General features: G+C 40.2%; 1 protein-coding gene across 3 annotated transcripts; it reads right to left on the reverse strand.

Annotated features, from left to right (window-relative positions):
• Nucleotides 1-36,166: 36,166 nt before the first annotated feature.
• Nucleotides 36,167-118,034, reverse strand: VRK1 (VRK serine/threonine kinase 1). 3 transcript variants are annotated; one of them, XM_068550698.1, is made up of 14 exons: nucleotides 117,932-118,034; nucleotides 92,625-92,712; nucleotides 85,765-85,929; nucleotides 80,932-80,987; nucleotides 67,431-67,500; nucleotides 66,394-66,481; nucleotides 61,719-61,827; nucleotides 61,507-61,599; nucleotides 59,476-59,608; nucleotides 58,564-58,684; nucleotides 58,210-58,268; nucleotides 53,933-54,111; nucleotides 41,508-41,595; nucleotides 36,167-36,594 (listed from the first exon to the last, which is right to left on the reverse strand). In XM_068550698.1, coding segments are annotated over exons 2-14 (1,194 nt in total). In that variant the 5' UTR covers nucleotides 92,626-92,712; nucleotides 117,932-118,034; the 3' UTR covers nucleotides 36,167-36,562. The 3 variants fall into 3 exon arrangements, with proteins under 3 accessions (XP_068406799.1, XP_068406721.1, XP_068406816.1); XM_068550620.1 differs by having other exon boundaries at nucleotides 41,508-41,598; XM_068550715.1 differs by lacking the exon at nucleotides 92,625-92,712 and having other exon boundaries at nucleotides 36,168-36,594; nucleotides 41,508-41,598.
• Nucleotides 118,035-144,179: the final 26,145 nt, after the last annotated feature.

The following is a 144,179-nucleotide window of genomic DNA, read 5'->3' on the forward strand; positions in this document are numbered from 1 at the left end:
CTTACGCAAGACCAGCTCAAAGTGGGGCCCTGTAGAAGCTGCATGGAGGAGGTATCCAGGCTATACTGGGAGAGGTGTCAGGCAAGGTCAGAACCAGCACAAGCCACACAACATTCCTAGTTAATTAACTGGGGCAGAGATGGGTTCTGTGCTCGAGTCTCCACCGCCCAGCCCAGCATCCTCCCCCTAGCTTCAGTAAGCCCCACTCCGTGGGAAGCGAGCAGGAAGGTCCTGGGAACAGCCCACGAGCAGGCTCAGAGGTACACCCCTCCCATAAGAAGAAGCAGAAGGATGGAGATAAAACACTTTGCTGCTTTTGATCAAACCCTGCACACTGTAATGGCTCCAAGGCAGAAACGCCAGACATCACTGTTCACACACCTCACGGTATCCCTATGTCCTCCTGAAGCTGTTTTCCTCCTATTTAATTTCTCCCTCTTGGGGCCCCTATAATATACAGTACAATATATTTTTTTCCTGGAAAGGACAGCTATTCTGTCAGCATTACAAAGGCACCTTCAATTCGAATTCAACTTGTAACCACAGCTGAGGACGATCTCACTTTTAGTCACTATTATGTGGAATGTTATTCATTACTTCTTCTTACTTCCAGCAATATATTTTCTATTAATGTATATCTTTTGTGACTCTTTTTCTTTTAACACGATTGAATTCTTCTCTACCGCACTATTATGTGAGGAGAACACACGTGCTGAACTCCAGGGTGTCTTTGACTTCTTGGGAAAGAAAAAGCAAAACGGAATTGAATTGAGGCTCTTTTCCCCGGGCCCGTCCTCAGGACTTGCTGAGACCCGGCTTCCTCCACCCCGCGACCTGCCTAATGAGTACGGGGCTCTGGGGGCCACAGGGCAGGGTCGGTCTTCCGGGTCGTCCCGAGCTTTGGGGCTCAGTGGGCCATGCAAGTACAAGTCTAAGACAGAGAGGAGTTTGGTGACCCCGGACACACCCCCATCGGAGGGATAGCCTGCTCTGGCCAAGGGAGCAGTTACAAGTGATGACAAGTGGAAGCTGCCTTGGCATGTGGGAGAGTCAGGCTGGGAGCAGAGCAGGAAAGCCACTGAGCCCAGGGAGCCCCCATGAGCCTCAGTGCTGGTCTCCTCAACGTGGGCTCATCCCCCAGGACAGTGGCAGGGTCGCAGTCTCCCCTGGTCACCGTGCGTGGCCACCTCTGAAGGGCAGGGCTCTCTACCTGGGAGTCTTGGCTGGTCTTCAGAAGAAGAAGAACCTGCCAACAGGGGACGCTGCTCTCAGGAACTGACAGTTTGGGAAGGAAGAAAGGCAAGAAATGCCTCCTAACCTCAAGGCCTGTCCAATGCCACTTTCTCCAGGAAGCCTTCCTGATCCCTCCACCCCATCCCTGTTGCTCCTATCACATTATGCACTGGGGGTCTGTGCGTCTCTGCCACACCCAAGCTTTTCTCATTCATCAGTGAAAGCCCAGAGCCTAATTTCTACTCAATGCTCAGAAAATACTAGCTGACTTGATTGAGACAGCCAGGGATGCAGACACAGGTAAACATAAAGTTCAACAGCGTTGGCCTTGGCAGCAGCAAGTGGATCTGGTGAGGGCTCCCTCAATACACAGCTCCTTGAAGAACTGATTTACTGATTTAGAGGAAGGCAAGGCACATCAAGGGACAGGTCATGGCCAGGGGGTCATTTGGAAAGCTGAATCCCATCATTTCCGCATCACATGGAGAGCCTGTAATTAACCAGCTCCTGGAAGGCACCTTGTCATTTACAAAGAGCTCTGGGGGACAGGAAGGAAAAATACATTTGAAATGCCTATGCCAGCATTGGGTTAGTATCTAGAATGGGTACGAAACTCCTGCAAATCAGTAAGAAAAGGAGAGCAGACCTAATAGAAGAATGGACAAAAGAAAAGAACCTGCAACAAAACAGAGGAAGAAAACGAAAGAACCAACAAGTAGGTGAAGAGGTGCTCAGGCACGTGAGTTTCAGGGAGATGCTGCTTAAAACAAATCTTGCCCGGCACACACAGTAGACTGGAAACAGCCAGAAAGCTGAGTTATGCCAAGTGTTGGCGATGATGTGGGCAATGGCAACAATTATTCAACTTAGATTTCTGAGACTCAAACAATCCCACTTCTGGTTTACAGCCCCAAGGAATTCTTACCCTGACCCAGAAGCGACCTTGAGGGCGTTCACTGCAGCGTTACAATGTTATTACAATGTTTCACTGAAACAAAGGCTCACTGCACTTTGAGAAGCACCAGTGTTTCATGTACATCCAAGAAAGGGGGAAAAAATCTGCCAGTTAAACAATGACAAAACGCTTTCTTATCACTTAGAATTTTTATACTCATGAAAAGGGCTCTTTTTAGACTTGTTTAGACATAACTCTTCTTAAAAATTATTTCTCACTCTTAGGCACACATAGAAAGGAAAATATACATGAAACTAATTGAATGAAGTCTTCCTAGCCTCCTTGGTGTCCAGAGCTCACTTATGACTCAGAGTTCTCGGTACCCATCTTTTTCCAAACTGCGTTGCTTTCAGAGAACTGATTGTGAAGCGTTTCTTAAATGAGTGCTCTGCTATTTTCTCCTGACTCTCTTCAGGCTTCAGTCGCCCTTGCACAAGCTCCAGCTCTGGTCCTGAGGATGTCTGTGAGGGGCGAGCAGTGGCAACTACATCACACCGGCTGATAGCGTGCGCAAGAGACCACCCGATTTCAGAGACTATAACTGAAAACATGCATCTGAGAATCCCTGAAACTTGGTATCTGTGGACTTGGCGGTCATCTGGGAATGATGGGAGAGATGAGGTGGAGACCAGGCAGTGGCTAGAAGCACCGGGCAGGATGCACACACACGACTGTTTGTGTAAATCAAAACAATAATTCTCACTAAACCTGTTGGGATGGTCGTCTACTGGAGGGAAAGATAAAGAAAGAGGGGCGCGGGGAGAAAGTGGAGGAAGTAAATAAGTAATTAACAGCAGGAACAACAGTGACAAAAAACAAGAGAGGGGTCTTGAAAATATCAAAGGAGGTCACATGTTCTGTTCATTTAATCCTCACAACTCTGGCCACCTCCAGTTGGTGAAACTGAGGTTCTCAGAGAGTGGGATGGAGAACCAGGTCCAGGAAGAGGGAAACTCCCATTTATTGAGCACCTATTGTATGCCAGGTGCTCATTTAGTCTCCTAACCATCTGCCCAGGTAGGCATGAATGTCCACACTCTATAGATGCAGAAACTGAGGTTCAGAGAGGGAAGCTTTCTTGCTTGGGGACATACAGCTCATAAGGACCAGGCTGAGATTTGAGCCTGGAGATGAGACTCCAAAACTTACGTCTCTCCACAAGTTGCCTATTTCACTGCATGCCCATTAAAGGCTCAGGGCAGGAGAGGGAGGCAGAAAAAATTCCGAGGAATTGGAGCCCAAGGCCACGTCTGCAGAGAGTAGAAGAGCTCTGTACATTGGAAGAGGATGGTGATGGGGAGCTCCAGCCAGCGGAGGAGACCAATCGCACGTCACACCGTGAAACTACGAGGTCAGATGGCTTCACTCACAGGGAGTTAACATGCAGACAAATACGTGTGGCCGTAGCCACAGAGCAGGCTTGGTGGACAGACCACCGTGGGCGTCTCTGCCACATCCACACTCTGCCCGGAACTCCAGGCAAGTCTCAGAGTATCTGAGCCCCGTGCATCCTTCCTTCCAGCCACCTTACACACACTTTTGCGCCCAGTCTTGGAGGCAGGTGGGGAGACTGGCGCCCAAGGGATGGTTCTGATACAACGGGGCTAGTATTAAATTATGTGCAAGTTGAAAGTCAGGGGGGCTTCTTGGAAGAAGCAATCTTTGAGCTGGTAGGAAAGAAGAGTGACAGCAGCTCGCCAAGGGATGTTGATGGAGAGAGAACACCAAACCCAAAGGGCCGTGCCAGCACTGTCCTTGGACAGCCTCCCTGTGCCACAGGGAAGGCGTTGCCTGCATTGCACTGATGAGAGATTTGCGTCTCAGAGACACACAAGGACTCACTCTGTGTACCTCTAAACCCTGCGCCCTTCCTGCTGTATCCCAACGCCTTGCAGATATTCGAGGTAAAATAACCACTGGGGCACAGGTGCCCGTCAAAAGGGAAGCAAGCCGGGGGGACCTAAAACAGCTGTCTGTAACTGGAGCTGAAGGCTCCAGTGGAGACACTGGTCATGAGACAGGGTGGGGGGGGGGCAGGAGGCTTTGTTCAAATCTCTGACAAGTCCTCCCCGACCCCCGCACATAAAATGCAGCCCCCACCCCCATCCTAGCATCCTCATTCCATTTCCAGCCAGGGAGGTAGACAAATCCCAGCTCACACCATGCAATCACATGCCAGTCAGGCAGCTTCACTGGCCCTTGGCCTTTCTTTCCTTCCAACGTACTAGCTATTTTACTTATTTACTTGTACTGTTTATCTCGCAGGAGAAGGGATTTGGGTCTGCTCTCTTCTTTGCCACATCTCCTGGATCTAGAACAACGTTTGCATATAGGCAGCCTCAGTAAAAGCTTTATTGAATGAATGAAATCATGCCCGTCTTACACACATGCTAAGGTATTACGTAGTAGCTCTTTTCCCGAGGCCCCAGAGTGGCTAGTGGAGGGCCTGAGCAGGGCTGGGACATGCTCAGATCTGCAGGAGTGGGCAATGGTTAGCAGCCAGGCTGCCAGGGTGTGACTCTTACCCCTGCAACAGGCCAGCCTTGTAATTTTGTGCAGGTCACTGAATCTTAGCTTCCTCATGTGCAAAACGGGGATGAAAATAATACATCCTTCAGGGTGTTTTGTGAGCAAGAAATGAGTTAATACACATGATGTTCACAACAGTGCCTGGCACTTAGTAAATGTTATAGAAGTGTTAGCTGTGTATCAGTTAGTGTTTGCTGTGTAACAAACTACCCAAAGTAGTGACTTAAAACGGCAATCATTTATTTAACTCACGATTCTGTCCTGTGGCAATTTGGATGTTCCTCAACTGCATGGTCCTTCTGCTAGCCTGACTGGGCTCACTGGTGTGTGTGCTGGCAATCAGTGACCTCACTCACATGTTGTTTAAAGGGGGACCTTGGTGTGTGTCTCATCTTCTGGCAGGCTTTTTCACGTGGTATCTCAGGCTTTTTCATGTGGTGGCAGCCGTGGTGTTTCCAAGCTCCTGTTTGCATCATTTTGCTAATATCCTATTGGCCAAAATATAGTCACCCCAGCTTCAAGGAGTAGAGGAAGAGACTGTACCTCTTGATGGGAGGGCAGGAATTTGTGGCTCTTGTTGAAACCCTCTGCTGCCCTTACTTGTTCAGAAAGGCCAAAGGCATCTAAAGGGAACTCAGAAAACCTTTGCCAACGGCCAGATTTGATAGAAGACTGGGGGCCCTCTGGGGTGTGAGAAATGGGAAAGCAGCCTGTCCTACTCCTTAATCTTACTTCCCAGTCCTCTGTCATCAAAACCAGTTATTTTTAGTGGTAAGTGAGCTAATGCCAGAAATTGATTTCTGCTCTGTCTCAAATGGTCCTTAAACTTTGGGGGATGGAGATGGGGATGGGGATGGGGATGGAGTGCAGGCTCAGAGCAGACCCTCTTGCAGGGGGTGGTCCGCCTCTGCCTGAGCCATCCTTCTGAGGGCGGCGCTTTCATCCTCAGTCTACACGATCCAGGCTGTAAAAGCCCAACCTCAGCGCCTTCTCAAACAATAATTTGAAATCAATGAATTCTGCTCTAACGTACTCCCCCATGATTACTGAGCTCTAGACATGGGGAAACAGACATTTCTCCACTGAGCCCTCGGTCCATGATTACCATTATTGCATAATTGGGGACATCAGAGGCAACAGAGGGCTGCAAGCTGCCAGGCCCAAGCTCCCGCTCAAATGACACCCTGAGTTCAGCTGCTGGGAGACGGGGAAATGTTGGTAATTGAGACTAAAGACTGTTCTGTGTCGCTTTCTAATTTTCTGCAGTTAGTTCTTTTTCATTCTGCAGTGGGATCCTTTCGGTAATTGACTTTCATATACTACTGGTTATGTATCGCACTTAAACGGGAGTGTTTCTGGCAGGGCTGAGCTGCATGATGGATCTAGAAGTGAATTTCATTAGGAGAGCCAGCTCTGCAGATCTGGCCACCCCCAACAGTGCCCGCCCCACGCCAGTGCTCAAAAAACACGAGCCACCAGATACGTTCACACAATCATCAGTGGACAGAAATCATGGCATGATCCACGTGTGCGCAAAGCAACCATGCACATGATCACAGAATCCTCATGTCTTTTCCCTCACTTTACAAGATCTGGTGAGCTTAGAAGGACAAGAGATAAGTGAGGAAACTGAGGCTCAGTTTCAAAGTTGGATCAGTCCTTCCCAATGCACTTTCTTGCACACCTACTGTATGTCAAGCAGGAAATACAGACACGAATAAGGAAAGGTGTTCACAGCATGGGGGTGGGGGTGGGGAGGGAGACCAAGCAAACAAATTGTAGTAATGCATCGGGAAAGTCTACATGACAGAGATTCATAGAAATGCAAGATGGGGCAGAGAGGAGAGTAACTCTCCATGGGCACTGGGGAGGTAAAAGTCAAGTTAAGTCTTGAAGGATATCTAGGAATCAAGCTGGTGGAGAGGGGGTTAAGACACCCCAGTTAGAGCAGCAAACAAATGTGCTGCCTATTTCAGGGAAGGGAAGAAATTCCCCAGGATGCATGTGCCACGAGCATGGCAGAGTGGACTGATCTCAAGTCCCTGGCCTTGCTTGACAACATCCACAGTTTTTGTGGGCGTGTGCTATCCAACTGTTTTGCAAATATGTCGCCCACTTCCGCGTTTACATGGAACCTTTCATGACACCCTCTTGGGAAGCCACCTACTCATTTCATTGGGGCTGCCATCACTCCAACCTCGTTTGGAGTCTTATTTTAGAATTGCCACTGGAGTCCATTTGTAAGCCATATAACGATTTTGTTTATAGAGCAATACAATGTTTTTGATCCCAAGTGCTATATTCCTCAGCTCAACTATCCACTTTTTGCTAGATTTGGCTCCAAAGAATTCGGAACTATCTCCAAACATGAAATCCAGCCTCAAAAGTCGTGCATGGCCTCTGAACTGTGCACGCTCAAAGAAACGGGCAGGGGACATGGTGCCCAAAGGCTGATGACTCTGAGTGTCTGTAAGTGTCAACATCATTCTCTGGGATTATTAAGCTGGCCCTGTCCCCACTCCCAACTTATTCACCCTTATCTAAACACACCCACTTTCACTTCCGATTCTTGTAGCTCAAGGTCAGCCAGAGGAGCCAAAGACCCCAAGATTTGGATTGGGGGTTAAAGAGCTATAAGAGGCTATGCTTACTTTAGGAGACAACATACCTATTAAGATACAAACAGTACAGAATGTTTGTTTCCAAAAGTCTGATGAGTAATTAAAATCTACACCTCGTATGCAGACAATGCCGGGGAGGGTAGCAAAGCATTTTCCATTAAAAACGTTAGCAAAATCTTTTTCAAGGGCACACAATCCTGAACCCAGATGCATGAACCCAGAGCCGTTTCTAGGCCAACGTGAGAGTCGCAAGATTCCCCTCCTGTTGTCATGCACGGGGGCGCCTCCCCACACCAGGCTGGTGTGTGAGCCCCCAGCCCAGAACCACCACCCCAGGAGCATACAGCAGTTCTAGGACGCCCACCTTGGCTCTCGGAATTACATGGTGTGAACTACTGAAAATAAAACCCTGGGACCACACAGAGCATCAGAGAGAAGGACTGGCATTTCCAGGCTGGGAATTCCACATCGAGGCACCTGGGTGGGGCCTGTGGTCCCCGCTCCCGAGGGCAACTGGGGCGGCTGGCTGCTCTGCTTTCCATGGGTGCTGACGAGCAGGATGACACCGTCATTCACCAGGAAAAGTTCACTTCCCAAAATACCACACGCTGCAGGTAAACGGAAGAAAGGTCAGAGTGATGTAGGTGTGCGTGTTATAAACCATCTCGTACACAAAAATTGCCTAATTACTGGGAAGATATGGAAGAGCACATACTACTCTGAGCAGCGAACCCTCGGGGCTGTGCAGGAGGGGAGAGCATCTCGGGATGCTGAGAACTTTAGATTTCCTCCAGCTGCAGAGAAGATGCCAAAATTCTTTAGGCCCCCACCCCACTCCCACATTATTACATATAAAGCAACCTCTGTACAAATAGCAGGGAAACGTCATATATATTTGAATCTTTTGTATTCATTTCATACTTAAGTAATGTGACTAATCATTGCTTCTTACTCTTTGCTCTTGGATTTTCATTATGAAGATTCAAAAGGTATACATTTCATATATTAGGTTTGGAAGCATGCATAGCATGATACTTGAATGAATTACATTTTGTTGACTTCTGTCTATTTCAATCAGATTTTGAAATAAAATGGGTGAACATAGTGTTCCCCATCTCCTTTTATTTTGCTGGGTACCCGATCTCTCTGTGACCCAACTCAGCAAATATGGGTTCTTTACCATTCAAAGATCAAATCCCTTCTGAAGCAATACAATTCTTCTTTTAAAAATAACTTCATAATTCATTTATCCCACCAAACAATCATTTATTAAGTGTCTCTTATGTTCTAGACATTGGGCATCGTTCCAGTATTTCTGTGAGCTTTTTGGAAAAAGACAACATATAGATATGTAATTATAAAAATAGTTGTTTATAAATGTAAAGCAGGGAGCAAATAGGAGGGACATCTAAGCCAGGTTGATGGGATCAGGGAAGGCTTCCTGGAGGAAGTGAAGCCAGACTCTTAAAGAATTAATAGGAATCAGTTAATTGCAAAAGAGGAGAAAGGGTTTTGGGGGCAGCAGGAGTGTCCCATGCAATGACATGGAGGTTAATGGCAGAGTAGAAGGACGTGCTCGCACTGCCTCTTGTGAGAACACCAGAATCACAACTAGCTGCTGGACAATCATAGACAGGAAGACACTGGAACTCACCAAAAAAGATACCCCACATCCAAAGACAAAGGAGAAGCCACAATGAGATGGCAGGAGGGGTGCAATCACAGTAAAATCAAATCCCATAACTTCTGGGTGGGTGACTCACAGACTGGAGAACACTTATACCACAGAAGTCCACCCACTGGAGTGAAGGTTCTCAGTCCCATGTCAGGCTTCCCAACCTGGGGGTCCGTCAATGGGAGGAGGAATTCCTAGAGAATCAGACTTTGAAACCTAGTGGGATTTGATTGCAGGACTTCGACAGGACTGGGGGAAACAGAGACTCCACTCTTGGAGGGCACACACAAAGTAGTGTGCGCAGCAGGACCCAGAGGAAGGAGCAGTGACCCCATAGGAGACTGAACCAGACCTACCTGCTAGTGTTGGAGGGTCTCCTGCAGAGGCGGGGGGAGGCTGTGGCTCACCAAGGGACAAGGACACTGGCAGCAGAAGTTCTGGGAAGTACTCCTTGGTGTGAGCCCTCCCAGAGTCCACCATTAGCCCCACCAAAGAGCCCGGGTAGACTGCAGTGTTGGGTCGCCTCAGGCCAAACAACCAACAGGGAGGAAACCCAGCCCCATCCATCAGCAGACAAGTGGATTAAAGTTTTACTGAGCTCTGACCACCAAAGCAACAGCCAGCCCTACCCTCCACCAGTCCCTCCCATCAGGAAACTTGCACAAGCCTCTTAGATAGCCTCATCCACCAGAGGGCAGACAGCAGAAACAAAAAGAACTACAATCCTGCAAACTGTGGAACAAAAACCACATTCACAGAAAGACAGACAAGATGAAAAGGAAGAGGGCTATGTACCAGATGAAGGAACAAGATAAAACCCCAGAAAAACAACTAAATGAAATGGAGATAGGCAACCTTCCAGGAAAAGAATTCAGAATAATGATAGTGAAGATGATCCAGGACCTCGGAAAAAGAATGGAGGCAAAGATTGAGAAGATGGCAAGAAATGTTTAACAAAGATCTAGAAGAATTAAAGAACAAACAGACAGAGATGAACAACACAATAACTGAAATGAAAAATACACTAGAAGGAATCAATAGCAGAATAACTGAGGCAGAAGAACGGATAAGTGACCTGGCAGACAGAATGGTGGAATTCACTGCTGTGGAACAGAATAAAGAAAAAAGAATGAAAAGAAATGAAGACAGCCTAAGAGACCTCTGGGACAACATTAAACACAACAACATTCGCATTATAGGGGTCCCAGAAGGAGAAGAGAGAGAGAAAGGACCAGAGAAAATATTTGAAGAGATTATAGTCAAAAACTTCCCTAACATGGGAAAGGAAATAGCCACCCAAGTCCAGGAAGCGCAGAGAGTCCCATACAGGATAAACCCAAGGAGAAACACGCTGAGACACATAGTAATCAAATTGGCAAAAATTAAAGACAAAGAAAAATTACTGAAAGCAGCAAGGGAAAAACGACAAGTAACATACAAGGGAACTCCCATAAGGTTAACAGCTGATTTCTCAGCAGAAACTCTACAAGCCAGAAGGGAGTGGCATGATATACTTAAAGTGATGAAAGGGAAGAACCTACAACCAAGATTACTCTACCCAGCAAGGATCTCATTCAGATTCGATGGAGAAATCAAAAGCTTTACAGACAAGCAAAAGCTAAGAGAATTCAGCACCACCAAACCAGCTCTACAGCAAATGCTAAAGGAACTTCTCTAAGTGGGAAACACAAGAGAAGAAAAGGACCTACAAAGACAAACCCAAAACAATTAAGAAAATGGTCATAGGAACATACATATCGATAATTACCTTAAATGTGAATGGATTAAATGCTCCAACCAAAAGACACAGGCTTGCTGAATGGATACAAAAACAAGACCCATATATATGCCATCTACAAGAGACCCACTTCAGACCTAGGGACACATACAGACTGAAAATGAGGGGATGGAAAAAGATATTCCATGCAAATGGAAATCAAAAGAAAGCTGGAGTAGCAATATTCATATCAGATAAAATAGACTTTAAAATAAAGAATGTTACAAGAGACAAAGAAGGACACTACATAATGATCAAGGGATCAATCCAAGAAGAAGATATAACAATTATAAATATATATGCACCCAACATATATGGGAGCACCTCAATACATAAGGCAACTACTAACAGCTATAAAAGAGGAAATCGACAGTAACACAATAATAGTGGGGGACGTTAACACCTCAATTACACCAATGGACAGATCATCCAAAATGAAAACAAATAAGGAAACAGAAGCTTTAAATGACACAATAGACCAGATAGATTTAATTGATATTTATAGGACATTCCATCCAAAAACAGCAGATTACACTTTCTTCTCAAGTGCGCACGGAACATTCTCCAGGATAGATCACATCTTGGGTCACAAATCAAGCCTCAGTAAATTTAAGAAAATTGAAATCATATCAAGCATCTTTTCTGACCACAATGCTATGAGATTAGAAATGAATTACAGGGAAAAAAACTTAAAAAACACAAACACATGGAGGCTAAAGAATACATTACTAAATAACCAAGAGATCACTGAAGAAATCAAAGAGGAAATCGAAAAATACCTAGAGACAAATGACAATGAAAACACGATGATCCAAAACCTATGGGATGAAGCAAAGCAGTTCTAAGAGGGAAGTTTATAGCTATACAAGCCTACCTCAAGAAACAAGAAAAATCTCAAATAAACAATCTAACCTTACACCTAAAGGAACTAGAGAAAGAAGAACAAACAAAACCCAAAGTTAGCAGAAGGAAAGAAATCATAAAGAGCAGAGCAGAAATAAGTGAAATAGAAACAAAGAAAACAATAGCAAAGATGAATAAAACTAAAAGCTGGTTCTTTGAGAAGATAAACAAAATTGATAAACCATTAGCCAGACTCATCAAGAAAAAGAGGGAGAGGACTCAAATCAATCAAGTTAGAAATGAAAAAGGAGAAGTTACAACTGACAGCGCAGAAATACAAAGCATCCTAAGAGACTACTACAAGCAACTCTATGCCAATAAAATGGACAACGTGGAAGAAACGGACAAATATTTAGAAAGGTATAACCTTCCAAGACTGAACCAGGAAGAAATAGAAAATATGAACAGACCGATCACAAGTAATGAAGTTGAAACTGTACTTAAAAATCTTCCAACAAACAAAAGTCCAGGACCAGATGGCTTCACAGGTGAATTCTATCAAACATTTAGAGAAGAGCTAACACCCATCCTTCTCAAACTCTTCCAAAAAATTGCAGAGGAAGGAACACTCCCAAACTCATTCTATGAGGCCACCATCACCCTGATACCAAAACCAGACAAAGATACTACAAAAAAAGAAAATTACAGACGAATATCACTGATGAATATGGATGCAAAGATCCTCAACAAAATACTGGCAAACAGAATCCAACAACATATTAAAAGGATCATACACCATGATCAAATGGGATTTATCCCAGGGATGCAAGGATTCTTCAATACACACAAATCAATCAATGTGATACACCATATTAACAAATTGAAGAATAAAAGCCATATGATTATCTCAATAGATGCAGAAAAAGCTTTTGACCAAATTCAACACCCATTTATGACAAAAACTCTCCAGAAAGTGGGCATAGAGGGAACCTACCTCAACATAATAAAGGCCATATACAAAAAACCCACAGCAAACATCATTCTCAATGGTGAAAAACTGAAAGCATTTCTTCTAAGATCAGGAACAAGACAAGGATGTCCACTGTCACCACTATTATTCAACATAGTTTTGGAAGTCCTAGCCACGGCAATCAGAGAAGAAAAAGAAATAAAAGGAATACAAATTGGAAAAGAAGAAGTAAAACTGTCACTGTTTGCAGATGACATGATACTATATATAGAGAATCCTAAAAATGCCACCAGAAAACTACTAGAGCTAATCAATGAATTTGGTAAAGTTGCAGGATACAAAATTAATGCACAGAAATCTCTTGCATTCCTATACACTAATGATGAAAAATCTGAAAGAGAAATTAAAGAAACACTCCCATTTACCATTGCAACAAAAAGAATAAAATACCTAGGAATAAACCTACCTAGGGAGACAAAAGACCTGTATGCAGAAAACTATAAGACACTGATGAAAGAAATTAAAGATGATATCAACAGATGGAGAGATATACCATGTTCTTGGATTGGAAGAATCAATATTGTGAAAGTGACTATACTACCCAAATCAATCTACAGATTCAATGCAATCCCTATCAAATTACAATGGTGGGCTTCCCTGGTGGCGCAGTGGTTGAGAATCTGCCTGCTAATGCAGGGGACACGGGTTCGGGCCCTGGTCTGGGAAGATCCCACATGTCACAGAGCAACTAAGCCCGTGAGCCACAATTACTGAGCCTGCGCATCTGGAGCCTGTGCTCCACAACAAGAGAGGCCACGAGAGTGAAGAAGCCCGCGTACCGCGATGAAGAGTGGCCCCCGCTTGCCGCAACTGGAGAAGGCCCTTGCACAGAAACGAAGACCCAACACAGCCAAGAATAAAAAAAAAAAAAAAAAAAAATTACAATGGCATTTTTTATGGAACTAGAACAAAAATCTTAAAATTTGTATGGAGACACAAAAGACCCCAAATAGCCAAAGCAGTCTTGAGGGAAAAAAAACGGAGCCGGAGGAATCAGACTCCCTGACTTCAGACTATACTACAAAGCTACAGTAATCAAGACAATATGGTACTGGCACAAAAACAGAAACATAGATCAATGGAACAAGATAGAAAGCCCAGAGATAAATCCACGCACCTATGGTCAACTAATCTATGACAAAGGAGGCAAGGATATACAATGGAGAAAAGACAGTCTCTTCAATAAGTGGTGCTGAGAAAACTGGACAGCTACTTGTAAAAGAATGAAATTAGAACACTCCCTAACACCATACACAAAAATAAACTCAAAATGGATTCAAGATCTAAATTTAAGACCGGACACTATAAAATTCTTAGAGGAAAACATAGGAAGAACACTCTTTGACATAAATCACAGCAAGATCTTTTTTGATCCACCTCCTAGAGTAATGGAAATAAAAACAAAAATAAACAAATGGGACCTAATGAAACTTCAAAGCTTTTGCACAGCAAAGGAAACCATAAACAAGACGAAAAGACAACCCTCAGAATGGGAGAAAATATTTGCAAACGAATCAATGGCCAAAGGATTAATCTCCAAAATATATAAACAGCTCGTGCAGCTCAATATTAAAGAAACAAACACCCCAATCCAAAAATGGGCAGAAGACCTAAATAGACATTTCCCCAAAGAAGACATACAGATGGCCAAGAAGCACATGAAAAGCTGCTCAACATCACTAATTATTAGAGAAAGGCAAATCAAAACTACAATAAGGTATCACCTCACACCAGTTAGAATGGGCATCATCAGAAAATCTACAAACAACAAATGCTGGAGAGGGTGTGGAGAAAAGGGAACCCTCTTGCACTGTTGGTAGGAATGTAAATTGATACAGCCAATATGGAGAACAGTATGGAGGTTCCTTAAAAAACTAAAAATAGAATTACCGTATGATCCAGCAATCCCACTACTAGGCATATACCCAGAGAAAACCATAATTCAAAAAGACACATGCACCCCAATGTTCATTGCAGCACTATTTACAATAGCCAGGTCATGGAAGCAACCTAAATGCCCATCGACAGATGAATGGATAAAGAAGTTGTGGTACATAAATACAATGGAATATTACTCAGCCATAAAAAGGAACAAAATTGGGTCATTTGTTGAGACGTGGATGGATCTAGAGACTGTCATACAGAGCTAAGTAAGTCAGAAAGAGAAAAACAAATATCGTATATTAACGCATGTATGTGGAACCTAGAAAAATGGTACAGATGAACCAGTTTGCAGGGCAGAAGTTGAGACAAAGATGTAGAGAACAAACCTATGGACACCAAGGGGGAAAAGCTGTGGGGGGGTGGGGATGGTGGTGTGATGAATTAGGAGATTGGGATTGACATGTATACACTGATGTGTATAAAATTCATGACTAATAAGAACCTGTTGTATAAAAAAAAATAAAACAAAATTCGAAAATTAAAAAAAAAAAAAAGACACAGAGGTTAGATGGAGCAGCTCATTTGAAGAACTGCCAGCCGTTTAAGACGCATGACATCACCGTGAACTATGAGTGGCAAGCCCTTTCTTTCGGGTTAGTTTTTCCTGTGCAATAAATAGAGCTCCTTCTTGAGTCTTTTTTCTTCTTCCCCTCAGGGTGTGATGATAAATCAGTGTCAAAAGTCTATACCATTTTTTAGGAAATAGCCACTATTAGAGAGAATACATAAGCCAGGGTAACAGAGATTTCTAGGGAGATGGATGGGAGTTAGAGGACAGAGGGAACAGGGAAGCTCTTGGAAGAAGGGCTGGTGAAACGAGAATCCAGAGGCCACAGGAAACAACCCTCTGACCATCACAGGAAAAATGGTAGATGCAAAATCAACCATGAAAAGGGGCTGGGTTCTGCAATCCCATCTCCCCATCACGTGTGAACACACACACACACACACATCTAGGGGTCATCTGGGATGGCTCTTGGGTCATTTGTTCAGGTAGAGGGTTGATTAGACCAGCAAAAATGATTGCGTGCTTGGGGAAGGAACCCCAGAAATGAGGGCTACTCCGTCAGAAAGGAACACTTGCAGAGCAGAGACTGAGTTGTATACATGCCAGGACTCACCAGGATCCTAGTCACAGTATCAAGGGTATCCCCAAGATCCTATCTGTCCACTCAGGAATGAAAGTGTCGTGGCTATGGGTGAAGGGGACGACTTGACCTCTTGAGGACTTCCAGAAATGTTGACTCTATGTGATGCCCACCTACAGACCATGTTGTGCAAATATCATCCAAGGCTTTCCATTCACTAGAACTTCTTAACCTGGTGGTGACTTTGAGCTGTTTTCTTTTTTTTTTAAATAAATTTATTTATTTTATTTTTATTTATTTTTGGCTGTATTGGGTCTTTGTTGCTGCGCACGGGCTTTCTCTAGTTGCGGCGAGCGGGGGCTACTCTTCATTGCAGTGTGCAGGTTTCTCATTGCAGTGGCTTCTCTTGTTGCGGAGCACGGGCTCTAGAGCGCAGGCTCAGTAGTTGTGGCGCAGGGGCTTAGTTGCTCCGCGGCATGTGGGATCTTCCCTGACCAGGGCTCGAACCCGTGTCCCCTGCATTGGCAGACGGATTCTTAACCACTGCGCCACCAGGGAAGCCCTGAACTGTTTTCTTAATTTCTAATATTCCCATTTACCCAAAGCAAAGGGAAGTATCGTCACCAGAACTCTTCTGAAAGGTCAGTCTAGCCAAGGGAAATTCCTTATCAAATGTTATCAATTATGCCTACACCCCACTCAACCCACCTCTCTCAGTGGTGAGCACTGGCGACGCTGCCGGCTGTGTGGATCACAGGAGGAACCGAGGGCCTGGGTCTGGTGCAGATGAACTCATCATCCCGCGTGGGGAAATGGGCTTTCACATAGGAAACAGCAACACACAACACAGTGCGGACAAGAGCCTGAGACGTGTGCTGAACTGGAGCTGTGGTCATCAGACCTTTACTGAAAGTTCACTTGATCACTGGTTCATTCAACTCTCCATTATCTGATGTTTGCCAAGCATCTTCCAGGTGCCAAGAACCATGGGGGATGCAAGGGTGAGGCGGAGTGAACTGCTTCTTGCTGATGAGGAGCAACAAGTGAGAAGACTTGACCACCCCGCAGGATGGGGGCTTAGGAGGGCTGCACCCCCCATGCTGTGGAAACTTAGAGGAAGGAGAGCACCAGCCCGCCCTCACCCCAGGCAACCCACGTCTAATGACAGGGTGACACGGGGAAGGGCGTACAGGGGAGCACAAAGGTTCGGGCCTCACCCCCTGTTTGGGACTACCCTGCAGGGTAGGCCAGCTTCCCCGGAGTTGCTGGGGCCTTTGTGTGACCGCAGCATGGTCTAACCTTACCCTCTGCCTCGCCTGGTTCCTTCACTCCCCACGGGCGCTGATGTGCTGGGGCCGATCCTGAGCACCTCTTCCCAAGTCTGCATCCAGGGCAGACAGCTGGAAATCGGCCATGGGGGGAAATTTACACCATGGAAATTAGCAAACTGCAGATCAGGATTCCTCCCCACCAGAAAGTTGCGGTTAAACTTGTACCTGCACATGTGCCCAACTGTCAGTCCCCACTCAGTGAACTTCCTGCAGCAAGACCCCAGTTCAGCTCAGGATCCCTTCCCCAGAGACCCGGCTTAAGTCACCAGGTGACCTTAGGTGGGGCAGCTGTGCACCCCAAACCTGACTTAACACAGGGACGTCAGGCATTTCACCTAATCACATTGAGCCTTCTTTCTGCTTCTCCAATGAGAGGCTCGGCCTAGATGGGTGCGTTTTAGGCTGTGTTACATGGAGCACAGGATGCCCAGGGTGTCTGCAAGGTGGTGGAAAGGACACCTAATCCCAGCGAGGCCTGCCCCTAAGCCCCAGGGTCCCCATCTAGTAAATGGGGACGAGTCCCTCGGGTTGTTACAACAAATGGAGAAGACCAGCGCCCAGCCCAGGAGCGTCTCTCTGCACAGGAATGAAAGGCTCCCGGACAGTGCTCCCATGAGGATGGAATTCGTTATTCTCCCAGAACCCAGTGGCTCAAAAACATGCCAAGTGAGTAGATGAAATAGCCGAGGCCCCTTCTCTGCAATGCAGCCCACAGCATAGAGAGAAACGGTAACCAATCAATCCAAACGCAAGATTTTCACTCCCATCTTTTTCTTCTCTGTTGCCGCTGTATACAGAAGACAGAATTCTAGGAGAGGCTTTTAATGGCCAAAGAGGTCAATAAAACCATCTCTTTAGAACCACTCTGTTTTGCTTCTCACTGTCAGGCCACTGGCTAGTGCAGTGGAAAGGCCTGCCTTGGGCTTTGGCATCACTCTTGCTTCAGAGAGGGGATTAGTTTTACCCCATTTATCCGCATCCAGCTACAGTTGAGTGTTCATTGTTACCTTGCAGCGTGTTTGCTGCTGTGGTTCTCTCCTTGTGGAGGGTAATCAAGAGGATTCCTAGTAACCCAAGACGCAGTACCAGGCCTTTCTTGGAAGCAGATGAAAGCCATTTGTCTTTGGCATTCCGTTGTGCACCTGATTCCCAAATGATGTGTTTGGGAAGATGGTCTGAGATGTTGCTTCCGTGCGGCTATTTGGCAGTGTGCCTTCCCAAGCTCTGTCTCACATAATTTGAAAATTAGCAGCAGTTGCATTTCAGGTGGGGTGTAGCAGAAACACAAGACCCCCAGTTCCACTGGAACTTCAGCTAAATAATGAATCATGTTTTTAGGAGAAGCACATTCCAGGCAGTATTGGGGAGATATTTACACTAAGAATTTATGTGTTATCTGAAATTCAAATATAACTGGGCATCTTGTATTTTATCTGGAAACCCTCATGTTAGGGAACTTTCAGAAGTCAAAAAGAGTTAAGAGAAATCTGTGAGGTTTAACTTGACACAGCTGCAGCCAGTTTTCTGATTCCAGGTTATGGAAGATGTGCTTCATGTCCATTGTCTCCCCTGGCCAGCACTAACTCCTTGTATGCAGTAGCTAGAGGAGGGCCATCTATGAGAGAAGGTGGAGCATGGCAACATTCTCATGACCTGAAATGAGAACCCTCTAGCTTAGAAACATCATGAACTTTAGAGGTATTGCTGGAGTAGTAGGGAGAAAGCAGAGGAAAGAGTCCTCCAGACTCCACACATGTTGAACATGGCTTTGGCCATCTGGAATGTCTTCTAAGTGATTTTAATTACTGCCCTGTGAGCAATTCCCGCCACTTTGTCCACCATTGCCATGTTCTTCTGGAAACAGAGGGGAGCTATGAGTTAAGAACCTCTGCCCTTTTCTAAGTTGGTTTATTTCTGGATTTGGTGCTTGATTTCCAAACAAGGACAGTGTACCACGTTATATCTGAGAAGTCAGCAGTGGGGTAGGGGGCGGGGGGAAGGGGTAGAGGAGAGTGAGAGCCAGAGCTAGAGAGATGGAGAGAGAGGGAAAGAGAGACAAACGGGGGGAGCGCAGAGAGAGATCTGAAACTGTGTGTAGCACAGGACTTGCCCTCAGCTATAGACAGAAGATGCTTGACGGATTCCCACCTGTATTCCTGGACCAACTACCAGAAGAGATGGCGGGGGGGCATCCAAAAGCTTCTACACTTCTGTTGACTATAGAAGCAGTGCTATCATGGCTCACTTCTGCCACCAAGCCTTGCACCCAAGGGAGTTAATGACTGAGGCCGTTCTTGCAGCCCATTGGTAATTATAAAATAACAAGATCACTTTCCATAAGCTACAAGGAAATTCAAGTCTCATTACTTAACATTGTTACCATTTAGGTCATGATCTGACACCAATAATTTATTGTTATTTTCAACTTCCTCCTGCTTAGGTATGAAAGCCATTCACGTTCCTCACCAAGTATTCCCAGTTCTTCTTCCCGTTGCAACCTGGATCATGGAAGCTGGAAAAGAACAACAACAAGAAAACTGTGGTTTTTAAGCCACTGAGATTTTAGAATTGTTTAGAGTTGTTTGTTACCTGGCCTACACTAACTGATACAATCAGGGTTGAAAATATTTTGGAGGTGTGAGGGCCAGGTTGCAATGGCTGAGCACAGCACTGAGTTACCCTCAGAGACTGTGGCCACAGGGGACAGTGGCAAGAAGGGTGGCTCGGGAGGCAGACAAGTTTGGGCTCATATCACGTTGTATAACTCATTAACTGTGTGACCTTAGGCAAGTCATTTGACCTCCTCTAAGCATCAGATTCCTGGAAAATCAGAGCAGCCTGATTTTCACTACGGTCACTTGTCACAAGGTCACTATGAAGATGAAATGAGATAATACATATAAAAGAGCACCATGCCTGGAACATAGTAAGCACTCAATAAATTAATATTAATAGTAAAATTTTATATTTATTATTACAAGATGGAGACTCTAGGATAAGAACCCCACAACGATATTATTTAACAATCTTTCCCTCTCTCTCATTTTTTGGCTGCAACACACGGCTTGTGGGATCTTAGTTCCCTGACGAGGGATCTAACCCAGGCCCCCCGAAGTGAAAGCGCCAAGTCCTAACCACTGGACTGCCGGGGAAGTCCCGTATTTAGCAATCTCTGCTTGAAGCTTCCAGAGGTGAGGCGTTTACTGCCTCATTAGGGCTGCTGGTTCCCTTTGGATTTGAGAGCTATCAGTCACTTCTCTGTGTGGTGCCGTCTCCCTTCAACTTCCACCTCATCAGGCATGGTTCTGCCTTCTCCAGGGACTGCAGTGACTCTTATTCTTCTTTCACACGACAGATTTTCAAATATTTTAGACACCAACCTTCTCCACCACACTCCCCATGACCACTTCTGTCCTCTTCTCCAAAATAAATCATCCCAGTTTTTTCAGTGTTTCCTGGTGTGACATCATTTCTTAACCGTTATCCATCCTTCCACCCTCTTTGGAAGCACCTCACTTTGTCCAGGTCCATGCAAATGGGGCACCAAGATGTCTTCTTCCATGTCTTCTTCATCCTATTCTTGGGTAACTGTTTTTTTTTTTTCCTGAATATTAACACTTGGCAGATTAATTTCATTTCCCAGTTTTCCTCATCTTCCAGCCAGTCATTCATTCATTCAGCAAATATTTATCCCACATCAACCATATGCCAGATGCTGCGTTTATTACTGAGGCTCAAAGACCAAGACAAGAGGTTCCCAGGCTGCTAAGGGAGACTGACCGATAATCAGAAAGACGTCCAGACTCTTCTGACTCTTGATATCATCCAAAGTATAAGCTGCTATTGCTAGTAAATTATTTCATCTGTAGACATGATAAGCAGGTTTCTATGTCTTTATATAAAAGACAATGGAAATGTGGACAGAAGGACTCAGCATGACAGGACAGAAGGGACTCCTCTGGGGGACCTCTGCCAGCCAGCTATGACTCCACCTGATGATACAATGCCCACATTTCTTTTCTTTTTTTTTAAACAGGAACATAAACATTTAATCATATATATACTACAGAGCTTTTTAGAATACCCATATATACAAATATTTACTTCAAATGTACCCTTTTCTTTTGGGAGTGTGAATAGGTAACACATTTCTTCTTCTTATATATGGCATGTATATATTTTTATGAATAACTAAACATATTCATAATCTTAGACCTAAATTGTATATATATTTTTTTAATTTTTAAATTTTATTTATTTTTTATACAGCAGGTTCTTCTTAGTCATCCATTTTATACACATCAGTGTATACATGTCAATCCCAATCGCCCAGTTCATCATACCACCATCCCCACCCCCCCCGCGGCTTTCCCCTTGGTGTCCATACGTTTGTTCTCTACATCTGTGTCTTAACTTCTGCCCTGCCAACCGGTTCATCTGTACCATTTTTCTAGGTTCCACATATATGCATTAATATACGATACTTGTTTTTCTCTTTCTGACTTACTTCACTCTGTATGACAGTCTCTAGATCCAACCACGTCTCAACAAATGACCCAATTTTGTTCCTTTTTATGGCTAATATTCCATTGTATATATGTACCACAACTTCTTTATCCATTCGTCTGTCAATGGACATTTAGGTTGCTTCCATGACCTGGCTATTGTAAATAGTGCTACAATGAACATTGGGGTGCATGTGTCTTTTTGAATTATGGTTTTCTCTGGGTATATGCCTAGTAGTGGGATTGCTGGATCATATGGTAATTCTATTTTTAGTTTTTTAAGGAACCTCCATACTGTTCTCCATAGTGGCTGTATCAATTTTCATTCCCACCAACAGTGCAAGAGGGTTCCCTTTTCTCCACACCCTCTCCAGCATTTGTTGTTTGTAGATTTTCTGATGATGCCCATTCTAACTGGTGTGAGGTGATACCTCATTGTAGTTTTGATTTGCCTTTCTCTAATAATTAGTGATGTTGAGCAGCTTTTCATTTGCTTCTTGAATGCCCACATTTCTGCACATTCTCCAGGACTCTTTGCCTTGCTAAAATAAAGTTTCACTGTCTTTATTCCTCCTAACTATTGGCAAAGTAAATATACAAGGGAGGGAGGGAGGGAGGGGGAAAGAAGAAAGGAAGGAAGGGAGGGAGGGAGGAGGGGAGGGAGGGAAGGGAGGAGGAAGGAGGAAGGAAGGAAAACTCAAAAATTAAAAAAAAAAAGACTTAGGTTAGCATCATTTGTTTAAATAACTAAATCCAGAATATGGTGTGACAATGACATTTGAAGATTTGCCCATTCCCAGTCACTGGCATTTTTAACTTTTTCCATGATTACTCAAAAATCACCATGTTTCCACCACCATACGCCAGCACATTCTGGCTGTCCCCTAGGGTGCAGGAGGTCAGTGCTTGGACACCTGGCTTCATAGGCCATGTACAACTATTCCTCCCAACTCCACACTTCTCTTGAGCTTTGAGCATCACTTAGAGAAGTATTTTTCCTTTAATAGTTCTGCTTGTCTTTTCATCTGCCAACATTTACACAGTGCCTGGCAGACAGTGGGTACCCACTGACCTAGCAGAGCAGAGGAAGCCCCTGAAGGGCTTCCCTGAGCAGCACAGGACTCCAGGTTCCTCAGGGAACTGGAGAGAGAGCTGCAGGGGCTGAAAACGAGGTAGCCCACTTGGACCCTAGCCTTCCTTCCCCACTCAGCATGACCTAAAACATTTAAAATCATCTCTAAAAATGTTTAAGGATAAAATGAAGGAAACATCCCCAAAACTGGGATGAAAGACAGAGAGAAAAAACAGGAGAGTTCCAACAAGTAACTGCTAGGAAGTCCAAAAACATAAAACAGAGAAATTGGAGGGAAGGAAATAATCAAAGAATACTTCTCAGAACTGAGAAACAAAGTCTTCTGGTAGGAAAGGGGCACAGAGTCCAAGCCACATCATGTGAAAATCTGAAACAGCTTCCTCAGTGGTCACCGCTGGTTTCTACTCCTGTTCCTCTGCAGCCTGTTCTCCCAGAACAGCTCAGCTGGTCTTTTAAAAGGGGAAAGTGGAGCCTATCACTCCTCTGTGTGTAACTTTCCAAGCGTTTTTCATTTCAAGTAGAATAAAATCCAGACTCTTCTCCATAGTCCTATGTGATGTGATATGCCTTCTGCTGAACTGTCCAACTTCATTTTTGCCAGTCTTTTGTCCACCACTGCAACCACACTCTAACCCCTGCACCTCAAACGCACTGAGCTCAGGACCTTTAGTCTTCCATTTGCCTCTATCTAGAACCGTCTTCTCCAGGTGGCCCCCTCCTTCTTGCCCTCCATGTCTCAGTTCTGACATCATCTCGTCAGAGGGATCTTCCCTGGTCACCCTGACTAACATAGCACCTGCTGTCCAACAGACTTTCTCCAAATTCATTTTTCTCTTTTATATTCTTCACTGTACTGTCATAATCTGAAATTATTATCATTATTTGTATATTTCTTATCTTTTTTTCCCTACGAGATTATAAACTCTGGAAAACCTCATCTGTCTTATTCATGCAGAGCCTTCAGAGTTTTGAACAGTGCCTGGAACAAACTGAATGTTCAACATTTGACAAATAATTGAGTTCCCAGTACAGCAAATGACAAGAAGCCTCGCCAAGGTATGAAATATTATAACAGCAAGGGTAAAGAGAAGATCCTAAGAGTCTGAGAGAGAAAAGGGAATCAGAATTCATTGGAATTCCCCTAAGCAACACTAAATGCCAGGAGACAGCAGTGCAACATTTTAAAATATTGAAGGAAAAGACCTTTCAAACTAGGCTTCTATACCTAGCCAAACTATCAGATGGGAAGAGAGATTAAAGATATATTTTTTCAGACGTGCAAGGATTAAAAAAATTAATAACCTCCAACACATGTTTATAAAGAAGCTTCTGGAGGATGTACTAGTGCAAAGTAAGAGAGAAAATCAAGAAAGAAGCTATAGAAACCAGGAACAAGAGATTCAATACAACAAAGTGGTAAAGAAGTTCAGTATTACAATGAGGGGGAGCCCTAGGTGAAGAGCTCTGCAGGAACTCGGGGACTAACTGGTATTCAGTGGAGCAAGAAGGAAGGCTCCAGGAGGGAGGCCTCTAATTAGAAAAAGAAAGAATTTGATAGATTTTTTTGATATGATTGAAATAAACAATACCTACCTAATTGAAATAGTATAAACACTGACTACCAATTTATCTAAAAATATATAATTTTATTGAGATGATAGGAAAGATTAGAAGAGAGCAAAGATCTCTCATTTTTTTTAACAAGAACACAATACTTGAGTTTTAAAATTGATAACTAGTTAAGTTCATTGATGTCACAAGATTCAAGATCAACACAAAAAACTTAATTACATTTCTTTATACTAACAATGAACCTGTGGAAACCAAAATTAAAAACACAACACCATTTACAATTGCTCCAGAGGAAATGAAATACTTAGGTATACACTTAACAAAATAAGTAAAGGATCTGCATACTGAAACTTAAATACTGATGAAAGAAATCAAAGACCTAAATAAATGGAGAGACATACTGTGTTCACAGGTAGGACGACTCAACATAGTAAACATGTTGATCTTCCCAAAATTAATCAAAGTTTTAATGTCACTTCTATTAAAATTCCAGCAAATTTTTTTCATAGACATGAGTTTATTCTAAAATTTATTATAGAAAGGCAAAGGTTCTAGAATAATTAAAACAATCTTAAAAATGCACAAAGTGGGAGGAATCATTCTACCTAACATTAAGGCTTACTATATCTTACAATAATCAAAACAGCACACTGTATTGACAGAAGGATGAACATAGAGATCAATGGAACAGAAAAGAAAATCCACAGATACACCCACTTACAAATATGTCCAACTAATTTTTGACAAAGGTGCAAAAGCAATTCAACAGAGGAGGGACAGTCTTTTCAAGAAATGGTTCTGGAACAACTGGATATCTATAGGCAAAATAACTGAATCTTGACTTAAAACTCAGACTTTAAACAAAAATTAACTCAGAATGGATGACAGACAAACGTGAAACACAAAACTAAAACTTTGGGGAAAAATAGAAAATCTAGGGCTAGGCTGAGTTCTTAGACTTGATACCAAAAGCACAATCCATACAAGGCAAAATCCACAGTGGATGGGTGTTACAGAATGTTTGTGTTCCCCCAAATTCATTATGTTCAATTCATACCCTCAATATGATGGCATTAGGAGGTGGGACCTTGGGAAGGTAGTTAGGATTAGATGAAGTCATGAGGATGGAGCCCTCATAAATGGGATTAGTGCCCTTATAAGAGTCCAAGAAAACTCACTTCCCCTCTCTGCTCTCCTCAATGTGAGGATAGAAGCAGCTGGTAGTCTGCAACCCAGAAGAGGGCCTTCATCAGAACCAGACCATGCTGGCACTCTGATCTCAGACTTCTAATCTATTTCTCCGGAACTCTGAGAAATAAGCCACCCACTCTATGTATGGTATCTTTGTTATAAGCAGCCCAAGCTAAGACAATGGAGATCTCTTAACTTTAGCATTCGTAATTCAACTCTCTGGGCAAAAGAAACTTCTCTATGGAAATGGAGTAGTCCAAGCAGAAAAAACCTTAGGATAATTACATGGTAGTGCATCGCTTCAAATCCTCTCTCATTCCAGCCCAAGCTGCAGTGACAGACTCCACACAGGCTTCCACCAGCTCCTGAGTGTAACCTGATGGCCCCTCTTATATTTCCTTCTTTGGGATTTGTATGAGATGCCTGCCAGGAATAGTGGACCTTCCACATGTGCAACTCAGAAGTGTGGGAAACTCCACACCCAAAGGAAGAGAGATGGGTTGGAGATTGTGAGATGCATTTCATTGGGCTCTTTGGAAGGTCCTGCAGGATGTGAGTGTCAGTCACTCTCAGGCGTAGCCAACTCAACGATGCATCCCTGTAACTGTGCTCCCTCCTTCCCTGTTTCCATTCCCTTGTCCCTCACCTCTGCTCCCTGGGACCACATTCACAAATAAATGACCTGCACATAAGCCTTCATCTCAGGTGCAGTTTTCTGAAGGTCTCAGGGTAAGGATGGGGTTCTTCTAAAAATGGCCAATTCAAGTCGCTCTCCATGGAAGCCCCAAAATGCCAGCTCTAAGCCCTTCCCCCTCACACACACAGACTCAGAACTCCCATTCACCTTTTAATGGCTTGCACTTATATATAAATAGACAGCCAAGGAAGTGCCAGACATTTGAGGAAACCATCTAAAATAAAGTACAGGGACTTCCCTGGTGGCGCAGTGGTTGAGAATCCGCCTGCAAATGCAGGGGACACGGGTTCGAGACCTGGTCCCGGAAGATCCTACATGCTGCCGAGCAACTAAGCCCATGTGCCACAACTACTGAGCCTGCGCTCTAGAGCCCATGAGCCACAACTACTGAGCCTGAGTGCCACAACTACTGAAGCCTGCGTGCCTAGAGCCCGAGCTCTGCAACAAGAGAAGCCACCGCAATGAGAAACCCACACACAAGGAAGAGTAAGTTGCGCTCACCGCAACTAGAGAAAGTCCTTGCGCAGCAACAAAGACCCAACAACAAAGACCCAATGCAGCCATAAATTAATTAATTAAATAGATAAAATAAAATAAAATAAAAGGACAAAGATCCAAACAAGATGGGGGAGTGGGAATGCAATTTGTAGAAACAGAGACTATGTAGGGACAAAAAAGCTTCCAAATACTATAATGAAAATCCTCAGAGATATAAGGAAATCCTGCACGCACGCGAAAAGACATTTGGAGAACAAAAAGCTCTTGGAAATTAAAAACATGACAGCAGAAATTGTAAAAAATCCTAAGAGTTAGAAGAAAATATTGAGGAAACCTCCCAGGAAGTAGAGGGAAAAAGACAAAAGAGACAGAAAGTAGGTGGGGGGAGAAGGGAAAAAGCTTAGAAGATCAGCCTATGATTCCCAATATCCGAACGGAAGCTCCAGAGAGAACAGAGTAGCTTCAAGTGTGCTCAACAGCAACTCTGGAACTAGAAGGTATCAGAGTAACGCCTTCGAAACGTTGAAGAATTATTTCCAATCCATAATTCTGTACAAGTCAAACGATCAGCCAAGAGGAAAGGTAGAACAAAGACATCCTCAGACATGCAAGAATTCAAAAAACTTACCTCCCACACACCTTTTTCTCAGGGAACTAATGGAGGATGTGCTCCTCCCAATAAGAGAGGTAAACCAAGGAGAAACACACTGGGCCAGGTAACAGGTGATCCAACATGGAAGAGATGCAAAGAGGAAACCCCAGGGTCCGGGGGAAGAAGCGACCCAGGAAGACTGCTGCGCAGGTGGGTGAGGCTTTGAAAACCTGTGCCCCAGGCCTGCACTGGGTTCTAGAGCCAGCCACTTGCCTCCAGCATAGACAGGCAAAACTGCAGTCTCTTCTACTGGTGGAATCACTAAGAGATCTTCTAAGATGATAATATAAAACCGACTGAATGATGAGATGATACACGCCCAAACATTGTGAGCAGTTACATTAAAATAGGTGTTTGACCTCATAGCTTGGCTACAGCCTTTATCCCAATAAATTGCAATATAGAAAAAATAAGAGTTTGCATTCTTTCTTTCCCCTTCCCCCTCACCCCCATAAATGGATATGCAGATTGTGGCTTTGGAAGGCTATCCAAACCTGTAACAGTTTTTATTTCTGGGGAGGGAACCTAGGGCTATGGAAAAGGAAAGGTTCTTAATTTTTTTGTCATGGATTCTTTCAGTTTTTCATGAAACAAAAACAGGATTATCTTCTATCCAGATTCCTTAGTGGTCCATAATCTTAAATTTAAGACTTCACCATTTACCTTTTTTTAATGAAAGTATTTTTATATATTCTTGATGCTGAAACAGTTAATTTTTAGCATATATATTTAATATATATAATAGGTTCCCAAATGTGATATGCTATTTTAAAATTTCTGCCAATTACTTTCTTTTTTTTCCCATCATCCTCTCTATATAGTTTTTTTTTTTGCAGTTGATGTAAAATACTATATGAGTTACAGGTGTACAATATAATCACTATTTAACTTTGTTCCTACTGATTTTTATATCATGTACCATACATGTATTACCTATGAGTATCTCCTAAAAATTAGTTTAAAATAAAGTATGGGTAGGTGACGTCTAACATATATTATAGACATTCACTTAAAGCCCACAAAGGCCATCCATCAACAGCTAGAGGGCCCCCTGAAAAACCACGGTAGGGCTGTTCCTGCCTTAAGTCTTCATGGGAGAAACCACCAACCCTGACCTCTTAGAGAGTTTGTGACCCGATTTTCAAAGCCAGTTCCATCTTTATCAAAGGCCAATTCGTTACCTATACATTTTTAATAGTATATTAATTTCACTGCATATCATCTAACACTGGATAAAATGATCTTGACCTCTTCCATCAGCTTCTGACAGAGGACAAAAACCACCAGAGAGGCCCTCCGGTATTTCTGGTCCTTTGTTAAGACAGGTGAAGCTCTTCACCTCTGTCAAGGAGGCCACACTCTCACTGATGGCAACCCAGCCATTTAGCCAAAGGCTAGAGAAGCAAATACAGACAAAAGATCATATGTGAATGTGAGCTACTAAACATACTTAAAATGGAAATATAATTATAACGAACGCTTGGGTTTCACTAGAATTTGTCTGCCAGGTGGCCTTCGGTAGGGAGGACAGCACCACCAAAGCTACAGCTTGACAGCAGTTCTGAGTAAGAGAAAAGCTAACCAGAAGAATGGCCAGACACTGGGGAGTGCAAAGTATTCCAACCCGCTTACTGCTTTAAAAATTAAGATGAAACTACAATTCCTAATATCTTCTGAATGGGGAAATAGATAAAGCCACCATTTGAAGCTTAAGAAAAAAAAAAAAAAAGCCTGTATATTTTTGAGGTGGATAAACTATTCATTTCAAAACAGGACATTGGCAAATTCGACAGGCTGGGGGTGGAGACGTTCTTCAGAGGCACTCAGCTGAGTCAGGGTGACAGGACCTATTTGCCGAGTACTCTCTCTCCACGTCTTCATTCCCAGGGTCCTGATGATTCAGAGAAAAAACGTCAACCGAATGTGCCTGCACCAGTCTAATTTCTTTTGACAGCCTGCTTCACAAATTCTAAAAAATTTTGAAATTAAGGATCTTTGAAAATGGAAAACAGACCCACTGTCCCAATATGGAGGGAGCGGGCACTCAATGTAGAAAGTAAAACCTTGGCAAACCAATTTGCGAAGGGTTGGGGTGGGTGTGCGTGTCAGTGTTAGAAATGATCTGAATTAAAAACCACGAACAATGGGGACGATCAGTTAGGCACGAGGGCTCTGAGCCCATGTGCTGGCTCGTCTACAATTTTTTTTTTTAACGTCTGGCAGAATGTTTTACAGACTAAACCCAGCAAGACTACAATTCTACCAGAAGGTGCCTCAGATGGTTTTGCTAATAATTTTGATCAGCTGAAATGGAGAAAAACATCATTTCAATTATTCACTTTTCAAACCCGTCAACTTTAAGTTGGAATATTAAATGCCCCTCTTCCTCCCTGTACCGCCATCAACCAAATAAAACCAAACCCCAAAGAACCCTCACGGAGAGGAAAACGAGGCCGGCAGTGACAGTTTTGGATATGTTCATGTACTAAAAATCTTGTTGATGTTAATTTCTTGCCCCTCAGGAAGTTGAGTTCAGCTTACGTGTAACTTTGGGGAGAGAAAGTTCCTTTAGAGAACTAGGGGGGGAGGCTGGCATTGCTCCTGCTGCAAAGATGCAAGTGCGAACCACCATATATTGGCTTTTGTTTTAATAGCCTTTTAACCAACTTTGTTAATGGACTGAGTGCAATTTAGATATGGAACTTGGCTAAAACGTAGCTTCAACTGGCTATTAAAATTTAAGAGCCAACTAAGATAGCTAATTACAAAGAAGCTCCAGTGATAATGCTAAGCAGAATTAGTAATAGCAAATGACAGTCTGTCTGGTCTTATTCCCATAGGGAAAGAAACTCTTAACTGAAGTCAACCAGACACTGTGCAGCCAACCTAATTGCATTACTGGTATTATGGGATACAAATCCCGGCAGCTCGCTGGGACAAAACAGGGAGGGAAGTCTGTCAGACTCGAGGCAGAAAGCAACTGACCCTCTTTTCCATACCAGTTACAGCAGGTTCCGGGAAATTTTATTTTTATTCACAGTTGATGGGGAAGTGTTCTTTCCTGAGGAAACTCCCTGTAAAACCCTAGGGAGGAGTGAGGACGACAGGAAACAGACTCCAAAAAGCAGTTCAAAAGGAAAAAAGATCCTTCACCGACACAGGATGAGATTCTCCCGTTAGATATTTAGGTCTGAAAAAGACAACAATAAATATCTGACTGCTAAAAAGTTGAGCTTGTTGGGGGGAAAATGTTTCACTTCTTTGCTTCATTACAGATACCCTCATTACGGCATCAGTGGAAGTGCAGACTAGCTCTCCTGTGAAGATTTATCATGTGTGGTGGCCACTTTGAATCGGAGGTGCCGGAGTCTTTAACATTCCCTAGTCAAGTGTCTCCCCGCTGTGCCTGTAAATGTCAGTCCAGTTCTTTCACGGCTGTGCGCACAGATTAGAAACAGCGGGGGAGCTGGAGAGGACGACTACAATACCAGTCAGGACACTTGTCTTCGCGGCACCGCTCAAGTGATTCTTGGAATGCAGGACCCTGCTGTTTTCTAATATTTACACACAACTGGAGTCATCAAGAGCAGTAAATGCAGTCTAAAGGCAGCTTGCTTCTTTTGTTAGGGACTTTACATTCAAATAGGGATATCGACAATAATACCAAAAGAAAAAAAAAAAAAAAACACCCGCGGTTTTAAAAAGTTTCATATTCCTCCCCCCACCCCCAATTTTGCTGCTAAAAGACCAACCAGGTATTATCGTGACTGTTCGTTTAGCTCGACCCCTCCCTTCTGAACATCTTCTGTGTGCATCACACAGTTCACCACTGGGAACAGCAGGGGTTCCGGATTCTTGACCTCGAATTGTGATTCTGCAGGCTGTGGCTCCTCTGACCTCGACAGGAACAGACAGGGCCTTAGGAACCATTTTGATATAATTTCAGCCACCTTTGCTTTCTGAACACTTTGCATGACAAATCAAAGACTTATTTTGGGCCTGTAGCACCTGGAATACAGATGACTTCTTTTTCAAAAGCATAGTTAGGAAGTTTAACAAAAGGTGTGTCGGGGGGAAGCCCACTGTGACTGCATGTGTATCTTAAGAAATGTCTAAATGATCCTTCTTTAAATTAGAAATTATAGGGTAAGTTACATATTCGTCTTAAGCTCTTAAACATCTGCCAAGGATTTTTACAGGAGAAATTTGAGGGGTGCTATTCACCTTATTAAACTTATACAGTGATGTTTGTCAATTATTTCTCAATAAAACTGGAAAAAAAAAAAAAAAGAACTTCAGGGGGCTGGTAGGAGGCGATGGGGTGTTACACAGGGACCACATCACACACCTTTGCAACCAGTGTTAAGCAGGTCAGGATGTGCACAACGCTTCTCCGGCTGGACTGACTCATGCATCAGCACCAGAATGTTCTACAAGAGTTAATGAAATAAAGGAAGACAAAAAAACAAAAGCTCTTTTTTGGGGGGTTGTGGGGGGAGAACTAAAACACTTAGAACATGAAAGTCTTCTTAAGGATCTTAAAGGCACATTTCTCTATCTAGAAAAGTTCAAGACGGAAGCCATGACTCTCTTGGCCAGGCAATGTAACAGAATCAACATGTACTTCCAATGGTAACCTGCCCTGGATACATACTGCCCTAGAACTTCCCAGTGTTCAGGCTTAGCAGACCCTTCAGTCGCTTTACTCTTTTAAGTTCATATCCAACCCCTTCTAAGGAAAGTTTGAGGTATCTCTCACATCTGAGAATTATACCGAGAAGGCACACCATGAACTTCTGTACTGTGCTTTTTATGTCAAGGTCAGAAAAAATATTAAATACAGTCAATTTTTTAGTTATTAAACAACCTGTAGTCCAGGTGTTATTATACGGTCTTCATTTACATAACTGTGATCACTTTTCACTTGCTTGTAAAAGATACCAGAAGCAGAAAGACAACCTACAGAAAAATGGAAACAGATTTCAGACTACTGTCCCACTTCCTCCCCAGCCCCCCACCCAAGGCGGGATCCGTGCCTTTAATATTCCTTCCTGCCTCCGTACTCCAGGCACAAAGATTATCTTACAGACCAACTCCACTGATAACTCAGACCCCTAAAAAACGGTTGACTTAACCAAGCCAAAAAGAGGAAAGAGTTTTTTGAAGATCCTTTGCGGTGGTTCATAAATAAAACTGTACTTGCTTAATGGAGAAATTTTACAGGTAACTTCATGACGAGCCAAAATTACAAAAATTCAGGAACACTACTCATAAGTTGCAAAATACTACTGCTATAATAAAACTCACCAATATAGGAATAACACATCCTTAGTACAGTGAAAATAGTAAGCATTTTATTTGTAAAGTAACACCCAAGTGATAAAGAGAGCTGCCTAAACCATCTGGTCAGCAGTATACTGCAGAGAATCACTTCTTCAGTGTGTCTTGTATTCTTTATACCAGTAGAGCTTAATGAATCAGGGGTATATATAGAATAAACTGTGGAACTTTAAAAGACACACACACGCAAAACTTCACCAATGCAACTATTACAACTAGGAAAAATTATGTAAGCATGAAACAGGACTGAAAAAAAACACAGCCAAAGGACAAGCGTTTGATTTTTGTGGTGGTGGTGAGATCATAAATGAATTTTTTCTTTCATTTTGATTTCTGTTAATGTGGTTTGGGCAGTAAATAAGAATTAATAAGTAAAATGGCACTAATTAAATCAGTGTGGTGCTGGCACAAGAACAGACAGACAGATCAATGAAATTGAACTGACAGTCAGAAACAGACCCTGGTATAAGAACTTAATCTGTAATAAAACAGGCAACACAAACCAGGATGGAAAGTGGGTGAGGAAGAGAATTTGTTTAACAAATGGTAGTGGAGCTACTGGTTAGCTATTTGGAAAAAAATCCATTGTGATCCTTACTTCATGGCATACATACACCACATTAAATTTCATATGGATTAAAAATTCAGAAGCATTAAAACACAAATCCTAGAAAAAGCCCTGGTAAATATTTCTGATATCAGGATGGGAAATATTTTAAAACAGTAGCAGAAATTACAGTGGAAAAGATCAACAGATTAAAGCGATAAAAATTAAATCGTCAACAAAAAATAAACTGGAAAAAGTCAGCAACAAACATGACAGAGGTTAAGATCATTACTATACAAACAGAACAAACACACACATCAAAAAGCAAATAGAATGATTAGTTTAAAGATAAAAAATTGCTCAGGTTCACTAGCAATTAAAAAAAATTTACCTTATCAAATGATAAAAACTAGTAGCACTCAAGGTTGACAAAAATGTAAGTTGAGCACTGATTTCTGGGCGAAGTGTTAACTGACGGAGTTTTGCAAAGCAAGTTGATAACGTGCACCAATAACCTTCCATTTTCATAGTCTTTCACTCAGTGGTTCCCTTTTGAAAATCTAAGGAAATATTTGTACATGTAGACAAAGACTTATGCCCAATTTTATTCAAGAATATTGTTTATAACATCCGAATACTGAAAACCACTTAAACCTCCAACATTAGGGAAATGGTCATGAAAGTATCACGAATCCATAAGAAAAAATATTATAGAAACATAAAAACTATATTTATGAAGTATCTGTAATAACATGGAAAGTATTTAAGGTTCACTTTAAAGAGCAGAAGATAAAGCTTTTATAAAGTATGATATTTAAAGATAAAAATGCATAGAGAAGGCTGGAAAAAAATGTGTCAAAATATTAACAGTGGTTGTCTGTGGGTGGTAGTAATATGGCTAGTTTGTCTTTTGACACTTTTCTGTATATGCTAAATTTTCTACAATGATCAAGTACTATTAATACACTTTGATGACCAGATGAATATAGTTTTAAAGGATAAACAAGCATACACACACATGCACACAAATACATATAATGTATTTATATTTCCACCACTAATTTATTGCTATGCAACTTAGCTCTTGATATGCACATTTAAGTTAGGAATTCAAAGAAATAATTGGGGTTTTGTTGCCCTGGCCTATTAGTGTTTGACTTGTCTTAAAAGATCACTATTGAAGAACACCCAGAAGATATTTTACATCAGGGCTCAGATGGTTACCAAAGATTTACCAGCTGCTGTCTAGAAAATATAGCGCACATGTAGCTCCCATTGTCTGAAGGACAAGAGCCTGCACAGGTGTGGGTCCTCAACAGACTAGAAACCCTCAGCTCACTAAGGACCTAAAAAAATGGCAGAGAAGGCAGGACACATGGGGCCAGGAACACGTCCATACGGACGTTGGATTGTGAAGGGAGGATAAAGAAAGGCAAACCCACTGGATGCAGGGATTGGAAAGACAACAAAAACAACACAAGATAAAAAACAGAGTGTATGGAACTGAAAAAGGCAAGGGAAAAAGCATAACTCTGACTGACAAGGAGGTTATTAAACCACTTCTTTTAAATAAGGGGGGGGCGGGTGGTGGTAAGGAAAACCAGAGTAAGGTAGGGAACAGAACAGCAGAACAAGGGGATGCAGCCGATGAATCAAACTGGCTACTACGGCTACTAGTTTTTCATTTCTGCAGCCCTGCCAATAGAGCAACATTTGAGAAAATGCCAGCACTTATTAAAAACAATATGTGAGGAAATGTTTGTTTTCTTAATATTTAACCAACAGGTTTTGCTATGTTTTTGTGTTCTGAAAAATAAAAAAGGCTAAGGCACATACACAAAAACACACCACACACATTTTATCCTATTTTAAGCGTCAATGTGTTTGAAACAGAACTTGAGAGTTGATTTAGATGTTACCAATAAACCTGGGACCATAACACTGATGAGGACTAAAATCCAACATTCTACAGGAACCAGGAGGAGGCTCTGCCCAAAATCTAGTTCTCTATTCTGTAAAGTCACAGGGCCCTAGAACTTCAGGAGGCATTTAAAAGATTAACCTTCAAAGGAAAGTCGGCAGATCTGCTTTGCGTTTTTCAGTATCCGACCACTGCAGTGATAAATGCTTCGTGTGACAACTGAATACCACATCAGAGAGCCAAAAGGTAAAGTCTTTGTGTTGGTTCAGAGTTGCTCAAAATTGGTACAACCCTGACAGTTTCTGACATGTCTACATCCACCTGTACTATTATTTACTTAATATTTTCTTCACATCAACTTGCTTTTTTAGAAATTGAAATACCTACTTTAGGCTTGTCCTAAGCAATAGAGAAATCATTGTGAATCATTGTGAATAGAGAAATTAATGTGCTATTTATATTCTAAATACATATTAAATAAATGCTTACATATTTAAATAAAAGTGTGCCTATACACCATCTAAAAACATTGTACAGGCTACAAGTGGTAAGGTGTACCACCCCTAGAAAATCCAATCCAATCCCAATTTCTCTAACAAAGTAAATCTTGAAATTGTTCATGTTGAAATTCCAAGCTTTTGTTCCCAAGGCAACTATAAAGTCTATATTTTAAAATTTCTAATCACGAAAACTCTAAAGTGCTTGGTTTACTGTACAATATTATACCATACAAAAAAAAAAAAAACTTGGAAGAAAAATAATCTCCTGTGAATGAGTGAACAATAAGCCAAACATATATATATATATATATATATATATATATATATATATATATATATATATATTTGACAGTATTTCCTTAAAGGAAGCCAGTCTAAAAAAATCTTTGATCTGTCCACCACTTGATAATTGCCTGTTTTCTTATCATACAGCTTGCATACTTACATAATTCTCATGTAATCTTTCAAATACATGTATTTCATCTCTCACAGATATACTTACTACTCCATTTTTTATTTCATAATCTTTTCTCTTCTTTGTACCTCTCATTTCCTAGAGCAGGTGCTTAATAAATGCTTGTGGAACTGAGCAAAATCAATACAAAACAAATCTTATGCCCACAACAAATTGTGTATTTGTATCAAGCAAAAAGAGACGTTTATTTTAAGTTGTGTATTTCCTTAAAAGTAAGGATTTTGCCAAACATTTTATACACTCTAGGAAATATACAACGATTAGAAAAGTGCATGTCATAGTAATATTTCTTATATGTACCCCAGAACCTCAAACACACAGCATGGGACAGCTCAAGGGGTGTAACTTTAATACTGTGAAATTTTATAAATTAGGCTTTAGTAAATTCTACAAAGTATTTTAAAAAAAAGTCTGCTTTTCAAAGACATAGGTACTTCATTGTTTCCCCCACTCCACAAGACTCACATGAAAATAGAACACTTAATACAGAAAAAGAGGAAAGAGTCAAATGAAAGGAAAAGAAAAACTGGTTCACAGTATTTGATTTACTTCTGGACTCTCTTCCTGGTTTTCGAACCTTGAAGAGAAAACAAAGAGATTTAAATCACTAGCCATTAACTTACAAAAGCAAAAGAACAGAAATATAAGTATTTCCATATATGGTTATTAATATTTAAAAATCTAATTGACTAGGATGATTTGTGGAGACGAAATTGATACACAAAGTTATAACTGTTAATACCCTAAAAATCTTAGGAAATAATTGTGTTAATTTTTTAGCGTGTCAAAAAATATGCTAACAAAGCCTACCTTCTAGTTTGAAGTTATACAGAATGCATCCACTGGTAAAAACATACCCCATTTACACTGGTCCTGAACTATTTCTCCCCCAAATTTTTATTGTACAATTAAAAACATTAACCCCTAATGTAAACTATAGCAACAAGATAGGTATTCCATAAGCAACACGGACCTACTGTATAGCACAGGGAAGTCTGCTCAATATTATGGGAAAAATATTTGAAAAAGAATAGATATCTGTATATGTATATATACAGATCACTTTTCTGTACACCTGAAACTAACACAACGTTGTTAATCAATTACACTCCAATATAAAATAAAAAGTTAAAAAAAAAAAAGATAGGTATTCCTTGGGGGCAAGCACTGAGGTTATGCCTATTATGAAAAGCAAGGCATCTTTTCTAAATGTGTTGCTTTCTAAAGCCTGATCCCTCTACTCTTCAGGCAGGACAGCACTGGGCTAATCCAAAGTGCAAAGTCTTGTCCGCTAGGAATTAAACAGATCCCAACTGAGTCGCCTTCTAGAAAAGTATCACATCTGATACTGGCCTAAGTGCCTTATGACAGTTCCTCTCCAACTATTCCCTGCGCTGGAAGAATGCAGTGCTTCTCTACCGGGGGCACGTGGATCCGCCTCCCCAAGGAGACTTGGTCTCCCACCCCACCCCAGGCCACCTCCACCGCGAGCACAGCAGAGTCAGAAGGACAAGCTTAGGCCCGGTCACAACTGCCTGTGCTGGCAAGAGGAGTGCGCCTTCCACAGCCTCGGCCTTCCCTCTGCCAGGAGAGAGCGACGGTACCAGGGTGAGGGCAGCGTGGGGCCCACAATCAATCAATGAACACACTGAACAGCAAAGAAATCAGTACTTCTCTTCTGAAACATACAAAACATTCTTTGCATCTAGGACAAAATATCTACCACACATGTCTAATCATAAACAGTTTCTAAAGGCTTTCTGACTACAGGTTTATTTAGGTACTTAACTGGAAGATCAGTTTGCTTGTTATTTTTCCAAGTTCTAGTTTTTATTCAATTGCCATACATTTCAATTCATGCAAACTGCAAAGTTATATGAGTATCTTTCTTTCTCTGCCACTCATAGTGCATGGCCTATACTATGGTGGGTTTAAACTTCTGAGTTTTTTCTTCAATTTTTGTGATATAGCCTTCTTTTAAAAATATCCCATGGTAAATTTTTAGGTTTTTACTTCAACAATTTTGAAATTAATTTTCCATAGAAAACTGAGAATGCTGTGATTGTCTGAAATTGGAATAACAGGATATCGCAAAATCAAGGTCCATAATCAATACTATAGTACATCTCCCTTTCAATAAAATTTGAATCTACAGTCACATTAAAAAGGACCCTAAAGTCAACGATTATCGCTATATTCTCATTAATGTCCTAATTTGACATTGTACTCTTAGAGTAAATACCATTGCTGCTTATCCCCATTCAATCTAGTTTAAAGTTTTTTACTGCAACTAAGAATGCCATCACCACCTGCAACTTATTATATAATCATATTATGCAACTTAGTGACTTTATCAGTTCAGTATTTTTCCCAATAATCAATGCTGACTGTTGCAGAAAAAAAGCTATTTCTCCTCCCGTCCCATATATACTCATTTTCATAATACTTTACTAGTGGTAAAATATATACTCATTTTCATAATAGTTTACTAGTGGTAAAAGGCCCAATCATAAGACTAATGTGTAAAACTTAATATTTGAAAAATAATATGAATATACAAGGTTGGGATACTCTTCTATGATTTTATAATGCAGAAGGAAAAAAACAAGTGGGAAATTTCTTTGTAGGGTGCCTTAAAAATACCTCTTTCTTGACTAGACCGTAACTGTTCAAGGAGTAAACATAAGTCATGCTTTCCTCAAAGAATCCTCAAGAATGGTCCAAAATCCAAGGTACTTCAAAAACAACACCAAGAGTAGGCTGTTGAGTTCTGTCTATTGTATGAACGGTAGGGACAAAGTATACTGGCCATAAATATCATGGCTGTATTAACTAATTTTTAGTACAATTCTGAAATATTGGCATGGTTTTGAAATGCCAGAATATGTGTGGTTTTTAAAGGTTTATCATTTTGTGGGGAAAAAAATTACTTGCAGCAAATTACCAAATTTTCTCAATTGGTAAAAATTATGCCTTGCATAAAAATAAAAGGATTAGAGGCCTCTGTTGTTCTTGAAAACCACCCCGTCACCCCATCTCTTTCTTTGAGAAAACCTACACAATACACATTTTGAGAGCTTTCAGAATGTGTTCTTACACAATAGACCCCCAGCTAGTCAAAATGAGTTTAGGTGTATCAAGAAAATTATACCCGTTTTTTAAATGGTCTAAATAGATATTAAAGGAAAGTTGCTCCCATTTTGCTAGGCGCAGCATTCTGAGAGATCACACAGTGAGAAAAATCTCTTACCATATGTAAACCATAAATCATGTTTGAAAATAAAATTGTTAATGAAGAAACTGACATTTCTAAAGCAGCTGTTAGAGGTAACCATTCTTGAAACATGTTTCTGACACAAAATCTTAAAGCTCTAAAACACAGAATTCACTGAATTATATATTTCTTTAAAAAACTTCAAATGTAATAATGTGCCTTCTCATTCAAGTTACTTTAAATTGATGAATACAAATACATACATTTTCATGAACCCTTGGATTGCTTTAGTTTTCTTTGCTAGAAGCAATAACATTTTACTATCTCAGGTAATATTTCTCTCATTTATGAGTATTTAGATAGTAAAATACCTTAACTAGCCTTATACTTGAGGGGGGAAAAAAGAATTACAATTGGAAAATAACAGTATTTAATTAAAGCAATTTAGAGTTTATATGAATAAAAGAGAATCTGATTATTTTTTAATCTTCATTTTTTAATATCAAAAAGAAATCTGGATTATTCTCCTTAAATTAGTGATGGGGTCTACTCTCTTCTTTTGTCATTAATAAATAAAACAAAAATACTAATATATTTTCTCACAGTAAAAACCATCAGTATAAGGACCTTAAATTAAAATTTCAGGTATAAGGAACATTTTTCGTAATTACAGTCAAATTTAAAATCACGTATGTATCAAAACAAATACCTCTGATGCTCATTAAGCAAAGTTCAGATAACAAATGACCTCCCCGCATGAAGGGACGCATGAGTCTTCCCTATGCACAGCTGGGAACTGGCTTTGGTCTAAATGGGCATCAACCTTACTACAACAATGCAGGCCCTTTCCTAAACTAAAATCTCCCGTTTTAAAATGTAAGGGATTTTCTTAAGTAAGAATATTACTCTATCTTTATAAATGCTCCTTAATTTTGCTCCCACTCACTGTCACAGCTGCTGCTGCTAGCCTCTGGCTGAGACATGCTTTGATGTACTGCTCCCGGGGACTCCTCACCTCCTAATAACAGAATGAACAAGACAGGGGAGGAAGGGGAAAAACAACAAGAACAGGAAGGAATGGAAGACGGCAGCAGAAAAGTAAGAGGCACTATTTCAAAACCTTTAGCTTCCAGAGTGACGTTATACACTCGCTCTTCAGCTATCCCAAGGATTCTCTTGGGTAAATTCAGATAAACCTAAGGACGTACTATCCATAATATATAATGAAGAAAATGTTAATAAAATCAGGGTGAAGATGATTCTCTTTGAAAGTCAATTTTTGCCTTCCGCAAACAAGCATGGCTACCACTGTCAAAGGGAAGGTAAAAATACATCACTGGCCTAACTCTACTGGGCACTTACACTTTGATGAAATTTTTACCAAAAATAAGCCTCTTCTATTAGAAATCAGAAATATTTCAGGACCAATAAACTAATAAATAAACAAAAGGCAGACAGACAGAAGAGCTATCTGGCGGGGGGCGGAAATGGTACTGCAGCCAGCTCTGAATCTCTCCTCACTGAGGCAAGTAAACCATCTCTCATGAAACCTGGAACACATTTTCCCATCTTCTGAGCCCCACAGGTGTGCCTACACACGACAGACTGGCCATTTATTAACCAGACCAAAGTCCAACCTAGTCTTGCCCTTTGCAGATGAGGCCTTTGCTAATGTCTCTCCTGGAACTACTCCATACTAGAAGTGCCTTCAGCACCAGTACATGAGCCATTGAAGAAATGACTTTATACCTTGCTTTTTGCTTCAAGACCTTTGGGAAGTGATGATTCAAGGTTTTAATTCCTTGCATCCCAACTTGCTGAGAGAAAAGAAGAGTTGGCAGACTCTGCAGTAAGCCATGTACTAACCACCTGACTCGTGACGTTCCCTCTCACGCCCAGAGTTCGGTGGTAAGTGCGGGGAACCGGAGAGATAGTAGCCTGAGAGGTAAGAGTTCTGGTCTCTACGTCTAACCCTTTCACAACAGTTCTGTCACTTAAATGCTCTGTGTCTTGGGCTCCATATCTGCAAAATGAGAGTAACTCCTGGTCTCAACTTCATGATTATTGCGAGCATGATTATAGCAAATAACACAATGTGAACAAAGGACATTGTGATACATACTGTATAAATATAAGATCTTCTCCTACATTTTTTTAATTATAAAATGAGAGTGTTATAACCCAAATAGTTAACCCCTTATTCAGTGGGAGGAAATGAAATTTGTGTTTATTATATATATAAGAAAAGAGCTAATAGGCAAGACTGTTCAACTTACGGGTTTGTGGGGCCTCGAATGTCTGTGTATCTGAGCATTCCACATCTTCAACACCAGGTTCTGTGCTCCGCTCTATTTCTTTCTTTCTCTTCTTACATATAAAAATTAAAAAAAAAAAAAAAAAAGAAAGAAAGAAAGAAAGATGTGGCATGATGGCCAATTAAGAAAATACACAAACTTATCAGATATTAGCATATATATATGAATCCATACATGTGTGGGTGTGTCAAAACATACAGGAAGAATACACACAACTTCATGGTGGGGGTCACTAAGGAAAGGGGTGGGGGATGAAAGAAAAGGGGATTAAGGGAAACTTCAACTATACAGTTAGTCTGGAAGTGGGTATATTTCTTATATCCACCTCTAACTTTTTATGCCTCATATAATTTATTATTGAAAGCCATGTTTTAACCATCAGGACTGATCATACAGAAACCCTCTTTGAAAGCTGATACTTGCTCAGGCCAATGATACTTATTTTCCCCATTTTACGCTGCATGTGTGGGGTGGGGTAAATGTACTTGATAAATAGGAAAATATGTGCCTGGCCCATGTACTGCATCAGTGGTTATGCCCTCTAAACTGATGGGGAAATTCTGTGGATCAATAATGGCAAACTTCCAATAAATGTTTTATAATTTAAAGTTTAAGAGGGCCATAAACCTTACTGTAAGAAGAGTCTTAAAAGTAAAAAGCTCTCCTAAAATCTCAAAAACAGGTTGGATTTTCCACCACTCTCTCAGGCCTTTCCCATTTTCTACATATTTTTCTAGTTGAGTGTTACTTAGGAGTTAATGCCTATGTTCTGTCACCATCCATTCTTCCCAAATGTTCATACAATTTCTTTTTCTTACTTTCTATCACTACAACATTTCCTAACTAGCTCAGTCCTGTGTAAAGTTTTAAAATACTTAACATCTCTATATGTAGGTATAACTATAGAAGGACATTAGTAAGGAATTGAAAACTTTGCACTTTTCATACAACTTTATCCCATGTAATCTCAAATCTAAATGTGTTAAAATCTACATCAGAATTCATTACTCCTCTAGGTTGCCTAAAATAAGTCTGTAGCATTTAGGAAATCATCTGATACTTCCCAAATTTCACAGATTCACGACACATCAGAATGTCCTCATTTATATCTTCCTAACAATATTAAGTTAAACTTTGCCTAAGAATTTTCCTCACTTCGGGCCATTTTGTGTACAGCTATAAAAGGGTATAATGTCTGCTGACAGGAATTGTTCTTTTGCCTAATGCCAACCATGGGTTCTGTTCCAAAGAGAACTACATGGGAAAGCACAAGTCTACTCAAGCCCCGTTGTGTTAAAACCTCTGAATGGTCAGAACTGTTATTATCTCTGTATTACAGTTAATCCCACTGTTTCAAAATATTCTTACGGTGGCTGTGGAAAGATTAAACCTCAGAGATTCCCATCATGGTCCTGAAGAAAATGCTTCACATATATAAACATAACATCTTGACTAAACCTTAAGAAACTTTCAAAGGCATTCATTTAGCAGATTTGTACATGGAGGTATTACTTCTCAAAAATAGCTGGAAAAGTGGCTGTAACTTCATATAACTGATGAGAGAAGGGGAGAGTGCCTTACATCTTTCTTTTCCAAAGTGTTGCTTCATGATTACTATCTAAACCCTGCTGGGCTGAACAGATTGGTTCGATAATTACATACAATAACTGCAGTGGGCAGGTAACCCTCAGCTGGCACAGGGCAGCTCCCCTGTGAGAACTTCCATATGCAAACTGCACTGATGGAGTGCATTAGGTACATCTTTCCTGCCGGTGCACAGGCCTGATTAACGCCAGCCAAGACTCCAAGGTTAGCATGTCAGCAGATTTGTGATGCATTAGGCAGGAATAAACACAGACACTTTTGTTCGTTCGGACCAAAATTAAGGAGGAATATTTCAGTACTATATTGCTTTCCATACAGGAGAGAATGCATTTTCCAGTTTTAGGAGGGCAGATTTTTAAATGCTCATTATAAAGGGAGCTATCCAATATGTTCTACCTAAGAACCTAGTGCATTCATCTTGTTTTCAAGCTTATTTAATAAAAAGGAGCTTTCTTAATCTCCGTGCAGGTAAATTACATAGGAATGAAAATCAGACAGTATTCAACCAACAAAAGAAACACCTGTATTTCAGCAGTATGTACTGGGGGAAGCACTGAATTTCATTAATCCACACTTCAGTTGGGTATCTCTTGCCCAACTTTTCTGACAATGTATATATCAACAGTTTGGATAGAAAGGACCAACAGTCTACAGACTAAGACCAATTAACAACAACCTTCAAGTTAAAGAATATCTAAGTCTGTTATTCATTGCATAAGGTGATGAGTAAAATTCCAAACAATTCGCTGCCAGCTTCTTTCTACTGATATCACCAAATGCTTCATTTTGTTATTTGACAACATTTTAGGCTTCAAATAGTGCATAGTTTGGTTCTCTTTAAACAGAAAATGGCTTCACAAAGTGCACTAATCTCTGATTTTGTCATATGCCATACCAGGTCTCACAGGTGCCTTTATTTACATTTATAAATGAAATCAAAATATTGCATGACACGCAAGAATAATTCATAAAGTTAGGATAGAGTTTTCTTTTAATTCAGCATGGCTAAAATATCTTTAAAAACTAGGCTTATTTTAAAGGGCATTAGTGTATATATTACACATTGTATTTTTGCAGTGCTCAGATATGCTAGGCTAAAACTTAGTTAATTAGCGGCTTCTCACTTCCAATTTAGAAACAGGAAGACAAATCAGCTAGATGCATCGGACTGATAATTTACTAACAATCCAAACACTGACTGGAGACTAGTTATAGACTTAAAGCTGTTTTAATGGAAAAGAGAATAAAAGTCTTCAGAGACAAAAACCAAAGACAATTCTTCGCATCCCAACTCAAACATCCAAAGATAACCTCTAAATGCTTTCAACAGCATCGAAGAGAAGCCAATCAGATTCATGCTTGTATCAAAGGAGATGAGTACTGAAGAACTGTTGTTGGGTTTTTTCCCCCTTATTACAAAAGTCATGAATGTTCAGTATAGAAACTTAGAAGGTACAGCCTAAAATGTTTAAATGGTACTGCACATGTGTGTGTCGAAGAACAAAGAACAAAGAACTCTAAACACAAACATGAGACTGCAATACGCAGTTAATCTTACTGGACTTATTTGATTAAGGCCACTGAAATCATCATGCAAATGTATACGCTTTATAAATTACTATTACGGTCCTTAACAGTAACCAAAAATGGAATATTTGTTACTCAGTGGCAACTAAAAAGGACATATCTTCTATGAAGGTAAAGGAACGCATGTGCTACACCACAATATTTACGAAACCAGTGGATTTTAGTTAAACTTCCCTATCTAGACAGAAACAACTGAGGCTGGGGACAAAAGAAAGCTGGGAGAAGCTGCTCTGTGTTGCCAGCTGCTGGTGGTGAGAAGACAAGAGCTAAGGGCTCTTGGTTCTTATGAGAACTTCTTTCCACAGAACCACGCTGCCCCCCACGGGACTTTTCGGTGTGAGGTGGCAGTTGCCAGCCGTGGTGCTTTCGTTGTAACGGATCCCCTCCTAGAGAGCTAGCGTGCACACACATACTTGTGTACTTGGCAAGCCCAGGGCCACACTCTACTTTCCTTCTCTCCTACCCTGGACACTCCTGGAGGGCAAGGACCGGGGTTTCCCCACGTGCTGTCATGCACCTCAGACACACACAGATATCTAGGGCTCTGCACCTGCTGAGGAACTAGTCCACTACTACTGTAGTAATAAAGAGCCGACTACGTGTTCTACCAAAAGCCCCTCAAAAACTGTGTAATGTTTAAATGGACATTAAAGTAATTACAGAAATGTTTTGCGAAAAAGCAGGAAAAGGTCAGACACAACTGAAAAGGGAACAGATGAAAAGATGGGAAGTGGGTCAGGAAATGAGTAAGTGACTTAAATGAGGGATGAATTTGAAGAATGGTCTAAAAAACTGTTACGATACACTGAAGTGATTTATTATTTTAAACAAGTTTCCATGGTAAAGGTTGTGATAAGAATAACGCACACTACAATTTCCTTCCACAGTAACCTTGATTCTATCAGAACAGAGGTAGGAATCCCATCATGTATTTTCTAAGCACCTACTGTGTGCTGGGCACTGTTTCAGGCTTCATTCTCATGGAGAAAAACAGACACTAACAAATCATTAAAGCAAAAGAGTAATTTTAGCTTTTATAAAAACATTAAGCACACACAAGTTAAATTTCTAAAACTGTTTGCATTTATGTAAGCCCTATAAGAAGTCATTTGAGAGTTCCATAAATGAGTCTTTTTGAGTAAGTGACCAATGTAATCCCACACACATGGGATTTCACTCTGTGAAATATCAATCCATCTGTAAATGTAACACAGGCATGAGTGCATGGCCAAACCCTGATTTTGTTTTTTGTTTAAACTTAGATATCTCTCCTGTCCACACTTTTAATTATCTATTTTGAAGGTAGTTAATAATTAACATATTACTCAAGTAATTTTATCATTTATTAGCAGGTCTGGGGGTTTAGCAAAAAAAAAAAAAAAAAAAAAAATGCATGACTAACAAAATGTGGAATATCTACGTCCTTCACTAGTTCAAGCTATCCCACTCTTATGCCACGAAGAATGAAGAATTTGCTGTAATTATCTGAAAATGGTGCACCAAAGATTATTGCTAACTCATGAGTTAGCAAATGATACCGATGCATTTGTAGACTCTGTCAGAAATAAATAAACAAATGAAAAAACTGCATCTAGGTGGCAAGCAGAATTGACTGCTTGCTCCATGGGCAGCACACTTTTTAGCAAAAGCACTGCTTTCACAAAGTAGGCATATTTGTCTACTTGCTTATCTGGAGCGAATGTGTGTCCCTTCTGAAGTTGGGCCTACTGAGGATCTAGAAACAAGCTGCTTAACAGCCTTACTGTCACCCATCCTCCTAGAAAAAACATAGCCACTGAGGAGATAATGAGCTGAAAAAAAAGTTGAACCTGATCACATGATCTTCAGGAGTACTGCATGACTGAGAACTTACTCTCATCGAATTTTCATATAATAATGGCAATCACAGACTGGAAAGGTCTCCCAACAGCACTTCTGAAAACAGTAAATCCATCTTCCAAAGTTGGCAACAATGGCCTTTCGTGACTCTAATATCATTCATCTCACAAGGACCACGAAACTTCCAATACGATCAAACCTGCAGTCACTTAACAACTGAGAGATGTTTTCAGAGATTCAATAAACAAAGGTCTAAAGGCTAATGTGTCACTGTATTCTCTTCTATGTTGGAATTAATATGACACTTCTTCATGCTTATTTTCCTCTGAGGGTTCCATGACCTGCACCATTAATGTCAAACTTTTTAGCAAAGTTAAGGTATTTCAAGGGCCAACTTATGGGGAGAGGCAAATGGGTAGCTAGTTATGGTTTAATTGTCTTTAATATTTATACCTAAAATCACTAGGAGATTTTTAAGGGCCTTGAGCTCCTCTGAGGAAAAAAAGCTATGTAAATGCATAATAATAATTAATGGTTGCATGGCCCTGGACAAGTCATCTAACCTCTTCTGAATTTCACTTTCATCATTTGTAAGCAGATGTATCTCATATCAGTGCTGTAAAGTATATGTAAAATAATTTAATATTGACAGACTACAGAATACTATCAATACATAAATGTTCAATGATAACCTAAAGTTTAAAGGGTTGATATCCTATTACCAGCACCGAGCACCATCAAGTCCCCTGGAGAATTTTCAAACTTAAGAATTAAAAGCACAAGACTCTGAAGCTATAACACTGCAAACTAAAGAGGTCAATATTTATAAAGATACATATTTCAATGAAAACCAAACCCTATGTATGTACTAGTGGGGAATTAAATGCTCTCAAGCCACACTTGAGCAAGTTTCTTACAAAATAAACCAGGCTACATTAGAGTTCCTATTAAAAACAGACTGCCTGACCTCCCCCCAATAAGGCTATGTCCACAAAATACATAATTCCTAAACACATAGGTAGAAAACAGCGAACATAGATTTCTCTGGCACTCAGAAGTCCTCTGCTTTATGTCCACTACCTATGGTCCTTTAGTATCAATCAACAGCTTCAAGGAAAAAAGTTAACTTCAAACTCATTAATGTGATTTATCCATTTTTAATATGAGTAACTGATGGAGCTGCATTTTGGAACCTTTATTTCACAGTAATTACCATCTTGTCTTTGTTGCAAAATCAACTTTTACCAATTCCCCATCATTTACTATTCAAAACAATCAATTTGAACACACATACTCACCAAGTGAATGTAAGCCAGTCTTCATTCACATCTGCCCAATATACTCTATTTCATAAACTGAATTTTTAAGGATGTATGACCTTAGTTCAAAAGATTCAAATGAAAATGTTCTGCTATTTTCTTGACATCAAGAAACCAGAAAGACGTGAGAAAATGTAAAGTCAGTGAAACAACAGCATTAACAATAATATTGCAGTTAACATTTACTGATTACTTATTATGTGTTCAGCACTGTTCTAAGCACTTTCTGAATCTCATTTAACCCACACAACAATCTTATGAGCAAGACAGATAACATTATTTCCACAGAAAGACAGCTTTAAAAAAATGTATCCCTTATTAAAAAGAAACTCACACAAATGTTTAACATAATTCCTAAAAACTAGTCATGATATCAAAGAAAAAGGGAATCCTGCTCTAATACTGTCCTTTGTGATCTAAGTTTTGAACATATCTTATAAGCATATCTTTTTGTTATGTCAAAAAATAAATCCCCCCGGGTACCATTCAAGGCATTTATATGATGCCAAATTTCCTTCTATATCTCTTACAATAAAGATCACAACATGGCATGTGTGAACAATTGCCTACATACATACATTGGTCATGTGGCTGATAAGTATTATTATTTAAAGTCTTTTAGACTTAAATGCCCAATATCTGCTTTCCCTATTTGCAAAAGGGTTGTTTTCTACACAGAAGCTAGAATTCCAAGGTAACTCAAATTTTGGTTTGCAGTGGTTCTCAACTATGTCTGCACAATGTAATCACCTAAAAATCCTGAGGCTCAGGTCCACCCCCAAAGCTTTTGATTTAATTGGTCTGGGGTGCAATCCAGACAATGGGATTTATAAAAGCTCCCAGGTGATTTTAATATGCAGCCAAGGATGCCACCCCTGCCTTTCATCTACATTAGAATCACCTGAGGCACTTGTGGTACGGTGCCCTCCCAGATCACAACATGCAAAAAACAGCTGAAGACTCCACTCTGAAAGAAAACACAGTCCTCCCCTCAAAAAGAAAATTTTATAAAATGCATTGGAGGCTTAAAAAAAAGATTTAAAAAATTGAGGAAATGAGAAATGATAATTTTTAAAAACCCAGAGATAAACAAGGAAACTGCATAGCTAATAAATAGAAAAATAATCATTATAGAACTTATAAGTATATTAGAAACATTGAAAAACAGCAGACTGAGCTGACAACTAAATGACATGAAGGAAAGGTTTGGGATGATTACAGATGATAAAAAGAAATAGACTAAGAATTAAGCAGTTAGACATGGAAGATGTATATGATCTCTATATAGTCAGAGACAACTACAAACATCACTGAGATAAATGAAAGAACCTAAATAAATATAGGGGTATACCATATTCATGGAACAGAAAAGAATACTGTGAAGATGTCAGTTTTTCCCAAAACGACAGTCAGTGCAATCTCAATCAAAATCCCAGAAGAATTTTTGTGGAAATTAATAAGCTGATTCTAAAATGTATATGTCAAGTCAAAGGGCCAAAAACAGCAAAGACAATCTTAAAGAAGAATAAAGTTGGAGAACTTATACTATCAAATATCATTATGAAGCCAGTAGTTCAAACAGTGTGGCACTGACCCAAATACAGATGAGCAGGCCAATGGCACAGAACAGAGTGTCCAGAAACAGACCCAAACACATATGGTTACCTGAAAACCAGCTACGTGCTGTGGGGACATTATAATCTTTTCAATAAATAGTTCAGATCAACTAGATATCCACAGCGGGTAAATAAACACCGACTCACACCATGCGCAAAATCAATTTCTGTTAAACTGTAGACCTAAATGAAAAAGATAAAATTTCTTGACAAAAGATTGCCTTCATGATCTTGAGGTAGACAAAATTTTCCTAAAATAGAATACACAAAACACTAGCCATAAACAAACAAAAACCTGATAAATTACGCTTAATTAAAGTGAAGAACTTCTGTTCATCAAAAGATGCCATATTAAGAGAGTGAAAAGATAAACCACAGACTGTAAAAAAAATATGTGCAATACATATATTGTATATATATACAAAGTGCTTAACTCTGCAAATCAAAGGAAAGCAGACAACCCAAATTTTTTTTAATGGACAAGACTTGAAATGCACCTCACAAAAAAAGGATAATCAAGACTGACAGGCTATGAAAAGGTGTTCAAAATCAATATTCTCAAGTAGATCAAATTAAAACCATAGAGAAATATTAGTAAACATCTACCAAAATAGATAAAATTAAACATAATGCAGTAGCTAGTGTCAGTGAGCAACTGGAACTCTCAAAAGCTGCTGTGGGAGAGTAAACAGGGCAAATTGCTTGGCGGTATCTACTAAAGCTACTAAGCATATGTAAACCCTATGCCCCAGGAATTCTACTATGTATACACCAAACTTGAAATAATTATATATGTTTCCCAAAAGAATTTATAAGAGTGTTCTTAACAGTATTATTGCAATCACCAAAAACTGGAAACAAGGCAAACATCCACCAAGAGCAGAAGGGATAAATGAACCATGATATAGTCATATAATGGAGTACTACACAGGAATAAAAAAACAAAAGACTTTTGTTACTTGTGACAGCACGGAAATTCAGAAATGCAAGGCAGAAATAGAGACACAGATGTAGAGAAGAAACGTATGGACACCAAGGGGGGAAAGCGGTGGGGGAGGGGGTGGTGGAGTGATGAATTGGGAGATTGGGATTGACATGTATACATCAATATTTATAAAATAGATAACTAATAAGAACCTCCTATATAAAAAAATAAATAAAATAAAATTCAAAAAGAAAAATAAAGAAATACAAATGAATGAAAGACAGACACAAAAGTGTACAAAACGTATGGTGCTACTACTATGTTTTTCTTTAATAGCAAAACTAATTTATGGTGTTAGAAGTCATAAAATTGGTTACTCTTACTGAAGGGGTAATGGCTGGGAGTAGGGCACGAGAAAGGTTTCTTGGGTTCTTGCAATGATCCATATTTTGATTTGGGTGACATCTAAATGCATACGTTCACTTTGTGAAGTTCAAATTCCACAATTATTTGTGCACGTTTCTGTACATATGTCATAATCTCACTCAAAAATTTAGGGAAAAAAATACTTGACAAAATTCAACCAAATAAGACAAGATTCAAAATAAAGAACTCAATAATGGGGTATCTAAGGAAAGGAATTCTTAGTAAACACTGAATCCACTTAGATACAGAACTAAGGCTAAACCACCATTAAAAAACAGAAAGAAATGTATCAACTGCAACAATCTAAATTTACATAATTAAAATACAGTTTCTATCATTCTATCACGCAAAAACAGCTAGATAGATCTTCACCAAATTTAGATGGTATATTTGGGGCAATCTGACCTTAACTATAGGCTACATGGTATAAATTTAATACTACATTAGGTGTGATCATCTCAAAGAGATAGGAAGTTGTCCACCAGAGGAGCTGCAGGCCACTGATGTGCATTGGAAGACCTTTCTCTGCTCTTGTTCAACTCTTTGTACCATGTTCCAGGCTGAATGCCAGCAGGAATTTATTTATTATTTACTTAACAATGATTTTTAAGGGCACGGTGATACTTAGTGTCTTTCTACTTCAGATTTATGTCATCCCCAAATTCTGTGCTTTAAATAATACTCTTAGGTTATTGAGACTAAAAACAGTTCAAAGTGGATACATTCATATTTCACTATAGTTTCCGAATTTACTATACCATAATCAAGCATGGCTGTAAAAAAAATGGATAGAAGGCTTGCTTCATTCCACTATCGATCAATTCTTATAGGTTTTTTACCCTATCTCTTAGGAATATAAAGAGAAATATACATTGAATTGATTAAACTTATCCCTTTCAGAGATATGAGTGTCCTAAATACAAAGAACACATACTTTTTTTTTAAAGTTTTAAAAAATTATGACAGAGGAAAAGAAGGAGCAAGTATGCAATTATAAGGATTAATACAGTTTCTAGGATGAAGCATTATATTCAGCTCTGAACTTCCTAGTAACCAGAGCAAAAAAAAGAATCTCAACTATATACTCCTTCCTAAAAAAGAGAAGGACTACTAATGTCTCAAGGAAGAGAGCTTTCTCTTGTTGGGAGCCTCCAGACTGAAAAGTTGGATGGAGCTCTGCTCTTATCTGTTTTAGATGTGGCGTATTTACAATTTATTTGAAGAAAATGTTCTGATGCTTTAAAAAGAAAAAGAAAGAAAGCTTAAAAAAAAAAAAAAAACTGCTCTGGTCCAACTCTTTCACTTTACAAACAAAAAACAAAAGGCCAACAAAATTAACAACTCACCCACAGTTACATGGTTATCAAGGAGCTTCATGATCTTACCTAATCTTAACTTTTATTAATTTCTTTTTAATACAAAAACAGTCCTATATCAGCTCTGAGGGGAAAAAAAGCAGCAAACTAATGAAGGAAATCTAACAGTTCAGCTTTTTATTCATTTTCTCCCCCTAAATGAAGCTTTATACATGTAGGGGATGATCTAACAAGAAATTTCCAGCTTTCTGAACTACCCAAGGACACAAGAGAATTATAAGGTCACAGATGTTAGCTCTGCAGCAGACTGACCTATTCAGCTGTAAAGTCAGCCAACCCGCAGAAACCAAATTTTCTCTAGCGTGTAGGTACAAACAACAGCGACTTGCAAAGCAAAGGGGAATGGTACTGGACAAGTTCTTACCTCAACAGAGATCTTTACTTTTCAATCAGCAAAATTTTAGAGAAAAACACTACAGAAGCCAGCTATAAATATTAACGTACAAAAATCTGTCCTGAGCAAGAAGATGCATGTTGTATGTTTATATGTGTACGCAAACTGTAAGTTTACCACCTTACTGAAAAATTCCACTGAGCCTTCCACTTGTCCTCTTCACTTAAAGCTGGATATGGCTTTCCACACGGTTGTTGACCACAAAAATGGAGCAGGTGCAATTAAGACAAAACTTATGAAAGCAAAAACGATGTATATATAGATGCATATGTATAATTTCAGATTCTGTGATGAAATTACAAAGAGACGTACTATTAAGCCAAAAAAGTCAAATTCATGATCCAATGTCAAAATTCCTATCTTCTTTGTAAGTTCTTTTAATATGCTGCTTCTTATTTTAAAGGGAGAAAATCTGTTTTTAACTCTTTATCTCATAGTTTGGAATCTAAGATTTCCAAAGGAATCTCCTGGAGTTTACAGAGTTAACGACAATTAAAACAGTCAATAACGTAAAAAAATTTTTTTCTTCTAAAAGCAGTTTTCCTTTCCCATGTAAAAGCAACTAGCACATTTTAGTAAACAATTCCAGATTAAAAAGGAAACTAAGTTGATCAATAATTATTAAAAATAACCAATAAGTTGATGTATACCTGCAAAATCGAAATTTTAAAGTAATACCAGGAGTTATTTACATGCCTGCGCAATATTTCTACCATAAAGTTTATTATTTAACATTTCTTTCCAAAAAATTAATCCCCTTATATACAGATACACAGCTTCACATAATGAGATTTCTGTAAAGAGCAAAATAATGTTCAAATGGGAAACACAACACGACAACAAACAAGGAAACTTTCCAATGTAACTTTCAAATGGTAATTTTTCAAAACCAATTTTCAAATAGTAAATACTTGGACCACACCAATGAACAAGGAAAAAGTGAAAGACAAGATCAACCCTAAGGGGTGACGCGGGAGAAAAGAACACACAGACTATGAATTGAGTGCCCCACCCAAATCCCTCTGCCAGACATTAGTATCCCGAGTTAGAATCTCTTTAGGAATTTCCTAACTTGCTACTGGACATAAGAAACACATAAATATTCATTTTTCTACCACCCTCTACATATTTTTCCATATCATAAAGAGTTTGCTTTTACATCATGATGATAAATATTTAATTGCGTAGCAATCTGTTATTAGTTCCTTTACTGAGCTACTGGTTCTCTTACCTAAAATTAATATTTGTTGCAATTATAGTCACATGACGCCCAAAGGAAAATTCAGTAACAAAACTCACCTTTGTTATTGCTTTTGCTTTCAAACTTCCGTTCTCCACAACACTGAGGTCCAGCCTGCTGTCATCCTCACTTCCTACAGCTTTCAGTCCTTGCAAAAGAATATCTCGTAACTGTTGATAAAGAGGTTTTTCGGCATAATCCAGTAATTTCACTGTTTCCATGTACTTAGCAATTTCATCTAAAAGAATAACACAATTATTTTGTAATTTTTTGTCATAAATACAGTGTACTTTTCTAAGAAAATGATACATGGTTATACTAAAATTAGAATGCAAATGTATAGCTTGTTAAAGATGTTTTTTTCAATCACTTCTTCAATGGAAAGTATGCTTTTGAATTCAAGAATTGTCAGATAAGTCAAATAAAAAACGTATTTTGAGAAACAATGTAAAAAACATTTTTTAATTGTGAGAGATAGTAAGACAGAAGACATGCTTAACATTTAAATATATACAAAAAATAATTGCTGTAGTTTTAAAGCTATGTTTTTAAAAGGACCTAGAATAAAGATTATAAAGTAAAATGTGCTTAAGTATACAATAAATATCATAGCCAGTATTTTTTTTTTTTTTTGCCACAGAAGCCATTAGTGCTACAGAAGACAGCTGCATTCTTTGCATAAATAAGAAATAAAACATATGAAAAACAGGTTGAAAAAAAGAAAAAGAAGCAAGGCCTGGTTTTCCCATAAAAGAGAAAAATCGACTTCTGAATGATGAAAGGTTTACTGTACACTGAGGCAGAACCAAACCCATAAAAAGAAATCTTACTAGTCAAGATCAACACTTTTCAACATCCATCTAAAAATCCATCTTTAGGCTAATGACTCATACATGTTATATCCCCAGCCCAGCCTTTCCACTGCTCTCCAGACGTTTATATCCACTGATTTCCACTGACTCATATCAAATCCCAACAAATGCAAATCCAAACTCCTGACCAACCCCTAAAACCTGTTCTCCCTGTGGTTTTCCCTGTCTTGGTTACTGAAAATTCCATCCTTCCAGCACCTCAAGCCAAGAATCCTCTTCCCACACCCCACATCCAATAAATCAAGAGATCATGTCAGTGCTACACACACACACGCATATACACATTCATTCATTCAGGTATTCATTAAGCACCTACCACATGCCAGGCATGATTCTAAATACCTGGGTACATGAGAAAAAAGAAACAAAACTCCCTCCCTTCAACTTTCTTAATCTGAAAAAGGGGATCTATAGAAAACCTAAAGCAAACATCACCAAGTATGATAAAATACTGAACACTTCCCTAATGAGAGAAGGAAATGGCAAGGAAGTCCACTTGCACCGTTTCCATTCTGCCTGAAAGTCCTGTAGCTTTTAGCCAGTACAGTAAGGCAAGAAAAGAAACAGAAGGCATCACGAGTGGAATGGAAGATGTAAAACAGTTTATTCACAAACATGACAGTGTGTGCAGAAAATCCTAAGGAATCTATAAAAAAACTTCTAGAACCAATATGTAAATTTAACAAGGTCACAGGATATAAGGTAAATATTTAAAAATCTATTTTACTTCTATATACTACCAACAAGCAATTAGAAAAATAAATTTTAATAAAAACATATCACTTAACAAGAGCATCAAATACCTAGTAACAATTATAATGAAAGATGGGCAAGATTTTTTCCAGATTAATACTATAAAACACAGGTAACACAGAAACTGAGACCAAATTAAACAGAAGACAAAGTATCAATAGTATAAAGATGCCAATGCTCCCCAATTAGTCCACGGAGTCCATGCAATCCCACTCAGAATTCCAGCAAATTGCAGAGGGAGAGGGTGTGTGCAGAACTGACAAGGTGATTCTAAAAGGTACACAGATATACAAATGATCAAGCAAAACAGCAAAGTCAAGTATAAAGAAGAAACAGTGCTAGAGGACTTAAACTACCATGTATCAAGACTTTAGATAAAGCTACAGTAATTAAGACAGTGGGGCCCAAGAAGAGAAAAAAAGAACAATGAAAGAGCCCAGAAACAGACTCACAAATCCACACCTGATTTAACACAAAGGCGGCATCACAGGGAAAGGCTGGTCTTTTCAAGAAAGGCTGCTGTTAACTCTGTTAACTATGCAAGGTGATAGATGTGTTAAATTATGTCCATCTTGGTCATCATTCGCCCATGTGTACGTACAGGCAGGCACACCTCAGAGACACTGCGGGTTCAGTTCCAGACCACCACAATAAAGTATCACAATAAAGCAAGTCACTTTAATTTTTTTGGTTCCCCAGTGCATATAAAAGTTATGTTTACACTATACTGTAGCCTATTAAGTGTGGAATAACATGATGTCTAAAAAAATGTAGGTACCTTAATTAAAAAACACTTTATTGCTAAAAAAATGCCAACCATCGTCTGAGCTTCAGTGAGTCATAATTTTTTTGCAATAGTAACATCAAAGATCACTGATCACAAATCACCATAACAAATAGAATAATAATGAAAAAGTTTGAAATATTGTGAGAATTACCAAAATGTGACACAGATAGGAAGTGAACAAATGCTGCTGGAAAAATGGCACCAACAGACTTGCTCGACTCAGGGTTGCCACAAACCTTCAATGTGTAAAAAACACAATATCTACAAAGTGCAATAAAGTGAACGGCGATAAAACGAGGTATGCCTGTATATCAAATCATGTTATACAATTATATTTTTCAGTTATTCCTCAATAAAGTTAAAAAGTAAATAAAAACATCCAAAAAATGCAACAGTGGGAATTAATTTCACAAATGCAATACTGAGTGAAAGACAAAGAACTCCAATAGAAACTAGAACATTAAAAATCCCTGCCCTCATGAAACTATCTGTTTTGTTCACTCTATGATTCCATTTCTATATAGTTCAAAAACAAATCCTTAGTGTTGGAAGTTAGGCTAGTGATTCATTAGGCCAGTGGGAGAGGCTCGTGTTTGGCAGGAGGCACCAGGGGGTGTTTCTGAAAAAGCCTATAACATTCTGTTTCTAGATGTGGTTGGTAGGTTGCAAGTTTAAACGGCATAAGGTCAGGGCAGACCTCCCTGAAAAGGCGATAACTGAGCAATGGCTTGAAAAAGACTTCTAAATATATCCAAACCGACCACTCCTCACTACCTGCACTGCTACTTCCCTTGCTTGGATTATTGCAGTAGCCTCCTACCAGCTCCTGTTTATACCCGGCCTTGCTTCCCTAGCAGTCGATCTTCAAAACAGGAGTTGGAGAGAGTTCCCTTAAAGATAGACAATTCACGTCCCTCTTCTCCTCCAAACCTCACGTGCTCCTGCTCAAAGTAAAAGCCAAAGCCCTATGATGGCTTAAAAGCAGGCAACCCTCAAATACACCTGGCACTCACGTTCCTTCTGCCTGGAAACGCTCTTCCCCAGACTTCCCCAGAGCTCGCTCCCTATCTCCTTCCTACAGCTACTCAATTGTCATCTCCTCAGTGAGGCCATTCCTGGCCACCCTATTTACAATTCCAATCCACCTCCTCGCTTCACTCCCCAACCCATCCCCACACCCCCTAACTCTGCTCACTGCTTTCTTCTTTCTGCCACAGTACTAACCATGCAATATACTGTGAAATTCACTCGTTTGTTTACTGTCTACCTTTCCCAACTAGAGCTTCATGAGGATAGGAATTTTTATTTATTTTGTTCACTGGTGTATCCCTAGTGCCTAGAATGGTCCTTCGCACACAATAAAGCCTCAATTAAAAAAATAGTTGAATTACTGAATGAAATTTGGTTCCATTACTGAAAGCACTGAATAATAACTGAATCAGGCCCACCTGTGGAAAGGGAAGTGCCTGTTTCACGAGAGCAGGCTGCAGTGCAATGATTACACTTAACAATGCCCAAGCTCCTACGTTACGGGATATTCCACAGACCTCAAGACTTTTTTTCTTGCAGAAAACAAGATCCCTATGAACACTCAAGAAGTCTTTTCTTGGGCTTCCCTGGTGGCGCAGTGGTTGAGACTCTGCCTGCCAATGCAGGGGAAACGGGTTCGAGCCCTGGTCTGGGAGGATCCCACATGCCGCGGAGCAGCTGGGCCCGTGAGCCACAACTACTGAGCCTGCGCGTCTGGAGCCTGTGCTCCGCAACAAGGGAGGCCGCGATAGTGAGAGGCCTGCGCACCGCGATGAAGAGTGGCCCCCGCTCGCCGCAACTAGAGAAAGCCCTCGCACAGAAGTGAAGACCCAACACAGCCAAAAATAAATAAATAATTAAATGATTTTAAAAAAAAAAAGAAGTCTTTTCTTACCTGGCTTGCTCTTCTCAGGAAAACATTTGTCCATCAAACCTGCAATATTTTCTCTGTATCTGTTAAAAATTAAAGGCTGAGTCACTGTTTGAAGCTTGATGCCACAGAAAGTTATTAATATTTAATAACAGTAAAAAGCACATTAAGCAGCATTGTGCTACATCCTAAATACGCTTACGGACATTCTTCTAAAATAAATTCAACAAAAGCCCAAGGAATCTTACTGTTTAACAAGTACTTTCTTATTTCTACACTAGTATCAGTTAAAACTAGAGTCCCCATCAAGCAGTTCTGACTAAACATCTGCCTTATCATGATTTTGCCCAAAATAATTTATTATCAGTTTTCCTTTACCTAATTTTGGAATCTCTAACATAGTTGGGATCTTTCAAATTATCCTCCCAAGGAAGATGGCCGCTAAGCCACTGGATCATGCAATAACCAAGGATTTCCAAGTCACCGCGTCTTGATGGGGCTGTGAAACAAAGAAGCAGATTCAGCACACTGAAACAATGTTTAAGGTAGAATTTCAGGTACATCTAAAGGAATAAGGTAAAAGGGTCAACTCTACAGTCTTGTTTTTCATCATCAAATCTTGACTCCATTTTGAAAAAAGCACCGAACACTGGGCAGTATAAAAGAAATAATTTACCTCCAACTAATAATTTACTTTAAAACCCAAACTGGCAAACTCTACAGTTTCACACTGAGACTATTAGCCTAGGAAATAAATTATAAAACAATGACACATTAAATAGTGCCCTTGGAAAATGTGAAGATATTAAAAATGCTATAAGCTATTAAGAAGCCCAGAGAACTGGGGATTTTACCTCCTCCACAGTGTTGGGTACAGAAAAAAAAGAAACGACTGCTGAAGAAACAGGCCAACTTAATAGGTGACAAAATAAAAGTCTACCTGTTACAAATTTGTAGCTGCGTAAGAAACTTACAGACTTTTAGGGGGAAAAAACCCCAACATTCCAATTAAGCTAAATAAAAACAAAAGAAAGCCTTATTGCAGCTGACTGAACTACCTCCACCACTGAAACCCTGGTGATCTTTGAAGGGTGGGAGGAAGACAGGGAGGGAACACAGGTGCCCTCACATTGCACAAATGTAGGAGCCTAAGCTCTCCCTTCTTCCCCCATCCTATCCTGCCTCTTCAATTCTGATTTACTTGTCTGAGTATTCATTGCAGAAGAACCGTGTAGGAATTCAGTTGAAAGCACTGGCAATGTGTCTCTTGTTCAGGTGCCGCTGACGTACCTGCACCATTGTGCGCATCGATGCTGGTGAATTCAATCGTGCCATCGTGACATCTTTTGGGGTCTTCTTTGTATTCTTTATGAATTCCTTCTGGGCAGTACCGATAAGCAAGGCCATAATCTACCAAGTACACCTATAAATGTCCAAACACCAAGACAAATTAAAGGCAAAATGACTACACATATACTCCTTTAAAGCCCAGAAACAGAATACTGTCACCTGAGGGTAGGTAGATTCATCCACAAGGCCATACTACAGCATCCCAAACAAGTTAGATCCAACACGCAAACAACAGCAAGCACTTAATTCTGAAAGACTTACTATTTAAAGAAAAACGTTAAATGACCATGTAGCTACAGTGCAGATAATATCACCTGACTTCTTTAGACAAGTATGTGTTACACCTGTAAATAATCTTGTCTCCTCAATTTGAGCAAGGATTATAAATCTTACACTTTTTCTTACAGCATCTAAAACAAAACTGAGCACAGAGTAAACCATCAATACTTGTTGCAATACAACTGCTACACACTGTAAGACTCCTAACTTAGTTGACACATGATATGTTAGTTATTCCCCTCTGTCTTCACTTATAAAATAATCAAATATCAATGCACTTCATAAAAATATTTCACAGATTATAATAATGATCTGAAGAACTTTTAGATGAGGCTCTTAGCTACATTTAAATATTATAATATTAAGGTCAAGTCTTCATAATTAGAACTAAATTTTAGTATTATATATACACATATCTATGGGATGTATGTGTATATCTGATTAGCATACAAAGCTAATAAATTTGGCTTTCCTCTATTCCAGAGCCACATATTACATCTCTAATTCTGGGTAACTGTCTCACAGATTTATGTATCTGGTCACAGGAGGGAAGTGAAGTAAAAATTTGGGGCTGGATCTAACACATACATCTAATACTAGAAAAATCACCCTATCCAAAACATATGCCCAAAGGATAACCAAGCTGCAAAAATACTTCCATCTAAACAAAAGGCAGCATGTTTTAACCTAAACGCATCTAAAACAAGTTGCCTGGAAATTTTGTGATTGCCTTTAGGATTTCTCCATTAGCCTGCTCTAGACCAGAAACTTGCTTCTGTTCTGCGTATACAGATCCCTTACAGCCACTGTAACAGAGATGGGGAAGGGGAGGCAAATATATGAGATGACAGGAAAACAAAGGGGAGCCAAAGGAAAAGGGAAAACTAAGCAAGAGGAAGTCAAAGTTAGGTCTGAGACAAAAACGAATAAAGTATGGCATATCGACATACACAGTTAAAATGTTTAAATATTCCTTTCTTATACAAGATCAAGTAAGAAGTGAGAACACACATGAAATGGATTAAATACAGTGGCCCAACTATGAGTGTCAACGAAAACTTACTTTTACCAAAATCATGGAATCAGCTTCAAGAAAATTATGAATCCCTCTACTCCAACTAAACTGACCCAAATAAAGGTATAATAACATTAGCTTTTCTCCTTTCCTTAAAAAAGTGAAAATTACAAAGTGAATGTAATAAGCTTAAAAAATGCACATTTGAATTCCAAACCCTACAAAATTTAGACAGCTAAGATATTTCTGTAAACCAACTGATTCCAATAATCAACATGTTAAAGATCAAATTCTCCAAGTAACAGAACACTTACATTTGATGGATTTCTTGAACAAAGGAAATTTAAAAAATGACAAAGCAGAAAGGCAAACATAATTCATTGGTGCACTATATAATTTTAAGCTTCCACCCCCAAATAGCTATTTGAAACTCATTTTGTATCACAAGTACTTCTTCTGAATATTATTTAGGGCAAAATAGCCAACTTGATAAAGTGCCAACAAATCGCATCAAAAATGTAGAATGTTAACTAGATAAAAGTGTCAAGAAGAAATATTATTATTACCATATCTAGTTGAAAAAGTAAAACTTCTGCAGGGGTTCAAAAGTTCATAGCAACCATACTTGTTTTCAAACAACAGGTTTTAAACAGTAAAAATTAAAGTTACAAAACTACCTGGTCAGGATTCTTGTAGCTGAGAAGAAGATTTGAGGCCTTGATATCTCCGTGTACGTACTCATGCTCGTGAATATATTCCAGAATATCCAGCTATAAAAGCATCATATAGAATAAATTAATGCAGTACCTAACACCAACCAGCAGAGGACCGAGCTTCAACACAACTAGGCTTTACTGGATTAAAAACGAGAAGAATGTAGCTCACATACAATTCTTAAGCTTAGCTGCAAGACAGTTTTCCGAGAAAACCTTTTGGCATTTGCTTCATATATTTTCTGAAGGTCACTCCCAAAGCGATCCATTATCATAAACCTGTAACTAAAGACAAACAAGAAAAGTCAATGAACAAAATGTAACTCAGGAAAACCCATTTTGCAATGAGTACTCTCCTTTCAAAGTAATTTTTTTCAAGTCAATGTTTACTAAGAAAGTAGAAAGACAAGGCAAGGAAAGAAAGAAGGAAGGAAAGACAAACATTTGAAACAAGTTCTTCCAACTAGAAATCTCAAGAGCTGTGAGCGCTTTCCTGTCTTGACTTTTACCTTACGGGCCTCCTAGTCTCAGCAAGTTACATGAGACAATATTCAATGTAAGAAAACACCCACAGAGAGAAGACAACAGATACTTCACAGTAAAGATAACATAATCTGAGTAAGATTGATGTCACTAATTTTTGTCATAGTTAATGTTAATTTATGTTTCTGTATATTAGCTTCCTGCCTGTGACTGTTCTCTTTTTTTAAGGCACATTTTAGCAGTATTAACATTCTGTTAAAATCAGGACTGCCAAGAGATGCTGTAACAATAGCTAAATGCAGTAAAACTGCTTAAATGGTGTAAAAGAACTGTATACTAAGTACTCAACAAATAAGATTTGGGGAACAGTAAATGTCCTGGAAAAACATGAAGATTTTTGGTTTTGCCACAAACCAACTCTGTCACCTTGGCCAAGTCACGTTTCTTCTTTGGGCCCCAATTTCCATAGGTGTCAAATGAGAGAGTAGGGCCTCATGCTTTCTAAGGTCTTTTCCAGCACCCAAATTCTAAGATTCAATAACCATTCAATAACCAGATTCAATACACACATATTTCAGTGTGTACTGAAAAACATCACCTAGTTGCAGTAACATGGTTCACCTTTTGCTCTGTGGACCACTTTTATCTTTATAGAGTTTTCCAGATTCTGAGTTGTCTAGTTAAACCATTCAATAAAATCAATAAAAACCAAGAACACACTCAAAATGTATCAAAATATCTTCAAATGGGGATAAGATTAATAACCATCCTAACAACTACAGCTGGCATTTGTTGAAGCCTTGGTACGAGAACAGCACTATTCTAAGCACTTTAGATGTATCAGTGCATTTAAACCTCACATCACCCTTATGAGGTAGGAGGTCCCATGAGCCCCATTTTACAGCAGAAGAAAACTGATCATTAGTAACTTGTCCTCTAGGAAGTGGTGGATCCATGCTCCTGACCACCACACCAAACATATCGATATAAATGAACATAAGTAGGACCCAAAAACCCCACTTATATATTTTAGGTTTCTAAGATAAAAATACAATATGAAAAGTTCAGTAAGGAAGGAAGAGCTAACATTTAAAAGACAACACGCGAAATAAAAAATTCAAGATTCTACCTATTTTTGAAGTGGAAGAGAATTAGAGATCTTTCGAAACATCTTTTAATAAATTAATTAATGTCTATAGCGGTAAATTGATTTGTCCAAAGTCATAGAATTAGTCAGTGGCAAAATGTCTTCATTCTTGCAAGATTTTCAGTACCCTGACCTCTAAAATATTAGAGGGGGGCTTCCTTGGTGGCGCAGTGGTTGAGAATCTGCCTGCCAATGCAGGGGACGCGGGTTCGAGCCCTGGTCTGGGAGGATCCCACATGCCGCAGAGCAGCTGGGCCCGTGAGCCACAATTACTGAGCCTGCGCGTCTGGAGCCTGTGCTCCGCAACAAGAGAGGCCGCGATAGTGAGAGGCCCGTGCACTGTGATGAAGAGTGGCCCCCGCTTGCCACAACTAGAGAAAGCCCTTGCACAGAAACGAAGACCCAACACAGCCATAAATAAATAAATAAATATAAAATATTAGAGGGAACAGTAATTTTGACTCCCTGATTTCCTCTGTACAACAGGTTTTGAGAGGTTGAGGGATGAGACCAAGGACAAATGTACACATTTGTTTTTACAAATAAGTGATGTGATTGTGTAATTATTATGAAATAATATGTAGGTAACAAGAATACAATCTCTGCTGTTACTCTGAAAGGGAGCTAAAGCACACTTGGTTAATTCAACCAGAGATCTATTAATATATCACATGAAGTAGACCTTTGTTTTTATTCACAGATCACTCCACCACTGCTCTCAACAATCCCTTAATCGCCTCACCAAGTCTAAATTATACACATCAAGTGAAGCATGATTCTGAATACTGCATATAAATTTTTACCACATTCTTCTGCAAGGATATGTCTACCACTGAGTACTAAAAGGAAAAGCTACTTTAAATAACTCTTCTAAAGTAAAACCATCGATGTACACTTTCCTGGGGACTTGGATAAAACAATGCAAACAATGGGAATATATAAATCAGTATAAATGATTTAATAATGATAGCAGCTAACATTTTTATGAGCCTAACACTGTTCTAAGCACTTATATTCATATCACTTCAGATGAGTTACAGGGGTAAGTAAGGATTTCTGGCAGGGGAGGAGGGCTGGAAGGACAATCTTACTTTCTATTTTTTTACTTTTGTAAGAACTTAAATGAGGGAATTCCCTGGCAGTCCAGTGGTCAGGTCTTGGCACTTTCACTCATGGGGCCCCAGGTTCAATCCCTGGTCGGGGAACTAAGATCCCGCAAGACGTGCAGCACAGCCAAAAAGAAAAAGAACTAAGAGAACTAAAACGATTATTTTTAAGAGCTTCAACCTAAGAAGTAAATCAATATCTTATAGGTGATCAACGTTCCCGTTTAGGAAATACTTCTAGGCACTCTGGGTTACAGAAGACACAGGCCGAGTTGTAAGGTCACCACAAGTCAATGGTGAGTCAGCTGTACCTCGAGGGTGTCTGTCCCTTTGTTCAAACACGTGCAGTAGCTTCCAACTACCTACTGCACACAGGCCCCAAACAGGCCTTTCCTCCCCATCTTCATTACCTGCCTCAGCCTCTTTCTCCAAGTTATTTCCTTCTCTTTCTCATGTGTGTGCAAGTCCTCGCTTTCTTTGTTAAAGAAAGATGGCCAATTATGCATAAAATAATGTCATGTCTGGAAAAAAAATTCATTAAAAAAAAAAAAGAAAGATGGCCAAGAGGCCAGCCAGCAGGCCAGAAGCCTATTCTGACCCTGTGTTCATGTTACTCCCCACTTGAGATGCTATTCCTTCTCTACAGTGATTTTTTAAACCAGCAGTTCTTAATATTTAAGGGATTAAAGACCCCTTTGAGAGTAAAAGCTAACACACATATTCTAAGAGCTTTACATTTAATACCCCTTATTATGTGGATAGGTGTTACTCTATTTCACAGATGAGGAAATTGAGGCAAAAAGAAGTAACTTACCCAGTCACACACATTTTAAGGGGCAAAACACAGATTTGAAACCAAGTGCCTGCCTCTAGAATCCTTAACTCTTAACTTAATCCTTGCTCTATACTATTTCTCCAGAAAATTTCTAAAAACTATAGAAACTTGTCCCAGCAAAACCACATATAACAAAATGTTCTCTCGTCATTCCAGGGAGTTCCCACGCTCCCTCAGGTGCCTGGGTTCCAGGATAAGAACTTCCTGGTGAACAACGCTGGCGGCCCCCCCAGCAGCTCCTCTGCTCTCCCTCTTCTCCGACAGAGCACCACTCTGGTTCAGGCTTCCCCCCACCTCATCACTGTGATCACTCTGCCCTTGCCAGTGGCTGGTTTAAGAATGAGCAGCGATAAAACTCTGACCAAGAAAACATGGGGGGAAGTCTGCCACGAGACCCCTGGGAAAGGTTTCCCTGCCAGGAAAGTGAAACTCGCAAGAAGCAATCCCATTTTCTGCTGCTGGGCACTGTGTCTGCAGGCGAAGCCTAGAAATGGGCAGCCACCTGGAGACCATACAATGGGGAATTAATAGAGAACAAAGCCAAGAGGGCAAAAGGGCAAGACAAAGGAAGCTGGGCACTTGACAATTACTTAAGAGAGCTGAGTCAGTTTTATCTTTACCTGCAGCTGAAAGCATCCTAACCAATATACCCCAGTTCCAACTAAATCTACTCTTCAAATCTCAGCTACCAGCATTGCTGAATGATGCTCCCATTCATTCATTTAAGTATTTTTAAAGTGTCAATTATGCATCAAAAGCATTGGAGGTTTTCTCCAACTCCACTCTGCCAGCGATATTCTCTCCGTTCTGAACTCGTAAGACATATAAGAGTCAGCACCACACAATTTGGCACTTAACTGGCGTCTGGTTGTTTCATACAGCTTTGTTTTTTCTCTTCAGCTAGACTGAAACCTCACAAAGGTGGGCAGATTATGTATCTAACAGGAAATGCCAAATTGAAGCCTGTGGGCTCCCTTTTACATAAATAACATGGAATTTTCTGTGTGTTTGCTTATTCATTTTTAAGGGAAAAAAATAATGCAGGCAAGTTGGCTTTGTTCCTACTTGTCAGCTGGGTTCCAGGCAGCTGCTTCCACTCGGTACAAGTCCCCCAGACGAGACAGAACACCTTGTTCATCTCTGTTGAATACATTCCACACAGCCCAGGTGAAGGCCAAGCAGTACTGTAGGGAGGTGCTCAGTACATAATTGTTGACTAAACAAACTGAACTGCGAATGCTCAAAAAGGGAGGAGAAAAACAAAACATGCATATTTTTACCTTTTTCCATTTTTGTCATGTAGACCAGACCCCCAATACTTAGGGACACCCAGGTACTTCAGTTTATGGGTACGAATCCATTTCTGAACTACAAATTAAAACACATGCTGGTGATTTCAATTTTGTTATCGGCAATTTTTCTCAGAAAAATCAATGACAGAATGCCTAACATATACATGCAATAAGATTTCACCTTTATTCATAAAAAAAGAAAGTGAACAATACATTGTACCCAACAAATGAACAGTATTTTACAATCAAATCATTTTTATTAACCCACAAAATTGTGTTATCCTGTCCTAAACATTGTCTTTAAAATGAAAAATCTGCAAAAAACATTTTTTAAAAAGTCAAACCACATGCAATTACAATTAATATCTCCAATTATGTAAATGTTTACTTGTTTCCACAGAAAGACTTACTTTTTACACCTATCTAAAAGTTTTTTTTACCTCATTCTAAAAGTTCTCAACCAGGAAATCAAGCTCGAGGAGAGACAGAAGCCCCTCGAGAGATTCCCAAGCCTGATACCATCCTACCAGGAGATTCCGTGGATTTTTAGAGGGGACGAAAGGTGAGAAGGGGATTGGAGGACAGGAGGACAAGGGTAGCTAGAAGAGGTCCTGCTCTCTCCCTTGATAGTCTTCTAGTTCATATGTGATGGAATCTCTGCCAGTTATGGTCTCCAGAATTTAGAAAAACGCTCAAAAAAAGACTTGGAGATCCTTGAGCCATACTCATGGATTAGGGTTAATTCTCAACTTTTAACAATATTTCCTAAATCATATATTATTTATTAACTCTATATTATCAATATAAGTGAAATCTTATCATAACAAACCTGTTAAGGGATCAAATTAAGGGATCAAAATTCTTTCATACAAATCTCATTTAAATAGAATTTATCTATGAAGTAAAAAATAACAAAACATCATAATATAAGATCCAATGTTCTAGTCTTGGCTTAAACAAAACAAAACAAAACAAAACCAGTGGTCATTTTAAAAGCGCAAACATACGTGTACTGTATTTCTTACTTTGCTCTGGTTTGGCAGCTCGCTGGTAGAACTTTAATTCAGTAAAAAGAGGTCCATTGTCACTGGGTTCCTTAAAACAGAAGAGTTCATTAGCACAAGCACAGTAGTTAAAATTACTGAGTAATTTTCAATGAACCTTCAAAAAAGATTAATAAATCAATTTTCTTTCCAAACAATACGATTTTGATACTTCAGTTTATAAAATATGTTTAAGATTAAGTAAAACTCTTCAAAAATGTTTCAGATAGTCTCAGAAGAGTCCGTAAGTCTTGTATTTCTCTCAAGTTCCATTTCTACATGTGATAAACTATACAAAATCAGATATACAGCTCAGTCTTTGCAGAAGTTTAAGAAAAATTGTTAACCTTATCTTCATCATTATTAAGCTTTCTCTTAAGTAAAGATCAGCAACCATGTTAACTGTTTCACCAAAGGGCTACAAGATATTTCTGAGATTTAATGAATAATAAAATTTCAATACCTGATTTATTCAATTAGTGGCAAAATCCCATTCCTTTCCTGTTTCTCGTTACAATTTTATCTATTATCAAAACTGGCAGAAAACCAACCTTGTCACAAAGAAGAGTGTTTTGGAACTCCCAGAGCAAACAGGCACTGTCCATGTAACTGTATCCTTTCCTGACACTGATTCTCATGATTTTCAAACTAAGGAGCCCTACCATTTACTTCCCACATGATAATTTAAAGTCAAGAGGAAAATAAGGCTCGATAAGAACTGTTTTCCATCAACTTTACTAAACTACACTTGTTTCATATCCTTAAAGGATATTAACAGTTAAAATTATTTGCAAAGAGTCTTATATTCACAAAAAGCTATGTGACAAATGAGAAACATCAGCCTGCTGGGAGTTCCGCCTTGTGAAATAAATCTGGAGTGGCGAGAAAGATCTTCTAATTTTGTGGACTTTTTATACAGTAAACTTTGTCTAAAATTGATTAATATTTGTTTGATATTTTATGTTGATACTATCTTGTTCATTGGGAATCTGAGAAAAATTTTGAAAAGTAGCAAAAACTTCAAGTAAGGAAGCTAACATTTCTAAACTAATTTTGGGGCTGCTTTCCTTTTAGGAAGTACGGGAAGAAAGTTATTTTGGACAGAATATCTGTGTAACTGGAGTTCCAGGGTCAGTGGAGCATTAGAAGTGATAAAAGAGGTCTACTACCTTAACTGAGAGAAAATTTGTGAAAATATGTAGGTTTCTGCTACTGGAGATGCCTTTTGCAAATACATAAAATATGTTCACCTTTTTTTATTCAAGATACTCTCACTCTCATAGAAGTTAATTTTGCTCCTTAAGGTTTAAACAGAACTACTCTAAACGCACAGTTCCAATATCTCAGATTTCTTATAGTTCAGAAAAATAGGAATCCCTAGTTAAAGTACTTATAGGAAGATTGATTAGGCAATATGCAAAGAGTCAGGCCGCAGCCAGTTAAGAATATTGGACAGCAAGAGAGCAACATATGTAACACTGGGATCAGAACCTGAAAATAAGTCAGCCTTGATTGTTACAAGTAAGTATACTTTACAGCCCAGCCTTGGAAGAGAATGGTATACAAGGATTTGGCATGTCATTACCCCTTAAGAAGTAAAAAACTAACCAATGTACTAAGGTATGCCAAATCTCTAATTTGTGGACTCATTACCTTGAGTTTCACCATAACCTGTGGTTCCTTTCCTTGCAGCAGTGGGAGCTAGACAGACACTTGTGAATGTTTAGAGCCCATGGCTGAGAACAGGCCTTCAGCAGGAGTAACAAACTCAGTGTAAGAATGAAAAAAGAAACGGAAATTCAGGAAAGGAATTTTGGTAAAGTTACTCTCCAAAGGCTAACTTTTAGAGTAGCTCATTAACACAATTCAGGTTTGAAAGGGGTTTTCCTAAGACTAATCCTGGCTTATTACCATCAGTATAAAAGTCTGATTTATTCAGTTTCAATCTATGCCATATCAACTTTAATTCCCAAGCTTTCCTTCAGGCAATAATTTATTAAACGTATAGTAATGAGAATCAACCTATATAAATCAGGCTATTATATTGAAAGCCCCATTACAATGAAGGCTCTTTGAGCTCATTTCATACTTTCTCTAATCCAATAAGATTCCATTATAACAAAATAAAGGAGCTACTTCCTTGGCATTGCACTCGAGCCAAAGCTAGCAATTTCTGTTAAAGAAAATACCTTAACTCATAACTAAAATTTTATTAACATATTTCAAATCTAAAATACTTTGCCAACTCTGTAATAGCCAAGATTTAGAAAAGAAATTGGGACTGACATTTTAACTAGAATATCACTAAACGTTTCTTTAAGACTTCTAAGTGTCAAAATGAAGATGACAACAGAAAAAAGATTAAAATGTGATATATTTCAATGGCACCATCTAAAAGCAACTGGCTGCCATTTAAAAATGAAGCTGTATAAAGTTTCTCCTTCCTACCAAAGAATTATGAGATATGAATTGAAAATTCAGGTCACTTCTCATAACATCAACGAGGGAAATTAAACATCAGTCTGCAAACTTTTTTCCAGAGAACTTCGGAACGCAGATTTCTATCAGTACATGCTGCGAAAGGACTATGATATACAGAACTGTTAGAACATAAGATCCAGAAGCCTGGCCTCCACCTCCAGTTCTGCTATTAGCTCACTGGCGTGACCGCAAAGGGGGACTGAGAGAACTAATTCATTATACAATCCATTAACCAGAAATCACAAAAGGAAATTTTTCTCCTTGCATTATCCAATACTTTAATGATCAATTTACCATTTCTCTCTGCACATTTACTTTCCTGAACTAAAATACAGATAGTGTCTCCCAGTTATCCAGAGGCAGAGAATACAAGTTTGCCATCTCTTGTGACCCAGCACCACGACTCCAAGGCTGCTCCCATAAATCAGTAAGGATTAAGGCCCTAAACAAAACCAGACACAGTCATTCGGGAGGAGAGAAAATGTACTTAGTATGTACCGAAACACCTATCTTAAATATGTTAGTCTTAACTTCATTTCAAGACCAAATGTAAGAAATGTGTGGGTTAATATTTGCAGCTCTTTCACAGAGCAGATATCCGTATTAGAAGCAACCAAATGTTCTAACAAGTTTTCCACATTAACATGGAAGCCCTACCAGAAGCACAGGGTACCTGGTGCCACTACTGAGTAAAAGGATCCCCACACAAAGGTAAACAGGAGCGTGCGCACAGGAGTCCACTGGAAATAATTAAGGTGCTCTGTGCGACAGACTCTACCAGTGGGTCTCAACCTTGATGCTCAAAAGAATCCCTTGAGGAGACTTTACTAAAACTACCAATAACCAGGCCCTGTACCCAGAGATTCTAATTATCCTGTAGAACCAGAGCTGAGAACCACTGTTTGATTTGATGTGCTATTACACTATTAAGTCTAATTTCACATTAAAAATCAATTTGCCTTTGATTATTTCTTAAATAACATTTGCTGAGTTTTTTTCTTTCTCTAAAGATAAAATATGTGCTCACTTTAGAAAATCTGAAAATATTTTGATATATTTTCTCCATATATAGCTATTTTATAAAATTACCTCTATACCATAAATAATTTTGTATCTTGCTTTTTTTGGTAATTAATTATGAAATTTCCCCAAAGAGTAGTACATGTTCTTTGAAAACATGATATTTAATAGCTTCTGAGGTTAAAATGGCAAGTGTTTGTAAATAGTTCTGATTTTAATACTGGAAAGAAGTGATAATCATTTTATATATTTGGTGAACCATTTTGACTTTTAATACTACAAAGCTCTGAGAATATAAGAACTGCAGAATAGTAATGGACAGAGCTATGGCAACACCTATCAGAAGTGAAGGTAAATCATGCATACAGGCCTGCACTAAAAGGCACAGACAAGAGGCAGAAGCAGGTGGCATCAGTAAGTTTCAAGGCGGTAAGCAATTATCCCTAAAAAGTTTTCAAGGCATTTAAGGGTGGCATAAAGAAAACAAAATTTAAAACAAGGTCCTTATCATCAAAAACTTAAAATCCAGTTAGGGAGATAAAATAAACACATAAACTAAAACAAGTAGAGTGGCCTGAAAGGATATTAGCAAGTGAAATTGTAAAATAAATGGAAATAGAATGAGTGCTACAGAGGTTTAAAGGAGTTCAGAAAAGACAGGTATTAGGGAAGAAACAAGCAAACAGCAGTCACTAAACGGTCCCTTAGAGAGGAAAGAAAAAGTCAACATTGTTTTGTTTATGGCATTCTTCCAGGATCACAGAGAAACCACAACTTTGAAAATGTTACTGAAATATTAAATGCAAGAGAGAAATCAACTGAATATTTATCATTGTCCTAATTACAAAGAGAAGGAGTAATATAGGCTAATGGAAACAGAACTAAATTAGGAGACGGGAGACACAGAGTACTGAACTAGGGTTGGTAACAAATGGCTTTAAACTTAGAAATGTAAAGTAATTTGCTACCTTAAGCAGTTAGGAAATACTTGTTTCTACCCATTCTCTTTCATAACTCTGTAAGTGAAAAAGATTGTAGAAGTAAAGCTACATACATTGAATAACAAATGAAACACTTAGGATTACTCATAATGAAGAAGAATATTGTCATTCTAAAATAGAACACAGGGGAGATTAACCAAGATGGCGGAATAGAAGGACGTGCTCTCACTCCCTCTTGCGAGAGCACCAGAATCACAACTGGCTGCTGGACAATCATCGACAGGAAGACACTGGAACTCACCAAGGAGGATACCCCACGTCCAAGGACAGAGGAGAAGCCACAGTGAGACGGTAGGAGGGGCGCAATCAGAGAAAAATCAAATCCCATAACTGCTGGGTGGGTGACTCACAGACTGGCGAACACTTATACCACAGAAGTCCACCCACTGGAGTGAAGCTTCTGAGCCCCACGTCAGGCTTCCCAACCTGGGGGTCCGGCAACGGGAGGAGGAATTCCTAGAGAATCAGACTTTGAAGCCTAGTGGGAATTGATTGCAGGACTTTGACAGGACTGGGGGAAACAGAGACCCCACTCTTGGAGGGCACACACAAAGTAGTGTGCGCATCGGGACCCAGGGGAAGGAGCAGTGACGCTGGGGGAGACTGAACCAGACCTACCTGCTGGTGTTGGGGGGTCTCCTGCAGAGGTGGGATGTGGCTCTGTTTCACCGTGGGGACAAGGACACTGGCGGCGGAGGTTCTGGGAAGTGCTCCATGGCATGAGCCCTCCCAGAGTCTGCCATTAACCCCATCAAAGAGCCCAGGTAGGCTCCAGTGTTGAGTTGCCTCAGGCAAAACAACCAACAGGGAGGGAACCCAGCCCCACCCATCAAGAGTCAAGTGGATTAAAGTGTTACGGAGCTCTGTCCGACACAGCAACAGTCAGCTCTATCCACCACCAGAGCCTCCCATCAAGCCTCTTAGATAGCCTCAACCACCAGAGGGCAGACAGCAGAAGCAAGAAAAACTACAATCCTGCAGCCTGTGGACCAAAACCCACAGTTACAGAAAGATAGACAAGATGAAAAGGCAGAGGGCTATATATCAGATGAAGGAACAAGAAAAAACCCCAGAAAAACAACTAAATGAAGTGGAGATAGGCAACCTTCCAGAAAAAGAATTCAGAATAATGATAGTGAAGATGATCCAGGACCTCGGAAAAAGAATGGAGGCAAAGGTCGAGAAGATGCAAGAAATGTTTAACAAAGACCTAGAAGAATTAAAGAGCAAACAAACAGAGATGACCAATACAATAACTGAAATGAAAACTACACTAGAAGGAATCAATAGCAGAATAACTGAAGCAGAAGAACGGATAAGTGACCTGGAAGACAGAATGGTGGAATTCACTGCTGTGGAACAGACTAAAGAAAAAAGAATGAAAAGAAATGAAGACAGCCTAAGAGACCTCTGGGACAACATTAAACGCAACAACATTCGCATTATAGGGGTCCCAGAAGGAGAAGAGAGAGAGAAAGGACCAGAGAAAATATTTGAAGAGATTATAGTCGAAAACTTCCCTTACATGGGAAAGGAAATAGCCACCCAAGTCCAGGAAGCGCAGAGAGTCCCATACAGGACAAACCCAAGGAGAAACACGCCGAGACACATAGTAATCAAAGTGGCAAAAATTAAAGACAAAGAAAAATTATTGAAAGCAGCAAGGGAAAAACGACAAATAACATACAAGGGAACTCCCATAAGGTTAACAGCTGATTTCTCAGCAGAAACTCTACAAGCCAGAAGGGAGTGGCATGATATACTTAAAGTGATGAAAGGGAAGAACCTACAACCAAGATTACTCTACCCGGCAAGGATCTCATTTAGATTTGATGGAGAAATCAAAAGCTTTACAGACAAGCAAAAGCGAAGAGAATTCAGCACCACCAAACCAGCTCTACAACAAATGCTAAAGGAACTTCTCTAAGTGGGAAACACAAGAGAAGAAAAGGACCTACAAAAACAAACCCAAAACAATTAAGAAAATGGTCATAGGAACATACATATCGATCATTACCTTAAACGTGAATGGATTAAATGCTCCAACCAAAAGACAACAGGCTTGCTGAATGGATACAAAAACAAGACCCATATATATGCTGTCTACAAGAGACCCACTTTAGACCTAGGGACACATACAGACTGAAAGTGAGGGGATGGAAAAAGATATTCCATGCAAATGGAAATCAAAAGAAAGCTGGAGTAGCAATACTCATATCAGATAAAATAGACTTTAAAGTAAAGAATGTTACAAGAGACAAAGAAGGACACTACATAATGATCAAGGGATCAATCCAAGAAGAAGAGATAACAATTATAAATATATATGCACCCAACATAGGAGCACCTCAATACATAAGGCAACTGCTAACAGCCATAAAAGAGGAAATCGACAGTAACACAATAATAGTGGGGGACTTTAACACCTCACTTACACCAATGGACAGATCATCCAAAATGAAAATAAATAAGGAAACAGAAGCTTTAAATGACACAATAGACCAGATAGATTTAATTGATATTTATAGGACATTCCATCCAAAAACAGCAGATTACACGTTCTTCTCAAGTGCACACGGAACATTCTCCAGGATAGATCACATCTTGGGTCACAAATCAAGCCTCAGTAAATTTAAGAAAATTGAAATCATATCAAGCATCTTTTCTGACCACAATGCTATGAGATTAGAAATGAATTACAGGGAAAAAAACGTAAAAAAGACAAACACACGGAGGCTAAACAGTACGTTACTAAATAACCAAGAGATCACTGAAGAAATCAAAGAAGAAATCAAAAAATACCTAGAGACAAATGACAATGAAAACACGACGACCCAAAACCTATGGGATGCAGCAAAAGCAGTTCTAAGAGGGAAGTTTACAGCTATACAAGCCTACCTAAAGAAACAAGAAAAATCTCAAGTAAACAATCTAACCTTACACCTAAAGAAACTAGAGAAAGAAGAACAAACAAAACCCAAAGTTAGCAGAAGGAAAGAAATCATAAAGATCAGAGAAGAAATAAATGAAATAGAAACAAAGAAAACAATAGCAAAGATCAATAAAACTAAAAGTTGGTTCTTTGAGAAGATAAACAAAATTGATAAGCCATTAGCCAGACTCATCAAGAAAAAGAGGGAGAGGACTCAAATCAATAAAATCAGAAATGAAAAAGGAGAAGTTACAACAGACACTGCAGAAACACAAAGCATCCTAAGAGACTACTACAAGCAACTTTATGCCAATAAAATGGACAACCTGGAAGAAATGGACAAATTCTTAGAAAGGTATAACCTTCCAAGACTGAACCAGGAAGAAACAGAAAATATGAACAGACCAATCACAAGCAATGAAATTGAAACTGTGATTAAAAATCTTCCAACAAACAAAAGTCCAGGACCAGATGGCTTCACAGGTGAATTCTATCAAACATTTAGAGAAGAGCTAACACCTATCCTTCTCAAACTCTTCCCAAAAATTGCAGAAGAAGGAACACTCCCAAACTCATTCTATGAGGCCACCATCACCCTGATACCAAAACCAGACAAAGATACTACAAAAAAAGAAAATTACAGACCAATATCACTGATGAATATGGATGCAAAGATCCTCAACAAAATACTGGCAAACAGAATCCAACAACACATTAAAAGGATCATACACCACGATCAAGTGGGATTTATCCCAGGGATGCAAGGATTCTTCAATATACGCAAATCAATCAATGTGATACACCATATTAACAAACTGAAGAAGAAAAACCATATGATCATCTGAATAGATGCAGAAAAAGCTTTTGACAAAATTCAACACCCATTTATGATAGAAAGTGGGCATAGAGGGAACCTACCTCAACATAATAAAGGCCATATATGACAAACCCACAGCAAACATCATTCTCAATGGTGAAAAACTGAAAGCATTTCCTCTAAGATCAGGAACAAGACAAGGATGTCCACTCTCACCACTATTATTCAACATAGTTCTGGAAGTCTTAGCCACGGCAATCAGAGAAGAAAAAGAAATAAAAGGAATACAAATTGGAAAAGAAGAAGTAAAACTGTCACTGTTTGCGGATGACATGATATTATACATAGAGAATCCTAAAACTGCCACCAGAAAACTGCTAGAGCTAATTAATGAATATGGTAAAGTTGCAGGATACAAAATTAATGCACAGAAATCTCTTGCATTCCTATACACTAATGATGAAAAATCTGAAAGAGAAATTATGGAAACACTCCCATTTACCACTGCAACAAAAAGAATAAAATACCTAGGAATAAACCTACCTAGGGAGACAAAAGACCTGTATGCAGAAAACTATAAGACACTGATGAAAGAAATCAAAGATGATACCAACAGATGGAGAGATATACCATGTTCTTGGATTGGAAGAATCAACATTGTGAAAATGACTATACTACCCAAAGCAATCTACAGATTCAATGCAATCCCTATCAAATTACCAATGGCATTTTTTACGGAACTAGAACAAATCATCTTAAAATTTGTATGGAGACACAAAAGACCCCGAATAGCCAAAGCAGTCTTGAGGGAAAAAAACGGAGCTGGAGCAATCAGACTCCCTGACTGCAGACTATACTACAAAGCTACAGTAATCAAGACAATACGGTACTGGCACAAAAACAGAAACATAGATCAATGGAACAAGATAGAAAGCCCAGAGATAAACCCACGCACCTATGGTCAACTAATCTATGACAAAGGAGGCAAAGATATACAATGGAGAAAAGACAGTCTCTTCAGTAAGTGGTGCTGGGAAAACTGGACAGCTACATGTAAAAGAATGAAATTAGAATACTCCCTAACACCATACACAAAAATAAACTCAAAATGGATTCGAGATCTAAATTTAAGACCGGACACTATAAAATTCTTAGAGGAAAACATAGGAAGAACACTCTTTGACATAAATCACAGCAAGATCTTTTTTGATCCACCTCCTAGAGTAATGGAAATAAAAACAAAAATAAACAAATGGGACCTAATGAAACTTCAAAGCTTTTGCACAGCAAAGGAAACCATAAACAAGACGAAAAGACAACCCTCAGAATGGGAGAAAATATTTGCAAACGAATCAACGGACAAAGGATTAATCTCCAAAATATATAAACAGCTCATGCAGCTCAGTATTAAAGAAACAAACACCCCAATCCAAAAATGGGCAGAAGACCTAAATAGACATTTCTCCAAAGAAGACATACAGACGGCCACGAAGCACATGAAAAGATGCTCAACATCACTAATCATTAGAGAAATGCAAATCAAAACTACAATGAGGTATCACCTCACACCAGTTAGAATGGGCATCATCAGAAAATCTACAAACAACAAATGCTGGAGAGGGTGTGGAGAAAAGGGAACCCTCTTGCACTGTTGGTGGGAATGTAAATTGATACAGCCACTATGGAGAACAATATGGAGGTTCCTTAAAAAACTAAAAATAGAATTACCATATGACCCAGCAATCCCACTACTGGGCATATACCCAGAGAAAACCGTAATTCAAAAAGACACATGCACCCGAATGTTCATTGCAGCACTATTTACAATAGCCAGGTCATGGAAGCAACCTAAATGCCCATCAACAGACGAATGGATAAAGAAGATGTGGTACATATATACAATGGAATATTACTCAGCCATAAAAAGGAACGAAATTGAGTCATTTGTTGAGACGTGGATGGATCTAGAGACTGTCATACAGAGTGAAGTAAGTCAGAAAGAGAAAAACAAATATCGTATATTAACGCGTGTATGTGGAACCTAGAAAAATGGTACAGATGAGCCAGTTTGCAGGGCAGAGGTTGAGACACAGATGTAGAGAACGGACATATGGACACCAAGGGGGGAAAACTGCGATGGGGTGGGTATGGTGTTGTGCTGAATTGGGCGATTGGGATTGACATGTATACACTGATGTGTATAAAATTGATGCCTAATGAGAACCTGCAGTATAAAAATAAAATAAAATAAAATAAAATAAAATAAAATAAAATAAAATAAAATAAAATAAAATAAAATAAAACAAAACAGAACACAATTTAAAGAAGCTCAGGTTATACAGAAGAAAAAAGACATGGTGACACAGCAGCCCCACCTATGAGACACGGCTTGGGCACACTTTCCTTCCGCGACACAGAAACGACTGTGCAGGGGAAGCAGCTGCCGCGTGGTCAGAGGGAACTGCGTTTTCTGAACCTCATGAGGGTGAGAAGTCATAAGGGGACTAGCTTTCTCCTCACAATGGACACTATTTAAAGATCCTAAAAAAGAAACTAATCTTACCCATAGATTTTAATATTTTAATCTGTCATATCAAAGACAAATGCAGATAATATTCCATGCAAATGACCCAATTTAATAGTAAGAACTTTTGTTCCTCTGATATAGCAGCAAACTAAGTATTTCAAAAGGAATGTTAGGCACTACTTCATGAAAAGGCATGAAGAAAAGTGAAATAGCAGGGGAAAAAAACCAATCAACCCCCCTACTAAAATTACCAGCATTACTTCTACCTACAGGCATGTGGAATAGCCGGCATCCAATTAGCCCTCCTACTGTAAACAAATACAAAAATTGGACAAAATATAGGAAATTACTATTCTCATACATTAGACAAAATAGGCAGTATAGGACTGTGACTTCTAAAGACAGGAAACAAGCAAAGTGAGCCCCATGACAGGATACTTAGGATGCTGTGTGGCCAGAAGGGGAGACCAAACCCAGTGCACCAACAACCCTGACATCAACACCAAACAATGAGATAAGAAATGTTTTAATCTTCAGAATATTAGAAAAAAACTAAAGACAAATATCCCTCATGAACAAAAAATAAAAATCCTTAACAAAATATTAGCAAATCAATTCCAGCATTATGTAAAAAGCATAATACATCATAACTAAGTGGAGTGTATGTTAAGAATACAAAGTTAGTTCACCGCTCAGATATCAATCAATATAACTGCCACATTAACAGAATAAAGGAAGGACATCCTATGATCCACCTCAGTAGATGCAGAAAAAGTATTCAGAAAGTAAACAGGCAAACTACAAACTGGGAGAAAAGATTTACAACATATATATCTAAGAAAGAAACTTGTATCCAGAACAACTCTCTTACTACCAAATTATAAAAAGCAAAACAACCTAGTTATTAAAAAAAAACGGGGGGTGGGGGGGGTTGACCACAAAAGACTGAAGAGGCACTCCACAAAGGAAAATATACGAATGGCCAATAAGCATGATGAAAAAGTGCTCAAAATCAGTCATTAAGTAAATATAAACTAAAACTATGAGACACTACTGTACTCCTGATATCATGGCTAAAACAAACACACCCGACAGCTCCAAGTGTTGAAGGGGGACATGGAGTAGCCAGAACTCTCATACGTTACTGGTGGCTACGTAAAATGGTAAAAACCACTTTGGAAATCTGTCTGGTACTTCTTATAAATTTATAAGGTATTGATCCAAGAAAAACAAAAATACTTGTACAAGAATGTTTATAGAAGCTCTATTCATAACAGCCAAAAACTGGAAACAATCCACATGTCTATCAACAGGAGACGGAAAACAAACCCTAGTATGGATATGATATAGTATTCCTGAGCAGTAGGACAGACCAAGCAACTGAAGCGCCAACAATATAAATGAGCCTTCAAAACACTATGTTGCACGTAGTAATCAGAGACAAAACAGTAATGTACTGTATAAATACCATTTATATGACATTCTAGAACAGGAGTAACTAATCCACAGCAAAAAAAAAACAAAAATAACAACAAAAAAACCATAAAAAACCTCAGACAAACTGTTTCCTCCAAGGGTGTGGGAAATTAGGGGTTTGACCAGAAAAAGACAAAAGTAATATTTTGGGGATGATGGAAATGCTCTATATTTTAATAGGGGTTGGGGTACATAGGTATATGCATTTGTCAAAAGTATTCAAATTGTGTTTATTTATTTCCTTGTAAAAACTATGCCTGAATAAAAAGTTGGTGAAAACAATCACTAAAACAATTCAGGCCCAAAAGAGTTATTAACTCATAAGAGATCAAATATATTCTTTTTTAAAAAGAGAGTAAAATATAACAAATCAAACCAAAAGACCTTGGGGTGATTCTAATTCGAAAATCTGTAGCCTTTAGGAAAATAAAGCAGGGTGAGGGGACTTACGTGGTAATTTGCCCAAATAACAGACCCTGTTACCTCTTCTATTTAACAAAAACATGTTCGTCACATGTATTAAAGAACTTTGAAAGAGGGGACTTACAAATGTTGGCAAGCAAAAAGATGCATACTACCTTGCATACTAACAAAAAAATAGTAGTTAAAATGCCGTTTAGTGCACCAATATATAAATTGACCTGGCTATTCAGAGTATGCCTACGTTAGACAGGATACTGTCTACCTTCACTCGTTACAAACTAATTTCAACGTCAGTATAGCAAAAAGAAGTTTCAAAGTGACCACAAATAAATAATTTCATTTACTAAAATGAAAGGGGAGGAAAGATCATTGGAAATAAAAAGAAAAAACTGACCAAAGGTAAGTTCAGAAGCAAATGCAAGATGAAATACAATAAAATTTCATTAAAGTAGTACAGTCTTGCAGGATATAAATATTAAAAAGCATCTCATCTGTTGTAAATATAGCTGAAATAAAAAGAATGAGCTGAATATTTTTATTCCACATCTGCAAACCTCCAGGCTTTCATTCATTTTTTCCACAGATACTAGTGCCACTCTAACTCGAGAGGGGAGAGAATTTTTGAACTCAAATTATTTAAAACTATAAAGCTACTTTTGTGTCTCATTTAATATTTATGAAACATTACTAAAAATGTAGTACCTTATGGTTTAATTAATTCTAGTTATCAAAAAGAAAGTTTTACAAAATAAATACTACAACGAAATCAACAGAAAAGAAAACAATCAGCTGAAATATTTCCTTACCACTTTTACAACACAGGGTGCATCGCCGCCCACCGATTTTGAAGACTTCGTATCAGCTGTTTGAAAAAGTGACATATGTAATGTCAGAACACGAAGTAGCATTAGTATAAACAGCCTGTTACTAACCCTTTATTAATATTTAGATCTGTGTATCTATAACCTCTTAAGAGAATAAATTTCAGTTCCCAAATATGTGTCTCAGGATATCATTACTGTATATTTCATCAATTTTAAAACTTTTTTTCACGATTTAACATGTCTGAAATTGGACGGCATCTTACAATTGCTATCTTCAACATGATCATCAATTAAGTATGAAAAACTGAGTTAAAGATTTCTTTAATTCAAAAGTACTCATGGCCTTTGATATGCTAATGTATGCTGTGAATTCCCAAAAGGATGATAACTGATACAATTTCTTAAATTTAACAAACTAGGGAATCCTTTTAAGAAGGAGCATTAGGAAGGTAAGAAAAGAGGGAGCTAAAGCTCTAAAAAACATTCGTTTGGGAGAAAAGAATTCATCAAGATCAACAGTTCAGGATACTGGCACGAGAACTTTGAACTGCCATCCAGAATAATTTTAATGTGGTATCATTTTACTTCATGCAAATAAAGATGCACAGTTGCCCTGAAATGCTGAGTTAGGAATATAAGGTTCCCATATTCATTAAACACATATTTTTTACCAGATACCTACTACATGCCAGTTTCTAGGAAATGGATTTAGCAGTGAACAGGAAAAAACAATCTCTACTCTTATGAAACTAACATTTCAGTGGTAGGACACAGACAACAATTAAAATATAAAGTATGTTTGATGGGAGTAAGTGCTAGAGAGGAAAAATTAAGCAGGAAAGGAAGGTAGAGAGTGTTGCAAGTTAGTAAGAGAAACCTCACTGACGGTGTCATTGAAGCAGTGGTCTGAAGACTGTGAGGGAATAAGCCACGTAAATACCTGGGAGAACACCCCAGGCAGACCAGCACAAAGGCCCTGATGTAGCTGGAGAAGAGTAAATGAGGTGGAAAGTAACAGGGGTCAGATCAGAAAAGCAGCAGAGAACAAATACAATGAACTTGATAGGTGACCTAAAGCTGTTGCTATGCATGAGATGGCGAGCCACTGGAAGGTTTTGAGAGAGGAATGGTAAGCTCAGACTTTGATTTTCTAAAGAATTCTCCGGGCGGCTTTGTGGAGAATGGAGGGTGGAGGGCAAGGGCAGAAGCTGGGAGATCAGTTAGGCTACTACAATACTCGGGGTGAAAAATGGTGGTGGCTTGAACCAGAGTGGTAGCAGACAAGGCAGTGATAAGTGGTCAGATTGTGGATGTATTTTTAAAGAAGAGCCAACAAGATTTGCTCATGAATTAGTTATAGAGGATAAGAGGGGAAAAAAGAGATAAGGAAGACTCCAAGTTTTTGGCCTGAGCAACTGGAAAGAAAAAGTTGCTACTCACTAAGACAGAGAAAATTGCAGGAGGAGCTGGTGCTTTGGGGTGTCTTCAGTTTGAGATGCTTATTAAACATCCAAGTTCAGGTGTTAAATAGGCAGCTGACATACAAGTCTTGAGTTCAGAAAAGTGGTCCAAGTTGGAGAAAGAAATTTGAGAGTCATCAAGATAGAAATGCTATTCATTTATAGCCATGAAAATGGAAGAGCCCCTAGGGAATGAGTGCAGACAGAGAAAAGAAGAAATCCTAGGACTGAGCCCTAAGGCATTCTCACATTAGAAGCTGAAGAGATGAAGAGGGACAGGCAAAGGAAACCAAGAAACCACCAATCAGCTGGGAAGCGGCAGTACTGTGAAAAGGCTGAAGCTAAAATACTTTAGACTACAGAAGGAACACCAAGTCATAAAAATGGCTAAATGGGCAAATGAATAAGTCTGAGCTCCTTAAGGAACAGCCCCAAGGAACACATCACTTAGATACTGAATTAATAATAAAGTAAGGTTAAATTTTTTAAAATCAGCATTTAGTGCACAAAATATTAAAATAAGGATAGCATCCCAATAATACTGCAAAATTCGAATGAGGAAAGGGGGAAAAGGGAAGTTCAATAATTCATTCAAACAACACATACTGCAAAATACGCCAGGCACTAGGAAAACAAGAAGAAGAACTGTCTCACTGCCAAGGAGGACATGTTTATTCTGGAAGAAAGAAAAGTAATTTCAGGGCAGCATGGAAAGTACTATGAAAGGGTTAACAGAGGGGCATTATACACAGATAGCACCTGCCCTAAGCTCAGCTTTGGAAAAATGAAGCAAAAGAAGAATCACACACAAAGATCAAGAGGCAAAGGGCAGCATGATAGTCAAAGAACAGATTTTGAGGAAATAAAAGGGATGAAGAGAAAAGTTACATAGGGACCAAACTACGTGAAGGGTCTGGTATGCCATTCTCAAAGTTTGATACTTTATCCTAAGGGCACTGGGGAGCCATTAAAGAAGTTTAAATAGCCTAGATCACTCAAGCCACAGCGTGAATAATAGGATGCAAGGGGGCAAAGCTGAGCAGAGAAAATTCACAGCCATAGTGAGAATCCAGACAAGACATGAAAATGACCCGCACTAAGGCAGTATCAGCAAAGATAGCGAGAAATCAATGGATCTGAGAAGTCAGACAGTTAAAGCAACAGGACCAGATGAAGTACTGGGAACACGAGTGAAGCAATACTTGAGAATGCCTTCCCAGTCTGGCTTGAGGGGTGTCATTCATTCAGATACTCCTCTCCTGATCATAAGAGAATCACGAGATGAAAGAGGATGATATAAATTTTAGACATGCCTGTGGGTCATCCAAATAGAGATTCCTTATAGGCCACTCACTGGCTATGGGCTTGGACTCAGGGGATCACGTCCTTGGCTACAGATAAAAGATCTGGAAATCAGCAGTAAAGAGACAGTAACAGAAGCCAAGAGACTCCATGAGATCACTCAGAGAGACTAAACAGAAGGAAAAGTGAGCGAAGGAAGGAAAGCTGGAGAACACAGAAGTACTTACAAAGATGACTTAGCATATCCAGAGAGGTAGGAGAAAAACAGAGGTGAAAGTATGTTATCATGAAAGACAATGGAAGCAATTTTTATGTGAAAGAAAGATAAACAGTATCAAATGCTGCAGAAAATATCTAAACAAAATTCAGAAGCAACCTTTTAGCAGAAAATTATCATTAGAAATTGCCGATGATCTTGAATATGGCTGTTTTGGTGTCAGTGGGCACAGAGAGATAAAGTGGAGGCAGCAGTATTAAAGCAAATCCCTTCTCCAGGTTGATCGATCCAGTTTTTAAAAAGCAAAGTTTTGTCACAGAAATTTGTCAACCCATTAGATTTAAAAAATATTATTAGGTGGCACTTTCTGATGATGAATACAAACACAAATAAAACAGCTAGCACACATGCAAAGCAAGCTGCAAATTTGCCAAAGGTTACAAAAGCAAACTAACTAATACAAAATGAAGAATTTACTTGCTTTAAGACAAGTTCCCATCCCTAATATAGGATGTCCTAAGTCCACACATTCTGTGGTAGGGAGAGCTTATATAATCTGCCATCTCTAAATCACAAGGTCAAAAATATATATACCTGGCTAATATAGCCCTAACCTTTCATGATTTATGAGGGCTTTCGGCTTAAGTCAGATAGCCTAGTTCACTGGAATGGGTTTGGTTCCAAACAAAACTAAAGAATCAACAACTATTTCCCCAAAGACAGGTGCCACTAACCTAGAGAGATTATAAAATACAGTAAAGCGCTGGTTTTTAAACTATGTTTCATGAACATACCTCTAGAGACTGCGGCTAGCCAACTATAGCCCATCGGTCCCGGTTGAGTCAGACCCCTCTTGAGTGAGAGCTGCTGCTCTTTCATCTATGTCAGCGGTTCTCAAACTTTCCCAGGCATTTGAATCCCCTGGAGGGCTTGTTCAATCACATTTCCTATAGGTGGGGATTTGTAGGTCTGGGGTGGGACCCGAAAATGTACAGTTCTAATAAGTTTTCACATGACGCTAATCTAGTATTAATATTAGTATTCTGAGTTAAGATGTTGCTTGAAAATAAAAAAGCGTTCACTGCTAAAAATAAAATTTTATAAACCGCATGGCAGAAATCAAATAATTAAATCAAGATTAGAGGTGGAGTAAGAATATATAACGGAAAAGTTAGAAAGAAATATCAAAAGCAATCATGAAATGCACTGTATCACTACTAATATTCCTGGTGAAGCAGACAGCTTTAGAAGTAATCACGTAAAATATTTTTTAAATCAACCAATTAGTTAACTTACAGAATCCCAGGGTTCCACGATGGGTCCCCTCAGATTTCAGGGTAAGTATGCTAATTAAATAGCACATTTCAGGCCTAATACGCAACTTCTAGGTCATTCTCCTAAATTCCACTATGATGACTATTAGGGTTGTATAAAAAGAAAAGGTAAATCCATACCTATTAAAGATCTGAAAATCTCCGAATTAAACCAAAACAAAGGGAATACATCCTAATTGGGTGGAGGTGGGGAAAGAAAGGTATGGCTTTCTTTGGGTCTCAAAGGAGATTAATATTATATAGAATATCTTAAAAATCTAAAGTCATATGCTCACTAATGACAATATTACAGATATTTTATCCTCTGTTTCTACTGTGATTAAATCAACTGTCTTCTCCACTCCCAGGTCACAGATGCATTTTTGCCTAATTATACAATATTATGTTGACTGTAGATTATTAGAAGCATTCTGTAAAAGTATGCAATTAAGAAACTATCAATATTTTGATAACAAAGCATATACATCTTCGGACTGACAATTAGAAGTAGTCATACACTTACCAAGATATATACAACCAAAGCCACCTTGGCCAATGGGTGATCCTAGTTTCCATTCCTTTTTGTTCATGTCAGTGATTATCTCCCCGGCTGCAAAATGTTCTGCAAGATGTCTCTTTGCAGGGCCCTGTCTTCCAGCTTGAGCTGCTTTTACACGAGGCATTTTCACTATAATACAAAACAAAGCAACATTCAAGATTATAATCCTAGAAGTGTTGAAAACCTTTTCACTAAGGAAAGCTTCTGTGCAACAAAGATGCTATTCAAATTCCTACTTACTCCAAAACTTAAATAAAGGACATCTGTTAATTCTAATTTATAAGTGCTCAATCCTTTTGATTATCTCTTAACTTAGGAGAGGAAGCAATAAATAAAATGATCCATGCAATTACTTTCAAGAAAATATTTAAAGTTCCAGTGGTCTAATATCATCTATGACTAAAAACGCTATTTAGCAACAATAACAAAAGAATTAATTGCTCTATGAAGCTGAGGGGGAAAGGTACATCCAATTAGAATGCACACTCTATACAAATGCAATGAGGAGTTTACGAAGGTCAATGTTGATGGGATAAGAACACAGTAGATACTGAAAACACAAGACAGTTAACATGAGAGGAAAGGGAAAGAGTATTTATGGCAAGACAGTAGATGCTTTACACATAGGCTTCCATCCATCCTCACAACTCCATGAAGATTACATTATCATCCCCATTCTACAGATGACGAAATTAAGGCTCAACAAAGTTAAGAAACCTGTCCAAGGTCATATACCTACTAAGTGGCCGAACAATAGAAATCTGCACTGAGGATTCCCTGGCTCCAAAGCCTCACCAACATGACCCACAATTACAAAAGTCACCATAATGAAGGAGTGACCAGGAGAAATTACGGCTGTTTATAGTCATTTGGGTTCACAGAAAAGGCAAAGCTGGTGATATCCAGCATTTGTATGTTTCCCTTCTCACCAACTATCCTTTCGGAGATGAATTCCTATTTACTTTACTTACTAACAGACAAGCTTAGCATAGCATTCATGGAGAACAGTGTTTTACCGCGAAAAGAGCACAGGACTATAATGAAAAGACCTAGATTCGAGTGTAGGTGTGAGGCCAGTTTTGGGTTATCTTGATCAAGTCACTTCTCTCTGGGCTTTAAGTGCCCTTAGACATAACTTACTTCACTGAGTGAAGGAAGGGTGGGTGAGGAATGGTGGCCAGCAAGGCTAGCAAGCTGTAGAGTAAGGGCCAAGTTCTTGGGCAAGGGTATGAACTCAGTGGCCCAGAAAAAAAAGTAACACACTTAAGACTGAAGAAAAGAAAGCATGAACCAGACTGTGTGTGTGTGTGGTGTGTGTGATTTCAAACTCTCAGATTAATCTATTAATTGAAAAAGATTTAAAACAAATAGTTTTTAGGATCCTATAGTTCCCTAAAACTGTATTAGAGATACAGTAAAGAGGGTGATAAGAGTTGTAAGGTAGCCAGCAACATTTGAAATGGCTATTCAGCTGAAAGATGTCTGTTAAAATCCGACAATTTACATAAGTAGTTTGGTTTTGAGCCTAGATATTCTAAATACATACATACTACATTAGATTGGAAATTTTTTAAGCAAATATCCACCCATATCACTCCACATACACAAACTCCATTTACGCAAATGCTCTTTATTAATTTATTGGGGATTTTTAAATTTAACTTTTTCCTACAGAATACTGATGCATCTTCATTGTCTAAATCTTCTCTAAGTTAACAAAAGAATCTTCAAAATGAATGTGTCCGTTATTTCTTCATATCAACTAATTCTCTTAATGTTTGTAATCATTATAAAACTTTCCTGAATGGAATTTCAGTTGTAACCATGACAGCCCAGACTCAAAACACCAAAAAAGGTGACTTTTAAAGCTACAGTAGATTGAGTAAAAGAAATAACTAAGGCACACAGTACTTCCAAATACTAAAATGAATGCCTTCTAAATTTTATCTAGCTTTATCAAATCATCAGAGTAATCTCCTATTTGATGATTTCCTTATTGTAAGAAGGAACTGTCTTCCTTATTAAGACAGTTTAAATGCTTTAATTCAAGAAGACTTTCCTGAACTTAAAAAAAGTGAAACCCCAAAGTGAAAGATCACACCACATACTAATCAACCCAGAATGACCAACACTGAGACACAGCCTAGTCTAGTAAAATCACTGAACTTAATAGTAAAAGAAAATATTCTTTGTGCATGCAGGCCAAAAAAAGATAGTTTGTAAGGAAAGTAAAATCATATTGTCATCACTTTGACAGCAATATTTTATGCCAGAAAAAAAAAGGAAGTAACATATTTAAGACTCAAGGAAAGAAAACCTGAACCAAAGAGTCTACACTCAGTTAAATTTCAAATCTAAAGACTTCAAAGTGTTATCAACATGGAAAAGGGAAAAGGGAATAAGAATCTACTAGAGAACAAGCCTCAGATATCTAAAATGACTAAAGAAAAGCCACTATAAGAACTGACAGAGAGCAGTAAATAGATACTTATTTGTAGAACTGAGTTTCAACAAGGGTTATAAAGGAGAGGCTAGAATAGATAATGGGTATATGTTCTGACAATGTGGACACAGTACAATCGCAAAAAATGGGAAAACATGCAAAAAAAAAAATCAACTTTCCAGTAATCATATTGTGGTGATACTTAGTTTTGTTAACTACAGCTATTGTGGTCACAGATGTGGAATAATGCAAATGAATAATTATGTGATGTTTTAATTCTATCATCACTGTGTCCTTAAAAATCAGGATTCAGATATGGAAGAAAAAGGATGCAGCTGAAAGAAGAGGTAGGATTATATTTGGAAGTATTTCTTTAATTCAGAAGGTACTTTATCTTTTACAGAAAGAATATATATACATACACACACACCCCTTTGTATTTCCTAGCCCCATTCACAAAAAAAAGCTTAGAAGCAATAAACAACCCAGTAGCAATGAGCATCCCTAGTACCCAAACGGTATTCCTGAAATACCATTTCCTGTTAAAAGAAACCAGGTTCCTTGAAGAAACGACTGATTCCAGGTCTGGAGCTGGAAATGTACAAGATAAACCTGGAACACCTCGTCATTTCTAGATGTCAAGGAAGCTATCAAAAACTACTAGAGTTACGTCAAATATGTCTAAGGAGTCAACTTGAAAGATGTTCCCACTACCAAAGATGAGCCAATTTGAGTCAATAAATATAACCATAATGGACTGAAACACACAAAGTGGGTAAATCCAAGAGTTCATAATAGTAAGAAAACTTAAGTGGTCACCTCTAGAGGATAACAGGAAACCGCTCAATTTTGAAAACCGGTAAATAAAGGGAAAGAATCCAGCATCTGTCCTTTCTTTCTTACATGAATTGTACCACTGGGTAACCAAACAGAAGATGAAGAGAAATTTCTCCTTATAGAAAAATTTCAGCTAATAAGTGAGTAAGAATGGTTTTAGCTTAATGCTAATTCCACCTCCTAATGCATTAATGGATCCAGACATTGAGCAACGATAGCTACTAACATCAAAATATGAGATATCCAGACATTATATGCCTCCTGATAAAAAAACACGCCACTACCCAAAAAGTTATCCTGCGAAATAAGAAATAAAAAATAAACGGATCCTGAATCTGATTTAGCCTATCAATTCACAGGATATGAAGGGAACAGAAGAACATGATAAACTGTGACACAGGAATGTAATCAGCAAACTCCTAACTGTGGGAAGCACTACAGTGCATATAACACCATTTCTTCAACAAATAAAGGGGGAAAAAGAAGAGATGAGGGAGAAGAAAACTAGATTTTAAAACACTTAAAACAACATATCTAACAAAATCTGGCAAATCTAAACCACAGTGTTTAGGGATGCACATGTGAGTGCTAAAACTATAAAGAAAAGAAAACGATTACCATAAAAGCTAGAACTTACTTTGGGGGAGCATAAGAAAGTTGTGATTAGGATGGGGCACATGGTGGGTTCAGTAATATCTCTTGACATAGGTGATGGTTATAAAAGTACCTTCTAATTCATTCAGTCTATATTTGCTTAATAAGATTTTCTGTACTGTGAAATACTTTATGGTTTTTAAACATTAAAAAATTACTGCTCCTATAATTAACAATCCCCAAAGGATCAAAATTGGAAATCTTTTCATACTCCATGAGCTTGTCCAATCACACACATCCAAAAAAAAAAGAAAGTCTCCAAAGTAAAATCTGTACTTCATTTCCTGTGAACTATTAGTAGCCTTTTGCTTTTTTATTTATAGGCACTTCTTATATATTCTATATATATTAAACAAATTAGCTCTTTACATTGCAAATACTTTTTCCAATTTATTTATCTTTTAATACTGTTTATTTTTAGCTTTGGGGTTTTATGTCATCCTTAGAAAGACCTCTCCCAGTCAAATTTCTTTTTTCAAACATCTCCATGTTTTCCTTTAGTTATTTTACGGTTTCATAAAATTTCTTGGTAAATTTTTTATCTGTCTACACTTATATTGGTATAAGATATGAGGTCGGAATCCAGGTTTTTTTTTTCCCTTTTAGTCAGCCTTCCATACACATTAGGGAGATCCACAAGTGTTTGAGGAACTGAAATATATCAAACCAACCCAAGTAAACTAAGTACAGAAAAAGTTCATATAAACTGTTACAATGTAGGTCCTAGATTACCTTTCTTTGGAATGGAATGGAATGTTGGTTTACTAATTACTATTTGAAACTAACTTTATGCTTGGGTTAAAACTTCCCTCACACTTCTATCTACTCCACATGAATGTGAAGAAGTCACTGAAATATACTCTGCTGCTCTGGTAGAAAGGGGCCGCTACAACACAAAATTTTCTTTAAAATGCCCCTAAATGAAACTCCCTTCCTCCCTTTCCACAAGTGGCTTCTTGCGGAAAAAAGATGCGGAGGCCTCCCTTCTGCCAGCCCTACAATCTTAGGCTGGCCACGGACAACCGACAGCCGTGTCAGTGCTCTGAGGCTGGCTTCTGCTGGATGCAAGGGGGTGGCAATGGCAGTGGATTAATAAATAAGCACTTGGTCAATAACTCATCTTTTAAAATGTAGAGAGACACAAAAGACTTAAACAAATGCAGCTGGAACACCACATAGTTATGCAGGGCAATTTAACATGATAACCACCCTTTAAAAAAACATACTACCTGATTAAGGTTATGATTCTTAGAGTGTGCTGCTGGATTCTATTTACTAATATTTTATTTAGGAATAAAATTGATATTCATAAGTAAGACTGGTCTGTAGTTTTCTTTTTTCTAACATATTTATTTGTTTTGATATCAATATTATGCTCACTTCATAAAAACACTTCTGAAGTTTTTCTTCTCTTACCACAATATAAAGAGTTTAAACAGCATTTGAATTACCTATTCCTTAAAAGTTGTGAATATCTCAACTCTGAAAGCCTGACAATACTGAGTGTTGGTAAGGATGTGGAGCAAATGGAGTTCTCATACATGGGCCAATGTTTCAGCCATTCTGAAAATCTGTTTTGCAGTAGCTGCTACCTGACCCAACAATTCCTCTTCTATGTACATACCTGAGAGAAATGAAAACATGTCCACCAAAAGGATTAACAGCAGCTTTACTCAAAATAGCGAAACACTGGAAACCCCCATGTCCATCAACAGGAAAATGGACATAATAAAATAGATGAACCTCCCAATGCTATGTTGAAAAAAGAAGCCAGACACAAGACGAGAGACATTCGAGATTCCATTGCACTAATCTGTGACAACAGCAGTCAAATAGCAGAAACCACTGGGGGGAGGAAATGACTATGAGTTGGAAGAAGAAGGTTTCTGGGGATCTGGTCATGTTCCATACCCCAGTCTGGGTGATATCTAAACTGTATGTTCACGTCACTTATGATTTATTTCATTCTATTTCTTCATTTATGTAAAATTAACACAGTAAATTACACAAACCTTAAGTGTTGTAACAGGGTCCAATCAGGAGAAAAAAAAAAATGCACAAGTAACTTAAACAAGAACACTTAATATAAAAAACTATTAATTTCTAAAAGGTGGTTGACTATTAAAAGGGGTAAAAGAGAACTCTAAGGAATAGAAAAGGCAGGGAGCAGATACTATCTACAAGGTTAAGGGAGAGAACACAGAAATGAACTCTTCACTGGAAAGGCTGTGGCTACAGCCCACCGGGTGGCAGAGTTCTCTGGGGTGCCAGCTGGTCCACAGGAATCCACCCGCCGGGGTCCTGGTGGAAGCAAGATACTGCCTTCCAGGGTACTAAAGAAAAGTCACAGAGAGTAAGCACGCTGGCATCCATACCTTAAGAGAGAGAGAGAGAAAAAAAGCACGCTACAACAGCAAGAGAAGCCCCTTCCCCACTCTGCCTGGCAGTGTCTGTCCCTCACCCTCTACTGACTAACCTAACCTTGTGCCGGAGAGGAAAACATGTTTACAGGGTCTAGTTCAAGTATTACCAACAGATCAAAAAAAAGTGTATTTGGAGTTGAGAAGCAATAAATTGATAACCTGCACAAATGTATACACAGGTTGACAAATGTTTGCACATGCATACACACTTGAGCACCAACCACCCTGATCAAGATACAGAACATTTCATCATGCCATCAAGTGTCCTAGGGCCCTTTTCTGCCAACACCCATTCCTGTTCTTCCCAACAAAGGCCACTGGTTGTGCCCCTCGGGGTGGGCCACTTCCTTTGGAGAACGCTACTCTGCCAGTTTTGTCTGAGATGGGTCTCAGACCTGAGAGGGCCACCTTTCAGCATCCTCCCACAACCCTATCTGACCTTCACTGCACTTGGCAGCCCCTCTTACTTTCTGGTTCAGAGTAAAAGAAGTCTCCGAGTTTCAGAGAATATGAAATCGATGTGTCTCAATCTCCTTGTTCCTTTTCAGAGGATTTCTGAAAAGAAGAAAGGAGAATTATTTAAAACCAGAAGTCCTTGCTCAAAAACTGTAATAAATAACATGACCATAAACATTTACCTCAGTAAAGAACTTAAAATACTCACTGGAATTAAACAATTGCTTTAGTACATTATAGGTTTCTCCTAATAATGAAACCAATACCTACATTAAGGTTTCTATTAAAGAATAAAATGGGGGGCACAAACCTCTACCAAATTAAATCTTTCTGCATAATTTCTGCCCACCTGGAGCAAAGCAGGTTATGACGGCCAATCCAACAGAGAGATTTCAAGCAAAAGAAAGTTTACCGTCACTGACCATTACATAAACTGACCACTTCTTTTCCCACTGATATTAAATGAAATTCAGATGCAAGTGAAAAGCACATGAAAATGCAAATCAACACTGCCCTTTACTGAAATCACTCGCTGGTATATCCCATATTAGCATATTCACCAAAATTTAATTGTAAACAGAGTAATTATGGTACTGAAGTTATTAAATACACAAAGCAAGCTTGGAACTATACATATTCAAATAGAATTTCAGTGGCAGATCAACTTTTATATCTGAAACAATACCCTAATTAATAGTCAGCTCTGGTAATAAAATGGTCCTCTGTTTTTCAGATAACATTCCAAAAAAAGTTCTGTTCTGAATATTAAAAGTTTTGTGAAAAGAGTCTTAAAATTCCAATAGCTATATTTATCACAATATGGTACTGTATTTAGACAACTGGCATTTTCCAAGTCCTGGATTCAAGTTTGGAATATTTTTTTTTAATCTTCTGCTGAGGAGAGAAAAAAGCTTGAATGAATCAAATAATGCCACTTACACTTAATGAGCTCTATGAATTCATCATACCCAAACTGGGAAATTACAATGCTGTATAATCCTGTCACATACTGGATGACTAGTCATAAATTTTCCCTAAAACAGGTATGCACATAAGTTCCTTTGAGGGGGTCATATAGGTTTTTTATGAAATTTTCTTTAAAGTCATAAGCTTCTCTGATGTTTTAAAACTGTATAGAGACACAGTGATTCAAGGATAATTTTCACCATGCCATTAACATGGTACCAGCATATTCTCAGCTGCACTCTTTGTAGTAGAAAGCACTTTCTCACCCTCCCCTATCTACACTTGGTGAAATCTTTTCCATATGCAAAGATCTAGCTCTTCTCTCTCTTTTTTTTTTTAACATCTTTATTGGAGTATAATTGCTTTACAATGGTGTTAGTTTCTGCTTTATAACAAAGTGAATCAGTTATACATATACATATATCCCCATATCTCTTCCCTCTTGCATCTCCCTCCCTCCCACCCTCCCTATCCCACCCCTCTAGGTGGTCACAAAGCACCGAGCTGATCTCCCTGTGCTATGCGGCTGCTTCCCAAAAAAAAATGCTCATGAAGAACCTAGGGGCAAGACGGGAATAAAGGTGCAGACCTACTAGAGAATGGACTTGAGGATACGGGGAGAGGGAAGGGTAAGCTGGGACAAAGTGAGAGAGTGGCATGGACATATATACACTACCAAAGGTAAGATCTAGCTCTTCTGCAGTCAGGTATGACCTCTGAAGCTTCACCACTGTTCTTACCTCTTATTGCATTTGATAAATGTTCCCTGTAAGTTTATGAGCTCACTAGGTAAGAGAGCTGTCTTACAATACACTGCACTTGGTAGGATTTCAATAAATGCGTAAAATTATACAGCAGAAAGGTTAAGTTTCTTTTCCTCAAGTACCTGACATCTAACTTTATCCTTAATATATAATGCCATTCCTTTTAAAAGCCCAGCAATTGAAATCCATGTTGAACCCTATTTATTCTCCTCAAAACTGTAATTCCCCCTCCTAACTCATAACTCTCAACAGATGACCTCATCTGCTGTTTTAGAGAAAAAAGCCACAAACTTCAAGTGGGAATTCCTTTTATCTTTCCAAGACTCAAACCTACAAACCACCTGCACCCACTTCAGGCCTAACTTTACATCCATTCTATCCTCCTTCTGTGATCACAGTTTAGGGAAGCCCCCCTCCTCCATCAAACATCAGCTCCTTCTTCACCTGCATCCCATCCCCCGCAACGTCCTGACATAAACTATTAATTAACCCCTCTGTCAAATATTCAACATCTCCCTCAACTAGATCCTTCCCATCAGCTTTTAAATATGCTCATGGCTTGCCCATTGGAAAAAAAAAAAAAATGTTTTTTAATCCCCCTCCACTATCATCCTAACTTTCTTCTCCCTTTCAGTACCAAAGCTGTACTTATGAACGCGTCCTTTCAAGCAAAACTCCCCACAACTCACTCCATCTGGACTCTCCTTTCACAGGTCCACTCAAACTACTCTTGCTCAGGGCACTAAACCCGACAACCTGACGAATCATCTCATTGGCTCCGCTCATTTCCCAGCAGTGCTCAACACTGTTGTTAATTCTTTCCTTCTTGAAACATTCTCTTCCTTTTGCTTTCACAATACAACACTCCACTGGTTTTCACTCTACTGTTTCCGGCCACTCACAGTCTAGGTATTTTGGGAGACACAACAGTGAGTAACAGCTCGTTCTTTCAAGGATTTTGTCCCACTTTTTGATGTATAGTTTTCCAGGATTGTATCATGCTAAAAATGCAGACCATCGTACATGGTCTTACACCAAATACATCAAAATACACATTCTATAAGAATAAATTACATAAAAGAAAAACATGCCATTAAATAAAATTAAGACCTCTGGAAATAAAATTAATAGCTTTAAAATTAAGATGGAGGCATATACAGAAAATATAACTGATTGATAGGAATATTCCTTTAAGCTAACAGATCTGAAAAGAGTTGAGTGTCGAAGAGATATGTGCACACCCATGTTTAGAGCAGCACTATTCACAACCACCAAAATGTGGAAGCAACCTAGGTGTCCGCCCACGGGTAAATGGATAAACAAAATGTGGTACAGATGTACAACACAGTATTATGCACCTTAAAAAGGAAGGAAATTCTGACTCATGTTATAACATGGAGGTACAAATACAAGTGGTATTATTTCAAAGATTGTTCTTATACATGCTAATTACATAAAGCTACTTGTTTTCACAGCAGTAAATAAAGGTTAACTGTGAATTATGTGAACTTATGAAGAAGAGTAATGATTTGTTCATTCATTCACTCAGCAAACATTTATTGATAATCTGCCACAGGCCAAGCACTTGTTCTAGGCACTAGCTATACTTCAAGGAACAAAACAAAGGTCCTACCTTTTGACACTTATATTCTAGAAGAAAGAGACAGATAATAAAAGCTAACATAATGGGTAAGTTTCAGCGAATGGGTAATATTTTAGAGAATGTAGATGCTATGTTTCAAAAAAGAAGAAAGTAGAGCAGGTTAGGGGGAGGGGATAGAGGATGGGGAGTGCAAGGTGACCGGGGGCAGCATGCAGTATTAACGGAGAGGTCATGGTCAGCCCCACTGAGGAGGTGAGATCTGAGCAAAGATGGGAAGGAGGCCACGTGAGTATCTGGGGCAGATATCCTAGGCAGAGGGATGAGTGGTGCAAAGACCCTCAGTTAGGAGCGTGCCCCGCAACCAGAGAAGAGTAAGGATGCCGGTGTGACTGGTGTGGACTGAGCAAGGGGAAAGAAGGAGGAGAAGTCAGAGAGGGAACACGGGAGCAACAGATCAAGTGGAGCCCCGGGAGCCACCATAAGGACTCTGACTTTGGCAAAAGGGTAAAGATAATATTTGGAACGGGTTTATACTTGCATTTTAATTCACAGTCCTTCAAATGAATCAAAATGAAGTCAAAATGAATCAAAATGAAAATCATACTCTGAACACTCAAGAAGAATTCTCCCACTGACCAATTTCTCACCAAAATTTTTACTTTTTTTTATATTTCTGGCTAACGTGTATTATTCCATCCTCAAAATCCATTTCATCTATAGGTTAAACTTGATATCATGATTACCAAAATCTTAAGTGCCACTGTCACTAAAGTCACCTCAAGGTAGGAATGGTTTTATAATGGATCAACTTCCATTTCTCACAAGTACAGGATAGGACTAGGCCCTGTTCTCCCTTTAACTTTAAGTTATTTGGTAGTGCTACTAGATTAGATGGTTGCAACTTTTTGACAAGAAATATAAAACTTTTACCATTCTATGCCTCCTTTTAAATTTAAAATAAAAATAATACTCAATCCCACAGAATTCTATATTATTACAATTCACAGTGTCCGCTTCATTAATTCATTTACTCAACAAATATTTATTGAGCACATACTCTGTGCCAGGAACTGTCTAGAAGATGGGAATAAAGCAGTGAACAAATCAGACAAAAATCTCTGCCCTCGTTGAGCTAATACTTTGTTTAGGAGAGACAGATAATTTTTTTCAAAATTAAAACATGAGCTACGTCCAATGGTAATAAGTGCTAAAGGAAAAAAATAATAAAGCAGGGACAAGGGTGGGGGGGCAGAGATGAAACCGAAAAGATGATCTGGTAAAGCCTCACAAGAAAGTGACAGTTAAGCAAAGACGTGTAAATAAAGTGAGTGAAGTCAGCCATGCAGTGATCTAGAGGAAGAGCACCCCACACTGAGGCAGCAGCAAGTGCAAAGGCCTAAGGCCAGGACATGCCCAGCCTGTCCTAGGAGCAGCAAGGTGGCTGGTGCATCTGGCAGAGAATGAGCCCGGGGAGAACACTAGCTGGTGTCAGAGACATAAAAGGGCAAGGTGTGGCCAGCACGTCCAACATGCAGGCCCCTGTAAGGACACTGACTTTGAATCTAAGTGAGATGGGAAATCGTGGGAAGGTTTGGAGCAGAGAAGTGGCATGCTCTAACTTAGGTTTTCAAAGGATCACTCTGGTTGATGCGTCAAACAGACTGGAAGGGGGCAAGGCAGAAACAGCTACCAGTTATTACAATGGTGTTGCTACTGGAATAACCGCTGACTGCATTCATCCTTACTGAATAGTAAGGATGTCAATTTTTTACAAACTGAACTGATTTTAAGCCGCTAAAGAGAGGAGTACAGAAGAACATAAGAGGTTTTTTAAACGTTTTTTAACTTTACACAAGCTACTCACCCCCAGAAAAACAAGTCTACAGTGCCAAGTAGAAACAATCAATATTAGTGACAGATGGTCTAGGAAACATGCTGATCATCTCATATTCTAGATTTTCTAAGTTCTATCTTTATGGCAATTTAGTTCACCAGGAAATTAAACATTTGAACTCATTTATTCCAAAGGCATTTATAAAACACCTCCAGAATATGTGCTGGAAACTGTGCTAGGGACTGGAAATACAAACACAAACAAAACGCAACCTTTGGCTTCAAGAAGCTGCACTTAGCTTCATGCAAAAACACCATCACACAGTTATGATTTAATATTATACCATCAGCTTCAAACAAGGGTCAATAAAAAGCCCTCCAGGTAAAGAATGTTTCTGAATCCTCTGATAAAACTATTTATTAAAGACAGTGAGCGGTTGTACGCATCAACTCTATTTGTTTCAGGGTGGGAAAAAAGTGCCTCTTCCTGTGATGCAAGTTTTTAAGATATTAAGAGCTATGAAACTCCTGTTTCCCCTTTTTCAGTGAGTGCCTGGAAGTTCAGAGCAAAAGTATAAACTCGATTACATAACTACGCATTGTCAGAGGCAGTAACTCTCGATCCTGGCTATACATCACGGTTACCAGCGGAACGCTGAAACAGTCAAGGCCCTACTCCACAAGAGCCCCAGCATCTTCTATTTTAATCCTGCACAGGGGGTTGTGATGCACAGCCTGGACCACTGGTCTAGATACAGTCATCCCTCAGTATCCTCAGGGGACTGGTTCCTAGACCCCCTTGGATACCAAAATCCACTCAAGTCCCTTATATAAAATGGCAGAGTATTTGCACATATTCTACGCACATCCTTCTACATACTTTAAATCCTAACTAGATTACTTATAATACCTAACACAATGTAAATGCTATGTAAATAACTGTCCATGTGGCAAATACAAGTTTTGCTTTTTGGAATTTTCTGGAAATTTTTTCTCAAGTATTTTTGATCTGCAGTTAGCTGAATTCACAGTTGATTGAACCTGTGGATGCAGAACCCACAGGTATAGAGGCCAACTGTATGCTGGTACATCTTCCTTTCTTCATTAAGTCATTCATTTTCAATGTAAGGGCTCTATTACATACAACTCTATTGTATTAGAGGATTTTAGAAGTTGGGTAAAAAATATAAAATAGTGAATGAACAATTCAGAAGGATCCCCCCAAAAAAACACCCTTTTCCCATCCCATCATATCCCAGGCCAAAAACATTTATTCATATTTCAAACTTATTTGAAAATAAGAAGTAATTACAGGGCTTCCCTGGTGGCACAGTGGTTAAGAATCCACCTGCCAATGCAGGGGACATGGGTTCGAGCCCTGGTCCGGGAAGATCCCACTCGCCACGGAGCAACTAAGTCCGTGTGCCACAACTACTGAGCCTGCACTCTAGAGCCCGCGAGCCACAACTACTGAAGCCCGCGTGCCTAGAGCCCGTGCTCTGCAACAAGAGAAGCCACTGCAATGAGAAGCCTGCACACCGCAACGTACAGTAGCCCCCGCTCGCCGCAACTAGAGAAAAGCCTGCGTGCGGCAACGGAGACCCAACGCAGCCAAAAATAAATTAATTAAATAAATAAATTTTTTAAAAAAAGAAGTAATTACATATTTTGGTGTAAATGGCTTCCTGCCAATCTACAGTAAGTCAAAGAATAAAATCAAATAGGAGATAATCAGTCAATAAAGAACTTCATCGCCTCTTTTGCTAAATTACATTGTGAACAATTTGAAAGCAATACATCTAAGGACGGTCCTCTTACAAATGAGCCAGCTAATCAGAAGTTGATTAATGCATTGGATCAGTGCTAAGAAATCATATGAAAAATAAAATACAGAATCTTGAGTTTATATAGCCACTTCGCAACAATACACAGGGCCTTCTTCACATATTTACTTCATTTTGTCCCCACAAATCCTACAGTTGAGACAGAACTATAAGGATGACCACAGGAATAAAAGTAGAGTTACTACCAATACCATTTAACACAAACAACTGAGACACAGGAAGGTTAACTCTGAGTTCTGTTAGGGACACCCAATCAGTCCCCTGGTTTCACTCAGAGAACCAGGCATATCAATAAAAGTATGAAAAATATTCACAGCTGTATGGTACCCTTAGTAACACTAACAAAATCAGAGTCAAATGTAACACAACAAACCATGAGAATTTAGAAGTGAACCTCCAGAGATAATGATCCCATCAATTCATAGATTTATTTCTGAAAAACATTAAGCTAAACTCAAACTGTGATACAATCTTTAGAAGCAATTGTCACACTAGTCATGTTTTCACACCTAAGCTGGAAAGAACTAGGTGAAGACTCAAACTTCTAACTTGGAAAAATACAGTAGATATCTTCACAGGAGAAAAATTTCTTCCTAGTCAGATTTTTTAAACTTGTATTAAAAAAATGATTAACATTAGATTATAAAAAGTTTTGGTATAGTGAATAAAATGTTTAAAATACAGTATCAAATGTACTTCTTCAACTTTTATTTCCTTTAAATGATTTCCAAACGTTCTAAAAGAGGAAGACTAACTGCAGAATTAATTTTTAACTGAGAACACGTAGTATGGTACAATTTCAAACACAGTCCCAAGATACCTCACTGCCACCACTTCCCCCCAAAAAGGAACGATTTCATGAAGTTTTTGCTGTGCACTTCTTCTGACTTTTGATGCAGTGATTAAAAGATCCATCCATGGAGTCCTAACAGGTCTCCACGAACCAACCATGAAGAAGACACTACAGTAATATTTAGAAAACTTCCTGCTCTGCCCAGGCAAAGGCATCAAATCTAAGAGAAGAACAAGCTTGAAGATGCCGACCTCAAAGGGAGGTGGGTGCCTGGCTCCTTGACCCATAAGCCCTACAAAAAGAGATAAAAGGAACGCTTTTTTTTTTTTTAATTAAATTTATTTATTATTTATTTTTGGCTGCGCTGGGTCTTTGTAGCTGCGTGCGGGCTTTCTCTAGTTGTAGTGAGCGGGGGCTACTCTTTGTTGCAGTGCATGGGCCTCTCATTGCAGTGGCTTCTCTTGTTGCGGAGCACGGGCTCTAGGCACACGGGCTTCAGTAGTTGTGGCACGCGGGCTCAGTAGTTGTGGCCTGCAGGCTCTAGAGCGCAGGCTCAGTAGTTGTGGCGCACAGGCTTAGTTGCTCCGCGGCATGTGGGATCTTCCCGGACCAGGGTTCAAACCCGTGTCCCCTGCACTGGCAGGCAGATTCTTAACCACTGCGCCACCAGGGAAGTCCCGGAACACTTCTTTATGTAAAGCAATTACAGGAACTTTTCTAAAATTAGAAATTTTGAACTATATTGCTAATATTTTTTATAACATTTAGCACACTTTGACAATCTTGTAAATGACAGATTTCCCATTAGTTCTCCTATTTGGGTGGGGGGGGGGGGGTTGCAAAATTAACTACCAAACGTTGCTCGTGGTTAATTCTCCGGGTGTTCAGTATTAAATCTCCGCAAGATAGCTACTGAACAACATCTTTCTTTATATATTCTTGCAGCAAGGCTCAAAGGAAGACTATTTCTAAATATTCTAAAGGAAATTAGGATGACCAAATAATCAAAGTAAATCAGAAGAGTACTACAGACATTAAAAAATTCTGCATGAAAACATAAAAGAACTTTGCAGAATCTCAGAAACAAGAAGGGTTTTCTAAGCAACACACAAAATAAAACACATAAGGCCTAAAGAAAACTGATAAATTCGACAAAAATTCTCCACAGGTTAAAAAATACCATAAACAAATTCAAAAAACAAATAAAAAACACCTACAGGACATATGACAAAAGGCTAATTTTCTCAGTACATATTAAAGAATCCTTTAAATTATAAGAAAAAAAAGACAGAAGCCCAACAGAAAAATGGGAAAGTGACACAGAGAGGCAAATTCATGGAAAAAGAAATACAAATGACCTAAAAATAAAACCTTATTAGAGAAATTTTCAAATGCATACAAAGTAGAGAAGTGATATAATGAACTCCCATGTACACATCACCCAGTTTCAACAATTATCCACACATCGTCAGTTTGTTTCCTCTGTATAAACAATCCACTAGCCCCTTCCAAGATTAGTTCAAAGCTCACCTCAAACATATCATTTCATATGTAAATTTTTCTAACAGGGACTTTTTAAAAATACACTCACCATATATCATTGTCACACCTAATAATATTAACAATTCCTTAATATCACCTAATAAAGTGTTCAAATCTCCCCAACTTTTTTTTAAAAAAAAAGTCTTAAGAGTTGATTTTTTAGTCACTGTAACTAGCTGATGTGTCTTTGAAGCTCTTTAACGGACAAGTGCCACCTCTCTCTTTTATTTTTTTTCCTTCCCCTTGTCATTTGTCTTGTAAAATTTCCCACACTTCGAATTTTGCTGATTATCTTAAAATTGTCACGTAACCTTTTCTCCTGTATTTTTTGTTATTGCAGTTGCTCAAAGTGTCCTATCTCTGGTGTCTGCCTTTCAGCAATAGACCACCAGGAACAAACCTGTAGTTAAGTAAGTTGAGAGAACACACACCACAGGAACAGTGGGGCATCTCTTAAGAGAATGTTGTAAAGAATCTATGATAGGATTTGGGCTTTGGTTGGGTAATTTGGGGGAGGGCTAGGGAAGCAGGAATTTCTCTAGTTTCTCTTGGATGCGGTTAGAAAGTGGGGTAACTCTATGTTGGGTATCTCAATAAATCTTATCTGAGGGGAGACTAGAACCAAGATAAAGCGGTAATTGGTAAAGAAGCTGCGGTCACTCATTCTGGCCAAGTATTTTGTGGGTGGCAGCAACCTTGCTTTTGTTTGTGCTCTGTCTCATTTTTCCGTGCTCTCAGAGAAACTTTAAGGCATTCTGTGAGATTGTCTATGTTTAAATGGAGAACAGCGTGGCCTAGCGGTGACACCAGGCCAGCTTCTGAGTGCCAGGGCCGCCCTTCTCCTTTTTCTTTTGCACTAGACAATGAAGCCCTTCAAGTTGACCACCGTGTCCCTCTTACTCGACCCCAATAGTGCTGGATATTTTCCTTGCCTCACAGCCGTGGACAGGTAAGTTAACAGGGCCAAGATTCAAAAAATATGTATGGCAAGTGTAATTTTTGCAAAAATGCCTTTTTTGCTAATTAACTTCCAAGTATTGAGAGTGTGCATACTGCAGAATCATTTGCAAAATGAAACGTCTTAAGGTGGTAAAATATTTGCTTTAATGACTAATAATGTAAACGTCATAAAAAGAGTATAAAAGACAAAACAGAAACATATTCAATGTTACTATAAATACACAGCCTAACTATTAAATAAAAAGAAGGATGACTTCCAATGATCAAGAGGACAAAATAATGAAATAAATAACTGATGTAAAGCTCTTCAGAAAGAAGTTTTTAGTTGTTGTTTTACTAATACAAAATGTTGACAAAAATTCAGTTGAAAAACCTTGATGTGATAAACCACTGCAGAATATATGAAAAAATAGTTAAGAAAATAATGTATAAAAATAGTACCATTATGAGACTACAAAAGGATCTATTCCAATAACTAGCAGATGTACATTTTCCCGTCTAAGGTATTCCACAGTTACGTATTTTGCCAATGGAGGCTGCTGCCAAGAGAATGCAAAAGGGCTTGAGAATACTCTCAACCCTCCTGCTCATTACAGAAAGCATGAATGGTCCCTGAACAAAACGGAAGAAAAACAAAGGAAGGAAAACCAAGGAAAAACATGTTTCTAGTTGAAAATAAATCAAAGTGAACATTAAAAGGTTACTGAACTCAATAATAAAAAGGCAACCCAATTTAAAAATGGACAAAGGATCTGAATAGACACTTCTCAAAACAGATAAACAACTGGCCGATAAGCACACAAAAATATGCTCGACCTCACTGGTCATTAAGAGAAATAAAGATCAAAACCGCAAAGAGATACCACTTCACACACGCTACCATGGGTATAAACAAAAAGACAGAAAACCACAAGTACTGGGGAAGATCTGGAGAGATCTTCATTGCTACTGAAAATGTAAAATGGTGCAGTCACTTTGGAAAACAGTTTGGCAGTTCCTAAAAAAAAGTTAAACACAGAGTTACCACATGACCCAGCAATTCCACTGGTACGTATATTCTTAAGAGAAATGAAAACATATGTCCACACAAAAACTTGTGCATAAATGTTCAGAGACAGCAGCATTACTCATAATAGCCCAAAAGTGGAAACAACTCAAATGTCCTTCGACGGATGAGTGGATAAATAAAATGTGACATACCCATACGCTGGGATTTTATTCAGCAATAAAAAGAAACGAAGCACTGATTCATGCTACAACATGGATGAACCTTAAAAACATACTAAGTGAAAGAAGCTAGTCACAAAAGACCGCATATTGTATGACTCCAATTATGTAAAATTTCGAGAATAGGTAAATTTATAGAGACAAAAGCGGATAAGTCGTTTCTTAGGGCTCTGGGGGCCGGGGCGCAGTGGGTGATGGCAGAAAATGGAGAGTGACTGCTACTTGGTAGGGGAGTTCTCTCAGGGTTGATGAAAATATTCTAAAATTAGATTATGGCTACAGCCCTGTGAATATACTAACACTGAACAATACCTTTTAAATGAGTGAACTGTATGATAAACGAACTGTATCTCAATAAAGCTTATTTTTTAAAAAAAGATTAATGAGAGGGGAAAATGTGATATCAATGACAAAGGAAGGAACAATAGCTATCCTGAAGTTATGACATTCTGTGTAAAGAAACTATACCTTCTGAAAGAAGGGTAGAAATCACCCCAACGCAGGCTACTAAGAACACAGAGGAACCAGCAAAGGGTGCACTTTGTCATGTTGCCAGTGTGGTTCACGGACTACTCCACTGAAGAGCACAAGTACAGCATGCAGCCACGTGGAGGATATGCCGCTTTGCAGAGCACACATGCAACGTGAGAGAGAACTCACTGAGACTAGAGCTCATTTGATCATGAATGACTTCTGCTGATTCCTGAAACTCTGCATTGTTATCTGTGATTCTCAGAAGTTCAAGTAGGAAACTGAAGGAAAGGATAAGCGAAATGAATAGTACATGTATATGACATTCAAAAATGGAATTGGTGTCCTGAGCCATGGCTTACTAAAACAGAACGATGAGCTCCTGGCAAGGGACAGAGAAGATCAGAAGAACATGCGCGGGGGCGAGGACTTGCCACCGTGATCAAGAAAGCTCTTTCATCAGTAGCTTAGATGACAATCTAGATGGCATACTCATCATCACTGGTGATAACATACAGCTGGGAGAGATCAAGAACACATCAGATAACAGAAACGAGTTCCAAGAAGATTCTGCTAGGCCTAAATAAAACTGTAAACTAGGGAGAATAATCTAACAAACTAGAGCCAGGATGAAAATCAGAAAACATTTCATTCAAATCCTTCATCTTGCAGGTGAAGCTGAGGCCACAAGGGTTTAATAACATGCCCAAGTTCAGAAGGTGCATTAAAGGTAGATTAAGGCTGAGAATACAGGAACCCTAACTCCCAGGCTGGTGTTCACCTGACCCAGTGCTACCTGCTACTACTCGTATAGGTAAGCATATGGGGAAAAAGGGAACCTTGACCCTTACCTCACAACACACAAAAATCAACTCCTGAAAACTGAGACCTAAATGTGAAAGGTAAGATGATAAAACGTCTTGAAGATAACATAAGAAAATATCTTCATGACCACAGAGTAGCAAAAACTTTTTAAACAAGACACAGAAAACACTAGCCATAAAGGAAAAGATGGGTGAACTGAAATTGATTAAAATTTAGAATTTCAGTTCATCAACAAGACACAAGAGTGAAATGGCAAGTCATAGATGGAAAGAGATTTTTACAATTCATATTTTCAACAAAGGATTCAAATCCAGAATATACAAAACTCCAACATTTCAATAAGAAAAAAGACAACCCAGTTTGTTAAAAATGGGCAAAAGCCTTGGAACGGCACTTTACAGCACAGGATTACTAAAAGGCTAATAGCATATGAAAACGTGCTCAAGTCACTAGTTATCAGGGAAATGCCAATTAAACCACAATGAAATCAACACAACCACAGAATGGTTAAAAATTTTTTTTTTAATGTTTAAATGACAGTACCAAGTGGAAGTGAAGTTGCAGAGCAATGGGAACTCTCAGTTTGCTGGTAGGAATATGAATTGGGACAATCATTTTGGACAATTGTTTGGGAGTAACTACCTATTAAAGCTAAAGATACATATGCACTATGACTCGCAACTCTACTCTTAGATCTACACTCGACTAAAATGAATATATATATGAAGCAAGAGATATGAACAAGAATGTTTACAGCAGCATTATTCATTAACTGCTCCAAAGTAGAAACTATTCAAATATCCATCTACATCAGAATGGATCAATTGCAGTCTATAATTTGTGGTGGTTTTTAAAAATGGTCACAAATTTTTTGACACACCTTCCATAAAGATGTGAGGTCTAAGTTCCCTCCCCTTGAATCCAGGCAGGCTTGTGTCTATTTCAACCAATAGAGTATAGTGGAAGTGATGTTATGTGACTTCCGAGGATGAGTCACTCTCGGGCAGCTTCCTCTGGGAACCCAGCCAACGTGCTTGAAGAGCCAAAGCCTCGTGGAGAATCTGCAACCAGGGCACAGCCACCTTTATAGCAACCACTATACTAGTGATAAGGTGATAAAACTTAGTCCCAAAACAGAAGAGGAAGAATATGCACTGAAGAAAATAAATGTTACACCAACCTAGGCCCCTACACATGCAATGTCCAATTTAAGCTTGGTTTCTTATTACAAGGGCCCAGAATGAGGATGCAGGAGCTCATCTCCAAATTGTTGTGATTTTATCCAATACCAGAGAGACTGTGCTCACTGGACATTTCCTAAACCTCCTCTCCTTCTCAAAGGAATCGCTGCTTCTGGAAACAAACCTTGACCTTCCTCTGGTTATATATGATCATCAACCCCACTACAGCCTTTTCAGCAGCAAAATCTGAACACTATCCAAACAGTCCACCATGGACTCAAAAGTGGCAAAGAAGCAAAGCAAGTTTCAAGTAGAAGTTTCTGATTCCATTCAAACTGTTTTAGATATACCACTGGAAAAATAAAATAGCCACTTTCAAAAAAAAAAACAAAAAAACAAATTAGGTGCTCTGATCAACAATCCCAGATGAGGACTTCCCTGGTGGCGCAGTGGTTAAGAGTCCACCTGCCAATGCAGGGGACACGGGTTCAAGCCCTGGTCCGGGAAGATCCCACATGCCGCAGAGCAGCTAAGCCCATGCGCCACAACTACTGAGCCTGTGCTCTAGAGCCCGCGAGCCACAACTACTGAGCCCACGTGCCGCAACTACTGAAGCCTGCGCGCCTAGAGGCCGTGCTCCACAACAAGAGAAGCCACCGCAATGAGAAGCCCGTGCAGCAACGAAGAGCCAACGCAGCCAAAAATAAATAAATAAATGTATAAAAAATAAAAAATTAATATGGTTGTTGTTTAACCCCAACTAAGTTTGGAGTGCTGTGTTATGTAGTAATCAATAACCAAAACTAATGTATTATGCAATAATAGAAACCAGAACTACAGAGCTATTAAAAAAAAACACGTACACACACAACATACTATATGCAACAACATGGATGAATCTCAGATACGATGTTGAATAACAGAAGCCTGGTTAAAAGGAGTACATAATATAATTCCATGTACATATAAGTTCAAAACCAGGCAAAACTAAGCTATAGTTATAGAAGTCAGACGAGTGGTTTCCAGGGTGGGAATAATTACTAGAAAGGGACACAATAGAGACTTCTGGAGTGCTAGAATAGCAAAGGCCTTGATCTTGGTGGTAATTATAGTGTGTTCACTATGTTAAAAAAAAAGAAAAAAAAATCATTGAGCTAGCTAAGATTTATGCACTCTTCCCACTATGTATTTTTTTCAATCAGTAGAATTTGGTAACCTAACAGTTAAGGGTATGAAGGCAAAATAAAGAATGACTCTAAGTTTTCAGGCATAATTGACTAGGTAATGCCATTAACTGAACAGTTAAACCATGGGGCAAATAAAAACAGAAGCAGAAAGCAGAGACAATGTCCTATTCATTTTGTATTCAAGTACCTACCCCAGTACTCAACACACAGTCACTCTGGCTTCCAAGATACTCTTCTCATTTCCATCCTACCTTTCTGCCCACCCCTTCTTGGTCTCCTTTGTTGCCTCCTTTGTGTCCAGCTGCCTCTTAATATTGGGATTCCTCAGGCTTCCGTCCCCAATTCCCCTTTCATAGACGTGCACATGCACAAACACACACACCTTTCTCCTGTATTTTCAATTTCAGTTGACAGCATCTCATCACCTACTTGTTCTTTTGAACTAGAAACTTCACAGTTGACCAAGAATTGGGATTGCAATTAGCTAAATTAAAAAAGAAAAATTTAACAGGATAAACATAAGTTCTCATGCTTGAGCACCAAAACTAATGCATAAAAACAGAATGAAGAAGATATGGCTTAAACAGATCTAGGGGCTTAATTCAACTCTAGGTTCAACTATGATGTGGTTATCAAAAGGATATAGCTGATAATAAAAATGTAGTATGTAGAAGAAAGGCAATATTTTTTCCTAGCCTAATAGAAGAAAAGTGTTGTATCTAAAACAAGAGATGCAACTCAATTTTTTACTAATCAAGCCCTGCCTGGAGTACTGCATTCAATTTTAAGCAGTACAGTTTAAACAGGGGATTAAATCAAAGGAAAGTCACCAATGTGGTGAAATGACATGAAATCATGCCTTGTAAGGAACAGTTAATGAACTAGATGGAGGTGTGTCAACTCAAAAAGACTGAGGAGACTGGATGACGGTCTTTGAGTATTTGAAAAACCATTACGTGGAACAGGAATTCAGCTTGTCCTACGTGTCTCCAACAGACAGGATTGGGTGGGAGAAATAAGAAAGTAGACTTCCACTCAATCTAAGAAAGAACTTACTAACAGTCAAAACTTTATTAAAAACAGGGACAATTTTGCCTCCCTGGCCAGGGATGCTAAACACCCAACAATTCAGAGAACAGTCCCGTACAACAAAGAACAACCCATCTAAAATGTCACCAGTCACATGGTTGAAAAACCCTGTTCTAGAAGTAGTGAGCTCCCTGTCATCGGAGGCATTCCATTATAGACCAGACAATGTGATGATATCCAATACATGACTTTCAAGAATGGAGGGAAATGAGTGGAATAAAGATTTTCTGTTTTGATAACTTTCCAGAGAAAAATACCCTCAGGCATGTTACAGTGATGATGATAGTGGTGGTGACGATAAACACTTACTGAACACGTACAGTGGACCAGACATGATACCAAGTGATTCACTGTACATATTTCACAGGTCATTCTCAAAACCACCTATGAAATAGCTACTATTTCACCTTGATGTGACGGTAAAATTAGGTTGTCCTGATATCATACAGCTGTCAATCTTTGAACTCAGATCTACCTGACTCCAATTATGTACATCACTGTCCCAACCATAAATACTAATGACTTCAAAGCTTTCGTACTCTAGAAAACAAATGAAACAGCACATATTCTAGAAGTATCAGGACAATGTCTGAACAGGTTTGTACTCACTGCAAACCTAGTTGGCTGGGAGAAAGAGGAAAGGATTATTTGAAGTAGTCCAGTGATGAAGGAGAGATCAATTATACTGATTGTCCCCAACTGCCTACTTTTGTTAGAGCCAAGAAGCTCTTATATACCCATGGAATCTCAGTCAGAAGCTGAGATTAATGATGACATCCCTTTATCCATAGGCGTGAAAGCGCACGATGGACAGACGTTTGAACATCCCCGACTGGGAATCCTGCCCTTAACAAATACACTAGATGCAGATACATGGTTTCTTGGCTGCCTCTACGCAAGCCCATCTGTCAGGATGGCAGTGTGCCTGCTCACATGTTGGTCAAACTGTCACTAGGGCATAGGTGCCAAGCAATGATAGTTTTAAATGGGCAGCTTGCATAGCACTGTAAGAGCTTGCTCTTCTGCAGGGAAAAAAAAACCAAAAACAAAAAACTCCGCTTTAATACTGAAGGGTTGCAATCACGAGTAAAACAGTCTTGGTCAATATGAACATTTCAGTGGAAAAAAGATCTAGACTTGTGGAAAAGAATCAGACTAAGGAAATTAAATCAAACAGAAAAAGTGCTTTGAAGGCAAATAAGCGATTGCACTAAAGCTTTTCACACTGCCGATCTTTCATTAATACACGTCACGGTAATCTCTTATGCAGTAAAATCCTTTGCTCAACAAGTCATCATTGATGTTTTATAAAAATGGAATGATATGGCTTTCCATGTTCTAAATTAAAAAGTAGAAATGCATGGATATTTAGTAGTTTGACATTAAATAAGTTCTATTTGTTAAGTGGCTATTTTTTAAATGAGAGAAGTCTAATCTACATCCAAGATAATCTTTTAAATGCACAAAAGAAGGCAGAAACCAAATGAGATTCCCAAAGGTGAACAGAAAAAGAAATATAATTTCTTCGGGGAAAGAAATCAAGAACGGGAAGTGGATGTTAAGAAAACAGAAACTGAGTGTTTTGGGTCACAAATTAAGAAATTAGGACTCGGGGGCTGTCACGTATCACATCCCCCTGACTATAAGCAGAATGTCCCTAAACTACATCTAGGTTCTTATTCTATCTCTAAAGATCCTTTGGATCACTGCCATGAAGTATCTAACATTCTTATTGCTTGGAAATTCTTCCCTCAGACTAAAACTCTAATGCTGCAATTTGAGCTGTTTGTCCTTGTTCAGTCCTCGGTGATTTTGAAGAACAGCTGGTCATCATCATTCTCCATGTGGTTCTTCATATACAAGTATCAGGACATACTGATTAAATAACCCCTGAGTCTCCTCTTAGCCATGATAAATAAAAGTGATTCCATTAACTTTTCCTCATTGGACCAATTTATCAACTCTTTATGTTTTTATCATTTCAGTTGCTCACCCCTTGGACCCTTTTTAGGCCTGATAAGAAATGTCACCCACATCAACAATGAGCCACATGTACAATTTACTAAAAGAAGCATTAAAATGAAGGAGTTTCAAAGTCCAGCAGAGTTCCCAGTATCCATCACTGAGGACAGTGGCAAAAGTCTGAAATCTACCATTATTCTTCTAGGAAATACAAAGGACTTATTGTTATAAAGTGACACCACTGTTTTGGCTTTGTGGTAGACGTCTGTAACACCAAGTAGTAAGTCAAGTTCAGGGTCATGGCTATAACCTGTTCTTCCTACCAACCTATTTCTGTACTGCTATACGTGCCCCTAAAACAACTTCTCTTGAAGACCATCTCTCCCATATCATTTTTCCTGCTCAAGAACCCACAGTACATTCTATTGGCCAATGAAACTGATTATAAACTGGCCAGCAGTTTTCTAGACTCATGAACCAACTATCCTCCCCTTCACTCCCATGACTCCCCAGAACAGCCAGTCCTTACTTATTTTCTCTAGGACCTAACTTTGCTCATGCTATTCTCTAAAATGTTTTCCCACTTCCTCTCAAATCTATACATAAATTTTTTTCAAGACTTAAGGCATAAGTCTTCATACCTTCATACACCTTCATAAATCTGTATTAATTTTCATCCTTACTTGCTTACTCATTTCCTCCTATCTTCATTTTGTATGCAGTTTACAGTGTACAGCCAGCTGATTTTTGATAAAGGTTAAAAAAAATGATTCAATGGAGAAAGGGTAGTCTTTTCAACAAATGGTTTGGAACAGCTGGACATCCATAGACAAAAGAAAAGAAAAAAAAAAAAAAAAGAGAACCAAGACCTAAACGTCAAACCCTCTGCAAAAATTAACCCCAGATGGATTCACTGATCTAAATGTAAGACATAAAATTGTAAAACAGAAGAAAACTTGGAACATCTACTTGACCTAGGGTTTGGTAAAGAGTTCTGAGACATGCATGACACCAAAAGCGATCCATACGTTGGTAAGTTGAACTTCATCAAAATTAAAAACTTTTGTGCTGCAGAAGACACTGTAAGAGAATGAAAAGACAAGCCACAGACTGAGAGAATATATATACAAATCACATATCTGGCAAAGGACTTGTATTCAGAATATATAAAGGATACTCTAAACTCAACAATAAGAACACAAATTAGAAAATGTGCAAAAGATTTGAACAGACAAATCACCAAATGAGATATGAATGTGTGGGAGTGAAAAAAAGTTTTCCGCTACTATTGTAGGTTCTTTTGGCTGGTATATTAATTAAATTGACATATGACAGATTAGCAGGAGAAAAACAAATTTAATTACACCTCCATAAAAATATGGGACCCAAGGGTAAGTTGGGCAATTGAGGCTAATATACCATCCTGAGCTAAGGAAGGGGACAGGGGCCTGGGACTTCAAAGGGGAGGAAGGTAATTCAGACAATAAGATCAGATGTTTTGTTATTAGATGCCAAACAGATAGGTCTTTCAGATAAAAGTTATCTCTGGTAATAGCTCTCTCTGAGCCAGGCTCCCTATCTAAATTCATTTGGCAGTTGAGGTGGAGGTAAAAAGCTCTTGAGTCTTTTGGGTCTCCACTGTCTTTGGCTTAAGATAATCTGCATGCCATAACAGCACATTTGGGAGAGGTTTTTTCTGAAACCCTTCAAATGGCAAATAAGCACATGTAAAGATGTTCAACATCATTAGCCATTAGGAAAATGCAAATTAAAGCCATTATGAAATACCAATACACACCTATTAAAATGGCTAACATAAAAAATACTGCTAACACCAAATGCTGGTAAAGATGTGGAGAAATTGATCTCTCATATAGTGATGATAAGACTGTAAAATGGTACAGCTCTGGGAAAGTCTGCAGTTTCTTAACAGTTTAAACACACACTTACCCCTACAACCCAACAGTTGCACTGGAGTATTTATCCTAGAAAAATGAAAACTTATCTTCATACTAAAACCGGTACATGAGTGCTCATAGCAGCTTTATTTGTAATAGCCAAAAACTAGACAAATCACGTCCTTCAATGGATGAATATTATGTGGCAAAGCATACAAAGGATGAGCATAATACAATGATCAAAACTAGGAAACTGACATTGATAGTGTTAGTAATAAAAGTACTTACTCAAATTCCAGTTTTTACACTGTGTGTGTGTGTGCACGTACACACACGTGTATGGTCCTGTGACATTTCATCACCTATAAAGATTCTTATAACCGCCACAATAACCAGGACATACAACTGTTCAATCATCCCAAAGAAACTCCCTCATGCTCCCCCTCTATAGTCACACCATACCCCCCAGCCCTCACCTTAGCAAAACTGATCTCTTCTCCATTTCTATAATTTTATCATTTTGAGAATGCTATATAATGGAATTCTAATCACACAACCTTTTGAGGTTGGCTTTTTTCACTCAGTACTATGCCCTAAAGCTCTATCCAAATTGTTGCTGGTGTCAGTAGTTTGTTCCTTTTTGTTATGAGTGGTGTTCCACTATATGGCTATACCACATTTTATTTGACCATTTACCCACCGAAGGACGCGTTGGGTTGTCTCTGAGTTTTGGCTATTATAAACAAAGCCGCTAGGAACATTCACATACAGGTCTTTGTGTGAACGTAGGTTTCTATTTTCCGAGGATAAATGCCCAGGGGTGCAATTGCTGGGTCATGTGTTTGGAGTATGTTTAACTTTTTAAGAAACTGCCACACGAATTCCCAGAGTGGCTGTACCATTTTACATGTGCAGCAACACATGAGGTAATGAAAATTTGGAAGTCACAATTTCTACAATGCTTTCTAAAAGCCTGTAAAACAAGTAAGATTAAGTCTCTTAAATGTTATAACCTGACCTTAGTATTTTTTAAATGAATTTTTAAAACTTTTTTCCTGATTCCCAAAAAAAGACTTCTTCTTTATTACCGCTAATGAAGAATGTATAATTAGATATAATCTGTATGTTGATAGTTGCCGTATTACATAATAAGCTGCAATAAGAAGTGGAACAAAAGCAACACGGCCAATACAAACAGCAAAGTTTGTTTCTCTATGTTCCTGCCGCAGTCTATGAAGACTAAAGGCTTAACAGCACTTTCTAACACACAATGTGATCACAATGCATTTATACACAGTATCAACAATGGCGGTTTGTTCAGCTGTTACTTGGTAAGACAATCTGAGGAAAGCAATTAATCTGAAATAAAGCCATAGTTATCTTAGCCATAAGATTCCTGACTTCATGACTTTTTTTAAAATTTTGGATATAATTGACAATTAGATAGATAATGGAGTCTCTTTGGGATTCTTGAAACAAGGAGCTAGATCTGAAGCAGACATATCTATCCCAAATGTAAACAGCAATAAGTCTGCCAGTCTGCAGAGAAAACAAAATAAATGCACAGAAAGAAACTATAAAGCCGTGAAAAGAGTGGGATGGTGCTGCCCTTGTGCCCACTGACTTTCCGGTTCTCTTCCAGTCCCTTTCAGGACCAACTATGTAGTTCTGGATATTGAGCTCCATTAAGACAAATGTGTCCTTACAATATGATAGAACATTGTCAAATCTCAAATTAATAACCTTGCAGCTTAATTACATGACTTCCATCTGGTGTATCTTCCCACTTAATATATGTGGCTTATTGATAAACATTTTAGTATGTGTATATATTTAATATTCATCCTAAATATTGGCCAGTGTGGACAGCACCTATATAATTTTCAAATCTGAGAGTACTGGTTTCTACCCCTTGGAGAGACAGGAGTTATTGCAAAGAATCATCAAAATCCATGTACCTACACTAAGACTAAATAAATAATACAATTCAAACCAAGCTGACAAAAATGTTGTGGCTAATAAAATTCCCTTTTTTTTTTTTTTTTGTCCTCACCGCACAGCATGCAGAACTTCCCTGACCAGGGATCGAACCTGTGCCCCCTGCATTGGACGCATGGAGTCTTAACCACTGGACCACGAGGGAAGTCCCTAAAATTCTTAATAAATTTACTCACCAATGTTACTAGAAGTAGTTTCTTGTCATTAGTATTCACTGGTGAATATTAAAAATCAAATTCTAATTATGGGGGGAAGGGCAGACTTAATACCTCTCCAGACTCTCTAGAGAGCTTTTCTTTCATCAAGTGTTGTCCATATGTCATCCAGAAAAGAGCAAAATGTGCTCGAGTTTGAGTGTAAAGATTTAAGATGCCATTGGGAGAGATGGAGCAGGAATAATTGGGCAAGTGCATGAAAGTATTTCAAAACCACCACCTCAGAATGTTAGGTACTTAAATATCATTCAGAAGTTAAGGGGACAAGATATTAAAGGGCACAGCCCTCTTTACATCTTTCTAACGGCAAGTACGAACACATTCACAGGAATTCGGGTCAAAAGGGCCAAACATGCCCTAGAGTATAAACACATCTTGGTTACACCACCTAGCTAAATGCTTTGTCAGGATTCTATCACCTTTCTAAATACTACACCCTTATTAAAAATTCCATATTTCCTACATTTTATCACTAAGTGTAGTTTTCCAAATGTGCCATACACATTTGACTCCTTGTGTGGTGGTGGCCAGACAAGCGAAGTCAAAAAGAATGACCCCTATTAATTTAAAAGAAAACCTGCTTCAGCGAAACGCTACAATAGCAAGAACAGACTCTGCACCCAGCACAGTTCCTGACATACAGCAGCCACGTGACATCTGGTGAATAAATGAGTCCACCTCTGCTGACTCTGAAAAATAACCTCGGCAAACAGGTAAAATGTCCTACCAGTCTGAAAAATATTCTCCAGGCCTATTCAGTTACCCATCATTCTTAAAACCCATCAAGACCAATTTCCATGAAAGCCTCACTCACACACAGAGGTAGCATTTACTTTCCATTAGGTTCAGTGCCTGATACATGGAGATATCAACATTTGCACACTTGCATAAATTCAGGAGTCATCCTTCTTCGTTTGATATAAGGTAAATTTTTAAGCTCTGCCTCATTTCCAGTAAGTTTTATTTATCAGATCAAAAATACTTTCAAAGTTTCATTTTTGAAATCAAAATTCTATTCATAGCACATTATATCTTCTTAGGGATGGCTTTAAGGAAAAAAAAAACCATACAGCTGTCAAAATAAAAATCTTGTTTTTCTTTCCTAGACATCTGGGACATTCACTTATGTATTTATTATTATTTCACATTAGTTCTCAAATTAAAAAAAAAAAAAACCTGGCCTATTTAAGAAATTTAATTTTAGGGTCTGTCAACATTTTGAATGCACTACTGTTATTTTTAAAATATACACTTGCATCCTGGAATAAAACTTAGCATAAGCTTTCCATAAAACCATTTCCTGGGCACTAACTAACTTACTATATGCCAGGTTCTGTGCTTGACACATTCCTCCATTTTCTCATTTGTTTAACAAATATCCTCTCGCGTTTTTTGCAGCGCTGAACATTAAGAAGCCATTACACTCTAAACCTGATATTTGCACTAGATACTAGTACTAAACGGACAGTAATGCTTAACACAAGTTTACTGTCATTGGGTTCAAGTTGTGTTACCATATTAACTCAGAATCTGATCAGCAATGTCGAGATGCACAGAGAATAGCACCTGTGGCAGCTTCGGCAGAAGCTACTGTTAGTGACAACTTAAGTTGCATTCCCTTCCACAGGTAGCTGATGAACATCACCTTATCTACCCAGAAATTTAATTCCAATTGCTACAGGCCACTTTGAACAGCACAAACATAATTTGAATAAGATGCTTATATATAAAGAACCCCTGCCCCCCCTCTGAAACTACTTTAAAATTGTAGATTAAATTCTCCCCAAAAGTATCACACTCAGCATGTCATGGAAAATAAGGTGCCTTTATTCTGAACTCTTAAAAACAAATGCTGCCCTACATTTTTTTTTTTAACTCTTGCAAATTTCAAGACTCCACAGACGGGCAACTGCAGTTTAAAAAAAAGAAAAGAAAAGAAAAAATAATAATTAATGAGACTCTTTGACAGTTCCCTGAAACCACCACTCTCCCAAGAGCAAATCTGGTATTTCCAAGTTGTTCCAAGAAGGCGAGACGGGGAAGGGAAAGGAAGAGTCAATACAAAGCAAAGGGGGGAAAAAAATGGGTGACTTGATAGAAAACAAGTTAGAAAAATGGGTGGCCTCAGTAGGAACCTAGTGTCTGCTTCCCCTTCCTCTCTCTCTCAACCCAGCGACGCTGGTGCTGTTCGTCGAATTTAAATAAATCACCTATGAGTTTTAAGACCGGAGCCAAAAATTATTTCGACAGAAGGAAAAACTATTTGCTGCCCTTGAATACAGCTGCATCAGCAAAGGGTGCCACCCTGCAGCTACGGAGAGACAACAAACGACAACTGTCAGAAGGATGCGAAAATAACTCCCCTCGGAGCTCCACCGCCTTGAACCCTGCGCTTAAGTGCAAGCTCTCACCCGGCCTCAGCCGGACACTGACAGGTTAGAAAGGCCTGGAACGCTATTCTCCGGGGAGCAGGCTCCTTCCCCCATCTCGGATCTCAAGACCAACGTCACCTCCCCCGAGATGCCCTCCCTCACCCCCACCACTCTGGCCCACAGTCGCCTGTCCTCATTTTAAGGGAGCTTTTCAGCATCTGCAAAATGTCATATTTGCTTCCATTCCGTTTCCTCTGAAGAGGGTGAGCTCCAAGACGGCGGAGGGAGCCCGGCGGTCCAGGCTGGCCTACAGAGGTCATCTCCCAGACCCAGCCCGAGCAACCAGGATGCGGTGCAAGTAGGACCAGCCTACATGCCGTCCAGAACCGGGAACTGAGCCTGGGGAACCGGCCTGGCCGGTGCAGGCAGCCCAGGGCCGCAGCGGGGCCTGAGGGAGCCACGGCGGGAGAGGACGCCAGCGGCGCGCCGTCCGCAGCCCACTGCGCCGCCCAAGGTCACGGCCGCCCGGCCGCCCCGCGCCAGCCCAGTTCCCGGCCGCCCCCTCCGCTCGGCGCGTGGCCGGCCTACCCCGAGCCGCAGACCCGTCGCCAGCTGCTCAATACGAACTTCCCGCCGCTTTCGCCGACTCGCAACTCTTGAGCGGCTCCGGCCCCATCACACCCCGCAGTATGCGGCCTTCCCATTGGCTCAGGCGAGCGGAAGAGGCGGGGCGAGCGGGACCGCGCGGAGCGGGGCGGAGCCCACGCCGGCCCCCTCCACCTCCCCAGAAACGCCTGGAGCCGCGGGCCGGCGCTCCCACTGCATGCTGGGAAATGGAGTCTTTTACTGGCAAAGCGAGATCCCGGTCTCTCTGCCCCCGTGGGCTTCTGGGAAATGTGGTCTATAGCCTCGGAGTCCGTCCTTCTGGTCAGATGCTGTACCCGGCAATGCTGTAGGAACTGAAATAAATATTGGCAGTGTTCGCAGTAGCTTTATTTATTAAATAAGTGTGTTGACAAAGAGTTGGATGTAAAAGAAGTCCTACGTTCTCTTTTGACCGAGTGTCCCCTCTGCCTACAGGCGCTTGCGTTTTCCCACCTTCTGGTCCACACCCTGATGCTCATGCCACAGCAGCTTGGTTCAGTATGCTGTGGCCTGGCTCTGGAAGCAAACAGCTCGCGATCAGATCCTAGCTCTTCCACTCTGTAGCTTTGTGACCTAAATGACTTAACCTCTGTGAGTCTCGGTTTCCTGTTTCTGTCGTGATTAAATGAGTGCCTTGTACGTAGAGACCGTGCTTTGTTACGTAGTAGATGCCCAATAAATCGTAGAGAGTATTAATATTATTCTGTCCATTCACAGCCATGAGTCGAAATCCTACCTGTCTGTCAAAGCCTATGCCAATGCCTACCTAACCTTCTGTAGTATTCCATCTGTAATTCTCTTATGTCACAGTTTGCTTTGTAATTCTAATCAGTTGTCTACGCCTCCATTACCCATGAGACTGTAAGCTTATTGAGGGCTGGGATGCTGTTCTAGGTCAAAATCACCAAAGCCATAGGCAGAGGGAGATTTACAATGAAACTACAGTAATGAAGCTTAAGCACAGGTCTCTTCCAAAGCCTTCTGTTAATGGCTTTGGGGGGTTTTTTTATTTGCCAAGGTAAGATATTTTTGTATGCTTTTCTTTGAGTGGACCCCAAACTTGTGTGAACTCTGTCCATTGGACAGTGCAGTATTGTGCCTGATGACCCACATTTGCCCCTCCAGATACCTCCACATGCTCCAGATGCTCCTCCAGCCTGCCCTCAACCCCAGGAGGCTGAGCTGTACAAACCACTTCCAGGTTCCTGTGCCCCTGGCTTCTGGTGGATTTGGCCAGTAGAGAACCCCACAGAGAAGTGGAAGGGAAGAGAGTTGTTGCTGAAGGTAAGGATTTCCCTGGATCCTTGTTGGCAAGGTCACCTCCAGTTGGCTGGGGCCCTCAGCTGAAGGCCACTGCTGCCTGGCCCTCCCCTGCAGCTTGCAGTGACAGCTCCCTCCCTTTGTGCCTCAGACCTGCAACTGATAACACCACAACTGCTGCTGAGACAAGGTTACTGCCCCATCCCCGTGGTTCCCACCCTCACACTTTGGCAATACTCTCATTACAAATAAACTCTCTTCAGATAAACCCTGTTTCAAACATGTCTTCTGCTTCTTGTTGAGACCCTTATGGAAACACATGCACAAGGTGAGCCCTCGATGATTAATTGTCAGCAAAGAGGTCTCAAGATTCACACATCTCACAGGTGTGGAATTCCCCAGCAAGAATCTGTGGCCAGAATCCATTGAGAGAAAGATATTCTTCACACACACACACACACACACACGCTGAGAAGACTTGGAACAAGACTTATCTGTCACATCGTGACCATGTTCCCCTAACCTCACCATACACGTGCAGAAGAAATGTCCCTGATTCCACACTGGGTTGACAATTGGCTGGCCTTGAAAGACACTTAAGTCAGCAACAGTGTCTGAAGTTTTCCAAGGTGAGAATGGAATGTATTTATCCTGGAACTCATGGCTCCCTCATCCTAACTCAGATGACTTACTGTTAAACGATGCTTAAATGCAACCATGTTCCAAGGCAATTGCCAACTTCTCTGGCACCACGCACACGTGCTGAGATGGCCTACCAGTGCAGAGCATGGCAGGACACCATTCCAAGCTGCTGTCACAGAGACTGTGTATCTGAGGTGCTGTAGGTGGGGATACAGCCCTGGGACACAGGAGGCCCTCGATGAATGTTTATGAGTTGATAGCTTGGTATCAACATCAGGATTCTGCAGAAGATTGACCCGTGAGGACTTGCTGGGGCTGGGCTTTAGAATTTAAGAATTGAACTTGGGAGGAAATATTCACGAGTATAGTCCTGCCATATATTCAAAAATATCTATACAGTCCAAACAAATGTTTACTGAGCACTTACTGTGAGCCAGGGATTGGGCTAACCTCTGGGAAATCTGGGGGTTCTGGTTTAACGAATGTTTAAGGAGGCCTTGCTATGTATTACACACTGTGCTTTTTCACATACGCTATCTCAATTCTTAAACAGGAAAAAAATTCAAAAAGTTTAAATGATTCCAGGCCCTCAAATCTACTTCCAAATGTTGTTTTTACTGCCTCTCTATGCACAGCCTCAGTACATGAGGATACTTATAGCGTAATAATGTCAATACTGTGATAGAGATTTGTACCAGATGCTGGCATAGTCAGGTAAAGGGATTCTTTGACAAAGGATTATCATGGATAAAGCAGGGTGGCCCATGAGTGGGTTCAGCCCAATTAATAAATATTGTTCCTGCTGCCTAGCAAGGGCAGACCAGCTGAGAATCTGTGCATGGGATCTGTATTGATCTGCCACATAGGCCCTGGAGTGTCCTCTTTTACTTCCAGGAACTCTCCAACCCGAGTATAAAGGCACAGAATGGGAACAGTAATACAGGGCACTTTGGAAAAGGGAGAGGAGGTTGGTAGTAGCTAGACCATGGCAGAAACTCAGTCTGTGAAATTCAAACGAGCATGATAGTCACTAGCAAGCAACACTGCCCAGGCAGTCTTCAGCAGACACTGGATCTACCAGTGAGTCAGTTCATGAGTCCGTGTCCTTGTTGTTTTCATCTGTAGAATGGGCGCAGTCATCCTGGACCAAAAAGTTCTGCGCCTCCCAAGGCTGATGGGAGGTAATGAGGTCGTGTCTGAGAAGGGCTTTGATCCTCCTGGAACAAAGCTGCTAGGGTGTCGTTGCTCAGTGTAGGCATCCTAACAACAACCCAAGGAATTATTACCTCCTGGGAGGAGGGGAAAGAGAGAGGAATGAGGAACAGAATATGTTCAGAAGTCTTCTGAGTACCCTGGCCCTGGTTCCTACTCATCCATTCCCTTTTGATGTCTCATCTCATTCCAGGGGCCCAGAGCCCCTATTTCCATTTTAGCACGGACTTTTTTTTTTTTTTAAAGAATTTCACTTATTTATTATTATTATTATTTTTATTTTTTGGCTGTGTTGGGTCTTCGTTTCTCTGCGAGGGCCTTCTCCAGCTGCGGCAAGTGGGGGCCGCTCTTCATCGCGGTGCGCGGGCCTCTCACCACCGCGGCCTCTCTTGTCGTGGAGCACAGGCTCCAGATGCGCAGGCTCAGCAGCCGTGGCTCACGGGCCCAGTTGCTCCGCGGCATGCGGGATCCTCCCAGACCAGGGCTCGAACCCGTGTCCCCTGCATTGGCAGGCAGACTCTCAACCACTGCGCCACCAGGGAAGCCCCTAGCAAGGACTTTTGAGCACTTATTATGTGCCAGTCACAGTGTCCTTACAGATTCATAATCCAGTGGGAGAGCCAGACATGTTCACAAATTCTAGTAACTATGATTTTTATGAGCATTTATTTATTATGTGTTGGGAAAACCATTTCATGTAACCCTGAGAGGTGGGTAATATAATCCCCAGTGTCCAGATGAGGATACAAAATCCCAGAGAAATGAAATGATTTGCTCAAGGTCATACTGCTAGTGGCGGCCGATAGAGCTGGCTGACTCCAAATCCATCCTGATATCAATCACAGCTGCTGACTCTTGGAAAATGTAATGAGATAATATGGTGGCACTTAGACTCCGTGCAGTGAGAATGCAGGAAGCAGAACAAGTTGTTCTGCCAGGCCTCATAGGCAAGGTAACACTGACCTAGTTACTCTGCTGAACTTATCTAGTGACTTCCACAATAGTAGAGATAGGTTCTTTTGGATTTAATGATACAATAATTAATGCTTATAGATTGTTCTGAGGTCAGAAGTGGATGAATGAGGTTTTAAAGTCCTAGGCAAATGTTTCCTGCTTGTCCTTTTCTTCGTCCTGATAAAGATGACATTAATGATGATGATGATGGTGAGGATGGCAGCTTCCATTTATTAAGTTTTAAGCACTTTTCAGGAACTTACTAATAATTTACAAACAACATTTCAAGAAATCTTCACAATAACCCTTGGCATTTGATATTATCCCTCTCCTGACTACAGAGATAAGGAAATTGAAGCTCAGAGAAGGTAAGTAACTGATCCAAGGTCACATAGCTAGTAAGTGATACATTTGGGCTTTAAGTCAAGGTTTAGGCTAATTCAGAAGACCAAACAACCACTCTACATGCAGTGCACCAACCGTTCATTTCATGTGTTTATATCTCCTGAGCATGTTTTCAGGATGCCATAGTTATTTGTCTTCCCCAAGATTTGAGAGGTTAATGGTACAGAAAAATTTAATGTGCGAGCCTCCAAGAATGACTGAAATGTTTCACAGTGTACTGGTGAAACTCCCTGAGCTGAGAATGATGTGAGCTGCCAGCAGATGGGTTGCTTTCTGCCCACTTGTCGGGAGGAGTGGCAGATACGGTCTACTGACACTCACACACATTTCTACTGCCTTCTATTGTCATTTCCTGCTGCAGAGGCTGCAAAGCTAAAACCTGCATTTCCCAGGCACCCTAATGCTTAGGACTCTGGATGCAAATTAGGTTCCACCAGTGAGATTCCTCAAGGAAGATTTGGGGGCAAAGTGAGGTGTCAACACAGTCATGAAGTCTTGGGATTTTTCTGCAGCGGTGTTCCAGTGCCATGTGTCTAATGCCGTCAGTGTCAGAAGGCAGTTGTGTTGGTGGCAGTAGGAGCTTCCTGATCCCTGGGTGGCGGGTACCGTTGTCAGTTTGTGTAGTAAAGAATTTAACCTTGCCCAAAAAGGGCTCTCGTCTTTGTCCTCAGCAAGGTGATCTCCAAGACCTTGGAATGTCAGATAGGAGTGTCTTTGTTTCCAACAATACGACACAGGGTGGAGGCTGGCCATGCTAGAAGGACCAACAATGCAATTTACGATGGGTGCTTTGGGTCACACAGTATAAGTCAAACTCCAGAGGGACTGGAGACTGAGATCAGTCTGTGGGCGATGGATCATACTTTTGCGATGGAGTCCCAGTAAAAACTCTAGACGCTGAGGCTTAAGTGACTGGTTGGCAATTACTCCACGTGTATTGTCACACACCGATGCTGGGAAAGTAGCACTGTCCTAACTCCACGGGCAGAGGAGCTCCACATTCCAAACCCTCCTGGCCTCTGCTTCTGCCCTTGCAATTTTAATCTGCATCCTTTCCCCATCATAAAACGTATCCATGGGTATAACAGCTTTCACTGAGTTCTGTGAGTTCTTCTAGCAAATTGTCAAAACTGAGGGTGGTTTGGGGAACCCTCTACTAAATTTGCAATTGGTGTCAGAAGTGAGAGTGGTGGTCTGTGTTCCCTCTAACTGTGCAAGTGACGAGAATTCCTAAGCTCTCTAGTCCCAACGGCAGTCTCCTCATTCTTCCCCTTTTTGATTGTGGCAGAGCTAGTGGCTTCCTAGGTAAGGCAGTTCTGTGTTGCTCTCACTAGTGCCTGCTAGTCTAGCCCTTCAGTGATTTTACAAGTACCTAACTCCCTATATTAAATCCCTTTGTACTTAAAATAGCTAGAACGGTCACTGTGTCCTGCATTAAACTTCAGCTAATACAGGAGAGGACCTGGCCTTGCTAAATGACATTAACAATTCTAACATGCAAGCTTTTCACATTTTAATGTCTCTGAAATCAGTGTATGTCTTACAACCAATGCCAGTTGTAATTGGTGGTGATTTTATTTTTTCTCTATTAGTAGCACATAAAATAATGGGGCATCTTAGAACTGATGGAGTCTTAGAATTTATTAAATTCTAGGATACCTGGTGCTTGCTTCCTCAGAACTTCTCTCTGGATCATGTCTCCCCTTCATTCCACTCCCCACGTTGCACACTGGATCTGACACTCTCAAACACCCAAGGATATGGAGCTTTCCTCTTTTTTCCCACTCCACACGTTTTGGAAGTGAAGACAAACATCCTGAGAGAAAGAGGGAAGCAGTGTGGTAAGGTGATAGGAGGAGACAGACCTGAGTCTGGAACCTCCCTCTGCCGTTTAATTGCTGTGTGACCTTGGATAAATTATTAACCTCACTGAGCTTCCTCCCTCGTCAGTAAACGCTAGCAGTTGTTGGGATTAAATGAGATAGCATGTGTAAAATTCCTGGCCCCTGGTAGGCACTCAGTAAAGGTTTTGCCTCCCCTTCTGCTCATCCCTCTCTTATTTTCCTCCTTCCAAACACCGTGAGGTCCACTTCTCATGTCACTCCGTCTCCAGGAGCCAAGCTACAAGCAGCTGTCATCATGTATTGTCAGTGGTTTGCCATAGACCCAGGTCAAATACACATACATGTTCACATCCAGCTGCCAAGTTGTTAAACTACGAAAAGGAGAGCTTTTCCAAAAACAAAAGCAAATTGTTGCTTTTATCTTTGCAACCATCCAACTCGTGTTATGTTTTGATTTCAGGGCTGCTCCAAGATTCTGGGACAAAAGGCACTATATATAAGCATTATTATGAGACTCAAAGGGGCTCTGAGCAAAACAGAATCCTTTTATCACAAGAGAATTGGAGAGAATCGTTGCCAAATATAGTCACTGTGTGGAAGATGCATTTTTCCTTTATCCCACACATCCTCACCATCACTAACTCCTTGCTTTAACTAAACCCATAGCCTATCAATTAGGCTATAGGCAAATATTTTTAAATAATAGCAACCAACATATTTTGGCAGTTACCATGGGCCAGACATGATCCCCAATACTTTACATCTAGAATCTCCTTTGGTTTTTCCGGCAGCTCTATGAGGTAGGTACCATTATTAGCTCATTTTACAGGTGAGGAAATTAAGTCTTAGGGAACTTAGGCAACTTGCCCGAAGTCATATAGCCAATAAGTGGTGGAGGCAGGATTTGAACTCAGCTGTATGATGTCAATGATTATGGTCTTCCTTGATGTCAAAAGGAATGTGGGATTACACAATGAAGAATACACATGGCCCCAGATCTTCAGAAATCTGGGATCTGATCATGAGATAAGTGTCAAGCTCAAGTTTAGATTAACAGAATTCCTAGAAAATAGCAAAAGGGGACAGGAATGAAAAAGCAAATCTATTATGGGAAGCCTTGAGAGGACGCTGACTTATTTAATCCTCATTATCAACCCTGAAAGGCAGGTCTGATTATCATTACCTAACAGGTGAGAACAGGAGATTTAACCGTGGTTGTGACTCGTTAGTGACAGAATGGGGTTTTATACCCAGGACTGTCTGACTCCAAAGCCATGATAACTCCACACTGCCTACTAAAACTAGATGAGTGGACTTTTTTACCCTCTTTTTCTGCCTATTTTTCTCTGGCAAATACTTTGAGAGAGAATGAATAATCAGGCTGTTGATAAATTATACGCATGTCAAGCAAATAAGTCAATTGTTTTGCCTCTAACAGGTGTGTCTTGATTGCAAACCATTAGTGACCATTAATAAAAGAAACCCAGGTTGTAATTTCCCAGGATTTGCATTTCACACCAGGGAGCTGAGCTCAGCCAGTATTTTCATAAGCTAACACCTGCAGCAGAGGCAGAAAGCATGACCTGAGGTAACATTTATCTTTGAGAATTAAAATATAAGCCACAGGACAATTTGTGAACTTGATCATTCTTTCCCCTGACTGTCATTGGTCTTAGCTTAGCATAGAGATAAGGCCTCAGGTGTTTTAAAAATCTGTTAAGCAGCTTTAAGAGGATTCAGGACATAGTGCAGAGCCCTTCGGAGGCATCCGCTCGTTTAAACTGAAGTTTATTCATTTACTGTTTAACAAAGGTTTACTGAACACCTACTAAGGCCCGGGCGCTGTGCTAGGTTCTCAGGATAGGGATAAACAAGACAAGATTTCTGTTCCACCGTTGCCCATTCTCTCTCCTTAAAGCACTTTCTCCTCCTGGCCTCTACAACACTATTCTGCCCAAGGTTCTCTTTCCTTTTCTGAAAGCTCCTTTGCGGTGCTTCCTGCTAGCACTTCTTCTTTGACTCCAACTTCTAGGTCTTCAAGGCCCTTTTCTCTACCTTTATGTTCACATCTACACAGATTTCAGAGGGTGGAGAGAAAAGCTTGGGAATCATCAGCATAGAGTCAGCTTGCTGTTACAAATGAGAATGGATTATCCATGAGACAGATGAACTAACCCAAGGAGCAAGTGTGGACTAAAAAAAGAAATCAGAGCATTCTGGTGGTAATGGTGGAATTGCTTATTCATACTCACCTCCCACAGGACAGTAGCCAACAGCAGGCAGAAACTGAAGGGGATTTGACCCTTGAAAAAAGGGAGCCACCCTGCAGGAGATCCATGTTTATCTGACTTTTCCACTGAGGACACTCCCCAGTCCTCAGGCCACAGGGTGGCTAGAACTCAAAAAGAAAGCCACAGTCCTTTTAGCCTGAGGAGTCAGAGGGTAGAGTCTGAACAAACTCGAAATTGGGGAGGGGCCGAGGATCTCAGAATGGAGGGAGCCACAGGGCAGCCCTAAAGCCTCCATATAAACACCCCTAAAATCTCTGGCTGATCAATGGATTGCACCTGCATGAGCAAAACTCCAAGGCTGCCCAAAAGGGAAACAATCATTGGAAGGTTAGAAGAGCAGGCAGAGATTTCAGCTGCTAAGCGCTGCAAGGGAGTTTGGAGTCTGAGCCCTACCAAGTCAGAGGAGCTTGGTTAATTTCTAGTTAATTTCAGGCTGTCCAATGAAACGCAAAAAGTACCAGGCCTGAAGAAGTAGGGCTATGTCTAAGGATTAGGGAACTAAGAAAGGGAGGCCCAACAATGTCAGTAGCTTATTTTAGGCATACAGGTAATGAGTGGCAGTGCTGGCATTCAAATCCAAGGGCTCTGCCTCCAGAGCCCATGCCCTCAACCCCTGCATTCAAATTCACCCCTCTCAGCACCCTGCATCCTTCCTTTAAAGCACTCACCACCAAAGTCAACAACCCACGTCATTGCACATTCAGCTGTTTGTCTCCTGCACTAGAAAGATTCCTAAGAGCAGAGGGCTTGCACAGTGCCTGGTACAGAGTCCAGTAAAAATTTGTTGAATGAACAAATGAATCGTTTGGGATGGCTGACTCACCAAAGCCTATGCGTGTATAATTTATTAATATATTTTCTATTAGTAAACACGTATCATTAAAAATGCATTCCTGCCATATAATTTCACCCCCTCTTATGATCCTGGAGGGAATTAAATCACCAATAATCACTCCAGTTTGTAGTTGGGTTTATTTGTACATATCTGTTACTGACAGTTTTTAAGCACGATCAGGAATTTCTAAGTGTGATATGAATGACTCAGGATTTTGATTAATCAGCTCAGTAGGGGAAATTTCCATGGTTAATCAGACTGAACATAAAGATAGGGCACATGCTGAGAATGAATAGAGGGGAGGGGAAAGAGAGAGAGAGAAAGAGATGAGAATTTTCTTGTAGTCAGAAAGGCAGTTTGAGTCAACACCACAGAACTTACAAAGTTTCTGTTTTCTCATAAACTTTGGTTGGTAGCTGCATTCGTTTCCTGTGGCTGCCACAACAAATTGCCACAAATTGTGACTTAAAAGAACAGAAATGTATTCGCTCATAGGTCTGAAGACCAGAAGTCCAAAATCGAAGTGTCAGCAGGGCCAGCAACTAGGGGCGAATCTTTCCTTCCCTCTTCCAGCTTCTGGTGGCTCCAGGCATTTCTTGGTGCTCCTTGGCTCGTGGCAGCATCACTCTAATCTCTGCCTCTGTCTTCACATGGCCTTCTTCTCTGTGTGCATCAAGTTTCCCTCTCCTTTCTCTTGTAAGGACACCGGTCATTGGATTTAGGGCCCACCCTAAACGATCTCATCTCAAAATCTTCAACTTGATTACAGCTGCAAAGACCCTATTTCCAAATAATGTTACATTCGCAAGTATGGGGGTTAGGACTTGGACATATCTTGTTGGGGACAGGATTCAGCCCACAACACCAGAGATGGCAATGTCACTGCTGTAATTTCCTCTACTGGAATACAGAGAGGGGGCTGTGCCGACAATTTCCCATTGACCCCAGGTGTTGCTGGGCATGTCCCCTGCTGTCACGTGCCCTCCCAAATTGGAGCCTGCTCTGGCCCAAGCACAACCACTCTGAAAGAGCCCCACTCTCCAGAGATGGAAACAGAGGCTGAAAACGTTAGACCAGCTGCTCAAGGTCACACACATGGAGGAGTCAAGATCTGAACCCAGGCGTGTCTTCTCCAGAGGCGGACATGTGGCCATCCCACACTGCCTGAAACACTCCCATTATTAGAGAGCCACTGTACTCTTTCAACTCCTTTGTTAAAACACAAACTCTTCCTGAGAGGGGTTAGCCAAGCCTTCACAGAAACCCCGATGGTGGAGGAATGTATTAGATGACCTTCTAGAACACAAGAGATCCCAGGGGTATCTATGGGGAGAGAAGCAATAAGGAGGAACTCGATATCAGGGTAAATTTACACATTGAGAAATCGGTGCCCAGAGAGGTTAAGTAACCTGACCAAGAGTACACAGCAAATCAGTAGCATCATCAGAAACCACACCTGAGATTCCTGACTCTGCATAAGGAAACTTGGAAGGCATCAGTCACCCTGAAATATCCTAAATTGGCTGGGCCAAAGGGTTGCTGTCAGCGGAAGCAGGTATAAACAGCAAAGCCCTAACCAGACATTGAGAAGAGGCTCCCTTGGGTCAACCCTTCTCAGGAGGCCTCCCTAGCTGCATAGTTCAAAGAGGAGAGTTCAAGAGCATGGAGCTGAGGGTAAGACACCTGGATTTTCGCGGTAGGCCTGCTACTGAAGACTCAAGAGACCTTGAGGAAGTCACTTCTCCCCTCTGAGCTTCAGTCTCTGTAACTTGAAAGAAAAACATTGGATTTAATAATCTCAAAAGTGCCTCTGGCACTAAGCATTTATTATTCATAAGCTTCTAGAGCTTGAGCAAGCCTCAGGGCCAGCTGGAACTAGTTCTAACCCCAAATGGGTATCTGTTGCTTCCTCCGCCCGACATCCTCTCCCCCTTCCTCTATCAGCAGCTTCCCACAATTACAAAGGGAACCATCCTCTATAACTTTTACTTCACAGTTGGAAGGCGCTGACACCACTCCCTGCTTCTGCTCTAGGTTGTCATGTGACCCAGGCCTGGCCAATTAGTGTAGCTGTACCTGAAAACTGTGATTGGCTCAGGAATAGACACGTGATCCAATCCTAGCCAATGAGATTCAACCCAGGGGCTTTGGTTGGAAATTTTGGGAGAAAGAAGTTCTCCTTCTACTGACTTGGCCAAGCCGCCAGAATGTGAACCTGGGGCAAAGGGAGAGAGCATGACCGACCCCAATGTCAAGAGACAGAGGGGAACCAAGTCCTGGTAACATTGCTGGATACACCCATGCCTGAACCTAGAACACTCCTGAGATTTGTAGTGACATGAGCCAAAATAGTCACTTTTTTTTTTTTTTTTTTGCTTAAACCACTTTGAGTTATCACTTGCAACAAAAAGTTTCCTGATTGATTCAAAAGCCTTCATTTTAAGGATGAGGGAATGGAAACCAAGAGTGGGAAAATGGCTTTTCCATGTAATCTGACAGCAGGAAGCACCTCGGAGCCCATCAAGTCCAATTCTTACTATTTACGGGTAAAGAAACTGGTGTCCAAAATGAGATGGAACTTCTTATGTGTATACAACACATACACACACACACAGAGCGGTGTGAGCTGTCTTATTACAGTGCTGAGAAACTCTGTTTATCATCAAACATTTCATACATCCTATTACACGTGAGAGAATAATTATCTAGCCTGATGCCGTGAAATGCTTTTTCCCATAATGGAATTTTACTCTGGAAGTGTATTTTGGTATTAAAAGGTTCCACTTTATAATGTCGATGGTTCAATCTGTGATCTAAAAGGCACTTAAATGCTTTGAACAAGAGGCATAAAAAGCTTTTATTGCAAAAGCCTTGCTGGATCTACCAATTTTGCCATTGATCCTTTTCCCCAGAAGGCTTCTCTGGAAGCAGCCCAGGCAACAGCTAATCCCCTGGTAGGACTGGACCTCCAGCTAGTGAGTAAGACATGTTTCAGAGGGCTGCACTTTCCATACACCCATTTGCGGATATTGAAACCATTTCTGGTTGGACTGCAACAAGCCTCTTCAGGCATGTGACTCAAGCAAAGACATCCAAGCCATTCAGAATTTAGAATTAAGCCCAAGGAGCTTAATTCTAACTCCCTTTGTTACTCCCAGTGTGTGTCCTTGGTTGTACTTCAACAAAGTACAACCTTGGTTGTACTTCATCTGTGACATAAGTTCCGTAACATCAGCTCCCAGTGTTCTTGGGAGGGGCTGATTTATTACAGCTGCTAAGAAGCCTGATACATAGAGGTGCTTGGTGAACATAGGTTCCCTGTCCCTGGTTGACCAGATTCTTCAATAACTGAGGGATTTGGGTCCCACTGAGAGCAGTGGAGCAGTGGAAGAAGCCCACACTTAGAGCACAGAGACCACTGATCTCTCAGCTTCACCCTGGGCCAGCCATTCACTTCTTGAAGCCTCCACTTCCTCATTGTAAAGGGACATTTGAATATGTCACAGAACCGTCATGGTAAGATGTTCAACATCTCTACGCATCAGGGAAATGCAGATCAAAACCATAATGAGATATCACCTCACGCTTGTCAGAATGGCTATCATCAAAAAGAACACAAATAACGAATATTGGTGAGGATGTGGAGAAAGAGGAACCCTCCTACACTGTTGGTGGGAAGGTAAGTTGGTGCAGCTACTATGGAAAACAGTATGGAGGTTGCTCAAAAAACTAAAAATAGAATTACCAAATGATCCAGCAATCCCACTCCTGGGTATATATCTGAAAAAACTAATTTGAAAAGATACCTGCACCCCAATATTCATAGCAACATTATTTACAATTGCCAAGATATGGAAGCAACCTAAGTGTCCATCAACAGATGAATGGACAAAGAAGAAGTGGTCTATATACATAATGGAATACTACTCAGCCATAAAAGGAAGAAAAGTTTGCCATTTACAGCAACATGAATGGACTTGGAGAGTATTATGCTAAGAGAAATAAGTCAGACAAGAGAAAGGCAAATACTGTATGATATCACTTATATGTGGAATCTAGAAAATACAACAAACTAGTGAACATAACAAAAAAAGAAGAAGACTTACAGATATAGAGAACAAACCAGTGATTACCAGTGGGGAGGGGGGAAGGACAATATAGAGGTAGGAGATTAAGAGGTACAAACTATTGTGTATAAAATAAGCTACAAGGGGGCTTCCCTGGTGGCGCAGTGGTTGAGAATCCGCCTGCCAATGCAGGGGACACGGGTTCGAGCCCTGGTCTGGGAAGATCCCACATGCCGCGGAGCAGCTGGGCCCGTGAGCCACAACTACTGAGCCTGCGCGTCTGGAGCCTGTGCTCCGCAACAAGAGAGGCCACGACAGTGAGAGCCCCGCGCACCGCGATGAAGAGTGGCCCCCACTTGCCACAACTAGAGAAAGCCCTCGCACAGAAACGGAGACCCAACACAGCCAAAAATAAATTAATAAAAAAAAATAATAATAAGCTACAAGGGTATATTGAACAGCATGGGGACTTTAGCCAATATTTTATAATAACTATAAATGAAGTATAACCTTTAAAAATTATGAACCACTATATTGTACACCTGTAACTTATAATATAATTCAGTAGTATAATTCAATATAATATAGTTCACAACTATACTTCAATTTTTTAAAACAGGGGAAAAAAGAACTGTCATGGTCACTTATGTTGTGCTTGAACCCATATGATTGCCTCCATCCCCAATTCCATGTGACCTTTCAGCTCAGTCACCTGCCATGGAAAAGAGCCCATCATGGGCACCTCTTGGTAACGGACAATTGCCAATAGCTGGGTCCTGGGACATTTGGTCCCCTGCCGGGTGGTCAGGAGCTAAATGCAGGAGTATCCCCTGAAAAAGGCTGTGGGCAGAGCATCAATGGGAAGCTGGGATAATAAAACAAACTTCCCAGAGTGTGGACCATGGACCAGTGGTCCTAGTAGGGTTCCAGAGTAAAGTAAGTTTGGGAAACATGGCATCCTGTACTTTCTGTTAGGAGGTTTTCAATGCCCATCAGCGCATTTTATTCGATCTTGGGCTTCCCAAACTTATTCCACCACAGAACATCTTTCCCACAAGCAGCATCTATCCTCATTCCATGCCACTAATGGGAGGCAGAACACACTTGGAAAGCAGGGCTCCAAGATTCCAGAAGCTGAAACAGACTTTTCAGCTATTTCTTAGCTCTGATGCTCCTGTTGATGCTTCATATGCTATCACTCAGAAATTCTAACATGAAGCCATTCCTCAGGCCACACCATCCGCCTGTTCTCAAAGCGTTAATTCCTACACCCATTCCACATTCACAAAATGCACACTGCTTCCATGTCCTCTCCCAGGCAAAGACAACCCACTCAGAAATACAGCTCCTGACTGCCAGGAGCTCATTGTCTAAAAGGGAGGAAGGACACCTGAACAGATAGTTACCATGCAGAGTGACGAGGTGCATAAGATAAAGGTGCACCTTGTAGGGCGGGTTGGGGCGGGGCGGATGTCAGAGAAGCTTCGTCTGAAAGATGAGTTGCTGCCAGAGGAAATCGACCGAGGAGCAGGCATGGTACGGAGGCAGCACATGCAAAGGCCCTGAAGGAAGACAAGGGGATTTCTGGAGTTACAAGTACAGTTGGCCCTTTATATCTGTGGGTTCCAAGATGATTGAATTCGTGGATCTGGAACCCATGGATATGGAGGGCCGACTGTACTAGGCCATTATATAAAAGGGCCTTGAGCATGTGAGGATTTGGTATTCACAGTGAGGGTGGGGGACAAGGACCAATTCCCCCTGTGGATATGGAGGGACCAGTGTAATTAAGTTAGGGTGGAGAACAGGGGTTGAGGGAGAGGAGTAGAAAGGTAAGTAGAAACCAGGTCATGAAGAACTTACCGAGCCATGAATGCCAAGAGCTTAGGTATCCTTCAGAGGCGATTGAGGAGCTCCATATTTGTGAGTGTGTGTGTGCACGTGTGTGCGTGCACATGAGTGGGTGTGTGCAAGGGGCAGGAGAATGACATGGTTAGATCTGTGGTTAAGAACGGTAGTTCTGAGACCCCGAGGAGAAGGGCTTGGAGAGACCACCTGGAGCATTGGTCAACGGCTGATGATAGGCAGGATGAGCTTTAAAGCTTAAATGTGGCTGCAAATTCTGTCAATCTTCCGATGGAGAGGTGGAGTTTGTTTCCCTTCCTCTTGAATCAGGACCGGCCTTAGTGACTTGCTCGGCCAATACAATGTGGGAGAAGGGACACTGTGAATTCTAAGTCTAGGTAATAAGAACCCTTGGAGTTTCCGCCTAGCCCTGGAATATTCACTCTGGAAGGGGCCAGCTGTTCAATTCACCTAGGACCACCATGCTGTAAGGAAGCCCAAGCTAGCCACTTGGAGGTATGTATTGAGAGCAAGATGCGCAGCCAGCCCCAGCTGTTCTAGTCATCGCAGCCAAGTCATCAGACATGTGAGTGCAAACGCCCCCTTGGATAATACAGTCCTAGCAAGCACAAGGTGGAGAAGCATCAAGAAACACAGCCAGCAGCCAGGACCAAGTCCCCAGAGACGCAGACTTGGTGGAGAGGCTCAGCCATCTCTGACTGTTCAAGTCATCTGAGCTGAGGCCAGCCCATCGCAGAGATGTCTCACATTCCTGCCCCCATTCCTAACTCACAAAATTGCGCATATAATGAAATGGCTGTTGTCTTATGCCAATAAATTTTGGGGTGGTTTAGTGCCCAGCAAGAGATACACAGACCACTGGACAAGCTCAGAGCGTCAGATCAAGTCAAAAAATAACCTGTGAAAAGATAGGAAGCAGTGTGTGTGCACACACGTGTATACACACACACACACACACTTTTCAGGCTCGTCTCCTAGTTCCTAGTTCATTCTCACCCTGTCTCCTGCCCCAGCAGGTGTCACTTCATTTAGCCACAATTCTGAAGTCACAGGAACAGTGGCCCATTTGAGAAAGAACACAGCATAAATACGAAGAACATCATTGGTAGGTGGGTTTCGTTAATTAATGAGAACTTCATGCAACTCCAGGAGCCAAGCAATAACGCCATGTCAGTAGGTGTTTCGTTCCCACGCAAGATCATCTCTGTGGCGAGTTTTTATGTTCCTGAGTTAAATCCAAGACCTCACGGCAAAGCCAGCAAAAATCTCCCTTTGAGGAAGGCATTCGGGGAATTTCAAGCCATTCATCTCCTCCCAGGGCTCAGAGTCTGCCTGGTATCGCTAAAGGTGAAGCTTGGCCTCCCCTTCACTTTCTGACTGGATGTGCCGGGGCTGAGAGCCCTTGGGGAGGGGAGCCCATTCCCCAGAAGGAGAAAGAGAGTCCTGGAGGCCTAGAGTGAACATCTTCACCAGGCCACTCCTGGAGAGGCCCGGGCCCTGCTCAGGGAGGGGAGACCGGCGCTCAGATCCTGGTTCTGAACCTAAGAGTCTCAGTAACGTGTGGTTATCTGTCTCAGGGGGTGTGTGGGGTCATAGTGACCTTGCAAACTGTCTGTTAGGTCTGGGAGAAGGAACCTTGAGACCAGCTTTCTAAACAGTTGCTATGGGTTGAATTGGGTCTCCCCAAAATTCATGTTTAAGTCCTAACTCCCTGTACCTGGAAAGATGGCCTTATTTGGAAATGCGCTCATTGTAGATGGGATTTAAGTTAAGATGAGGTCCTACTGGCGTAGGGTGGGCCTCTGCACCAGTGTGACTGGTGTCCTTATAAAAAGGGGAAATTTGGACACAAACATGCACACAGGGAGAACATCATGTGAAGAGTGGAGTTCTGTGACCACAAGCCAAGGAACTACCAGCAGCCGGGAGAGAAGCTTGGAACCTATACTTCCCTAGAGGCTTCAGAGAGAGCATGGCCCTTCTGACACCTTGACTCCAGACTTCTGGCCTCCAGAACCATGAGACAACAACTTTCTGTTGTAAACCACCCAGTTTGTGGTACTTTGTTACGGCAGCCGTAGGAAGGTAATACAAGAGGTCATTTGTTTAACAAACATGCATCCATCAAGCTCCTTCTATGTCCTGGGCCTTATGCACAGAGGTGAGTGAGACATAGTCTTTCCTTGCACTCAAGAGCCTTCTTGAGAGAAAAACTCATTACAGAGAAATGTGCTAAGTTCAAAACAATGGCAGTGCAACAGTGCAGAGAAGAGGCTCCTAACCCAGTCCAGGGAATCAGGGAAGGCTTCTGAGAAGAAGTGACATCTAAGATTTGGGTGATCCCCAGGGCTGTGAGGGACCAGGTTCCCGTTTGATAAGTGCCACAGTTGTGTCTCACCCGGAGGATGTGGGCACTTGACTCCTGCTCTCCACTTAAGATAAAACCCCAAATGGCTGGATGTGGCCAAGATAAGAATCCTTTTTCCACATAGGGGTTCTCGTTAGCATAAGAACAGCTAAAACTATTGGAGAAAGTCAGTGAGGGTTTCCTGTGTCTTCACAATTCTGTATGAATTCCATGGGGCAGGGAAGGGTTGTAATTTCATGGACTCCAAACCCAGCAGGGTCCAGATAAGAGCGGGGCACCTGGTAGGTCCCCTGAAAGTGCTCATTGAATGGAAAGGAGACAGGACTATACTCCAGCCCAGCCCATGCCTGGGGTCACATTGACAGCTGTGACCACCTGCTCCTTCACATCTGGCAGTGGACCTACTCATCAAGTCCACCCATCTGTGGCCAATGCCATGGGTAGGAGGTGAAAGGGAGGAAGTCGCATCATACAAAACGGCAGCCAATTGGGCATCTGATTGGACGTCTGACCCAAGGTGAGCTAATAAATTCCTTCCTCCAAGGGTTTTGAATTGAAAGATGGGGAAAAGAGATGATGAAAGAGAGACAGGTGGACACCAAGAGAGCCTGAGACAGAGAGTGAGACAGAGAGATGGAGAGAGAATTTAAATGGTCTCTGTCCTTGGTACTAGCCCCTGAGGCTGGCAAAGTTCACCTGTAAGAGACAGGAGATGGGGATTCCTTTTATCCCTACCTCCAATCCCATTGGCTCCTCTAAGGAAGACTATGAAGGATGCCTACCACCAGGTGCCTTGGAGGGTTATTTCATAATAACACAATGAAAACCAACAGAAATCTTGGCAAACTTTAAAGAAAATACAGTTAATTGCCACTGACATTCTCCCTTTAGTTACACAAGCAGGCCCTGGGTTTAATCACATGCATTATTTTAATCAGCCTGCCAATCACATTTTGAAATCTTTCATTTTTAACATAATTACAGTAGAATACCCACAACCCATCAATAATATGGATAAGGCAAGATTGATATTGTGTTTCCAAATGGGGCCTGACAAAGCCATCACTGCTTTTGTTCAGAGGAAGAAAGGTAGGCTGGCTAGCATCTCCCTCGCATGTCAGGACTGGGTTGAGTGGGCCTGTCTAGCCCGTCACTCACAAGAGGCTGGAAAACCTCACTCGTCGGAACTGTAATTGGGAATTTTCAGTTATTCAAGCCTCACACGTGTGATTCTCATTGAGTAACAAATTCACACGAGTGCTCCAACCAGGGGCCTTTTTGCATCAGTACAGTCTGGTATTGTGAAATGGAGGCCTATTGTGAATCTCTGTTTTATGTTAATTTGCCTCATTTTACTTATTAGTTCCTTGCTGTAGATCAGTTTATCCGCATCTACTACTCTCAAAAAATAAAACCTGAGCGCTAGAAACTGTAAACTTTGAACCTGCGACTTTTCCAGGTAATTCGGTCATGACCACCTCCTCCCTCGCCCACCTTTTGGGTCTTATCTTTTCAAGGTAGAGCTTTGCCTTTATTCCCAACAATGAGTGTTAGAAGCTCTAGACAAATTGGCAGACAAATTGTTAAAAGAAGGACTTTTTTTTTTTTTTTGCATACAGACTTCTGTTCCTTCAGGAGAGGGAACCTGATGCACTTGGCTAAAGCGCTGAAGATGGGAGAAAAGAAGGACATTCAGGTCTTGGGAGAGCGCGTTCTCACTCAGACCTTTTTTTAGAAGCATCCTTCCTTAAGAACATACATTGGGTGTGTTTGACCAACCGAAGCGGGCGTGAAATAGCTTAAAAGCAAATCCTGGGGGCTTCCCTGGTGGCGCAGTGGTTGGGAATCCGCCTGCCAATGCAGGGGACACGGGTTCGAGCCCTGGTCTGGGAAGATCCCACGTGCCGCGGAGCAACTAGGCCCGTGAGCCACAACTACTGAGCCTGCGCGTCTGGAGCCTGTGCTCCGCAACAATAGAGGCCGCGACAGTGAGAGGCCCGCGCACCGCGATGAAGAGTGGCCCCCGCTCGCCGCAACTGGAGAAAGCCCTCGCACAGAAACGAAGACCCAACACAGCCAAAAATGAATAAATAAATAAATTTTAAAAAAAAAGTTTGTGTAAAAAAAAAGAAGAAAAAAAAAAAGCAAATCCTGGGGGTCTAGGACAGAGGTTCAGGGGGTCAGCATGGCTCTGAAGCGAGCAGACCTCAAATATTTTCGCACAGCACTGACCGCCCACCCTGGGACTTGAACCCTTTTCAGCAAGGCCAGGGCACCGGCAAACCTCCCCTCGGGCCCACACCCTGACCTCAGACTTCTAGCCTCTAGAACTGTGGAAGAATACATGTCATTTAGGTCTCTCCATCTGTGATGCTGTGTTACCACAGCAGTCCTAGGGAACCAGTACAATCTTTATGCGATGTGACCTCTCCCTTTCCTGCCTGGGCTCCAGCCACTTGGTTCTCCCAGCTGCGTCCACCTCAGGGGCTTAGCACTGGCTGTTCCTTCTGTCTGGGATGTTCTTCCTCCAGGTCTCAGTTTAAGTGTTATCTTAGTGATGAGGGCTTTCCTGACTACTCTTTTTAAAAAATAGCTACACCTGCCCCCCACACTGCCCCCCCTTCTCTTCCCTTCCTGCTTTATTTTTCTCTAGGATAACATTTACCACTCTGACACACTGTATCATTTGCTTATTTATCTGCTCCTTGCCTGTCTAGCCCCTCCTCCCATAAAATGTAATCTCCCTGAGGGCAAGGACTTTGCAGTCTTCTGTTTACGAGTCTAGCAGTCCTTGACCCGTAGTAGCTACTCAAGTAATATTTGGCAAATAAATGAATATATAAAATACTCGCTATAAAAGAAAGAAGAAACCCTGACAGAAAATAGACAAGGTGTGTGAACTGTCAAAGGCAATTCACCAAAGAAATAGAAATGATCAATAAATATATGAAAGATGCACATTACTGTTATATAACTAATAAGAAGTAAAACAACAATGAAACATCATTTTTCACCTAAAAGCTTAAAAACTTTTTTTTAAGATTAATTTTTTTGTGTGTATTTTGTGTCGATGGGGGAGCAAGAAAAGGCACTCTTGTCTCCTGTTGGCTGCAGCATCAGTGGTAAGACCAGTAGAGGACCCCTGTGGACGTATCTACCAAAACTCTCATGTACATAGCCTTTAACTAAGCAGTTCCACTTCTAGCACTCCATCCTAGAGAAATATGTGCGCATGTGCACAGAAACATGCTTCATAAGCATGTCCACAGTAACACTGGAAACAACCTGCCTGTCTGCCAACACGGGAGGGTAAATGATTGTAACTCTGTACTATTGGAATAGTATGTAGAGGTTGAAAAGAATGAGATAAACTGGAGTTGCTCACAGAGCAGATTTTCAAGAAAGATGCAAAAACTGGGTCACAGAATCATACACGAATATGGTCCCATCTATGTTTTTAGAAATTTTAAATATTTTCACGTGTATTGTATATGTTTATAAATAATTGTAAAAAGGGCCAGAGAGATAAGTGGGAAATTGAACAGATGGTTAGCTGGGGAGGGTAGTGGTAGTGAGAGGGCATGGATGGAGATTTAAAAATTGTACTTGCTAGTTTAGCAGCCCTGGACAAATACTTCACTTGCGCGTGATTACACAGCTAATCCATGTGGGATCTGGGACAAAACTCCAGGTCCCTGGATTCTTAGTCCAAGGAGTTTTCCCTGTTCCACAATGCCTCCCCAGAATATCAACTTGAACAGCAGTGTTAATGAAAAACCTAAGTGAGATGCCACACCCTTCCTGCAAAACCTATAATAGGATAGGTAAGAAGCATCAGATGCCAAATACAACCAGTTATATTTTCTGTACACCAAATGAATTCCTTGAAATAACTATTGGGTATCTTCAAGGCTGTCCATGCAACATTCCTGAAGCTGACATTTTTTTTTTTTAAACATCTTTATTGGAGTATAATTGCTTTACAATGGTGTGTTAGTTTCTGCTTTATAACAAAGTGAATCAGTTATACATATACATATGTTCCCATATCTCTTCCCTCTTGCATCCTGCTCCCTCCCACCCTCCCTATCCCACCCCTCTAGGTGGTCACAAAGCACTGAGCTGATCTCCCTGTGCTATGCGGCTGCTTCCCACTAGCTATCTATTTTACATTTAGTAGTGTATATATGTCCATGCCACTCTCTCACCCTATCACATCTCACCCCTCCCCCTCCCCATATCCTCAAGTCCATTCTCTAGTAGGTCTGTGTCCTTATTCCCGTCTTACCACTAGGTTCCTGAAGCTGACATTTTAAACACATGCCCCTTTATCGGCAGTTACTTCTTTCACTGGAGGCCATGTTTCAGTGGACAGGATTTGGACATCTGAGCCAGAAAGACATCAGTTTAAGTCTCTGTTCCACCACTTATTAAGGCTTTCTGAGCTTCAAATCCTTGTTTACAAAATGGGGATAATAGCTCCTCATAGGATTATCATGAAGATAAAACATGAAAATGATTGGAAATGCATAGCACCGTGCCTGGCATATAGCTGTCTTTCAGTAAATACCTTTCTTCCCTTCTGCTTCATTCAGCTATAATTGGGAGCTTCATGCATCTCTCTATTACAAGAGAAGGAAAGATTTCTTTTATAAGGCACATTGCATTTCTGTGCTGAGGCAAAGCTTTACAGGAAAAATAATGGAATAGGGGCTTTCTAACTGGAAGAAACCTAACAGATTAGTTTGTCCAACAGCCTATCTAGGTCCTGAAGTCTCTCCTGACTGCTTCGAATACCCGAGAAAGCATTATCCTCTAGGAGGATCTGCTCCTCCATCCACCAACCCATCTATCTATCCATCCATCCATCCACCTCATCCATGTGTCCATTCATCCATCCACCCACCTCATCCACCCATCCATCCATCCACAGTACATTCCACAAACACTTATTGAGCAAGTATTATGGACCAAGCATGGTGGTAGACACTGGAGCTTTTGAATTGAACATACCACAGCTGGGCTGTCAAGGAACTCAAGAGTCTAGTGTGTGTAAACATAACAATAACACACTGTGACAAGTGCTATCATAGACTCCTCCTTATTTATTTATTTATTTATTTATTTTAAAGAATCAATTTTATTTATTTATTTATTTTTGGCTGCGTTGGGTCTTCAATGCTGTGCGCGGGCTTTCTCTAGTTGCAGCGAGCGGGGGGCTACTCTTCATTGCGGTGCGTGGGCTTCTCATTGCGGTGGCTTCTCTTGTTGTGGAGCACAGGCTCTAGGTGCACGGGCTTCAGTAGTTGTGGCACGTGGGCTCAGTAGTTGTGGCTCGTGGGCTCTAGAGCGCAGGCTCAGTAGTTGTGGCCCACGGGCTTAGTTGCTCCACGGCATGTGGGATCTTCCCGGACCAGGGCTCGAACCCGTGTCCCCTGCATTGGCAGGCAGATTCTTAACTGCTGCGCCACGAGGGACGTCCCTAGACTCCTCTTTAAATTGCTGTGGGAGGATGGAAATAATAACTTCTGGGGGGTATCAGAGAAAGTTCCCAGCAGGGATGGCATTTTAGTCAGAAGCTGAAGAATGTCTAAGAGATATTTCCTAAACAAAGAAGAGAGAAAAGACATTACAGACAGAGGGAACAGAAAACTGATTACAGAAAGGTGCATACACGATATGCTCAGAAAATTGCAAATAGTAGGGTGTGGGTAGGGTGCATGGGAGGGAGGAGAGTGGAGCTGGAGGAGGAGCATCAGACAGTGGGCCCAGAAAGGTGACAGGAGGCGAAACTCTGCAAAGCTTTGCAATCCCCGCTGAAGTTAAAGTTTCGATGAGTAGAATAGTTATTCTCTAGAATTCTCCTTAAGAAAATATGCAGAGAATCCCCATGATGTTCTTACATTAATCTGTGCTGCCGGCTTGGCTTTAGATGCAGCTCTGCAGAATATATTTTTTAAAGTTTCATTATGCCACTGTACATCAAAATAGACCAATATAAATTATAATATGGTCATGCCAATAGGACTTGCAAACACAATCTTTTAAGTTTATATTGCATTCCAAGACCCATAAAAATTATTCCGAATGGCTGTTTGCTTTTTGAAGCCAAATGAAAAGGTATTTGCAATTTGATTATTAACAAATCAAATCACTGATACCATATTGGATTCGGTACATCTCAAACTGACTGAGAGCGAAAAATCCTCAGTGGTCGATTATGTAGCATGGCTGGTTTATAGTTTCCTGCGAGTCATTGAGAATAAGCACCACAGCCAGCTCCGATTTTATTTTGATTTATTTTAACCATTTCCCTGCTCTGAGGATTTCTCTCTAGGCCTCTACCATGCATTGGAGCTTTTCCCTGACTGAGGCTGGTATGGGTATGACCAGATGGATAGTTGACTGAGTAAATAGAGCAATGTGTAGATAGGTAGGTGAATGAATGAATGAATGAAAGAATGCATCATCATGTGGATTAATAAATGCATACCTCTTTAATGCACACCAGTCTTTTAAAAATATTATATATATATATATATATATATTTTATTGAAGTATAGTTGATTTACAATGTTGTGTTAATTTCTGCTGTAGAGCAAAGTGATTCAGTTATACATATATTTACATTCTTTTTCATATTCTTTTCCATTATGGCTTATCACTGGATATTGAATCTAGTTCCCTGTGCTATACAGTAAGACCCTGTTGTTTATCCATTCTATATATAATAGTTTGCATCTGCTAATCCCAAATTCCCATTCCATCCCTCCCCCAACCCTCCTCCCCCTTGACAACCACAAGTCTGTTCTCTATATCTGTGAGTCTGTTTCTTTTCCGTAGATAAGTTCATTTGTGTCAAATTTTACATTCCACAAATAAGTGATATCATATGGTATTTGTCTGGCTCTGTCTGACTTACTTCACTTAGTATGATAACTTCTAGGTCTATCCATGTTGCTGCAAATGGCTTATTTCATTCTTTTTTTATGGCTGAGTAGTATTCCACTGTGTATATATACCACATCTTCTTTATCCATTCATCTGTCGATGGACATTTAGGTTATTTCCATGTCTTGGCTATTGTGGATAGTGTTACTATGAACATAGGGGTGCATGTATCATTTCAAATTATAGTTTTGTCTGGATATATGCCCAGGAGTGGGATTGCTGGATCATATGGCAACTCTATTTTTAGTGTTTTGAGGAACCTCTATACTGTTTTCCATAGCGGTTGTACCAACTTACATTCCCACCAACAGTGTAGGAGGGTTCCCTTTTCTCCACACACTCTCCAGCGTTTGTTATTTGTAGACTTTTTAATGATGGCCATTCTGACTGCACACCAGACTTCTAAGAAGTAGAAGCTCCAGAGCTGAGCTGCTTCCGTCATGGTAAGAGTGCTGGTATTCTCACTTCCAGGATTTTGCCTTTTTAAAAATATATATTGTAAAATATAATATAATTAAAATGTAAAATACCTTTTCTTTAGGTGTGTTCAGGGCCTTTTGAGAGCAATGGCTAGGGAGAAAACAATATATCTGCCCCCAAGTAAAAGGGATCATCCTAGATTAGGGTCCCCTATGCGGTGTCTCTGATCTCTCAGAGAGTTCGGGGGGAAAAACCCCTCCTTCCAGCAAAGGCACCTCAGGTGTGCAGCAGCAGGATGCGTTTCTGTCTTTGAGAAAGTCTCTTCCCACTTACTTCAAGCAGAGACCTCGATTTCAGGGACTCCTTAGCTGACCCGAACTCTGCAAATGCACAGGAATACATGACCTGGGAAACGCAGGACAAAGGTCTCCTGTGGGCGGGGTGTCTGGGGACATAACCTCCTGCTTCCTGATCTGGAAGACTTGTGTTCAGTTCCTTTCCTCGCTGTGGACAGGATTTGGGTTTGGGGAGCCACAGCTTGTCCTGCTTTGCTCAGCTTTGAAGTTGCCTGTAGGTTGTTACTAGTGCTGATGGCCGGCTCTTCAAGGCGGATCCTGGGGACAGCTTTCCCAGGCTTCCTGCCATGCCGTTCTTCATCCTAAGCCTCACAGTAGATTAGGCAGGACAAGAATTGTATCTTGGGGGCTTCCCTGGTGGCGCAGTGGTTAAGAATCCACCTGCCAATGCAGGGGACACGGGTTCGACCCCTGGTCAGGGAAGATCCCAATCCCACATGCCGCGGAGCGACAAAGCCCGTGCGCCACAACTACTGAGCCCATGTGCCACAATTACTGAAGCCCGTGCACCTAGAGCCCGTGCTCCGCAGCAAGAGAAGCCACTGCAGCGAGAAGCCTGCGCACCGCAACGAAGAGTAGCCCCCGCTCGCCGCAACTAGAGAAAGCCGGGCGCAGCAACGAAGACCCAATGCAGCCAAAAATAAAATTAATTAATTAATTAAATAAATTTTTAAAAAAAATTGTATCTTGAGTTTTTCTAAAATAAGAGGAAACAAAGCT

This window comes from Eschrichtius robustus, chromosome 1 (genome assembly GCF_028021215.1).
Source record: "Eschrichtius robustus isolate mEscRob2 chromosome 1, mEscRob2.pri, whole genome shotgun sequence".
Classification (NCBI taxonomy): Eukaryota; Metazoa; Chordata; class Mammalia; order Artiodactyla; family Eschrichtiidae; genus Eschrichtius; species Eschrichtius robustus.

Coding starts and splice junctions, on each gene's coding strand:
- VRK1 (XM_068550620.1), bottom strand. Junction 61,600..61,718: donor TGCAGCTAAGCTTAAGAATT/GTATGTGAGCTA, acceptor ATGCTTTTATAG/CTGGATATTCTGGAATATAT. Junction 41,599..53,932: donor AAGCAAAAGCAATAACAAAG/GTGAGTTTTGTT, acceptor TTTATATGTAAG/AAGAGAAAGAAAGAAATAGA.